Source organism: Pleurodeles waltl, chromosome 3_1 (assembly GCF_031143425.1).
Source record: "Pleurodeles waltl isolate 20211129_DDA chromosome 3_1, aPleWal1.hap1.20221129, whole genome shotgun sequence".
Taxonomy (NCBI): domain Eukaryota; kingdom Metazoa; phylum Chordata; class Amphibia; order Caudata; family Salamandridae; genus Pleurodeles; species Pleurodeles waltl.
Window position 1 is genome coordinate 311,286,702 of NC_090440.1, and position 144,179 is coordinate 311,430,880.

The window sequence follows — 144,179 nt, forward strand, 5'->3', positions numbered from 1 at the left end:
GGGATCAGTGCTGTTAAAAGAAGCCGTACACGGGCAAAGACCCAGAGACGATATTTCACAATGGAATACGATCCTAGAAAACTTAAGAAATATAGACGCCTCCATAGCAGAAGAAGAAAATAATACCTCAGAATCTGAAACTGAACAGTCTTCTATACCCATAACTTATATGTCGTATGCATTGGAACCAACTGTTTTTACATGTGAATTGCTAACAAAAGATCCATTATGAACAATCTTGTGTTAAAAGGGGGGGGAGGAGGGGTCAAGTTAAGTTGGGGATCTCAGAACAGTATATTATTACTAAGTGTACATCATTGCACTGTTATAAAAAGCAATAAAAATTATTTTAAAAAAATACATTGAAAATGACTTACTTGATGCCATGGACGTATGTATTAAACCCAGACCAGAGAAAAGGTGACCCTTTGATAAGTCCAGATCATATTCTATATGGGGACAACTCAGGTTTGAGAACAAATGAAGGTTCCTCAAGAGTAACTAATGCAGTCTGCACAAGTCAAGAGGTGATAGAAGCTTCATGTCTTCAAGGAGTTCCTTCAGCGCAGGTTGCACAACTAATTCCCCTTAACAAAGATTGCAGTTTCACAGCACAAATGAGAGTGACTATATTCACAGATATTTAGTATAGATTTGGCGTTGTCTGTGATTTTAGACAATTGTGGTCACAGAGAGAGTTTATGATCTCTTCCGGTTCACCCATTATAAATGGGAAAAATGTCAGAAACCTACTTGAAGCTCTTTAGCTCCCCACTGAAATTGCTGTTGTAAAGTGTGCAGAGCACAGGATTGACAATAGTTATGTCTTTGTCTACAACAGGTATGCTGATGAAATGGCACACTATTGTGCAAATGTGGCTTGCACATTTAACAGCTCCTTTACAAATGAAAATACAGGAAAAAATATTGTTTCTGTGGTGTTGAGAATGGCTGACAATTAGGATGAATTAAGATGAATGCAAGAAAATGCACTAGAGCTTGAAAAACAGGGTTTGATCAGAGCAGGATGTGGAATAGATGAATACAATTCTTGAGCGTCAGTGGATGGAAGACCAGTATTGCCAGACAGACTGCTATCTCCAATGGCAAGACAGTTTCATGGCCAAACTCACCTAGGTAGGGATGCCATGATTTGCTTCTTTGTGAAATTATGGTTTAATCCCAGAGTAAGAGCTCAAGAAGAAGAATTGTGTCATTGATGTGTGATAAGTGAGCAAATGAATGTGAGCAAATCAACACATGTTACACTGAGTCATGTAGAACGATCAGGAGGTCCTTTCAACTGGATGCAAATGGATTTCATCAAAATAACCATTTGCAATGGGTTGAGATATGTTTTGGTAATTGTCTGCATTTTCTCAAGATGGGTAGAAGCTTATCCAACTAGAAGAAATTATAGTCTGACTGTAGCAAACTTACTAATGAGGAAATTAGTACCAAGGTATGTCATGACTGTCTCTCTAGAGTCAGATTGAGGTACTCACTTTAACAGTGAGATAATAAAAATGTTGCATGCAGCACTATGAGTTGACAGAAGCTCCACTGCTTTTATCAATCAGAAGCTTCAAGCATAGTGGAGAAACTCAATAGTACAATTAAATCAAGATTGGCAAAAGTCTGTGCCTCCACTTCCCTGAAATGGCCTGATACTTTATCTCTGGTGTTAATAAATCTATGAAATACGCCTGACAGGAAAAACTGCTTTGTTGCTCCATGAAATTTAATGGTCAGAACAATGTGATTACCTGCAGTTCCTGCAAATGCACTTGTAGCCACAACAGATGACATGGTACTCATTTACTGTAAGGGATTGGCTGATGTGGTACGTTCTGTCTCTCCACAGGATTGACGTTATTGCTGCACATCCTAACCAGGAGCAGTGCCATGACCGTAGTCCTGGAGACTGGGTTTTAGTCAAAAAAGCACATGAGAAAAACCGCATTGGAAAGGTCTTTATCAAATGATTCTGATCACAAACACAGCCGTAAAATGTGCTGGAATTATAAACTGTGTGCATGTGTCACATACCCAGAGAACAAGAGATCCTTAGGAAGAAAAAGTGTTCTATGAACCTGAACCAACAGCACTGGTGTATGTACCACCGCATGTTGTACGTGAAGAAACTCAAGAGAGAAGATACCGTGATCAGAGAAAGCAAGGAGAAGAAAGGGGTGAAAAATCTCAGGCAGGTGGAGAGGTCCAACTGCAGGACATCTCACAAAGTGGCACTGAAGAAGAACTGGTAACACAAATTTATGAAGTAACTTCTGGAACTGTTTGGGAACAAAAAGAAAGTTTTGATGATCCAGGAGAAGTAAAAAGTTCCGGAATAGAGACAAAACATTATTCAGACAACTAAAAATGGCCAAAAGCTTACAGTATAAAGAAATCAAGATTGAGGCATCAGTTGAATCAGTACCATCGACAATAAGAGAAGAAGTAGAGTCAAGTGGTGTAAGTGGCACAGAAGAAGAACAAACACACTCAGAAGATCAAAAATATCTAGAGTACCGTGTTAAATATATTTGTCACCTGAATGGACATATTTTGTGAGCCAAGTTTTGAACGTTCGAATTGCTGATCTACTTGAATGGAGCAGAGAACTTGCAGGGCCTCCTTAGAAGCTCTTGGTTGCAAAGAAACTACTCACTTGCAAATTCAAAACACAAATTTTTAATAACTGAAAATGTTATTGAACTATTTATGAAATAAATGGATGAATAAAACTAATTGAAAAAGAAGATAGGAAAGGTACAGAAGTCAGAGGGAGCAGCTGAAGAGTAGGGATAACATTTTAGAAGAACACAGAGTAAGGTTGAAGATTGTCTATATGAAGATGTTATTTTTAACAAGATTAAAAGACTAAAAGAAAAGAAAAAGAAAATTCATTAAAAAGAAAAAGACTAACTCAAAGAGAAAAACTTACCTGAAGAAGATATTGTTCAACTTTAACAAGATATAATTTGCTGTTGCAAACAGGAAGTTGTGAGCAGATCTAATTTTAGAGACAACATATGTAATGCCAATAGAACGAGGTGAAAAGTATTTTTAGGAACTTAGGGATAGCAATAGTATTAGTTATACACTTTACACCTAGCACAGAGAAAGTTTTATTAATATATGTAAATGCAATACTTAAACTAGTTGTAGATGAAGACGAACTGAAGACATAATTTGTAGATTATATGAATGAAGATTATTCAATGAATGTTTACTCTAGAAAAATACAAGAATATATCAAGGCTAGTGAGGTTGAGAACTGCTACGTTTGTGCACACATGCCATCTTTTGCAGAGGAACAGGTTTCCGACCAGCATTTTCCACTCTCCTATGCTGTTTCTTCTAGTATCTTCGTAAGTCTACTATATAGGCAACAACATCATTGTTACTCAGACTTTGATATGGTAACTTTCTAGGTGTCCACTAATGGAAAGCATGAATTTACACCCACAAGCTAAGAAAATGAAGACAGCATGGCATTACTTTAGACCATTTCTTACTGTAAACACTGTTAAAGCTCATGAGAAAAATCTAACATGCTTAATCAGTCCATAAGAAAAAGCTTTTATTTTAATGCTAGAAGAAAGAAATTAGCAATTTTCCAAACATGCGTACAAGAAAAGAAGAGGATGATTTTGTAAGGAAAATGTCTGTCCCAAGTTTAAACTAGATAAAGGGCATAAAGGGAAAGTAAGTCTGTGTAAGAGAAGAATTAGTGGAAGAAGGAAACTAATAGGATGCATGTGTTTGAATTGTTTGGAGGTACATAATAAGTTTGCAAGAAGATGGCTCCACAATACCTGGGGTATACTTTGTTTGTGGAGAGAATGCATATTTTAGATTGTATGCTCATTTGGAGGGTATTTGTTATTTAGGTTTAATGTTTCTAAAGACGTATCACATACAGAGCTCAAATGCATTAACAGTGACATCAGCACACAAAAGAAATATACACAGTGTGAATGAAGAGACAGGGTTAATGGGAAAAATATTTGGAGCAATCATACCTGCCGTAGGAGAAGTCTTGAATGATGAGAAATCAGAAACCTTTTGGCAGTAATTGACAGGTTAGCAACTAGGATCTCTAGAGCTATACTAGAAAAAACACTGCACTTGTAGCAGTTAGATCCATGATTTTGCAGGCATTCTCCACATTAGATATTGTATTAGCCAAGAAAGGCATGGTCTGAAAGATGCTGAAAATTTACAATTGTTGCACATAAGTACCTGATGAGAGTATAAAGAATGTAGAGTTTGCAAAAGGAGATACCAGCTAGTTGGCTTAGTGCAATAAATGAAGGAATTCTTAAAACAGTTTTAGTTCCTGTATTAATAGTAGTAGCTTGCTTCCTTTCTACATTTGCAATATACAAAGCAATAAACATGGTATTGATAAATAAAAGAACTAGAGACATGAATACAAAATGAAAAGAGATTTGGAATTGAGTGACAGAGTGAATGAATAATATAAGAGATTGAAAAAATATTAAAGTTGAAAGGGAAAAGACGAGATGCTGATGAAGGAGATGAAAGTGAACTATTGACAAATTAATTTGTTTGTGAATTTGTGATGGTCCCAAGCCTTCAAAGGGAGAAAGTTGCTGAAGATTTAATAAAAAATAAAATCCATTAATTAAATAACACTGAGGAGTGAAAACTAGTCCTAACCAGAAGACGAATTTAAATGTGAACTTTCTTTTCTATACTTTGCATGACTCGCATTTTGTTTAACTTGCTTGATTTGCTAAGTTGGCAAATTACAGCATATTTCAATTGAACAGAAATGCTTATATAACAACCTTTGCATGGCCTATGTATGACGCTAACATCCTTCTATAACAAAGAAAGCTATATTTAATTATTTCCATTCCGCTGACCTGTATGGGAATTTTAAAACTTGCTACACTAATCTGAAACATGCTTCTTTATGAATAGTCTTATGGTGTGAAGTCGTGTGAGAATGGAAATGATGGAACACAAATAAGCATAAAACTTATACTAATGTCTTGTTTTTCAGAGAGTGAAGCATGTGAGAAAATATGCCAAAGCATCCAGATTAATGTTGAATTAATCATAATGTGTCATATTTTTAGACAATTCTTTGATAAGAGCTATTATTTTAACAGAAAATGCTCACTTCTTAAGAATCTGTGACTCCTGATTGGCTGTCTAATGTCTTACATTAAGCAAATTTATTAAAATGTAATATTCATGTTTAATGTATAAAACAATTCCCAGGGAAAGAACATGAGAGAGACTGAGGTTGGATTTGAATGAAGAGAGACTGTTTTTAGGATACAACTCAAATTGTTGTCTTAGCCATTTGTTCTCAGACCCAGACTCTATGTCTCTCAAAGCTTTTGACACAGACAGATTTGTTTTCTGCCTAGACTATTTCCTATCAGAAGTCTGTTACAGTGCTCATTGTGAGTAATGATAGCTTTGCATACTAGATGGCTTCTAAAATATGTTCTTTTTGCTATCCATTGACTGAAATGCTTTGATTTTACTGAGTTAGAACATTAGAATAGGGATAGATTGTGGGACACACTTTATGCAATGTTCTGTAAATCGTAATTGACTGATAAAGCAAAACTGACAACTTATGATGAAATAAAACTTTTAAACTATAACTAAAAAGCCTTGTTATTGACTCCAGAAAGTTTATGAAATGTATTGTTCATGGAATTGCACCTTGTACCTTATGCCCATTCTCAACATCCCATCCTGGGGGCCCTAAGATGTGCAGAGTGTTTTATAATTTTAGGACTCTCTGCTCTCCCATTTGTTTCATCACTGCGTTCACTAATGTGGATGGGTGATGGGCCAGAAGAGAACAAGACAGCACTCGACATCCTTCACAGAGATAGGCAGTCTACCTTTTAAAAAAATTCCTGCTTTCCTGAAGGTCCTCCATCTATATAAAAGTCACCATAATGTATTGCCTTGCTGGCTTTGCTCTCATACTCCCACAGACTCAAAGGGGGAGATGTGTGCCCCTGATCGCAGCTCCGTTTGTCTGGAAGGAACAGTGTGTTGACCTGCATCTGCATGATCACTTTATCCACCAAGGTAATAAAAGTGTGTCCTGTGTCACATTGCCAATTCATCGCCAAAGCATTTACCCCTTTGCCACCCATATAGCAGCTACTGCCACCGAAAAGTTTTAGTAAGAAGGTCATAGCAGTATTTATATGGGCAAACAGGCAAGCCTGCACAACTGAGTGGCCCTATTATTAAACTTGGGACCCCTTTTTCACCATCTGTGGACTCCTCATCAATGTCAGCTGACCCAACAGGACCCAACTTGCTTGTTCCTTTGTACCACAAAGCTTCCCCAAGCCACATTAATGCTCTCTCCTGGCCTTGTCTGGATATGCAAAGATACAGAAAGCGGCCAGCAACTGTGCAGCAGAACCAGCGCTTGTGAACCTCGACTGAGAGGTCCATTGTCCCAATGTTCGGATCTTCCTAGGGGCAATTACAAATTCATGTTTGAGGGTGGAGCCACTCCAAACTGCTACAATGATCAAATCGTTTATTCTCCATTTTGGCTAGGATATTTGTGACCAAAGCTACCTAACCCAAACTTCAAAGAGTTCCTGACCATGAGAAAGAACTGTCTTCTGCACCATAAAACGGATTGCATTTTTTAACTGTGGACCATAATGAGAACCGGTTTGCGACCCACATAACAGATCCATACCCCTAAAAGTATTTGTGCAATGTCTCTTGAGATCTTGGGGCTAGAATCATATATTATTAGTAGTAGCAGAGGTAGGATCATTATCGTTAGTATGATTGTGCTATAAGTTCCATTAATTGGAAAACTTTTGCTTTTGTTAATGTTGACACAACACACCTGTTTACTTAGAAAAACAATGTTAAAAAGAAATACTTACTATTATTGTTGTTCTTGGTTGTTAATATTCCTTTAATGGCGTATTCCTTTTTTGTAAACACTAAAGATATCAGGTGCAGTATTCAAACATTAAGTAACGTAATGGTACGCAGCATATCAACCTCGGAAGGATGAAACATTGAGTTGGGCTTGCTAGATGTCGGGATCGAGAAGCCATTTCTCAGACTACTAAATTCAGTCTTAATTTTATTGAAGTATAATTTCAAGGTCTCAAGTAAAGCCTTAGTTATTTTTAATTTACTAACTGAAGAATCGTTGTTGTCTATGTGTAATAAATGCAGTATGCTGTCCCTGACTGGGCATTTACGACGCTCCCTCTGAGCTGGTCCTTGAAAACCACCCAGAGGAACCGGACAGTTTTAGGAGCCCAGGTCATCAGACAGCCACTCCTCCCCCTCTTCACCAATAGGGAAGGGCTGTACTGCAGTGCACCAGTTATGTCCTTGTGGGGCTCCAAAACCTCTACTACTGGGTCTAGGCACGTGCAGACACCAAAATAAAATAGAACAGCCCCTACCAGAACCCATAAAATAGAGACCTGCGGGTGGAAATTATAACACCGACAAAGTTCAAAGAATTAAACCGAGAATACTTGGGAAAAACACTCGGGGTGCAACCAAGCATTTGCTAAAAAGGAAAACACCGACTGAAATAGTGATTGAAGGCAAACCGCAGACACACGGATCCCCTTGAAGAATTGGAAAAGTCGCACTGGTGAAGACATTATCCGAATACGGACAACCATTCACCTCAAATAACAAAGACATACGAAGACTACACAGTGTGTCATTGGAGAGCTTGGGGAAAGATACAGATATAACACAATAAACAGTCTCCAAACTCCTCGAATTCCAGGAAAAGGAAGCTCTAAATACTCTCAAAATGTAATAGCATTTAGAATGTGTTGAAATAAACGTGGGTGTTCTAAAGTCGTGTTCTTCAGCTCGGGTGTTCTTCAAAATACAACACGTATACTCCCATTCGTTTTCTTGTTAATCTCCGTGGGAGAGTGTGTTTTACCTTCATAGTCTTTTTTTTTTTTTTAATTGATTGCTTTTTAAATCAGGGTTACAACCACGATATTTAAAATGTCCAAGCTGAAGGCTGGAATTGGCGGACTTCGACAAGCTATGTATTTCCGTTCAGGGGCCGGATATTGAGCAGCTGCAGCTGAGTGGCGTGACGTCATCGCGCGTCACGTCCAGTTTCTGAGCTTGTAATTAACGCACAGCGTGTAAATGCAGAACGCGCTGTTTGCATTTACTTAGGCGCATCATGTTATGAATAACTCAGTTCGGCAGCGCTGAAAGAGAGAGTGCGGTAGGTGTTCTGTTCAAAGACCCTTCAGGTAACTACAAGTCCAATAAAGACTTCCCGGAGCTAACGATTATCCTGTTAAATGTGCGCTGCTTAACTACACAAACCAGGATTGATTGCAGCGCCGAAATGATTTGTTTAAACGGCTCTCTCCGCGGCAGTCGACAGCGGAGGCTGAATGAACGCCAGTTGCCTGGGTGTTGAGGTGCACGCATTCTAGCAGAAGTTTTTTTATTTCTCCACACATTAGTATTTACTAAATGTAAATAGCCAACATCCCCTTTCTGTTTCTCTTTCACCAAGCTAACGTTTTGTGGCTATACGCCTCATCCGTAAACATCAGGATCTTAAAAGTGAAAAGTAAGTCGGGATCTTATATTACAAAAATACCTTTTCTATCGTATCGTGTTCCAAAAATGAGGTTGGGGACACATTAAAGCATCGGTCTTTGCTTTGACTGACAGTGATTACAAGTCGATAACTCGAGGAGTTTGTTCTTTTACCGTGACAATTGCTGTTTCCAAAATTTTGTTTCTGACTGCTCAGTGAAAGGCGTGCGCCGTCGTTGTGTTTTTAATAAGTGTTTTTATTTTACACTACATGACAAAACGGCGATGGGTAATGTCATTGACATAAACAAATCAGTCAAATGAGCGCGTGGACGACTCGCAGCCTTGACAAGAATATATAGAGAATGCGAGTATTTCCAGTCATGCTAGCTACCCCCTGGTTGGAATAAGTGGTGAGTGCCTGTATTGTCACTGTGATTCTTTCTCCTTGGCTTGAATGGTAGGACGTGAGGGTTTGCACCGTGTATGCTTTTCATTCGCTAGAATAGGTGGAAGAGGTAAGGTTTGGAACAGAGTTTGCGTCTCCTTTTTCTAAAATGTGTGAAGGTGTGTTTGCTTCTCCCTGGCTACCGTGCATTGAGGAGACAAGGGTTTCCACTATTTTATTCTCCTTGCCTGGGCTATGTGGAAGGAATGAGGATTTGTGCTGTGTTTGAGTAGCCGCATCTAAAATGTGTGATGGGGGCGAGGGTTTACGCAGTTTGCATCACCCTGGCTACTCTAGATGAAGGAAGCAAGGGTTTCCACCGTTTCCTTCTCCATTCCTAGTATACGTGGAGGGGGTAAGGGTTTGCACTGTGTTGCTTCTCCTTTTCTAAAATGTGTGGAGAAGATGAGGGTTTTCACTGTTTACTTCTCCCTGGCTATGCTACAGTGAGGAGGCAAGGTTTTCACTATTTCCTTCTCCTTGCCTTGTATATGTGGAGGATGTAAGGGTTTGCACTGTGGTTGCCGCTCCTTCTCTAAAATGTGTGAAGGATGCAAGGGTTCACCCAGTGTTTGCTTCCCCTTTTCTAAAATGTGTGGAGATGAGGGTTTGCACTGTTTGCTTCTCCTTTTCTAAAATTTTGAAGGAGCAAGCCTACATGGAGGAGGCAAGGGTTTCCACTATTCCCTCCTCCTTGCCTTGTAAATGTGGAGGAGGTAATGGTTTGCACTGGGTTTGCATCTCCTTTTCTAAAATGAGTGAAGGATGGAAAGGATTGCACTGTTTACTTTTCCTTTTCTAAAGTGTGTGAGGAAGGCAAGGGCTTCTCCAAGGCTAGGCTACATGGAGGAGGCTGACTTTGCACGATGATTCCTTCTCCTTGGCTGCGAAAATTGATTAGACTTTGGAGAGGCAAGGATTTGCTCTGCGTTTGCTTCTCCTCTTCTAGAATATGTAAAGGAGACCAGGTTTTGCATTGGGGTTGCTTCTCCTTTTTTGGAACAGGTAAATGAGGCACTGTGTTTGCTTCTTTCAGAGCAGATGCTTGGTAAGAAAGTCCAATCCACCTCCTTCCATCAGTGAGTAGACACAAAGCGCTGTCACTAACCCTGCCCTCAATGGAAACCAGTTCTCTGAAGCAATATGCACAATTACATCTCCCCATACCACTCCATAAAATGGCACTCTACCCCAACACATCCCAGCCTGTTCTTTCAGTGCCTTCCACACAAGGTGACAGCATTCTAGGCTTGGGTATAATGCTGACTTGTTAATCGTTCCTCACTGGACTCTCTATCTTGCAGTTGCCGACTGGTAGCTTGGAAGCTACTGGTAGCTCACCAGACCTTTGAAAGCAGCTTCCTGAAGTCCAGTATCTATTTCAAAGGATTCAGCCCAGGGGTCTCCAACCTTTTCTGTAATAAGAGCTACTTATGTTCAGTATAAATCATCCCTTACCACTAATATTATGTGTTGTGATAGTGACCACATCAGACAACATTGTATTAGTAGCCAGTATATGTAAGATTACTAGAAGTGATCACCTCAGTGCATCAGGCACAGTTGCAGGCACTAAAGTAAATAAGGCAATATTAGTTCTAATAAGTCTCCTAAATGTCATTTGATTTATCACTCAAATATCAACTGTAAATATGTTTTGAAAATTCAGCTATTTTGCGTTTTTCTCATCTCGTCAGCTTATGACTTCTGAAAACACACACATTTACTGTCTTAAATACACACATTTAGGCATACATCTATTCAACCAATCAAAAATTTCTAATTTAGTAGCCTAGGATACACACAGAAGAGCTACTTACAGGTAGCTAGCAAGCTACCAGTAGCTCATGAGCTACTTGTTGGAGAAGCCTGATCTAGCCTAATCAAAGAGAGCAGTACTACACATCTCCAGACCTTTCGAGTGCTGCCAGCCGAACAAGTGGTGACGCCATACTTACACGCACAAACTGTGACAGACTAGAGGACTTGCAACATACCACAGAGATTTGTCACTTTCCAAGCCCCACTCTATAAGTCATACATCGTGTGTGAAATAGATAAGATTTTCTTGGAATCTCTTTACCCCAAATAATGGAAATAGTTTATAGAAAAATGTGTATGTTAATAAAGAGATATTCTGATGCCGCAAAACAAAATGTTTGAAAAATATTTAAAGTTGCTCATTGAATGATAATTCCTGATATGTTAGGGAGATTTGTAGCTATTCGTATTCACTTTGTAGCAGCTGGCACTTTCTGCTGTGGCTGTTATTTCTTTAGTTACGCAGAAACATTTTATACTGATAAAGCTGTACCCCACATTGCAATTGGTATGTATATTCCACATTTTTTACTTAACACATGTTTTAAGAATACTTACGTATGCGTATATATCTTCAAGATGTGTTGAAATAGAGCAAAGGACAGTGTGCCTGTGCTTACCAATGTATGACTACCTTCATGATATTATGTAATCAGTATTCTGGATACGAAATGTTGACTGATATTTTGTCACTGAATACTGTGACATACATCTAGGAGATCACTAATCTTGAAGCATGTGGTCCCTATTGTGGTCCTTTTCAATGTGGTTGTTACTGCTACAATGATCAAACTCAGTAGCTTTGGACTTTTTTTAAAACCAGAAGTAGCTCTCATTACAGAAAAGGTTAGAGACTCACGCTCTATACACGAAGCCCTCCTTATCTAGACCCTATATGTCATGTTCCACCCCTCCACTCTGTATAGTCAGAGATATGAAGCCCACTCTCCGCATCCTTCACTGAGCAACCTGTACTGTGTCCCTTCCTAAGACCCCTGACCCATCCTCTGGGGGACCTCTGCACCACCCACCCTCGCCTTGAATGTAAAACGAACTCCCAACCCTTCCTCCCGTGATTTGGTATCTACCTAGAATGTCACGCCACTGTCTCCTAAGGTGGACAGCGCTATCCTGTCTCCTGTGTCCACCAGTCTGTGGTACACTGGTGTTTCACCATGCCCTCCCAACACCATCTCCACCACTTTCCTCCGACCTCTCCTCTTTAATATGCTCAGTCCCCATGCGTGTCTGGGCCACTTCAGTGGGTCCCTCCCGCCTATGTTTGGATATAAAGCTCACACACTAACCTTCCTCATTCGGTTTTCTGTAATATGTGCCTCCACCCTCGCCTGAAGTGTAAACCTCAAACCCTGGATCGTCCCATCCAGGCCCTCGGTACAGTGCCCTCCGGTCTCTCGTCAGCATAAAGTTAATGCGCGATCTCTCCCTCTGGTGGTCCTCTTTACTGTGCCCCTCCACCCTCTCCTTGGATATAACACTTAATCCCTGGCCTGTAATGCGCAGTCTGATGATGATGTAAAACTCAGCCTTACTCAGAAGCCTCCATACAGTGCCCCCTCTGCCTGTACACTCATATAACGCCCCTCCTGTGAGCTAAAGCTCAGCCTTACTCCCTCTGCCCTGTGTGCAGTGGCCCTGCGGCCTGTACTCTCGATTAGCGCCTTTCCTGTGATATAAAGCTCAGCCTTACTCCCACTGCCATATGTGCAGTGGCCAGGAGTCCTGTACTCCCTTATAACGCCTCTCCTGTAAAATAAATCTTAGCCCTGCTCCGTCTGCCCTGTGTGCAGTGGCCCTGCGGTCCCACAATCTCCTATAACGCCTTCAAGCCTTCGATGTGAAGCTCCGCCCGTACCCCCTCTGGCCCTTTTACAGGTGCCCTGCAGCCCGCACTCATATAACGCTTCAATCTCCCGTGATATACAGATCTGACCAGAGCCCCTGTACTGGGGCCCTGCGGCCCGCACTCATACGCTTCAGTCTCCTCTCCTGTGAAATAAGCCTCGGCCTAGCCTTCATGCACTGGCCCTCGGCCCGCACTTTCATCTAACGCCCCCTCCCCGCACAGAGTACTCTTTAGCCTTCTACCAGCCCTGCCTCCCCCTCTCAGTTCCTGGCAGGAGGACCCCGTGCGTGCTCGGCCTCTTCTTGTTAATAGTCGAACAATGGGCACATCTGCCCTTTCTTCGGACACAAATCCTCGTCTCGGGGAGCTGCTACCTAGCAGCAGGCGGAGGCTGCGGGAGCGTCCGGCCCCTGCAGACACCAGCAGAACTCGCCCGAGCCCCCAATGCCCCCTCCTTCAGCACAGCCGCTCCAGCTGGAGAAGGAGCCGGGTGTTTTAAATGCCATTGTGTGTCTCTTTGTCAGAGTCTGCACTCTGCAGCAGGTTCCCCAAGTTAGAAATCTCCTCCTGTGGTTTATTTCTTGAGAGTGGGAACCAGATTGTTACAAAAACACATTAAGACTCTCATCCCCACCCCTTCCAAACAAACCCACGCGCAAAATGAAAACAGCATTTTATTTAACAATGCTCCAAAACATATACAGACGTAAACTGATAAATATTAGCGCAGTGCCTTTCTTTTACCAATGTGGATTCCCATTGAGTCCACATGATTGGGTGTTTAGGTAGAATGCGGATTCACGCCCCCTCCCCCTCCCCCTCACACTCACTTGCCACTGAAAGGTCGAATTGCCCGGCCCAGAGCTCTGCTAATTTCATACACAATTGCTTGGATTTGGTGGTCGACTAAATAGGGAGCTGTGATTCGACTAAATAGGGAGCTGTGATTGTCCTCATTGGCGTATTGACTTTAGGAAACCCGGAAGCAAATATTAAAAGTCAGCTTAAGGAGGCTCTGTCGCTGTACATGCTAAGTGACAAAAGGGGAGGTGCCAGCGGGCTTAATTACAGGCTCTCTGCCCCCCTCTCCCCCGCCCCCAACACCTCCACCGTCCACTCGGGGGTATCTGCTGAAGCTGTGTGCATTCTCGCCCGCTGTAATTCTTCAACATGTTATTGTTTTAACAGTGGCAGTATTTATTTAACACTCTAACTGAAAATACACCACAATCCTGTCATCATATGTACTTAGTCACTGCGTCATATGTGCGTGTGTGGGTTGCGGTGAGGGGGTGGTGATGGATTATGTACATGTTGCCGCGTGTGTGCCTTTTTACCTGCTTGTCTCAGTACGTGCTTCATGCATCCCATCACCCACGCCAGTGAAAAGGAAATATGTCACCTGTGCACGCGCCTGTGTGTAGCTTATGTATGCACCTGTTCGTGTGTCTGTGTGCGCCCACATACTGGGCGTGTATGTGTGGGCGCAAAACTCCTTACACTATAGCAGTACGTCTGTGTTACAGGTACAGGTCACATATAGTGCAATGCATACGTTCCAGTGTATTCCGTTGCGATGGTGTGTTTCATAGACTTGCACTCCGTCTCTCCAGTGTATCCGCAGTCCACTCCTTTTGTTCCTGCTGATATTATTTTTGGTCTTAGTAAGGCGCTGTGTCTCTTGACAGTGGCCCGAGTCCCGGGCGGCTGCTCCCGGAGGCCGATCTGAGTCCTGGCTGTGCTCAGCCCCTCGGGCCGCAGCCCCTTAATATGCACAGTGCTGATGTCACAGGCAGCGGGGTTTGGCCAGTGCGCATGCGCCGGCTTTCCTCGGCGGCAGCAGCTGCAGAGCGGCAGCCAAAGCCATTGGAAGAGTGAGACATGGCTAGAGATGGCGAGGGACACTATCAGGCTGCAGGAGCGACTCTGAAGGAGCGGGGGGCTTGAGGCGCATGCGAGCACCGAGGAACAGCAAGCATACATAGCACAGGAGGGAGCTGCCGCCGGGCTGCGCAGGTGGAGCCGGGTTGCTGCCGGGGCACTGCACTGGGAATCCCTGGAGCTATCCGAACACTGCTCAGAGGACCCGAGGGGATCCCAGTCGTGCCGGGGGAGCTGGGCAGCCGCCTGACCGCTGCCCGGGGGAGCCCCTGGAAGCTACCCAGGGCAGGAGGGGCGGGCTTGCACATCGCCTCATAGATGTGCGGTCCGGCGGCTGCCCGCCTGGACACCCACGATGAACGGCCAGCTGAGCATGGAAACCCTGGGGGAGCTGCACGGGGTCGGCGGGCATGAGGACGTGATGACCGGCAGCCCCCACCACCGGCACCGAGGCAGCCACCTGTCTGGCCATCCCCGTGCCATGGGCATGTCCTCTATCCTGGAGGGCGGCGAGTACCACCACCACCACCACCACCACCGTCCCCCCGATCACCTGTCGGGGCCCCTGCACCCCACCATGACCATGGCGTGCGATACACCCCCGGGAATGAGCATGAGCAGCACCTACACCACGCTGACCCCCCTGCAGCCGCTCCCTCCCATCTCCACAGTCTCGGACAAGTTTCCGCATCACCACCACCATCACCACCACCCGCACCACCCGCACCAGCGCCTCCCGGGGGGCAACGTCAGCGGCAGCTTTACCCTGATGAGGGACGAGCGGGCTCTGGCGTCCATGAACAACCTTTACACCCCCTACCACAAGGATGTCACTGGCATGGGCCAGAGCCTCTCACCCCTCTCAGGCTCCGGACTGGGCAGCCTCCACAACTCGCAGCAGGGGCTGCCACACTATGCCCACCCCAGCGCCACAATGCCCTCGGAGAAGATGCTCACCCCCAATGGATTTGAAGCCCATCACCCGTCCATGCTGTCCAGGCACGGAGAGCAACACCTCACCCCTCCCTCGGCTGGCATGGTGCCCCTGAACGGGCTCCCCCATCATCCGCATGCCCACCTCAACGCCCAGAACCACGGACAGCTCCTGGGTTCCCCCCGGGATCAAAACCCCTCCCTGGGGGGCTCACAGACCAGCAACGGAAACAATTCAGGGCAAATGGAAGAGATTAATACCAAAGACGTGGCCCAGAGGATCACCACCGAGCTGAAGCGCTACAGCATCCCCCAGGCCATCTTCGCCCAGAGGGTGCTGTGCCGCTCCCAGGGGACCCTCTCCGACCTGCTCAGGAACCCCAAGCCCTGGAGCAAGCTCAAGTCCGGCCGGGAGACCTTCCGCAGGATGTGGAAGTGGCTACAGGAGCCCGAGTTCCAGAGAATGTCCGCGCTCAGGCTCGCAGGTGAGCGCCAGGGTGCTTCGAGGAATGTGCTTGCCTTTTGCGCGGGCCAAGCGCGCTCCCCCCCACGCGCGGATCAATGGATCCATGCACAGAGCGCGCCCCCTCCGATCCCATAGTCACTGGCAATCGATGATGCCGGCTCTTTGTTTATCAATTACTCTCAATACCCGTGTTTACAATACACGCAGCTTCCAGCACAACCGGCCGCTCAAAACACCGCCCCGTAAAGCTGTGTGTCGATCTCACGGTGCCGAGCGGAGGAAACAATAGCTCTGACAGGTAGACCGTGTAAATCCACAACCCCATACACACACTCATGCACACACACACACACACACAGCGAAAAGAGCAAACAGGCCTATTCGCCAAGTACAGTTCGCGCACCAGTCCATTTGCAATGTAGCTCTCACAAAGGGCCACCTAATTTGTGAGAAAGCACGCATTTTGCGTTAGGTCAGTTTTCTTGCACGCCTATACCGCCAGCGCTACACGTGTACAACCATGTTTAATTAATGACATTAATGCATAGAAATTAATAGGACTGCAGGAGACTGTGGGAAACATGCATGCAGACGGAGGGCTGTTTTCAATACTACTTTTGTTTCAAATTGTTTCTATGCCTATATATGTTTTAATTAATTATATTTTGATAGAGAAGTGCACGAAATCAGCTGATACAGTGAAATGCACGTATGTTGATATATTGCCCTTTTCTTTCCAGCCAGACCGTTTGTATTTTTTAAGGCCTGCGCGCTGGCGCCTTTTTATCGGTTGTGGAGTGCACATATGATATTATTATCAATTATATCTGTATGGAAAATGTATACGGAGACCGATACAAGGTGTTATAAGTGTATATTGGTAGGGGTCCACTTTTATGCCGCCGACGGGCCTGTGGCTCTGTGCTGTGGTGTTCACATACCCTGTGAACTGCACACCAAAAGGAGTGTATGAGACGGTTCGCTCTGGTGCGGCTTCGGGCGCAGCCCCGCTGAGAGGCTTCAGATAATCTCACAATCCGTCAAGGACCCCTCTCTTGCCGTGGGGCTCTGGGTCAAGTAGCCCTGACTGTGCGACAGCGCAGTTGCTGCACACAGCACACTGTTTACCTACGTCCTGCTAGCTGCGTGTGGTAGCTGGATGGGGGGAGCGGCTGGGCGCGACTGCTGTGCAGCGCATTGTACACTGTCCACCCACGTCGTGCTGGCTGCTTGTGGTAGGTGGGTGGTGAGGGCTGCTGTGTCTGCCTGTAACTATGTGCACAGCCGTTCTGTATATTATACATTGTTTACCCAGGTCGTGCTGGCTGCGTGGGATAGGTGGGTGGGGAGGGCCGAGGTGTGTGCCTGTGACAGTGCAGCAGCCGTGCGGTACATTGTACATTGTTTATCCAGGTCGTGCTGGCTGCGTGGGATGGGTGGGTGCCCAGGGCGGCCGTCTGTGCGTGTAACAGCGCGCCTGCTGTGCTCTTTATCGTACACTGTTTACCTACGTCCTGCTAGCTGCCTGTGGTAGCTGGATGGGGAGAGCGGCTGGGCGCGACTGCTGTGCAGCGCATTGTACACTGTTCACCCACGTCGTGCTGGCTACTTGTGGTAGGTGGGTGGTGAGGGCTGCTGTGTCTGCCTGTAACTATGTGCACAGCCGTTCTGTATATTATACATTGTTTACCCAGGTCGTGCTGGCTGCGTGGGATAGGTGGGTGGGGAGGGCCGAGGTGTGTGCCTGTGACAGTGCAGCAGCCGTGCGGTACATTGTACATTGTTTATCCAGGTCGTGCTGGCTGCGTGGGATGGGTGGGTGCCCAGGGCGACCGTCTGTGCGTGTAACAGCGCGGCTGCTGTGCTCTTTATCGTACACTGTTTACCCACGTCGTGCTGGCTGCGTGTGGTAGGTGGGTGGAGAGGGAGGCTGTGTGTCTGTGAACGCGCGCAGCCGTGCAGTGCATTTTACACTGTTTACCTAGGTGGTGGTGCTGGGAAGCTGTGTGGGGCGGTTCTTTGTGTCTGTGACAGTGCGGGCGCGGTGCTATACAATGTGCATTGTTTACCTAAGGCATGCTGGCTTCGAGGAGCTAATAGAGTGGTATAGATGTGTAGGATGAGTGGCGAGATCAGGCCACTCCGGGTTTCACCCACACACGCTCTTCTCACTCCCGAAACCTAGTAGGAAAATCGACCACTGACCTGCGACTGGGATAGAAAAGAGTGCCTTTATTAGCGAACCAGAAGCGAAAAAATGTATCCCACAGTGGCAAATTGGGGCAGATGTGAACTTGTAAAGACATGCTTTATAAGGTATGTGAGGCTGCGTATTTGTGCGCGCTGCAGGCAATGTTCGTGGTAATATGAGGGAAATCAACAATAAAAATCAGACCAGAAATGGGCCAAACACACTGGCCCGTTAGCCCATCCCTTCTGGCACTCCCAGATTGCCTTACAGGGCAGCCTGACCCTGCCTGCCTCAGACAAAAGGCCTGCCAGGGACAGGCCTGTAAGCTGCGAGTACTACGTTACGTTTTGTTCGCACGCCTATTTTTAACCTCATATACATAGGGTTATGTATGTTTCTGTCACGTATTGATCTATCGATTTAATTATCGATCTATAGCAGTCCTTCCTTCACTCTGACTGTATTTATATCCCCTCGGCCCTCCAATTATCACATCGGTGAGCTGTAAGAGACGAGCCTGCTCCTCAGACTGCTGTGTGCACCTGCCTTATCCTCTGCGCTGTAACGTGTGTGTGTGTGTGAGTGCGCGTGTGTGTAGGTCTTGTAAACTGCTGCTGGGGCTCACACGCTTTGATTACGATTGCGCTTCCCTCGGCTAGGGCTCCTTAATTAACTGATAGGTCTCAATTAATTCGTCCCCTGGGGCCGCAGGCGGTCTATCGCGCCAGAGTCGGGGTCACTCGTCCATTTCATAGACAAAAGTAAAGGCGAGAGCCGGTGTCCCTTTTGCCCACTCCACAGGAGAAGCTTTGTCCCTTCATTCTCGTAGACACTTTTAAGTACTTTCTCAGGGATGCACCATTTTTACAAATCTTACGCCAGCTCTAATGTTTTCTACACGCGCCTTCTAATTCATTAAGTATATTCCCAGCCACATTTGGAGCAAAAACTGCCGTGCTGGGTATTGCTATGTTTCGAGAAACCTATGTGAATTAAGAAAGCAGACCCACAGAGTTCTGCACAATAAATTGGCTGCTAAAAGGAAGTCGGTTGAAGAGTTCCCAAGTTCCACGGTCTGTCCTTAGAGAAACGCGCAGCATGCATATTGCTTTCCGAATTCTACATTGAGATGGGCCCGGCTCCTTCTCAGAGTGTACTGCGGGGCCGTTTGTCGCTGCTATTTCCATATATTTTACATAGATCGATAAAAGAAACCACCTCCAGGATCAGGCGCTGCCTGAGAAGAGCCCGAGACCAGGGCTGGCTGCCGAGGGGGATTTAATGAGCGCCCAGAGCAAGCTGCAGAGCGGGCATTAATGAGCGTCAAATGCTAACGTTAGAGGGGCATTAATGACCGCCAGTGCTGGCTGCAGAGGGCATTAATGAGCTCTCAGAGCAGGCTGCAAAAAGGACATTAGGGCGCTCCTAGTGCTGGTTGCTGAGAGGGCAATAATGGACGTCCAGATCTGGATGCAGAAGTGGCATTAACAAGCGCACAGTGGAACACTAATGAGCGTCAAGGAATTTTACAAAAATAAACATAGGACGCGTTAAATTTTTTTAGTATTCGACAACAGGCCTCGAGAAAGCACTCCAAATACGACAGATGAAAACAGGAAACTGATCACTTCTGTCCATTTATTTTATCATTTAGATTGAAGACTTAAGAAGAATTGCGTACTGTGTTAAAAAAAGGTATATATTTTTGTTCGCATTACACACAAGCAGTTTTGTTACTAAGAACTTATAGTAGGCTAAGATGCGACATGGATCCAAATTTCGTAGCTTTGCCACCAAGAGGTCTGAGACCCGGGTCTGGCCCTTTTTCCATTTTTTACGCTCTGTATATTCCGGGAGATACACAGTGGCCGAATGTCAAACGTAGGTTGTCTTATGTTTACTGGTCATTTGTCAGTTTCTTGTTTTTTTTGGCCCCTATCCGAAAAAATTTGAGAACATGATTTTACAACTTTTTAGCGCTGTCACTTACGGACCCCGTCATTTACCTGCCTCGCCTGCCTGCCCCTAAACTCCAACGATAAACTCACAAACGCACAGAGTATCGGCCGCGGACAAACGAAAAACGGAAAATTAAATCAATAAAGCGGTGTGAAAAAACAAGCGAAATCTCGTTGAAGTCTCGAACGAAATTCTTTTCGATTTCAATTCGAATTGACTGCAAGGATACAAAAAATGTAAAAAGAAATGATTCGCGTATTTATTGCACTTTTCTGTGCAACCCGAATGTTCGAATTTTTCCTAGATGCAAATAGTGTTGTGGAAAATAAGACCGGACAGATCTCCTGAGTGGGCAACTACAAGCCGAGGTAAATATTGTACAGCAGGGAGCACGTGGTGATTTGCAAATCAATGACTTCTAATCAATACCACAACACCCCGAGCTGCCTGCGCCCGATGCACCTGAGACAGAAAAACCACAGACCAACGCGCTCTCCGCCTCCGAGGGGGAGACGGAGGCGTAACGCGCATGCTGAGGTACTGTGCGCGCGCGGAGAGGCCACCCGAGCCATACAATATTCTAAAACACTGCCTAAAATACAATACAATCTGCGATGCGGCCCCAAGTTTAATGCACAGTCGGTGAAGCAGGCACATGCATAACACATGGTGTGTGAGGAAATCTGAGGTATACGGCATTGCAAACGCAACCCAAAATAAGATGCACATTCAGGCGGTAAAACTAAGGTACCAATTTACCAAAGGCAGACTGAGCCATACCATATGTTAAAATACAGAAAAATGGCTTATCATATAATACTTGTCCTGAAAGGCTGAATGCGCCCAGTACACATTCTGAGTGGTAGTCTAAGAAATACGATATTGTAAAAAAAAAAAAAAAAAAAAAAAAAAAAAAAAAAAAAAAACAGGCTCGAAAAATTATTTATAGTAGTTATTTTGAAAGGAAGACTGGGATATAATGCACATTTTAAAAGACAGATTGGCATGTAATGCACACTTCGAAAGGAAAACTAAGGTACACATTATAAAGCACACCTGGAGTTAAGGTGAGGCATACAGCACATTCTGAAAGGCTAATTACAATGCTCAATCAGAAAAAAAGAGATTCGCATTCTAATCGGTTAAATGGGGAATGGTGCACATTCTTTGAGGCTGACGTGTAAATGGTAATGCACGTTCTGAGCGGAAGACTAGGGTTCAGTGCACATTCCTGGGACTAGAAAGGCGTAATGCACATTTTGAACGGCAAATAATGTTCAGTGCACATTCCTGCGGATAGACAGGTATAATGCACATTCTGAAAGACTGACTAAGGCTCAGTGCGCACTCCTGAGACTAGAAAGGTGTAATGCACATTATGAGCGGCAGACTAAGGTTCAATGAACATTCCAAGGGATTGACGGGCATAATACACATTCTGAGCAACAAAGTTTCCAATGGACTAAGGTTCAATGCAAATTCAGAGGGACAGACAGATGTATTGCGCATTTCTGCGAGTCAGAGTAAATTTCAGTGCACATTCCTGGGACTAAACAGGTGTAATACACATTCTGAGCGTCAGACTAAGGTTCAATGAACATTCCAAGGGATTGACGGGTATAATACACATTCTGAGGAACAAAGTTTCCAATGGACTAAGGTTCAATGCAAATTCAGAGGGACAGACGGATGTATTGCGCATTTCTGCGAGTCAGAGTAAATTTCAGTGCACATTCCTGGGACTAAACAGGTGTAATACACATTCTGAGCGTCAGACTAAGGTTCATGCTCAATCCGCGGCATAGACAGGTTGAATGCACATTGTGAAAGACTTAGTGGGTAATTGTGCAAATTGCGATGGATAGTCAAGTAAAGTGTATATTCTGAGCAGCAGACTAATGTTCGATGCACATTCCGAGCGATACACAGGTATAATAAACATTCTGAGCGGCAGGTTTTGACGCAATAACCGGAAAACAAGAAGATCGCCCATAATTAACAGAAGGGACAGACAACCAATAGGAAAGCGTTGGCTTGTAATCTGCCTTGTTTGGTGACGGAGCCTGTTTGGGAATATTCTGCTGGGGTACAATAATGGCGCGCTGGTACATCCCCTGCGGATGTCATCACACCTGGCTTCCAGGTCTGAGGGCTGGTGCTCGCTCGTGTCTCAGGACGAGGACAGCTCTTCCGTGTCCGCATCCAGGCCAGGTCGTGGGTTACTACACAGAAGGAAGTATATTTATTAGATATATTGGCATACCCTGCGACAGGAGCCTGCATTTCTCCTCTCTTGGGGCCAATAACATCTTTGTTTTCTTTGTCCAGGGCAATTGGCCCTACTTAAAAACACGAGCATGGCCCTATGCCCGCCACAGACTTTTCTTTGTATGACAATGGCAGAAGTCCTCTGAGAGGCCACTAGAAATAGACTCATTTTATATATGCTGTGGCGTCAAGTGTGCATGTTTTAAATAACACATTGAAGACAATACTGTTTTACCCATGTTCTTGTTTAGACCCATCTTCTTCTAAGACCCAGATGTCGTCTTTAATGACATGTGCCAGGGTCTGCTGTCATGTTCCATGTACACCTCAGTTCCACGGTAATGTCCAGTTTACCATGAAGTCAACAAGTATGCCCTTTGAAACCGGAGATCCACAATTATGTTACATGTACCCTGCTGTCAGACCCCTTGTACCATGAGGTCTCTGGTCAAATCGTAATCCTGCAAGCGCCCCCCAAGACATGCCAATCTGCCTTCATAACTGCAGTCATGCCTTCTGTCTCCTGCGGTCATCATACATATCTGTTAGGCCTGCAGGCACGTGTGCGTGGAAATCTGACAGCGCTGAGGCCTGCAGCCATGCCCACCTTCACCTGGGTCGGCAGTCTCTGTAGTCAGGTCTCATTTTTCCTGAGCCCACAGTCCTCTCTCGTACCCTGAGATCCGCAGCCATGCCCATGTACCTTGAGGTGGGCACAACTCCTGTACCCTATGGTCTGAACAACTATTGCACCCGACGATGTCTGCAGGCATGCCACAAGTACCCTAAGGCCCGCAAAATTCACAATGCCGGCTCTGATTCAACGTAGGCAGGCCTATCGCACATTGCAAACACCGGGGCTTGTCAGGCAGCTGCGCACGTGCCCGGGTTCGTAACTCCGCTCGGTGCTGGAGCTTTCCCACGAGATGCCGTATTTCCGCATCATAAGACGTTATTTGTATTATCATGGAGGGTTGTTGTAACAGTTCTGAAAGAGCTTTATTTTATTTCTAGGAGACTATAAGAGAGCAGTACACTGCACAAAAGACGCAACTCTGTAAGCGCGTGTCTGCAAGATGTGTGCGTGATATATATCACACAATCACAAAAACAAGTGTGTCCAACACGTTATTTTTATCCTTTACGATGTGCGACTATCCAGTGTTTTGCCATGTCATAGCATTTTAAAACCTGTTATTTTTTAAATCTCTTTTCAATATATTTGCAACTCGTCGATTATTTGTGAAGGTTTTTGACAAAATAAGCGTCAAGTCAGGAAAAAAAAGTGACGGGGTTTCACTGCAGCGCCATCTGGTGGTTACTGCATCAAGCCATGCGTTAACACTAAATATCGACTAAACCGCTAAGTCTATCTGGCAACTTAATACACATTCATACGAATTTACGATAAATATCAACCGAAGAAGTTGATCATATGGCACAAACTTCGAAGATGCTTTTGTTTCTCTTTTAAACCCTAGACTGCGGTGCAGCTAACGTGTATGCTTTGCAAGGCGTGCCCTGTTAGAAGCGTGGGCACGGCCGGAGCGTCCTTGTGCTCCATCCTACAAGAAATCACTATGCAAACGTGAAAGGACTGGGGGATCCTCGCTTTATGACGAGACCGCTCTCTGATTGGCCGACCTGCAGTGGGTACATATGTGCACGCCCCAAACTCGTGGGAGTGTATACAGGCACACGAAGGTCCACACGTTCTGTAGCTGGAGTAGGTTTCTCGACCATTAAATATCACCCTCCTAGGGGCCAAGAGTAGTGCAGGGCCTCCAAACCAAAGCAGTAGGAGTCACTATCAGGGCTGTCCCCCACCGCTTAAGTATTTTTTAGGAATGGTTGAAAAGTAGTAATTTTGAATAGCAGACAGTGCTGCCTCGGTGGCACAGGTGAGGGGAACAGAATCGAATTTACAGTCACCCCAGTTCTGCCAGCACCCCTTATCAAACACTGCAAGAAAAGAGGTCTATCCTGGGATATATTTCTCTTAGTATACCACAGTTGTTTATACTGGATGGGTTGTAACAAAGTGGGCGTCAGAAATACTATGTGCCCAACAGAAACAGTAAAAAAAGAAAGTTCTAATACAAACATAGAAACAAGCACGTACTGCAGGATCCCACAACTCAGTTCCAAAAGGCACCTGGATTCAACTGTAATCCTCTTCCTAGTAGTCCAGCAATTATTCAAAACACTGTATGAAGGGCTGCTGGAATTATGCTGCAGATGAGAACTTAATTATGCTGCAATGTTCACTACATTTTGTGATAGTATTACTTCATTATTTTGCAATTTGTGCATGTTAACTATGCCAAGGCAAACAATTCACCTCATTAGTATCAATTTAACATGCAAATACAACAATAAATTACTGAAAGGTAACTATTCAACAATTGCAAAGGACCATCCACTGGGCAGCAACATCTTGCAGAATATTCAGCGGATGATAAATTATGTGGCAAATGTGGTAAATCTATGCCCACTGGGAGAACACCTCAGCGGCAGAATCACATAATTCTAGTGGTCCTGACCATATGCCAGTTGCTGTGTCTTGTGTAACTGTCAATAGGAATGTCTACCAGCATACCTCACTGAAGGACGTGCAACAATAGGCCCATAGATAAAAATTAACTTACGTTTCTCATTCATAATACCTTCACTGGAGGCAGAATTTCACCCCGAATAATCCTTGCTTCACATCCACACTATCACTGTGTAACTTTGAACCACTTACTCCACACTATTCCATCTCATTTAAGTATTTCAGGCCAATAACATAAAAGATTTGCATAACCCAGCTGCAAATTGGTTCTGTTACACTGCTAACCCTTGTAGGGCTAAGAGTGACACGTGTGTAATTACCAAAATTGAATTTGCATTCTAAGGATTTCAACTGAGAAGTGCTTTCATGTTTTCTTATTTTAATTTTCCTTTAGTAATTACGGATCCATTTCAGATCTTGTCTGAGTGTGTAGTTTTGGACGCCATTGTAACATTGGTGTTTAATTCACCTGAATTTACCAGGTTTAGAAATGTACAACTGTTAATGGAATATTTTTGTTGATGAAAAGTTAACGTAAATTTTATATATATAAAAGTATGATGAGATCTGTTATTTTATTTAGAACTGGCACCTCAAAAAGTCTAATTTTCATTTTCTTCCGACTCTGCATTTTTCCAGAGTAGAGCTAGATAAATGTGCAGACTATTTTATAGTAACAATTACAGCCTCAGCCACGTGAAAACAGCGGCATAACTGCCAAATGTGATGTTTACAGTCTATGGGTGTAGATCAAATGCACAGCGTGCTTATAAACAGATACCTTCCATTGTACTTGGTTAAACAGAATGTAACAAGGGGGTCCTGTCACCCACTAGACCGACCCCAGACCCTTCCCTTCATAGGATGTGCTTTGTAAGCTGGAGGCCATTTTGGTAACACTAATAGATAATACAACCACCCAATGCATGTAAACCACCTCAAAACCTAAAGATGAAAGAAATGTGTGTTTAAAAGGTGCTTCTGCTCTCCGTTTTCCATTGGGAAGAGTTTTAAATAGCAGTGGTTATTTTTTAAATACAATTTTGGATTCAGTTGTGCCAATAACTAAACAAATCATATAACAAAAAATGAATGACTAAAATATCACACTCTCGCTGGTATCAGTGAGTGAAAATGACTTTTAGGTCACACTGATGTGCCAGGAACCTGGCAGGATGGCACACCAGATAAGATATCTTCTGGAAACTGGAGAAGATAGTTGAAACACAACACAAACAACAGCACCATTCATGAAAAGAAGGCAGGGTGGAAACATAACACACAGACCGATATCATTCATAAAAAGAGGACAGAGTTCAAACATGAAGCACAATACAACACCATTCACTAACAGCGGACACTGCCAATACACAATACCTATGACACCACCATCCACGAACAAAAGGACTGGGCCCAGACAACACACACAAGGTAAGACATTTTGTAAAGAAGAGGACAGAGATTAAACACACAAGGAAAGGGCCCATTTGAAAGAAGAGGAGAGCGTTCAAATGCCACACACAAAAGGACCGGTCTAGACCCAAATACAATATGCAAGGCAATATCTTGTGAGTAGACAGAGCCCAAACAACACACACAAGCTGACACCTCTTAAGATAAGAAGGAAATGGTCCAAAATACCTGAAGCTGGACTTATGAGAAGAGGACAGGGTAAGACAGACCCTAAGCAGAGCACTATATTATGGTATCTGCCACAAGAGATGATTTGACCGAATAGTAGATGCAGTTCCTCTTATGATAGTAGGCCAGAACTGAAACACAATACACAGGACAGCATTGCTCACTTATGAGAAGGGGGAGAGTAGCCAATCTAACCTTTGGAAAGAAGGTCCAAAATGTTGAGGCATGTATTAATGTTGAGCAATTGGAGACTTAAAATGTGATTTGACGTGGATATAGGTGTACAAATACAGTTTCATTAAGGATTGGTGTTGTATTATTGGTGTATGAATATGTTTTTATGGAATTGATTGGAGACGTGTTACAGGTAGCCAGTTAAACGATCATACGTTATATCATGTTTATTACATGTGTGCAAAAAGACGGCAGGACGCTCTAGGGGAATGTATATGCCTACTGTTAGAGATGTTCATTTGAGAAAAGTGTATTGTTAATGTAGAATTAAGGATCTGTAGCTGGCCTGAGGATGTGGGTGGTACTCATGCAGATTCGGAGACGAGTTGTGGTGTAAAACTAGTCTTTAAATATAGGTTCACGTGCAATTTGATGCAAATTACATATGTACACATACACATGCCTGGATGATTTGATGTTTTTTTTTGTAGGTGTGCAACGATTCAACCAGATAGGTTTTTTGGACTGTTGCTTCTGTAGAAATGCATATTCATCGACAGTATGAGGTGTATTTTCGTGAACAAATGTAGATTTATTGGTGATTTGAGGCACATTCTGGGTCTACAAATATAGTTTCACAGTTGATTTGAGGTCTATTATAGAACTACTAATGGATATTTATGGATAATTCGGGGTCTGATATAGATGCACACACAGAGGCAACAATTTGGAAGAATATAGGTTGATACATAAAGTGTCCCTGGCATTTTCTTTAGCAACAAAGCAAAAACAAGTTCTAACATTTCTAATGTATGGATCGTTTTAGGCAACACGCTAATCTCTTCCCCCACCCCCCTCCGACCCTCTGGCACCTGTAAGCCTGTGCTTCTAGAATACCCTGACTGAAAAGTGTGCCAGTGTTTAGAGATGCCTCCTTCACAAGTTCCGCACAGTACTGGCTGTTGAGACAAGGATCTAGCATGTCTGTTTTCTGCACCCTCAACATTTTTTTTATCCTCCCCTTTGTATAACATTTGCCAAGTTGCGAATAGTGATTTTAAGACTGCGAGAAATGATGAAATGCATTGGAATGTCAAACTGTGGATGATTTAAAATGGAGGACAACTGCATAATATTGTCAGCGGTACTGCCAGTCACAGTTACATTTGTCGTTATACATAACTAACTGTTATTAGAGACCAGTGAAATATGATTGTTTTGTAGGAAACACATTTACAAATGTGAGAAATTTGAATAAAAAAATAGAGGCGATGAAAAATGTGTGTACTGAACTTCTGATGTCTGAATTCAGATGCACAGGAGATAGGACTGGCGACATGCAGTTAAGTTGAGATCTGTGGCAAAAGGGTTGGTGATGTGCAGTGGCACAGCACACACCAAAGAGTAGTGAATAATTATCTGAAGTGGGCCAGTAGACATACTTCTTCGTTTGAGGTGTACATGTGCGAAGCACACCGCACAGTCCAAACTGCCTTTGGTGATCAAACCGAACCACAGGGGTGCCCCCAAGAAGTTTATGAAAGTTCTAATGGTTGGGGCAAAATAAATGAAAAGAGGGAATGTATCCGATAGCTTAGCCCGTGATAGGTGTATCGCATCACTTTGTTGGACTGAGAGAGGCGAGGGGAGGGATTCTGAATGATTGCGAGGCAAACTGAAATGTGCCCAAGAGAAGACCTAGGGAAAGTACTGGCAGAGTAATTGAAAACATTCTTATCTGGCAAAGGCAAATGGGCTTGATTAGGTTTCTGGATGTCCGTAGAGGTTAGTGCGGCTGATAATCTTTTATGTTTTTTGAATGTCACTAGCTTTGTGGTACACTTTGGATTATTGTATGGTTGCGCTTAAGTTTTATGTGGGAAACTTTGAAGATATTGGCAGAGCATAGTTAATAATTGACAGTCGTGTCTGATCACAATTCCAGATCCCTTTTGGATGCTAAGGAGAATGCATTTAAGCTGACATAAAGGCCAAAGTAGGAGTCAAGGTTACAGAAAACATTTCACCAGTAGGGTTATTCATGCAGCAAATGCAAATCCTGTTTTCTGATTCGTGTTTTTTTCTCGGAATTGTCCTGAAAAATGTTGAGATCTACTAAATGAACTTTTAATTTGTATGCAATTCCCAGGTACCAACACCATTTGTTCTGGTTTTAAGGCATTTCACTGGAAGGCACATATATTAATTCATACTTAGTATGCAATGATTTCAAATACTAACAGATAATGCCATTCATTATGCCATTCACAGTTCCATCCACTATGATAGCACATGTATATGACATTGGCACTATATGTATACCAGGGTTACTTAGTACAGGGTCCACCAGAAAAAAAGTGAATGCATTTTGAGATCAATTCATCAGCGACCCCATCACTTAGCAAAGCCAAATAGGTCCAATAGATCAATGCACTATCAGTAAATATGACCTTGTCTTGCCCTAGCTTTGAAGCTTTAATGTAAACATTATTGCTATGGTGCTCACACTCACTACTCACGTAGTAACAAGTATCTGTACAATAAATATTTATCACACAATGTTGCACATGAATGCAAATAGAAAATACAATGTTGCCTATTCCATTCCTATGATTTATTCACATTTACAGTTAACCATTTAGATTTAGCTCACACGTTTCACTTCTCATGTTTTCCCTTTTTCAAGGATTACTGCCTTGGTTCATGGTTTTGGAATGTCCTTAGTAATTTTTTTCATTTGCACACGCAAACATGATTGAACAAGAACAATAACTGAACATTGACTTATCTACTTACCGGTAAGTTGCCCTAATTTTCAGTGGTTCATAAAATTACCCAATACTTTTTTGTGCTGAAAGCAATAGAAAGATGTTGCAGGTACAGAGAAGTTGCCCTCATGTTGACTTCATCACCTTACCCCAGATGGCAACAACGATTATCTCAGTCGATCAATATTGACTGTAGGTGTATGAAACATATTTGTAAATGGCAAGAGAAAAGTGATCAATAATTGGGGCTGGTAGAGAGAGGAAAAGTACAGATTCACAGATGATTAGAGACATCTGAACCATGGGTAAAGGTGTGTGTATAAGGATTCATTATTGATACGAAACTTATGCATGATGACTGAAGATGTGTGACCACAAATCCATAGATGAACAGAGATCACTGGATAATGATTGGACTATACAATTTCCCAGATTACTAAATATACGGCAATGATGTACCTAGATGCATTACTTTGAATTGACTCACATTTAACATTGCCATTAAATATATTGGTAAAATGTTCAGTGGAAGACAGAGCCATGCAAAGAGACACTAAGCATAAGCATGGTCATTAATTCATTAATATGTGCATGAAGGAGTCTGGAAGCTGTGCATTGGTTGTGTGAACGTCATAGAGATTTAATGACAAAGAAAAATGTTGTTTGGTACTATGTGGGGGTGAAGTACCTACCCTACCCATTATTCGTAAGAACAAATACATTTTTGAAAGAGGGGGTATTTTATAGCTACTCACCTTTATACAAGAAGTAGAAAATCACTCCACCTCTTTGTTAACAATACTAATGAACAATCCATGTGAAAATCACATAGAAAAAGGAATGCTGTCTCTCCTTCATAATAAGAACAAGGGTGTGTCAAAGGACCTATAAAAAAGACTGTGTTGATGGTATTGTGTGGCAATAACCCACTCAAGAGTAAACAAAAACGACCCCGAATGTGACAACAGAGTACAATTTTGGCCAGCATATAAAACATTTGACGATAGACCAAAAGCCACTATCACAGAAAAAACACAGTATTCATGCATAAATGTTATGTTTAAAGACTCAGATTATCAATGAGCCTTCATGTAGAAATCCTTACTAATTGATGTACCACCCATTGGCAATATATGTAAAACAATCATAATATGCCTTAATATTAGGTAAAGGGCTGACCATTCTGTATACCACATATAGAACTAAACAAAAAATAACATTAATATACATTACGATTCAGGAAACAAATGCCAGGGAAGCAGAAAGCATTACCAACAAAGCGGGAACATAATCATTGTTCAAATAGTTTTTGCACAATTGTTGTCAAGTATCAGCAGGGTTTGGTAAAGTATTAAGCAGCAGATCACATACATATTTTGGACTGGCTATTGGAATATATTTTAGTGAGCCTATATATCCTTTTTTGAAAAGCAGCTTCAGACTTATAAATGCCAATATGAATTTTGCAGAATAAAGATAACCTTGTACCTCCATGAATACAATGTTACATTGCCACATGGTGGATCCTCTTCTTTCTATCATAGTCTGTAGTCGTGTATTCCACTAAAAGATGCATTATTGCAGTTGTTTATAACAAATGCTCAACCCAGATATTTTATTATACCTGTTTAGTCAATATTGAAGGTAAATCGTTTTCAAAATTAATTTTAAAAAAAATGAATAGTTCTTTGCGAAGTCACAATGTTACAAGCCCCTGATATAGCATTAAAATAGATTTTATAAATGGAGTGTCCATCATCAAACACATTTTACCCAAAACTGTAACAATTTTTATAAGCATAAATTATTCAACTGTTCATGGCACGCACAAACTTAATAAAAGTCTTAAATCTCACAAAGAGAGGCATTATTGCATAGACAAAAGTAGCAGAAGCACTGCAAGGTGGGATTTACATTCAGTATTTTAAGTCCACGATTTGAAAGGCTGTACCATGATAGCACAGAATTGAAGAAAGAACTAGTGAAACAGATTGTATCCAACACCAAGTCCTTGCAGAATGTAGCATTGCAGTGGATACAGAAGGCATTGAAGTGTTCTGGATACATATATAACAAACTTCCCTTCTGATGTTGACTTGGTCTTATTGTCAAAACCCACCCACGTGTTACAGAAAAAAGTTTTATGCTAAAGACATAGATTGTGTCAAAATAACTGATTATCAACTTTAAAAAAACAATAATGGAAATCTACTTACACAAAAATGACTGCATAAGCTCATTTGCTTATATTTGTATTTTAGAACGGAATGACCTGATGACTTACCTTTTAAACAATCCTATAAGATTATATAACAAAAAAGCAGCTGTCAATAGGTCGATTGCAAAATTCTTCTGAAACCTTAGCCTAAAATATTTGGACTTGTTTGACCTATCCTTTAAGTAAAAATGAAAGCTATTCTGTTGTAAGAAAGTAAATGACAGTGTTTTAGCTAGAAAGTTATGGACATTTTTGAAAATACATTTTGGAAGGAAAAACTCAGTATCCCAAATAAATCACAAAACATTATTACAGAGCATGACCTCGGTTTCAAATTCATGCATTGCAGATAAGTAGGTCTAGTGCAAAATAATCCTTCAGATTGACAGTTGCAAAAAAAACATAATTTAGTTGAGAAGACTAGGACAAAAATTATGAAATCCTCACAATACAAAGAACTATGGCTTCCATAGGTACAGATTTTATCAGAACACATATGGTAGGCCAGTCACTTTCTTCTCAATACACTTAATCAAGAATCCCTCAAAAGCTGACCTTTCTCTGAAAGCAGAATTATAAGGACCACTTCCTCTTACTATAATTAAAAAAAAAATGTAGGAATGTCAATCTAATGAATGTTCATGAGGTCTATACTCTGTGCAACGCTGAACTATTCTCAGAATTACAGCAATTCAGGGGTGGTCAAACTGGCTCTGTCTTAACACACTTTCACCTGACCTGTTCTTCTATCAGACACCCAAAGTTAATGGAAGTAAGCAATGACTCTTCCATACCATCTTAAAGGCCGACTACTGAAAAAATAACAAGAACATTTTCAGAACTTCTTGCCCAGGCCTGGAGATAAAGTGAAACTAGATGGTGTGTTACAGACTTTTTAGAGTTTAGATGCCATTGCATTCTCACTTTGCTGTTATCTTCCTCTGCCCTGGTTTTCAACAGTGCCTCTTTGTGCTGAGGCTTTGTGAAAAAAGAACAATAGCACACTTTGGACATCGGTTTACCTTTCTGGAGGTATGTGTAATTTCGATTCTGCAAAGGAATTACTCAATTCCAAGCCAAAAGCACTGTCAAACTCAGTTAGAGCTTGCCCATCTAAGCTATTAATGTCTATAAAATGGATAACCATGTTTTGCCAGTAAGTATAAAGCTGGCCAGACTTGTACAGACTTGTCCCAACATTCCGCTCATTTCAATTAGTCTTCTTTCACATTACACTTCCATGACTTACACTGTCTTCAGATTGTTATAATGAATGATATTAGATAAATATGTGGATAGAGTCACAGAGTGGTTCTATTGTCGGTTTAAGCTTAAAACCAGTGTATGACACCCACTTGGATGCTTTATATTTATCAGTAAAATCTGCATCACATGTAGACATTCATAACATGTATCCTTACCGGCACCCAGCTAAATGTCTAAATGCCACAGGGGCCAGAGTCAACACCTTGGGCTATCAACAGGAACCAGTCATGAGTTGAACCATTTATTAAAGGTAGTAGAGAATTTAAAACAGATATAGATATTTGTACATCCCACACAACCAGTATGATTGCAATCATGCAGGAATCAATAACATTGAACATAACACGTGTTATTTGGTCAAGTAACCCCATGGAATATTCAGGCAAAGTGTATACTTCTTGTGACAATTCCATCTCCTGTTCAGACTCAGAGCAATGTCACATTCAATGCGTTTGGGGAATGTACACATTTTCATGTTTTTCATGTTCTTCACACAATAACGTCAGAACCCTTCAGTCATAATAGCTGTTTGATGTAATTTAATTTTTCATTTGCCATTATCAGTACAATCAAGTACACAGAAAATTAGTCTATCGTACGTTAATCTTGATAATTCCAGAAGATTGCACCTTTTTTGGGGTAGGCCAAAAATGTTTTTATAAAGTTTTTGTGCGAATCCAACCTATTCACTTACACACCTCTAAAATGTGTGGCACAGAGAATAAAGCTAAGGGATGTGCACTGTTATGCTCCCTTGCCTCAATGTAAGTATGCTAATGCATTTTCATTGGAAAATAACTGCTTTAAGACATACGTTCCTTAAGAACATCAAAGAGCTATTTCAAATACTTAACCTTTCATGCATTGTGGGCTATTATACTATGTTTGGTTCTGTCTGCAAATATAAATTATTGTATGTGTTGGTCTTGCCACGTATAGGCCCTATGTGAAAGCAGCCTTGTGATACACAATAAGATATTTATATAGTATGCTTCAAAAATATGTTTCTTTCTTGGACCTTTTTAAGTTTCTTTGTGTATTCCATCTCTTTTTGAGATTTTATCTTTACTTTTGGTTCATCCATTCCGCTCATGATAACATTATGAGGTTTTAGATTTTAGTAGCTGCTGAGTTTATTTACAATCTAAGCACACATATATGAACCACCCGATATGTATTAAAAAAAGATAACGTGGTGAAAACGTATTTTGAGAGTAATATTCAGGCACGGGTCCATGGATGATTTGTGGTTAGGAAATCTGCAAAGTTCAATTATGTTTTTTCTTGTTTGTTCTGCTACTTCAGTACATAATAAATATAGTATAATTCTTTACCACAGTCTAGGATCTCTTTGGCAAACGATTTGCAATATCCAACTAAGTTTCTACTGCTGTAGGTTGGATTGTTCTGATAGCAATAATCTGAATGATTTACATATGGTCAAATGTCACTAATTTGACATGATCTCATTTGAAAGTGTTGCAGCTGATTCACATTGTGGCAAATCATTTGCTACCATCTACATTTTATACTACAGAGGATTTATACATGTGTACAATTTGGCACACTTTGCTCGACTTGCGTGTGCTCATTGCAGGCAACTCCCTTTCACTGAGTATTGCATCAAAAACAACACCAAACACTTTGTGTGATGCATGAAGACGATACCATAGCCTTTCTGTAATATATTATTGCCCATGTTTTGTTTCTGTTCCTAGACCAGGAACACGCTCAATTACATACATGTATCACAGAGTAAGTTTTAGTTTTTCTTCAATGTATTACTTTTAAGGTGACTGTAGAAGCTTCGGGGTACTTTAGAGCAGGCCAATAAGGAACAAAGAAAGCATTAAAAGAGAAAAGCCTGCTACTCAATGGGCAAAAAAACAAGTCTTTTTGAATAGCCATTAGCTGGCAATGGAACCCAAATGGCCTCTGGAGAATCCAATGCACATTTACAGATGAAAATGTTCTTGATGTTGTATAACTCTATATGCTTCCCCGTGGTAATCTTAGCATATCCGTTAACTGCCTTGGAATGAAATAAATGGCTTTAAATTCTACCCTCTCTTGTGTAAGAAGGAAGTGAAGGATCCTAAGATCTAGGGCACGGTACTGAGGAGAGCAAAATCTATTCCAGATGTTCAGGATAACCACAGGATAGGGAAGTGTGTTCCATTTAGATTAACTGTGTGACAGTGTATCTAATGTGGATATTCTGAACGTCTGGCATGGATCTATCACTGTTTCCTTAGGGACCTCTGGACTCAGCTGATTAGACTTTAATGCTTAATACCAAGCTCTAGTGCCCAGTCATTCAAGTTTAATAGATGTATTAGGAAGCTATTACTAGATGGCATTACAATATACATGCCAAATAAACAATGATTACTATCACGTGGGCAGTAGTGTAATGAAAGAATGTGGAGGACTTGTTTTCATGTATTACTGAGTTAGGACTAGGCATTTGGCCGAAGCTTTCATGGTTCCAATCCACGTTTTTCAATGTAAAATCATTCTCGGTTTTTAACCTGTCTTCTGTGTGGAAAGGAAGTGCATGCAGAGATGGGGGCAGCTGAAAAGACAACATCCCAGAATGCACCCTACCACAAGCTGTCTGTCTTGGTATTTGGAAGTCTGGGTCCTCAGAATATCACTCTAGGTGTAAAATGGTAGCCGGTGTTTCTGAGACTGTTTGTACATGAAAAATAACCAAATGAGTACAGTTTGAGTGCATCGCACATGTTGAAGAACTTCAGGTATTGATTGACTCATTTGTTTTCATTGGAAAACAAGACCGAGATTGGCAAGTAGATGACAACAAGGATGGACTGATGGAGACAGCTGCATGAGCAGAGAGTCTGGATGGTGGGACTATAGTCATCACAGCCAAGCAAAAGAGCAAGAGAGAAAACGAGTGAGGTATTAGAGGGGTAGAGAGAGAAGACAGGCACAAATAGAAAGAGATGGGGAGAGGGAAAGAGGTGTGTAGAGAGGTGCGAGGGAGAGGGAGAGAGGGAGAGAGGGAGAGAGGGAGAGGAAAAAAAAAAAAAAAAAAAACACACTGGCGTCCACAGACCGAGAGACCTGCCAAGAAAAGACACCGACAGAGGCAGCAGCTGACAGATACAGAAAGAGTGGTACCTAAACAGAGTAAGAACATCATACCATTGTCGGGGGGAACATTTTATAACATCCCTATTCAGCTCTGTGGGTCTTTTATTTCGACAGCTGCAATATAAAATTTAGACGGAATGTCAAATTATCCTCAAAATGATTTTTAAAAAAAAGAAAGACCGTTAGACACGAACCCCACCACACAGAAACATTCCGCCTAAGGAATAGGGCACCATGTCGTCCAACCGACTAACACATATGAAGGCAGAACATAATTATATGGTAGCTTTGTGCAGACGTAGAAGGCGTGTGATTTTTGTTTATGGACACACAATGGTTACCTTTTTTTTTAAGGCGGGACCACGGTGTTCCCTAAAACCTCGGCTATAATTTTAAATGGAAAGTTGAATTTTATGAACAAATATCTCAACTGATCTTAACATTGAAACATGCATATATCAGAATGTTTACCACATGTGCTTCTGGATCAACTTGGGTCATGTTATTGAACAGCCCCCCACGCCTCGCTCACAGGTAAACCAAGCTCTAAACTCTGCACTCGCACCGTTATGCTTTGTGTAGGAGAAACTGCTCGCAAATAGACTTATCAAATCTTCGAATTCAACCTGTGCCCTCCAGTGCCCCCACCCTCCGTCCACTGAACGCCCCCGCACTTTGACTCAGTTGCAAAAAGCTCTCCAAAGCTCTGTGCTTAAATCAGAGAGGTTGCACTTAGAATTCTGAGTTACTGGATAATGCACTCGGAAGCGAATTGGAAAAAACCATAAAAGAAAAAAATAAGAATTCATATTTGTCCATTTTACGTTTTTTAAGCACAACTCACCAACAGCTCATTTAAATGTACACGTTGAATGTGGCTTACCAAAGTGTATTTTTATTAGTGCATATATTTTGCATGTACATTTATTGCTGCCTACTGATTGCACGTGTGCTCTTTGTATGCACATGTGGATGTGGGGGTTCAAATGTGGAGGCGAGGCTGCGACTGCATTTTTAAGTGGCCGTACAGTGTGCACACAGTATGTACTGAAATTTGCACATCAATGAAACTGGTGTAGGGAGCTAAGAGACTGTGTGCTGCCCTGAAGAACGAGGTAATCATTTCTGTTAAAAACGCGCACTCTATAATTCTGAAAATAGCTACGCAGCAGGGCAGGCACGCTGTCCTCATTTGTTACGGTGGTGTTTACACGCCACATGTGCCGGGCCGGTGTGTGAGAGAGGGGCCGTCTTGACTGTAACGAATGCGGAGCTGTGAGCCTCGCCTGCTTAAAATGCATGCACTATTGATTTCCCGGCACGGCTGTGGCCGTGTGATCGGCCTACTAATTGGCGAAAATACGCTCCAGCTGATGCTGATGTGTAAACAGAGGCGGGCACTTCGAAATTAACCGGGAAATCCCCCGCCCCCACACCCTCCCTTATGCTACGTTTATTTTTAGCCATTCATCCTGGGCTATTTACCAAATTGCATCCACAGCTAAAACGGCCTTTCTGAAGGATTTACAAGTTCTTAGATGACAAGTGGCAGGTGGAGCTTGCTGTATGGGGTGCTAAGGCCCTTCCTTCCTCCCCAGGACCGAAGGGAGGGCCTACCAGCTCTCCAGTGATCTCTGGATTCAGTCACAGCACCCCCTACCCTCTAGGTTCTTTGTCCCCTCAGTCTCTAGGGGAAGTGGAGATTGTAGAAAAAGAAGTCGGATGGTTGGATCACAGGTGGGTCCGCAGAGAGAAAAGAAGCATTAGCAAAGCCAATAGGTCTTGCCTTTTTGCCCTATCAGTTTTGCCAATGGTTTTCAGCAGTGCCGGTTCCTCCATAAGGGTGGGGGAGTGTCATCTCCACCCCTCCGCTGCAAGCGCAGAAAGCGTGAAAAATAAACTGGTAATAAAATGATTTTATTAGAATTTCATTTTTTACTCTGGTAGCCTGAGCCAAGTGCGCAGGTGGAGCAGGGCCAATGGGCCATTACTGCTGATTGGCGGCAGGGAGGAGTGGTCACCAGTTTGCTCTGCGCATGTTAGTCTGGCCAGCTGTCTTGCGACTGCCAGCCCGACATGCGCACTTCAAACCTCTCCAACCTGAGATACATTAGACACCTGGGTGGAGAGCAGGCACAGGTCTGTAGGAGTGCAGAGACAGCTTACTTCAACCAATCCTGGCACTTCTCTCATGCTGCTTAACATTATTAACAGCATGAGACCAGCATCTGGATTGGTTAAGGGAAGTGGCTTTGGAAGCTGGTGCTCAGAGCCACGGACTGGAGAACATCAACAAAGACGTGCTGCAGGCTGCTACTGAGTAATGAAACATTTTTTTCTTTATAAAGTTTTGTTATCAAGTTATGTATGAGTTTTATAAATAATGTAAAGTAACTGGTGCTCTTGTTAAGCTCTCCAATATCTCTGGGCTGGGTTCGCACAGTGCACTATGTAAAAAAAAAAAAAACCTGCCCATATAGTGCATACTATGAACATGCAGTGCCCAGCATTTTCATATGTCACTGTTAGACTTTTAACCCTTGGCGTGGTCTCCCTTATCTTTTTGCCTAAGTTTCCCAGGTTGTTGATGAGTGCTGGACTCTGTTTTTGCTGTTTTTGTTACTCTGGGCACTTTACCACTGCTAACCAGTGCTAAGGTGCAAGTGCTCCTTTACAAAATGTGTATGTAATTGGCTTATCCATCATTGGCATATTTCATTTACTAGTAAGTCCCTAGTAAAGTGCACTAGAGGTGCCCAGGGCCTGTAAACCAAACGCTACTAGTGGGCCTGCAGCACTGGTTGTGCCACCCACCTAAGTTGCTCTGTAATCATGTCTCAGACCTGACACTGCAGTGTCTGTGTGTGCAATTTGTAACTGTAAATTCGACTTGGCAAGTGTACCCACTTGCCTGGCCTAAACCTTCTGTTTTCTTACATTTAAGGCACCCCTAAGGTAGGTCCTAGGTAACCTCAAGGGCAGGGTGCAGTGTATGGTTAAGGTAGGACATATAGTAATGTGTTTTATATGTCCTGACAGTGAAATACTGCTAAATTCGTTTTTCATTGTTGCAAGGCCTGTACCTCTCATAGGTTAACATGGGGGCTACCTTTAAATATGATTAAAGTGTAGATTCCCTTTGGGAGTGGATAGACATGTGGAGTTTGGGGTCTCTGAGCTCAAAATTTAAAAATACATATTTTAGTAAAGTTGATTTTGAGATTGTGTGTTTGAAAATGCCACTTTTGGAAAGTGAGCATTTTCTTGCTTAAACCTTTTCTTTGACTCTGCCTGTTTGTGGATTCCCTGTCTGGGCCAGTTTGACAGTTGGGCTGGTTGCACCTCTCACTAGACAGTGACACAAAGGGAGCTGGGGAGTAGTCTGCATTTCCTGATGAGCCATCTGTGCTAGGAGGGAGTGGAGGAGTGGTCACTCACACCTGAAAGGGCTGTACCTGCCCTCACACAATGCAGTCTCCAACCCACTTGTGTGTGTCTGGGGCATGGCCTGGGCAAGGCAGGATTTCACAATCAAGAGAGACTTTCCTTTGAAGTAGGCCTACTTCAAAGGGCAAAATGGGTATAAGAAGGGCACCCAAAACCACAGACTTTAGAACACTTCTGGAAACCAAGAGGAACTCTGCCTGGAGAAGAGTTGAGGAAGAAGAGCTACCCTGCCTGTGACTGTGCTTTGTGAAGCTATCCTGCAGTTGCTGCTTCTGCCTGTGCTAGAGGACAAAGACTGGACTTTGTGTTGCCTTCCTTCTTGTGAAGAACTCTCCAAGGGCTTCATTTAGAGCATGCCTCCTGTTGTTAGAAGTCTCAGGGACCGCAAAGACTTCTCTCTGCCAGCACCTGGAGTCTCTGGAGAGACTCCTCCTCTGCCAAGTGCCCATCCAGTTCCTGGGACCCTGAAAGGAGAAGCTGGCAGCCCAAGAGTAAGAAATCCATGCACAGACCGGTGTACGGGGAAAAGATTTACGCAACTCCGATCTGCGGCTGAAGAATCGATGCGCTGCAGGCTCTGTGGCTAAAAATCAACGCTCGCCTGCAACGTGACCCGAAGATCGATGCCTGGGGCTGGAGAAACGACGCACAGCATCGCTGACGGAGGCTGGTGAGATCGCAACCCACGCTACGTGGTTTTCGGATCATCATGCGGCTGGATTTCCGACGCAAGCACCGCTGGGTGTGTAAAAATGACGCAAGGCCTGCCCGGACCCGAGAGTGCTGACCGGATCGACGAATTGCTCTCCTGTGGAGAGAAGAAACGACGTATGCCGACCCAACTAAAGGAGAAATTTTGCAAGGTCTTGCTCGTGAATGAAATCGATGCATCACAAGCCCTTTTTGACGCACACTCACCCGTGCTGGGTTATTTTTAATGCACCTAAGGTACATTTTCACGCTAACAGTCTTAGCGCTGTGTTTAAAATTACATGAAGACTCTTTTTTGCATTTTTAGTGATAACTTGACTTGTATATTATGGATTTTCGTCATTTTGGTCTTGTTTTGTTTAGATAAATATTCTCTATTTTTCTAAACCTATGTTGTGTCATTTTGTAGTGTTTTCATTAAGTTACTATGTGTGTTGGTACAAATACTTTACACCTAGCACTCGGAAGTTAAGCCTACTGCTCGTGCCTAGCTACCAATGGGGAAGCAGGGGTTAGCTGAGGGTGATTCTCTTTTACCCTGACTAGAGTGAGGGTCCTTGCTTCGACAGGGGGTAACCTGACTGCCAACCAAAGACCCCATTTCTAACAGTCACCAACGGTCACAGGTTTTTAGCCATGCTGCACAGGATCCAAATTCTGTGCAGCATGGCTAAAGTAAAAAAAAAGCCTTTAACATGGTCGCCAGTGTTATTGTATAAGCACTCACCTACAAAGTTATGCTGGCACTTTTTTCCACTTTTTATTTGCAAGATGAGTTGGATCAGTAACTAAAAAGAAAATAATATTTTTAAAAAACATTTATTTTTAGGGTGGGTGGAAGCAACACAAGGGGGTGGGGGTATGGGTAAACAAGACAGGGAGGGTTGGAGAGTACACTGAAGCAATGATGGATGTTGGGATGAAGGGCAAATAGAGGGAGGACTCAAGCAAAAGCAAAATGTGGTTTGAGGGAAAGCAACACAGAGGGCGCAGATGGGGTGAAGCAACGGGGATAAGCCCATGGGCAAACAGAGGAGGGAATGGGTGGGGAGAAACAGTCAGGCAACAGAGAGCAACACAGAGTGCAAGGGGAAAAACGTACATGAGGGGAACCGGCTCAGAAACACACACAAATGCTAATGGTGTACTTTACGCAAAAGAAAAAAGAAGTGCTTGAAAAGCAACAAGTAGAATCAGCAATGCCAATGCCAGCCTGTCAAAGAGATTGTAAAGAGACGGACACATGACTGAAAAGCTGGGACACCAATAAGGAGCAGACAAATGAGAGTGATAAACCAACCAGTGATTAGCAATTGTGGTGCTCTAAGCCCTTCTATGTACTTGGTAAGCCACACTATGCGTCACAACAGACAGCACATGCACTGTGTAGTGGGCTCGATCTAAATAGCACACAAATTACAAACATCTATTGATCCTGATCAGTTCCATAGGATGAGTCACTGGTCCTTGAGCTATTTTGGGGATCTCCCAATGAGTGCACTGGAACTCGTCCATCTATCACTGCAGAAAGGTTCTTAGTCATTACCAGGCCACTTTCAGGGTGGGGTGGTAGAGTCGAGTTTGGGCCATTCATTCATGGTGGGTGTGAATGGGTGAAAAAAGCTCAATCTCCTGGTTCCTAGCTAGCACAGAAAGAATGGTTAAAGAACTAGCACTGAAGATGGGTGCATAGTACTTTAACCCTTCCAAGGGGCTATGGAGGGATGCTCTAAAACTCTTAATACTGTTTTGGTCTGAGAGTTGGGGCTCTAGACCTCCAGCCCTTTTTTGGGAGCTGTGGAGGGATGAACTGTGATGATTTTGAAGTGTTCTGTAAGACTGGGTTTTGCGGTTTCAGCCCTTCATGAGGGTTCTGGAGCAGGGTTCTGAGTATGCCTATTCCTGACAAGCTCTCTATTATGAGGTGGGCTTCATCCTTCCCGGGTTGACAACTTGGGACCCATGATTATGGCAAGCTCTCAAATGTAGCCACTGGTCATTCAGCCCTACCCAGGATGTCCATCTCACCGTATCTCTTCAACAACACTTTTTCCAGCCCTGGGCTTTAAATCTACCAATCATTGCTATCCGGTATGTAAGTCTAATCAGGTCAATGGAAGCAACCACACACCTATTTTCAAATGAAAAATCAAGACTGTACTTACTGTCCAGAACAATATGGAGTGGTTACCCTAGCCTTTTGTGGGACAATTGATTACTTGGGGTACACTGAAACACCACAAGACCCCAAGGTGGGACTCTAGACCTTCATCCCTATTTGGGGGTCTATCAAGGGATATGCTGACACCCTGTGATCCTGATGAGTTATTGCCCTTAGTCCCACAGGCTGACACTGATTGATTGGTGGAGTAGCACTGGAGATTACTGAGGACTTGTCACTGCTAAGGCTCCCTTTAAAGAGGATTGGATTTTTTAGTTTGCAAAGCTAGCAGCCTCCTATCCACAAAGCCTTTCTTATTGTCCGCTTGCCAGCCTTTTGTCTATTTATTCCTACTGAGAAATGTAGTCTTCGAAAGAGAGACTCACCAGCATCATTGTTAGTTCTTCATCTGTGTTTAATTGAGCCCAGGCAAATTGTTTTGCACGTTATTAAAAAAAAAAAAACTGGCAAGACTTGATAATAGGGTGAGCATCTCCCTCAAGGTCACTATGCACGCTGTATACCATCCCGGACTTTTATGTGCTAGCCTAATGCGTTCATCGCCTTGTAGCCTTGTTTTCCTCCCATTGACCTATTTAGACTAACATACCTGAAGTTAATGACTTGCTGATGAAATGTACAGTACTGGAGAAAGTATCCATAATGGTCTTTAGTGATATGGCCACCTTACTTGAAAATTTTGCATGCATGAATTTTTCAAATAGTCGTGATGTACATTCTTTGCTATTTGATACTTGGAGTTAGCACTCTCCACAATGATCAACAGTACCAAAGGATAACCAAACCAGCTGAGCAACTCACAGTTGACTTGGGGCAACTTTTATATACTGTTATCTCCGGAGCAAAATACAGTCACTCTTCCACATAAGCGAGCATATATTGTTTATTTATGCCTGTGGGCCATGCCGAGCTGTTTTTGTAATCTGTTCATTGCTCTGTCCAAATATAATACATTATGCAATGTGTAAATGAATACTCAAGCAACTGATGGTATCAAATGGGCCCGATAAGTTTGACATCTTGCGACAGTTTTGTCTTTTGGATAAAATCACTGTCTTTCAACGTTAACTGGCATTCCCTTAGGAAAATGGGCCACTTTATGTTTCTGCATGCACCCATCATTTAGACACTTTTATCTAGTTGCCATTGTTATACGTTTACTAAATAGCTACACAAAGGCATGTTCCTTTGTGCAACTTGCTGTTTAATTTGCCCCATTGTAAGTGTGAACCTGAAAATGTGCTCTTTACTAAAAGACCCGGACAATCTCAAAGTCATCCTTATAGCAGGCATCGTAGCAGGCATCTGTTGATCCCCTTCTAGGATGTGTATGAAATAAATAAATACATTATATTTTGTAAATGTGTGAAACAAAAATAAATTCTGCTGCTGCTTCCAAAATGTAATCCCTACCAATGCTGCAGTATTGGTTCCCCTTAGAGGCTGTGTGCAAAATATGTAGGTGTCTGCCCCTATTCAATTCCACAGTGACATGAACAACAGGTCTATTAAATCAGGAGCTATTACTGTGTACATACTCCATTCAAGAGCCACCTCCCAGGCCAGCATACCCATGTTGCCCCAAATCACAGAGTGGTGAAATCAGGAGTGGGCATACTCATGAAGGAGCCAGGATGTTGTACCCACCTTCTATATCATGTTTCCTTTCGGGACGTATCTTGGCACAGGTTTCCTCAGCAAACGGCGGAGGAAAACTCAAAAGAGGAAAAATGCACATTCTGCAATTTCAAAATCATTCCCAAGGATGCCTCAAACTAAACCTCCTTAACCTGTCAAAAGACATCCGGAGTACATCAGATGTCAACACACTCTTCTTACATCTGCAACTCTCAAAAGCCACATAGAACTCATTGGGTCAATGATACACCTAAAATCTCTCTGAAAAGAAGCAAACCATACTAAGACAGGAATGAAATTGAGACAGGCCAATGAACCCAAAACCTCGCTGAACTAAAGCCCTGTTCGCTGCATCCAGAGCCGTCATCACCTCAGCCAGAGCCATCTCTACATAAATACATCAACACAGTGAATAATAGAAGCCAAGCGCTGTACAACAAAATTCGATCTCCATCAACAACACACAATCTATATCTAGACCACTCCTTATCCTAATCCTCCTTGTTTTTCCCACCGTCTTTCACACATTTGACCAACAGTAACTAATTCACAGCCCGGAAACACATCTCTGACTCATAGCCACAACAGTTAGCCTCTTACCCATCCAACAACCCCCATTATGTCTCCCATCCTCTTTAATGTCTACATAAAAACCCTCAAACTCATATCACACAATGAAAACATCAACAAATGCTGTACCTGTATATCCATGCCAACAGACACACATACACATGTATTTATCATAAAAGACCCTCATTTGGGTCGAAAGTCATCACCTGATGGCCACTGGGCCAGATGACAGAAATGCTAAAAAATTCTATTCAAACTGAGTGTTTTTGTTTGCATTTGTTGAAACTGATGGTGAGCAGCTATTATCCATCTATCTATCTCTTTATCTGTAAATCATACATTTAAAGTCATTGATAATCATTTAGCATTTTTGGTACCACCTCCATTGTAATGCACCTGAAATGTATTGTTCTTCCCATTGTAATATAGGCTTTTAGATGCCTTATGGATCCAACTGTGGTGGCTACTTTCAGTAGCTATTAGTAACTTGTAAATACCCTACTACACACATTAAGCTATCCTGTGCCACCACTCTGGCCTTGTTACTTATCCTGGAATAAATGCAGTCACATTCCAGGACCATTGCTCAGTTGTTTTTTAGACCCTCACACACTCTATTAGTGTCATGCTTCATCATCACGTCTCATCATAATTCCTAAAACCAAGATGGTTTCAACCATATTTCGGGGAGCACTTTTAGATATTAGGGAGTTATGGAAGGGGAATGAAGTAGTATAATTTCCCCTAGGAACACATATAATTCATATTTTTAACCTTGCTTGTGATACCCAATAATAAAGGGATACTTGGGTATCTCAAGGCATTTGTATACTGGGGTATCTCAAGGCATTTGTATCCTTCTCACTCCACATGCCATAATATCTAAATGCTGCGCAATGCAATAACTTGTTTTATTTTGCATCAAAATGGTGTTCCATGGGTAGTGCATGGTCATTCCTATGTAACTAACCATGGGTTTTGAAGCAAATCAATTTCTACAAAGAATTGTATACAGGGATTTGTGGCTCCTTGAGGAAAGAGTAACGAGAAGGAATGCTTTCATTTATCCTCCTTCTTCTAACTTGCCATGTGTGCTGCACTGTACATCACACATACAATGTGGGAAACACATGAAAGCATAGTTTACTGGAAGGGGCCCCTCCCAGCACAAACCTATGCTTGCCCCAACAGGGACACCATTGGCTATGGCACAAGGGTGACTGCATTGGCAGATGGCAGCCAAAAGTGCGTAATCACAGGGAGAGCAGAACAGTGCCACATTTTAGTAGATAAGGTGCTGTTCTACTCTCTCCAGTTTAAGCAACACAGTGCAGCATATTTACTTGTTGCCCTGCGTTGCATGATTTCTATGTAAATCTGGGTCTCTGCCTTCTAAGCACCAAAGACAAAGCTCCTTCGCCTATGTGCAGCCTTTTCTCAATCTCTCTGAAGACAAATCTAGCCCCCCAAATGAGGACTTTAGCACGAAGCATCAGTACTGCCAAAAACAACAAGGCAGCACCGACCAAAGACAAAGAAATAACAAGCATTTTCAATGCAATGGGTTTCGCATTTGCTCGAGTTAGAGTTATTAGCGGTGTAAAGAAAAAAAAATGCAGCGCAATCGCGCTATGTAAAATGTAGCACGATTGCGCTGCATGGAAAATAAACAGATAAAGTAGTCCGGACTACAGGCTGAAAACATAGAGCCTCGTATGTTTTTGGTACTTTACCGGTGCTGTGTAGGTGAGCTAAACACCGGAAAAGGCATGACGTATGCATGCCTTTCACAAATAAATGCAAGCGGATTTTAAGATGCAAGCCCACGAACCAATGTAAGTGACTGACGTGGCATGGGCGTGGTTTGAAGCCCAAAGAGAGATTACTGAATGGACTGAGCGCTTTGCGCTCGCCCATAAAAAGTATCTGCATTAGTCAGGTGGCAGAGGAACAAAGAAACATAGTTTAAAAATGAAAACTAAGGCACCCACTCCGCACACCTTTGCCCTTTGCGCTTGTGCTACAAAAATAAAACAAGCAAGGCTGGCCACAAATAAAGAAAAACATTGTGCGTATAGGGTCAAGGGGGAACTAGTGGAAAAAGTTGGAACTATTTTCTCCCAAAACGATAAATATTTTTTTTAGTTTAAGAATTTTATTGCATGGAGTGAGGAAGGGAAGGGTGATCATAAAATGGAGCAGGTCTGCATATTTTAACGAATAAAATGCTACTTAAATAGCAAATGGATGCTGCAACTTGCTCCTGAGCTCCATGGCCTTATAAAAGCAGTACGGCTGGGGTCCCAGCAAGGACCCCTTTGGTAGCTTTGCACTGTGAATAAGATGTGCAATAAGGTGTGCTACATTTTAATGTATATTGACAATGTATATGGAGAGAGAGAGAGAGAGATCCTATGGAAGTTTCGGCATCCCTTCTGTTATTTCGTAACCTGCACATATTTATTTAGTTATTTATTTAGACAAGATTATTTGATTTTACTAAAGTAGCCCATTCAGTGCCAGGATTACTACGGCAATGCGTGCCTTCCCAAAAATATTTTCCCTATTCGGCTATTTTTTAGAGTGATGAGGGCCCAATAACTCCCCCAACAATAACATTTTACAGAAAACACAACATTAAAAAAACATTGGCAAAGCAAAAAGACGGACAGCCTACGAAGAGCTATCAGCTTTTCCAAGGCTTGTCAAAGATAGCGACACCTTACAATTTCCATTGCACATGCGGGTGTTTCGACAGAGATAGGAGGGATAATTTCCAATAAAAACAAGTACAGTTTGCTGTAGCTAGACTAACTTAATTCTAAGTCGTTGCTGCCATAAAGCAATTAGTCCTCCAGCACGTAGCCTGAAGTGATTACTTTGTAATTATTAATTTGCAGGAGGGCTTCATATCTGCCTGCGAGGGGTGACCTCCGGGTCTCTCACAGGTTGCAGCTCTCGCTCCCATCAGCGCCAATGACTGGTTCATCTCGAGTCTCTGTGAGCCGCCGGTCGCAGCGCTCCCTAATGGCCGGGGCGTGGTTGAGGGCATTGTTTCAGCTCTATCTGCTGTGCCAGTTAGCAGCCTCAGCAGTCTGGGGTTGTGCGCCTGATAAGCAGGCCGATGGGGCGATAGCAGCTCAGCTCCCAGCACCCTGAGAAAGTCCCCCCACCCGGGGCCTGCCCGTGTTTGTTGGCGGCGTCCTTGGGCCAGGTGATTTATAACCAGCTAGCACATAGGTTCATTTGCTTTTTTGTTAATGTTTGTCTAGCTCAGCGACTGTGGTACGCGTTATTTTCGACTCGCATTTCTACAGGTAAACAGCATTCCTTTGGAGTCCAGTTTTACTCTACACGCAGCGGCATTTATCGATCATATTGCAAAATACTAATTTTACAAGCAGAACATGAAGTATGGCTTGTTCTGTTTGCATAAGACTGAAACAGTATCGCGAAAGTGACTTCATGCAGTCCTGGCTTTTCAGCCAGCAGGAAGGAGCATGCCGGGACTTGTAGTGAAGTTGTTCCCCATATTTCAAAAAATGTGGGCGTGAAAGTCCTAACTTGCTTAGGCCAGTGGCTAAAGTAAAATAGGAGTGGATGGGAGTCACCTCATGGCGTGCTTGTTGGCAGCTATAGTGTATGCCGTGCACCCCAAGATCTGAAGCGTTCTAAACCTCCTAAAATGCATTCTGTGCAATGTAGAAACAAAAACGTAGGTGTTTCCTACAGCCATAGGAAATTTGATAATTCCAAGGAAACTGACTTTACCTTAATTTTGATATTGAATGTTCCCACGACCGGTAGACTGACTTAGTTTTGCATCTTGATACGTGTAGTTTCGAAATCCCACTATTAATTTAAGACTACATAAACCAAAATGTAAATAAAGAAATTCAGACTCTCACACCTGACATGGAACAGCATCTGTGTGAAATCTGTAAAGTCCAATCTTTTGATTGTCTTTGATAACGTACATACTAATTACACGAAATGAGAGAACAATTTGCTTGGGTCAAAAATATATCATTAATAGTATATCGAGGAAAGCTGCAAAGTGACTCTATGTCGAGTGTGAAATTTCCTGCTAGACTTTTAAAATAAGCACATTGCATATTGGGATTTGTAAGCTCGCGACCTTAATGGGAAAATTAAATCTGCAATCTCCATTATGCAAAGTATTTGGTTAAAAAATCACACCTGATTACTCTATATAAAGCACTGTAACATCCTCTTGGATTAAATTTGTGCCATATCAAAATATAATGTAATAAAATATACAAAAACTGAAGGTGTCTCACGCTCTGGAGTTCCTCGTATGTTTTTAAGGCCTAGGAGTCTGCCACTACTTCGTTAGTGGAGGTAGCCCCTAACATAATTTGCACAATTGCCCTTGTCCCCCCCTTTTACCACCTACCACAATAAGTTATTTGTTAACACCAAACTAAGGGTCCTATTTACAAGAATGTGGCACATCAGCTCTGATGCGTCACTTTTCTGGCATTGCCCTGTGTCCCACTAACATCACCATGGTAGAGCTGTATTTACTATACAGTGCACTGTAACACACGTTAGCACACTAGTGTCATAACTTTTGATGATGTTGTGGCGCTTTGCTGGATTAGCTTCATAGATTATGGTGCTAGTCTGGCAAAGCACAGGAAGGCCCATAGGCCATTATGGGAGCATCACTTCAACACCTGCCTTGAGCAGGCATTAAAAATGACAGAAAAAATGGCGCAGTGAAATCTTGCCAATTTCACTGTGCCATTTTTTGGGCCTCCCTGTGTGGGAACGCCTCCTTACATACATTATACCTGGCACAGGTATAATGTGGCACAATGGGTTACAACGTGGCGCAATGCATGCATTGTGCCACTTTGTAAATATGGTGCACAGTGGGGGCCTCCTTAACGCCTTCTTAGCATAAAAAAATTAAGCTAGGGTGGTGCAAGGGGCTTGTAAATATGCCCCAGATTTTGTTGCGGGACATAGCCCATATGTTAGTAACCCCAAATCACGAACTAAGGACACCAGCCTGGATTTCAGCATAAAGCTGTACATTTCACTAAATGGCTTCCAAAGAGGAGCATCTGTTTTTGGTAGGAGAGTTGGGGGAATCAACTTTTGATCAACTAGTAGATGTCCAGAAAGAAATCTTCAGTACCAGTCGATCAGGGGGGCAGGAGTGGGTGTATGGCTGGTGTTTGGACATGGGTCGAGAAGTTTAAGGTGGAATGACTGGGAGCAGTTTATTTTAATGTAATCCATTTATAAGTTTTCATAGCCTTAAGAATTTGAACGAAAGTGTAGTAGAACAGGACATTAACGGTGCATAGCATGAAAGGCAGATTCGGTGGTTCGCGTGCACCAAAGTGAGGGAATAGGGAAAGGTTAGTAGTTTGCACTTCAGTAGTTGAGAGCTATGCTGTGCAGTCGCATTTCATCTTCCAAGGGCCCTGACATCATGTATCACACCTTCTGCCTGTCAAGGCTTCTTCTCAACAACACCTTACATGCGGAGGTGTTTGAGCACATTTATGACACTCCAATGGTGTTGTGGTAATGAGGGTCTGCACCTTCCACCTGGAATGTGTCGTATTGTCCCATTTATTTAGCGGTTTATGTCTCCAGCAGGGTAACAACGTGTTCTTCTTTGTAATGGGGTTCTTGGTGCCCTCTTGGAGCGCACAGTTGAAAACGGTTTTGGTTGTGGTCTGCCTTCTGTTGTGCGTGATGTTTGGAGACCTGCCGTTAATGTGGTGCAGTGGAGCTGTTGTGCTTGATCATGAAGTATAGTGAGATGTGATAGTGCACGCACTCATACAGGTAGACACTGTCTTTTTTGGAGGGGGTTAATAATAACAGAGAAGTTATGCTCTTTGAAGGCTTTTAGTGCTCTTCGGTTTTCAAAATAGATGCTGATTACTCTTTTCAAGTAGGACATTTGTTTCATATCTTAGTGGCCTGGATTGAGAGAGAGAGTTCCTTCCAGTGCCAGGTGTATTGAACAGAGGATGGAGAGGAGAGGAGTGGAGCCACCCTGGAAAGAAGAGCTCTGAATTTGTGATGGGCGTGGAGTTTTTGCTGAAGGAAATAGAGTCCTGAGTTGTGAATGACATGATGAGAGATGCACATATCTTTAAAGGTGATACATCTAGCCACAGGCAGCCAGTGCTGAGACAGACGTTCTGGTGAAACACACAACCAGATATTAGGGTCAAAGAGCTGTCTAGCAGGTATATCATGGATCATCTGTAGCTTCTGAATCACTTGTCGGAATGCTGAGAGATATATACTGCTGGTTTACTTTAGACAGCAGAGGACGGTGGTTCATGGTGGCTTGTATCCTTTGCTGGAACCCTAGGTAAAAGAAGATTTGACACTGGCATTCCATTATGTCCATTATGTAAAATGATTCCTTCATAGCATCATTTACCTTAGGGAGCAAGGAGATATTCATATCTATGAACACACTTAGGGTGCTTACTTAGAGTGATGGAGAAAGAGGCGGGTGCAGCTCTGTTGGCCTCAGAGACGTTGGGTGCTATGTGGTCCATTTTACACATATCTAGGTTTTTGATGTGTTGACCTTGAGGGGATTTACCTGCATCAAATGAGCAATCTCTAGGAATCATTGGCAGAGGGCACAACAGTCTCATGGTGATGAATTTTTGGTGTGTCAGCAAAATGTGATTGTCCGTCAGCTTAGTGGTAGCAGTATAGGAGCAAATCTGCACCTGAAGTGGTAAAAGGTTTTATATTAAGGAAGAAGGAGGCGATTGGTGAGCCCAGAGGGACTCCTGCAGCCGAGTTCAGGGGAAAGGGTCAGAGCAGAAGCGAAGCAGGTATTGAATGAGGTATCTATAGAGAAACGAGAAGAGGAAGGCAAGCTATTTAATAAGAATATGTCTATCACAACCAGGTAGCTGGCTGGTAGGCTCGAGCTAAAAATCCAGCAATGGTCGGGCCTAGCAGCCCATAAGATTTTGAGTCTGTAGTGCAAAAGGAGTTGATGGATTATTCAGAGATGGAAGTGAAAAGAGACCAAGCTGGGAGACAAGACTAGGTGAATACCACCCCAAAACATGAAACGCAGACAATGCTAAAAGCGCGAATGAACAAGTTCCACCTTTACAATTTAACGTTGCCAAAAGTGCATCAATAGTGTATAACACGTGTTTAGAGCACATCCGTTTACTTCAAAACACAAATTCCACTGCAATCTTAATGTTATTAAGCCTATATTTAAAAGAATACCAAATAGAGCTCGTGTAGACCTGTTCTGTTGCCTATATGTGATTTAAAGCGATGCAGTGTGTTCTCAAATGTGCTCCCTGCTAGAGTTTTGAATTTCCAAGGGAACCAAAATCAAATAAAAAATGACAGTACTCTAAGAATGTCTATTTTTAGGAAAGGGTGGCGGACCTCCGCACGAATCCGATAGTGTTAAGCGTTTGACATATTCATTGTTGCATGCTAGTCACACCGGTGTGCTCAACGCTGATGGCATTTTTTGAAGGCGTTCGCCACCTACTGACCACTGTTGGGAAAAACTGTTACTAACTAAACACTTGAAGTAGTTTTAAGAAAGCTTCCTAACATGAAACATGCATTACAACGATGCCTCCAAATGTTTTACAGTCTAATCATGCAATATGTGAAAAATAATTTTAGAGACATACTAGTGATTTTATCGGAAGCACACCAGATTGACGTGTTTGTAACTGTTTGGCATGTTTCGAGTAACTAGAGTTGCATGCGTTCTTTTGGAAGTGTTAAAACATTAATTGTGTAGACATTGCAACGTTAACCACCATGTTTAGTTTGAAAAAAGTAATTGAAATGTATATGTAAAAATATTGTCGTTTTGTGGCATTGAAAATATTTGATGTCTTTGCAAAACTAGCCTTGGTACCAGCAGACCCGGTGTTTCAGCACTCTGGACAGTTGCCTGCGGACTCCATGGTTAAACTCGGCTACCCTCCATCCCAAAGCTCCCAGTCTAATCACCTGTGTGAGTATAATGCATTTACTGAGGCAATGTTCAGGAAAAATGTTTAAGTTTACACAACTTTAAAACAACACTTTAATATCTTACAACGTTCCAAAAAAGTGTCCTGTGTGTCCGATTTGTAACAGAACGAATCTAAACTCCCTCCACACTTCTGATTTCTGGATGTGTGGGTGCATACATTGGGCGTGATTCTAAAAGCTCCGAGTAAACCTACACCTGGAGGCCTGCGATGTTGTAGGTGTACTCATTTTTGCAACTATCAAAGGAGTCCCAGTTTCCCCCTGGAAAGCCTTGTCAGATAGCCGTTCCAGGCACCCTCTGGAAAAATATGTGATAATATGCTATTCCAACTAGCACAATTGCACACAAGGAAGTGCCATCATAAATGTCCAATTGCATTTTTCCCTTCTTTGTTCTCCAGGGTAGAAATTTTCCGCCCGAAAATCTCTTTCCTGAGCCTGCTATTATTTTAGGGAATGTTTGCTACTCTATCTCATCATGGATACAGTTGTACTCCTGTCCTTGTCAGGAGTAAAGCTCCAAGGGCCAGATGTAGCAAAGGTTTTTACCCATTCTGTGTCTATGGGGAAAAAAGTGTTCGTACATATGGCCCCAAATTCCTCTAATGTGGGAATTGCACATAGAGGTACTTACGAGGGTGATTTTGTTTCACCCCCACTCTGGAACGATATTTACTTCTGCCCTTGCCAGGAGTAAAGTTCCAAACTTTTCAGGGCAACACACTTCAGAGAAAACTTTGGGACAGCCCACAAACATATGGTGTATAGAAACTCAAAGTGAATCTCCAAGATGGAATTCCGGCTTTCCTTTCACATAGCTTGACTTACCCAAGCAAAAAAACTTTGTGTGAACAAATCCGTTTAAGAGTGTAAATCCACATTTTGAACATTGCTCCCGTGTTTTTCACTCTGTAGTTGGGAACACCGAGTTAGCTACCCATCAACTAACACATAATGCATTTGGTAGAAAAAAATGTAATGCGTGTATGAATATAATCGTGCAGCCAAAGAGATGTTATCTGCTGTTTACAATGTATTCAAGTGTTCTGTTACATTGGTCAAAGAAAAATGTCAGACTGACACACAAGAAGTAACCTTGAGGCATTTGTGCTTATACTGCTACCAGGCGATCTCCGCCCAACCTTCTGCAATAGATAATTAGTGCACAATATATAATGATTTTATTGAAGTCTTTGTGTGTGTGTGATTACACCTTAAAAATACCCCTCGTGGAATTAATTTGCTGTACTTTTGTCGAATTCTCACTTCCACATTTAGACAATTTTGTTTGCTTTCTTAAAAGGGCGAACTGCAGTGTACGACCGTCACATTTGTACATTCTGTGACATGGTGATGACACCAGTGCCTGACCTTGAAACGGGTTCATTTCACTGGAGACATACTCTGCCATTGTTTGTGTGGCCTCTTGTAAACATATAGCATAGATTTATTTATAAGAATGTGTTAATATTGTCAGTGGACAGTATCAGTGACAGGTATAGGCACATTATCTAACATGTTTCACACTAAGGAAGTGTCAGTTTGGGTCTGTAAAAGGTAAAGTAAAATACACGTTTTGCTGCTAGAAAATGTAACAGTATAGTTCTTATACAAACGTCTTCACACATTTATATTGTAAAAGAACACCAATGCAGTATTTTATATTTGTAAGACGTGTAGAATTTGCATATGCAAATATATTAAAATATGCATATTTTCCAGACAGTATCGATGAAATGCCATCTCACCAGGTTCTGGAAACAGGTCTGACACTAGCCAGCAATGCATGCCCTCTAAACAACCCATCAAAGGGTTCTGTAGCAGTGAAGAAGCTACTCTCAGGATAGGAATGTAACAGTAGAGCTTGTAAAGCATACACATCGAGCGGTGGGAGACAGTGGCAAGCCAAATACGTTTATAGATACCCTTGGCCTTTCAAGAGTATGTATGTCCAAGCTCAGTGCTTTTTCCTGCAAGAGGGCAGTGGTATTTAGGAAACAACATATACAGTGTAAAACAGTTGAGCTAAAAGCCAGGACAAAAGTAAATCTAAAAGCACTGAGGATTGTATGACTAGAAACTGCATCAAGATCAATGATGAACAACAGCAAAAAAGAAACAACAGAACTTAAATGGAACACAACCTCACTATCCAATCAAGCATCATAACTGGAGGTTTCAAATGTCATTTGGTTTTAGAGGATGAACGTGCTTAGCAGGCCAGGGCTCTGACACGAACCCAGTGTGGAGGGTGCATTGCCAACGTTAAGTGCCAGTTTGTGGTATTCTATGACAAGTTAGGTTCATGTTGGCATTTTTTTGTAGTGAAATGTCCCTTAAGTTGTCCTTAGGCTTTCGATGGTACAGACAATATCATAGATTCAATCTCCGTTTTCACAAGTTAAGATCAATCGCTGGTCATAGTTTCAATTGGATGACATTTCAGACTTAAAAATTGCATTAATGGTTATGGTTCGGCGTTCCCAAGGACATTGTGATAAAGGTAATGGCCCTCGGAATTCTTCTGGTTGCATAAGCATACCAAGTCTTCACTGGCCATTTGAAATAACAAAATGTCACTCAAAGACACGTTGCACTTCTATCAACAGCACATGGTGCAAATTTCTTATGATTCTCATCTCCGCTTCATACCGGACCAATCAATCATTTTAGCAATTCGATGATGAACTTGAGAAGCTTTGTGTAAAGTCTCCTACAAAGACCTCAAGTCTTGGGCCTGCAAACATTCACTCACTTTAGGTGAATGTGCTGGCGGCACCACGGCTTTCAAGCACTTTGATTGGTCAGGAACTAGCCTGTCTTTCACTAGAAGCTCTTTATCAACTCTTCATTAGCCCTTGTGCAATGACTTTAGCCACATCATTTTATGTCAGGTAGGTTAAAGCACACTGGATGGTGCCACCACATGGAAAGTATGCGCTCAAGGTGTTTTGTCAAGGAGCCCATTTTAGTTTATATAGAATGTGGTCATACTCAATAGTGGTTGCCAGCCACTTTGTACCTATTATAAGTGCAAATAAATAAAATGCCTACACCTATTCTAAGGGCTGCACCGAGCCAGTAGAGGTATTCAGCTGTTGTGTAAAAACTCTAAAAACTGAACTTCCATTACCAATGCTTTTTTCAACTAAATTATATGCTGATCAATCCATGTAGGAAAACAGAATGTTCTTGCAGTCTGTGCAGATGTCAACTTGTAGAAAATTGAGTTACTTGTTGGGAGAGGTGAAACCCTACTCAAGAAGCAACCACTTTCTTTGTCAGAGTGAAGTCACAAGCAAACCCCAATTTAACTGTGCTTAACACTCTGGCAGCTTGACACAAGAGCAATCAGGCTTAACTTAGAGGCAGTGTGTAAAGTATTTATGCAGCACTTCAATTGGCAATCAAGTGAAAACACAATACAAGAAATATCCCACACCAATTTTGAAGAATACAGTAAAATGTATTACATTATTTGAGACAAAATGACAAAAATCCAATCAGTAGAACAGGAGATTGCAATTTCAAAGATTTACAGTAACTATAGCAGCTAAAAGCATAAAGCACCACTCGCGGTTGAGTGGTCATGCAAGACCAGGGGAAAGTCACAAGTTCAGGCCGGCCTCAGTGGAGTGCAGGCAGATGCAGGGAGCAGGTTAACCCTCTTGAAAGAGTTATCTTTAACAGTTCAGCACTAACAGGGCTATTTGCGGTTGTGAAAAGCCCAAAACATCAGGATTTTTCATTTTCTTTAAGGAGGAGCTCCACAGATACCATTCCAGGAGTCCTGGACCTGTGTGGCACCTCTTGGGGCCCAGGAACTCACATAAGCACTGTCCAGGAGGGCTCAGGCAGGTCCAGTTGCAGGTCCAGGCAGCAGGTCAGCCGGGCAGATACATTGAGGAGTCTGGAGCGTCTTATGACCCTGGGGGTCGGTCAGCTGACGCTTGGAGTCTCTTCAGCCTGGCATGGGTGGAGGTCCAGTATTCTTCCTCAGCAAGCAGGGCAGCACAGTAAGTACCAGGTAGCAGTACTTCCAGCAGCAAAGCAGCACAGCAGTTCCTCTTCTGTAGTATCCACAGGTCCAGAGGTGAACTGAAGAGTTGGGCCTTAGGGATACCCACTTTGAAGTAGAAGAAGATGCCAGAGGCTTTCACCCCTGGAATTTCCTGTCTCCTGCCCTGGCCCCAGCTTGTACTGGGTCCCAAAAGACTAGCATCAGAGAAAAGATAACTTTCTAAAAGGACCTTTAAGTTACTATTTATTAAAATCCATCATCACCAGGGAATTAAGGGGGTCACTCTGACCCTGGCGGTCTTGGACCGCCAGGGCAAGAATGACGGAAGCACCGCCAACAGGCTGGCGGTGCTTCGTTCCCTATTCCGACTGCAGCGGTAAAGCCGCGGTCGCACCGCCGGGGCCGGCGGTGTCCTGACGATTTTCCCCCAGCGGTGATAATCCGACAGGGCAGCGCTGCAAGCAGCGCTGCCCTGGGGATTATGACCCCCTTACCGCCAGCCTGTTTCTGGCGGTTTACACCGCCAGGAAGAGGCTGGCGGTAAGGGGTGTCCTGGGGCCCCTGCACTGCCCATGCATAGCAGACAGTGAAAAGCGCGACGGGTGCAACTGCACCCGTCGCACGGCCGCAACACCGCCGGCTCCATTAGGAGCCGGCTCCTGTGTTGCGGCCTCATTCCCGCCGGCCCAGCGGGAATGTTGGAATGGGGGCCGTGTTATTGCGGCCGCATGGCGGCCGCATGGCGGTTCCCGCCTTGCGGGCGGCGGTAGCCGCCCGCCAAGGTTAGAATCACCCCCTAAGCTTTTAATAAATATTTCAAGAGTCCAGGAATGACATTTCTAGGCTTTTCTAACTGCAGATAGCATCATTAAATAGGGATGCGCTTTGTTTTGTACTTTTGCCTGCATCTTTTGTCACCGCTGGGGAGGACTGCAACTCCCAGCCTGCAAATGCAAGGCCAGGAGGAGGGGGTTAAACTTCATGAGTGCATTTAAGTGTGTTTGACTACTGCAGCATGGACTGTGCTTTCTTTGTACTTTGCCTACATTGTTTGTCACCACTGGGGAGGACTGCAAATCCCAGCCTGCAAAACCAATGCCAGGATGAGAGGCTGGAATTCACAAGCACCTTTAAGCATGTATGACTACCCCTGCGTGAGACGCGCTTGCTTTGTACTCCTCCCCCCCCCCCACATCCTTTGTCACTGCTGGGGAGGATTGCAACTCCCAGCTTGCAACACCAAGGTCAGGAGGAAGGGCTGGACTTCTAAAGTGCTTTTAATCACGTTTGACTACTGTCACGTAGGGCGCACGTTCTTTGTACTTTGTCCTGCAACCTTTGTCACTGCTGGGGAGAACTTCAGCTACCAGCCTGCGACACCATGGGGAGGGGCTGGACTTCACAAGCACTTTTTAGTGTGTTTGACAACCATGGTGAGGGATGCCATCGGGACATGCCAGGGCATGTGCTCGGGCCCATCTTCACCAGTCATCAGCCAAGCCACCTACCTTTGCAGAATGAAGTGTCATCTAGACGTTTAATGACTTATAGAGGGCTCAAGGGACCTAAGACTATTTGCTTGTTACTGGACCCAAAGTGATCAGAAAGATTCAGCTGGCCTTCCTTTGTTTGCCCGACCGGCTCCCATTAAGCAAGATACTGCTGCTTGGTTGAACGTTTGGGGCAGTTCAAATGGCAGACAAAGGGCTTCTGGTCTAGTGCTTATTAGGTGGTGTGTTTTTACTTGTTAATTGTCACACAGTTGACAAACTCTGTGTACAGCTGGGGAGGAACTTTGTGGAATTTTTGTGGAATTGTTTTGCTTGATGCTGGTTAGGAGGGGGTCATGGTGGCACAATTCTTTGTTCCTTTTCACCTTTGAAGTTTTATGATTTTACATAGATGTGTGGGAGTGAATATCCTGGACTTTGTTTGAATTTCCCATTCCTCTGAATTTGTTTATCCCTTTTCCTTTACTTCCACAATGGGGAAGAGAAAATTGGAAGTGATTATTGTTGCCGAAAGGCACCCAAGAACTATCAGTACAATTGTTTCCTTTTTAAATAATACAGTGGGTGCTCTTTCCGAACACATTTCGAGTGTAAAAGAACAAATAATCAGTACTCATCGGGAGACTGACTCTATTATGGAAGCTGGGGACTGTATCCCTAAAGGCCAAAGTGCAATTTTGTCAGGTACTTTCCTGGAGTCTCCCCATATCATCGTTCAAATATCCAGGAACAGCAAGATAAGATTACCTCTTCTCATCTACAAGGCTATAACCGTAAAACAAACTAGAGGAGAAGGGGATAGAGGTTGCTAGGCCTAATAGCAATAAGTTCCTCCCTTATAAACCACACGCTTGTAGCAAAACCATAAGAGGGCCCAAAAGGGGCCAATAGAGAGCCACCCCAGAGAATTGTTTAATACATGACCTTTTGGGAAAACTGGAAACGAGAATTCTCTATTCTTTTGAAATACTTAATGTAAGAATTATTAAGTTGGAGGACACAGTGGGGTCTTTGGGAACAATAGTGGGGCAGTCAGAAAACATCTTATATCATGTTTCTGCACTGATAACACCCTTCCCCGGCCATACTTTGTTTCAGTAAAGTCTGTAATAATGGGTCTCCTACTCCCCTAACTTCGGGGCACATACTGGGGCCAGTCACAGCTGGCAATAATAATCTACCCCATCCTTTTTGCTCTCCATCGTCAGCACAGGGGGCTCAACCAACAGTGAATGGAGATTCTAACTTGCGGGCTGGGGGAAGGTCTCTAGTAGATACACAAGGCCCAAACCTAGAGGGGGGTAGACCAGAGACTTGTCTGATTCATCTAGGTCTCCTCTGGGATCTAGCCCCTCTAATGCTACTATTCAACTCCCCCCAGCCTGCGCCCCTACCTTTTATTTCTGGTTAATGTTCCCCCTTTAAAGTAGTCTGAATTGATTGATTGGGCCCTGAAGCTGTTAAAAATGGCCCCACGCGGTTTATCATCTCTTGGAAGGAGCATAAAGTATTAAGCTGGAACACGGTAGGTGTGCATGGGAGATTTGGAGACCCTGACCGGATTATGATGTTTAATACATATGACATTATTAATCTTGAGGAGGCATGGGATACTTCAGCTTGGCTGATATTTAGATAATTACGCTACATTTACTATCGTGGCTATTCCATCCTCTAGCGGGGAGAGCAGGTGGGGGTCCACTGGCATTTATTAAACTGGATATGAATTGTAAAATGTAAGTGGTTATGTTTAACTCTCCATTTATCCTTGGCGTTAATTTTCTCCTTTGGAAATAAATCAAGGATCTTATGTATTAATGCATATAATGCCATTCATGGGAGAGGAACATTTGAGGTATTGATGGATCTTGCCAAGTTTCTAAATGTTTTTTTATTCTTCTTGCCTGCCCCAATACACAGCACTGCTGATAACCGCAGATTTTAAACTAGGGATTCTTATTTGTACGGCATGTATGACCACGAGGGTGCGGCAGATGACCAAGTCCATCTTAAACACACTGCACAGGCGCAATTTATGAACATCTTGGTTTTAGATTATAATCTAGTCAACCTCTTGAGCACACAAGCATTGCATCTAGAAAATGGTGTTCAGACTTTTAAAGGTGTTTGGGCAGAGTCCTTTATTGATTACATTTTTGTCTCAGCTAGTTTATTTGTCTCTCTGATCCGTTTTTCTGGGGACTGGAATATCCAAAGTGACCATAATCCCCTTTCTGGAATTTTTTATTGGGATAAGAAGGAGTTGGGATTCCGATCCTTTTTCAAAATCCCTGCCATTTTGAAAGATCAGGAGCAGAAACTAAAAAGGGATGAGGTAATGCTGATTTGGCATCTTCCTGTCAATCTTAACTCCTGATATGTTTGGATGCAGAGGTCTTGAAGCATAGTCTTTTAAAGGAGTTTGATAAGATACATGATTACATTAATTTAGCGCTCACCAAGCCAACGGTGACTGGGCTTGTTTTAGCATGCAGATGGTTTGATAGGAATTGCACAAGGGCTGGTAAGGACCTTCTATGTGCTCTAAAAAAAAGACCCAGAGAAAGCCTTTCCAAGTTTTGGAAAATAGTAAAAAAAAATTTTTTTAATGCGTAGCAGACCAGGTTGTCACAGTACTGGCCCATGTTTGGAAGACTAATTTCTTAGCCTTAAATTATTCTGAGCATTCCGATTCTCTTTCTTTGATTATTTAAGAGGGTGATAGGTCGAGGTTATAGTAGAATGAAGTAACTTCCTTCAGGCAAAGCTACATGTGCCAGTGGGGTCCCGAGGGACCTGTTTAAATCTCTAGTGGATCTTTGGGCACCTGTTATAACTCTCCATATTAACAAGGCTATCAACAGTTCTATACCAGAGACCTGCCGCCATTCAGTGATAGTGCCAGTGTTTAAGAAGGGGGACAGAACTGACCCAGCATGTTATAGGCAAGTCTTGTTAATCAATGTTGAGGTTAAAATCATTCATCAGGTCATTTTGGAGAGATTGACCTACTGGCCGGTGAGCACTACATTTTGTATGACCTTCAGTATGGGTTTAGACCTGGTCTTAATATACTCCTTTCTATAACCAAATATACTAAAGCAAAAAGAGGTTTAGTAAACCTGGCCTTTATGGATCGCCGCTTCTCCTGCAATAAGGTTAATGGAGATATGTTTTGGATTGAGCTGAGGTCCATGGGGTCCAACCCGCTGTCCTTACCTTTTTGAGAGCCCTCCATAATAGTCTTATGGGTTCAGTAAGATACAGGAAAAATGGAGGATGCACTAAGCACTTTTTTTTAAAGAGAGGAGTCCAACAGGGCTGCATCTTGGTGCCTTTTCTTTTTATTATGTACATTCATTGTTCGGAGGGGGGTGTTATCAGAATAAGATCTGGACATCCCTAGAATGGGTGGAAGAATGAGCCCCACTCTCTTATATGCAATGCAGTCCTGCTCACATGCACAACTAGAAGTCTTCAGCACCTGCAAGACTTTTTTTTTACGTTTGTATGGACAGTCTTGTCCTGACAACCAATTAAAAAAAAAATCATTTTATGGTGGTAGGCCCCAAGAACACCAACACTTAAAGATTTTAGGCTCAAGCAGAGGTTGAGTAAGGTGGAAAATGTTACTTAACTGGATTCTGGCCTTAGTTGGCAACCCTTGAAAAAGCAAACTACAGGGTGTTTCAAGAGTGTCATCCCTAGCCTTAGTGATTTTTCTTGTCATCTTGGACAGAAGCCAATTCGGACACTGATAGATATATTTAAGGCAAAGTGTATCCCCATGGCCACTTTTGGTTGTGAGATATGGGGTTATGCCTCTATCATTCTAACCCAAGTGGTGGAAAATAAATTTCTGAGGGGCCTTTTAAGTGTGGGCCAAGGCACCTCCGCTGAGATTGTACATGAGGAAAGTGTATCCCCATGGCCATTTTTGGTTGTGAGATATAGGGTTCTGCTCCTACCATTCCAATCCAGGTAGTGGAAAACAAATGTATGAGGGGCCTTTCAAGTGTGCTGAGATTGTACATGAAAAATTGGGTATGGGCTATATCTAAGATTTTATTTGCCATTGTCCCCTTCTATTGTGATGCTCAGTGTGGCTCAAGGGGGAGCTACTTCTCAATAGGCTAGTTATCCGGGATTGTTTGAATCTTGACAACGTGCTCCATGGTTGCACTATTTAAAGGCTAATTTTAATACTCTGGGTAGGCCAGAGTTATTTTCCGATCCTGTGGGTATTGTAAAAGAAGATCTTGCTTGGCTGAAGCAGGCCTTCTTCATCAGGGTGGCAGCTGAGAGAGAGAGGCAACTGCATTAAGTAAGCAGTCGATGTGACAGTACATTATGGTAAAGTCTGTACAAGGAATTGAACCTTAGATGTCAAATCACCATCGACGTCTATTGACCTATTTGAGATTGGGTATATTTCATCAGTTGCTGTTTTAAAAGGTACACAGTGCAAGTCAACTGATTTACCAACTTGTATATGTGACAACAATTCAATTTGCAACACTTTTCACATTGTTCTTATTTGCCTAAGATTCCCTCTGCCATAAATGTATAAGGCCCCTTTTGTTATCAACGGGCTTGAGACAGGCTAGACCCGCCTTTTTATATCTGCAGCTTTTATCTGCACCCAAAATCTGTTTTTATGTGTCATGGTTACCGGCAGGTGTTTATAGCTCTAGACTTTAGTTTAACACTAGCCAGTATTTTTGTTTGGAGGTTATGGTGCCCTTACCCCTCCTTGGTCAGGTTTAACTAATTTTAAGATTGAGACAATGATGATTTAATGTATTGTATTGCTGGTCTAAGTATATGGTAGCGTAAATGGATGTTTTTTTTATATATCCTTTTATCTTGTATTCTTGATTTTTGTTTTTGGAGATATACTGTAATGGTTGATCATGACGTTCGGTGTTTGTTTTGTATACTTGTATGATTTTTTTTTAGAAAATCGAATAAAGTTACATAAAGATAATGAAATGTAATTGTGCATCCCAGTGTTCCGATGCAGAACAGTCAGCCTTGCTACAGCGAAATTAACTTTTAGATGCTAATCACTGTACTGACATGTTAACTTTAAATGTCTACTTGTCCTATGTTTAAATCCAGTGCATCCTGCGCTGTGGGCTACAAGGCCTACATAGGGGTTACTTAATATTTAAAAGAAGGGTTTTCTCCAGTCACGACTGGTGACTGGGCAAAGTGGTGGGGCGAAGGTGGGGAGGGGTACAAAACAAAAATAAAAATATATATATATCTATATATGAAAAGAAAGTACCTTAAGCGTATCTGTGCACCGGTGCACCACCGATGTCTGTCACAATGCAGGCTCAGGCTCCCACCCTGCCCTGCGGCCAATCTGGATGCTGCTCAGAATCTTAATGCTTTAAGGTTGGCTGGAGCGCCCTCACTGGGCACTCCAAGGCACAGTGGGAGCCTGGGCCTGCTCTCTCCAACCCGGCAACACAGTGCCGGATTGGAGAGAACCCTGTGCACATGAGTTTGGCCAGCCCGAGACAACCTGCCAAACGTACATGAGCACTAAGGGTAGTGCTCTGTGCACTCCCCTCCATGGCTGTCATCCCCCCATGGCCCGTCCCTTTAAAAATAAAACAATAATTAGCATTGTTTATTATTGTTTTATTTTTAAAGATTTGCATCTGCTGCTGGTGGGGGAGGGGGAAAGGGGGGCGACACTCCTCAGCCATAGTGGAGGAACCTTCCCTGGTTTTCTCTTGTTAAAAAGTGTTTTAAATGGCAGCTGCTTCATACCTCTCATATTTAATAAATATGTTGTCAAGGCAGCAAAAAAAAAAAACAAGCTGGTTAAAGTCATTAAGCAACACATGATAGCATGATTCATAAAGACAGATACAAGTATCCTTCCACATGTCCTTAAGCTCACACTATCTGTGCACAATCTGCTCCACAAATATGTCACATGCACAGTCTTGCATTGTTAATAAAGGTAAATAGTTGGACATCTCCACAGGTATTTTCTTGGTAGGAATTCGACAAATGCACAAAAGCTTAATCCTGACAACGGTAGCGTAACTCCATGTTTAGTGGGGAATAGATGCGAGACTGGCCGCACCAAGAAGAAAATAATAGGGGCGTACAGAAAGTGGTTTCTCCACAGGAATACATATTTTGTGTGTGGAGAAGCAAACATTTCAATACGTTGCAGAAACTTTCACCTAGTAGAACGTTTTAGTTAATGTGACATGGGTTCTCCTAGAAAAATAATTGTTGCAGTTTTCTAGAGGAACTCCTGCAATTCTAAATTTCATAGAAGTTGAACATTTCTTCTAGATGTGAGAGTAATGCTACATGGGTAAATTCCCTAATTTTATTTTTCCTTAATTATATCATGATTTGCACTCATGTTGCCTCACTATATGAAATTATAATTACAGAAAATGTAACACGAAGCCATGAAATTAAGCCATTAAAGTAATCCTTTTAAAGCTAGCAATTCCAGCTCTTACTACCACAATTACCACTGCTTCTAATAAGTGAGCAATTGCATTCTGTGAAACTTGGTGGACATTGCGGCAGACATACTTGTTGTAAGGATGAACAACTAATATATTTTTTACAATTAAAATACATCCCCATGAACATACTTTTCAGGCGAGGCAGCAAGCTAGTGCTGAAAAAGAATAGCACTTTCAGTTCCTTGAAGTTTTTGTGGTACAGGAGAAGATGAAATGGATGTTATTTCTACTTTATTTTTATTTATACCTCGTATGTGACGCACAAGCTGACTCCTGAGTGTTTCACAAAAAGCATGGACCCTTTTAGTCTTGTTGTCCAAAGCACATTTGAAACATTTTATGAATAGCATAATGGCTGAAGTACTGTTTGCGGTTGATGTACAGCTCAGTTGTTTGATGGCTTACAGTTTACTGGATGAGCTAGAAATGATACAGTCGATTCACTGCAGAAAAGTATAGCTGTTCCCAAAACAGAAGCAGTTCCCAGACAGTCACACCAGCACACTATGTCAAAATAATTAGCAGCACAACATGTAAATCTTACCTTTCTACTAAATGTTTCTAAACTTGTCATGTACCTGTCGTGCACCACCATCATACAACAGATCCCCTCACCTTGGTACGAGTCACTCGTGCATACTTTTCATTGATAAACAATAAATATTAAAACATCCTACTGTATTGCACCAAAATAAAAAGGGCCTTGGCGCTGTTGAGGTTGGAATATTGCTTAGACTGTGCCAAAGCAGCAAAGAAAGAGATTGCCAAGCCGTCGGGACCAGAGAGCAAGTTTAGTCTCAGTCTAAGTAAATCGACTGACATCAACCTGGTGCTTAAGACTGTTGACTGGTTACCAATGACACAGAGAATACAATTAAAAATACTCTGTGCTGTTTTAAAAACACTGGAGGGCCCAGCCCAGAGTATTTAGAGGCTCTTTTTCCCTACTGCATACATAATTGAACCCTGAGATCCAGCAAAGCTAACCTGGTCCCTCTGATCAGATAAACCCAGGTCTCACAGAGGTAAATCAGTATAGAATGAGTGTTGGGCGTCCAGCTCTGGATAGCCTTCACCTGACATTAGGAACCAGCAAATTATGACGATATTCCAGACTAAAAAGATGGAACACGCCTTATCAATGAGGCTAGCTTGTTTCTTCTTTAACCCATTGATACCCCCCCCCCCTTCCCCCCCCCCCCCCCCCCCAAAAAAAAGGGGCTGGGCCTTACGGAATGCCGTTTAGATTTGATTGCATCTCGGGCGTCAATGTTCACATAAATTCGTAGTCTCTTTAGAAATTACTTTTTCTGGCATAAATGATGTGATTTTCTGAAGAACAACTTCTACGTCGTCATCGCTACAAAATGGCTTCAGGGCACAAGCCGGTGTTTTGCAAAAAAGCAAATGAATGCATAGCATACAATGTAAAAATGCCATGGAGCGAAACACACTAACACAGAAAGCAAATGAATGAGAAACTAAGTATTGATAGTCCAATATTTGGAAACAATTCCCGGATACAGCAACATTTCAAGCATTTTCTGTTTAAATCTTACAGAATTGGGGCCTGGATAATTTCGTGTTTTCAGCAACTAATTCTTTCAAAAAATTTGACAACATGGAAATTAGCCACCATGGCACGTGCATGTCTTTAAGTTGCAGACTACAGGCAGGAAAGAAGAGCGCCACCCAGTGTCCACAAAGTATAATTAAATGCGAATTGAATTGTAGTACAACAGGAGTGGGTAATGTGATTAAAATATTGATGTATTCACTAAAACTCCCATTAGGACAATTTATTTTTTGCTATTAACCACACTCTCAATTCATTGGGGTAATTAAAGTGCAATTAAAGTGATTCAATTCTAATTACAAACGGCAGACAAATTATTATCAAGTTACAGCAATGCAGTTAACTTGGGACCCAGCTACATAAAGTAAACATTAACGTGAGACGATGCACTGGGAAGTTATGATGCGCATTAGAAAGCAAAGGTTCCAATGAGGTTAGAATGGCATTATAGAGCGTTGCAAATAATCAAATGATTGTTGAAAATAGGACGATTTTGTCTAAATCTAATAAACTGCACTCATCACCATAAATCAGAAACGTAATTGCATTATTCTGTGCTTAAAGATGACAAAGGTTTTCATCACATTAATGTAAACCTGCAACATCAACTCATTTGAAAACTTGCAGGTTGATTCATTTTTTAATTAGACAACATATTATTTTGTTTTGAAGTTAGGAGCGTGAGCAGCAAATAACAATTTCAAGGAGAAGGTGTCATGCTAATTACAAGTACACAAGGTTTGGTCACACAAATACATGGCGATTAGTAAACTTAGTACGGTTTAGAATTGGACACAACGTGTCATTGGATTTTATGTGGGAGGCAGTGACTCATCTGTTTTTTTGTCATCCTACAGTACCCAGACATTTAATGTCAGATGTTAAAATGCAGCATTTGGGCCTAAGAATGTATTCAAACCTTCCTACTACCTTAGAAAAGCTTATTTCAGACATAAGCAGGGTTCATCCTGCATTTCTGCAGATCTCTAAACATTTGATCTGTTTTTCTGTGCAGTGGCAGTCCCATTCACTAACCACATGTGTGGAAAGCCTGACTCTTTGTGTGGCATGCACAGAGCTCAAATACAGATGCGTGCTCTGAACGTGGTAGCATCTTATTTATGCTAACAGAAAAGTACACTAAATATAATCCCAAACTGCAGCTTTTTGTAAAATTGTGAGGAAAAGTTATAGACACAATGTGGGTTCTTAGTTTAACTTTAACCAGACAAGCCTTGTATTTTCCCTATGTCTTCTGTATGCACGGTACCAGAACTAACTGCATTGCTACCTTTTTATGGGCGAGCGCAAAGTGCTCCGTCCATTCTGTAATCTCTTTTTGGGCTTTTAACCATGCCCATGCTACGCCAGTCACTTACATTGGTTCGTGGGCTTGCCTTTTAAAATCCGCTTGCTTTCATTTGTGAAAGGCATGCATACGTCATGCCTTTTCCGGTGTTTAGCCCACCTACACAGCACCGGTAAAGTATCAAAAACATACGAGGCTCTATGTTTTCAGCCTGGAGTCCGGAGCGATTGCGCTGCATTTTACATAGCGCGATCGCTCTGCGTTTTTTTTTGCTTTACAACGCTAATAGCTCTAACTCGAACAAATGCGAGATCCGTTGCATTGAAAATGCTTGTTATTTCTGCAAAGAGAAGGGGAATCCTTCTGAGGTTAATACTTGAAGTGGTAACTGAAAGGAGTCCTATTTGATTAGCCATAAGCCACACAAACGATAATATTTAGAGCCACTGAAGTTATGCAGGAATGGAGGACCAATATATTAGGGATGACTAAATTATGCACCAAGAAAAGGCAAGTTATGTAGAATAATGTGGTGCATTGCGTGGCAGATTTTTTTTCTCATTTGTGTTCTTTTGTTTGACGTAAATACCACCTGCGTAAAAGTTTTTCCTCAGTAGCACCTGTTCAACACTTGAATACAGCAATCATCACCTGTAAGGCGACTATTTAACGTCTGCAAACTATCTGCCAATCTTCTGCAACATAAGTGGTACTTTTCATTAACTGTTAATTCCTTTTACATAGAATATTTTTTTGTTGAAATCTACAAATTTCAGCTTCAGAGTCACATAAACAAACGTCTCCGATGATATTTGCAGGAGTCTGGACCTGCTGCTTCATCAATCAGGTGATCAGCAAGGAAGTGGGGTCAACCCCCATTAGTCTTTCGCTGATAATGATTAATTATGAATATCCACTCTAAAGAAGAAAAGGCGCTGAGATCCTGAAACTCCCAACATTACCATCTGAAAAGCTGGAGGAAATTAGCTTGCATTATCGACCGAATTGTAAAAGGCCCTTTATTGGTAAACTCTATTTGGTCCCTTCCTGAATCATAGGTCGTTCAGTCAAATTCAGAGACATTCCGAACAGGCTCATTAATTGATTGGAGATCTTCCCGAAACAAGGGCTTTACTTTACTTGAAGTGGATGTGCCTAGGTTGAAACAAATAAATCGCGTTTGGTTACTTAGCCCGACTCTTCTAACAGGAGCTGACATGAATCCTAATTAGGACTACGAGAATCGCACAGTAGCATTGACTTATCACGGAAGAAGGTCAAATGAACTTTTCCAACCAATTACTGGTTCCCTAAAATATTGTTCCTAGTTTGTCTGGACACCACTGAAGCAGAAGTGGGTTTCCGCACCATGCATACTAAGGCTCCCAACCAATAAGCATAGTAACACTTTACAAGGTCATGAATCAATGGTGAGGTACTTTGAAGGCTAACTGAAGTCCTGACGGTTCCTCGGAAGCCTTGAAGCCAGCCGAATCAGGCACTACAAGCCAAGGAGGTATTCTTCCAGTGAGTGCAAGGCCCACTACAGTTCTGGACTTACACATTTTGCAGGAGACTCACCACTTGAGTTCATATGATCACCAATAATAACAGTAAATATCATGAAAATCCGGAGGTGGGCCGAGGTCAGGGTCTTGGCCCAGTGTTTTGCACATCCCTAGCACAAGAAAGAGAGAAAGTGACTCACTGTGGACCACTCCATGTACATCCTCCACACTTAGAACTCTGAATAAAACTGTGCCTCACCATCACACCATCTCCTAATCCTTTCAAAGTTTCTTTGCAGATACATTTCCTCATTGTCTCTCTGATGAACTCTCAGTAAAACGACTTTTTGCTTCAAAGCAAATTGCTGATGTGTGTTCTTGTTAATTATAATTATTTATACTGTCAAAGAAGACAGTAATCTGATCATGACCTGCCAACATTTTCTCTCCGCTGTCACTCCTTCATTTGTACCTTATTTATACAAGCCAATTGCCAAGACATAGGCAGGTATAAATGTTCTCAAAGAGGTGCACCTGTAAACTGAGTCGTGCGGTACCTCAAAATATAGAAAATGAACATGCTGATGTTTGGTGGTAGTTAATGAGTGGCTAGCAATGCAACTAAAGGTTATATGACAACTGTAAATGCAAAGGCAAATGGTTGGCAACTGAACCGAATGAACATTTGTATACTTTTCAAATTGAGTTTACAACTAGCTCCAATTAAAAAAAAAAAAAAAATAATAATAATAATGTTCGGGTGAAAGGGGAGGTATCCCAGTATAGCTGGGGCAAACTATGCAGTTACTTAGGTCAAAGGGCTTGAGTAGCATTCGAACCTGGACCTAAGTCTGTCCACTCGCAATAGATTTTCAACAATACCTCTTGATAAGCATGAGTCTTTCCCCCATTTTTATGCATTCACTTTTCTGATGGCATAGTCCTTGTCTTCATTTTGGCATAACTACATGCAAAGAGAACCCTCAGGGAAACTTAACTATGCAAAAGAACGGTGCACGGATGAAAGAATCATTCACAAACTCCTTGTGTGAATTGAAAAAGGTGCAGTAAATGCAAACATTCGAAGTTTTGAACAGATTCTGGGCCAATAATCCATGAAAGTTTGCAGCAGGAATAGCATGTTTTAGAAATATAGACTTTCCATTTCTGTGGACCATGGTTGATCATGGCTCTGCATTGTGCAGAGTTCACACCAAGCAAATGATGTGGTTTTCTGGCTCAATAACCACACATGCACGAAGTGGACTGCTGATAAGTCTTATTTTAAAATTCATAGCAGAGCAATAAGCACCTATTATTTTGCTCTTCGAATCCATCTCCTCATCTTTTTTAAAAGATTATACTTACCCATATTGAAACTTTTACTTTGAAATGTAACACTTCTAAAGTAAAATTAAAAAAATAAATGGCTGAAAGCCAATAAGTCTCCCCTTTTGGGCGCTGCTGGCTTTGTCAGTGGTTTATAGCGATTCTGTATAACATCCCCGATGTTGTGCAGCATGGTTAAGGTGTTGTAGCGTCTTCACCTGTCACTCTTCGTAGCTGTGTGCTGCATGCGTGCACACACCTACATAATGACACAGGTGCTTTTTTCTTTTTATTTAGTAATCCGAGTTTGTTTGGTAAATAAAATAAAAGTAAAAAGAAGTGCAAAACCATATTTTTTTCTCTTTTTTGATGCGCAAGTGAGGGAAACAACAAGTAGGGTGGGAGCACTGAAGCAACACATAGGGCCTCAGTATGAGTTTGGTGGTCATGAGACCGCCAAACTTGCGGTGGCGGTCTAACCGCCGCGGACCCGGAGACAAATCCGGCCACATTAGGAGTTTTGTGGTTTGGCTGAAGCCAAAACATCACAACGCCACCAGTCCCACCTTTCCAGTCGGACCGCCGCAGACGGAGGAGAACTCCTCTGGGCTGGCGGCAGGCCTAAGACCACTTTAGGAGGCAGCAAACCACCAGGCTTTTCGCAGTGGTTGCCTCACCACGAAAACCCTGGCGGTAATGCACCCGGTGATAGAAATCCCCATTCCTGTCGCCGGCGCACGCACCCCCACCCATCCACACACCTCCCACATGCATACATACAAACATTCCCTCCACATTCATGCACACCCCCTCTGCATTCATTCACACCCCCTCTGCATTCATTCGCCCTCCAGCCCCTCCGCATTCATGCTCACCCCCAACCCCCTCCGCATTCATTCACACCCCAAACCCATTACACGCACGCACACATTCATTCACACACTCCCCCTCTCCACATTCGCATACATGCACACACTCTCCCACCCGACCGGATGCATTGATTCACACATTCCCCCTTTCCGCATTCACATACATGCACACACTCTCCCTCTATGCACGCATATATTCAAACACCCACATACATACAAACACCCCCACCCGATCGCATGCATACATACAAACACCCCCACTCACTCTCACACTGACATAGTCGCACCCTCACTCGCTCTCACACTGACAAACATGCACTCCCATCAGCACATTCCCTGACATACACCCCCACTTGCTCGCGTGCACCCATATTAACACCCCTACTCGCATACATCCTAATACACAGACCTACTCACTGGCACCCTGACACACCCCTCTCCCCTCTGCTTCCATTCAGACACATACACCCTCCACGCTCACATACATACATACACACACGCACTCATGCTCACCCATAGCACTACACATACATGCACACACCACACACATGCACACAACACACCCTCCCCCCCTGGACGGTCCACCCACCTGTCTGAGCGAGGTGGTCGTCCGGGAGGGGATGGAGGTCAACGTTACCACCGCCAGCATCTCATCTCCATGCAGGGACCGCCATACCGATTACGTCTCGTAATACGGTGGGGGGGGAGTCCTTTTGGCATGATGGTGCTGGCAGTGAAAACACCTCTCACCCACCCTCGGCCGGCCTGGCGGTATCGAGTTTGTGGCTGTAATCTGGTGGTCTTCGGTCTCTGACTCGTGATACGGTGGTCATGAGACCGCCAACACTGGTGGTATTTTGGCAGCCACCAGCACAGTGGTCTTCCAAAAAGACTGCCAATGTCATAATGAGTGAAGCAATACTGTGGGTGGGGGGAAGACAGGCGAGAGATAGAAATGTGGAGCTGTCGGGGGAAGCACACAGCAGAGAAAGCAATGTGAGAAGGGGAAGCACATCAATGGGGGGCAGGGAGAAGTAGACAGGTGAAAAAAACAACAGTAAACACAGTGGAGGGCGGAGAAGACCAGTACATGAGGTAGATAGCTGGAAAACAAATGCATTCTTGTGGAATGCTTGACAAAAAGGAATATAGTAGTGCTTTAAAAGTGAACACTGGAAGGATATAAGTAATAAGCCTGTGCTCAATGGCAGGGACAAACACAAGAAGAGGAAGTAAAGTCCTAACAAGCTGACAAATAACTAGCAACCAAATAAGAGTTACGATAAAGCCAACTGTTGATAAGCAATTGGCAGGCTCTAAACTCTCTGTGAACAAACAAAGGTATTTTCACCAACAGACTTTTGCACTGTCTGGTAGGCAAGACCGAAAAAGGACTGAGTACAGGGACTTCCTTCACTAGAGAAACATGTTTAAAAAAAGATGGAAACAATGAACACAATGCAACAAACATTGAGCACAAAGAAAGGCAAGAAGAAAAAGAAAAAAATGAAAAAGAAACAGTGTAACATGAGAGTCTAAAAACGAGAATGATTAAATATACTAGCTAAATGAGCTTTAGAACTAATAGTAGAAAATGAAAAATGAAACAATTAAAAAATTAAAAAAAGTATTAGGTGCATTCTTTTCAAATATAAGTTCATTACCCTGATTCATTCATACTCTAATGGGACATTAAAGGGACGCACTGTTTATCGTCACGCTTGCAGCATATAAACAACTCTTTTTCTAAAATCTATCTTGGGGTACTTATTATATATTCCGATTTAAAAAACACAAATATTTTTTAAAGCAAAAGAAACAACAGTACTATGAAGCATCTGATTGTCCGAAGGAGTCAAAAATGTTAAATAACCAAGGGATGTACATGCTAAAACAGAGAATAGTAAGTGTTTTACTTGGATCTGTTAGTAAATTATGAATATATATAACTTGTAACTCTGCTGCTGTTATGAAAAAATCTATATGTTTGGGAACATTAGTGTCATGGGATTCATTTATAACAAATAAGGATTACCACTGAATCACAGACACCCCCATAGCATTTGCATAGTAGTACAAGTTTCAGTCATCCAGTAATTTAACCCCTCCCACACATATACTTCCCTGCACCCCACACCACATTTGCCACTGCAGAATTTTAAGCCACTTGGCGAATTTATTTGTATTGGTAAATGCATCTGCCCTCACATTATCCTAATTTGCATTCACAAATAACATATTTTAAGTAACTATGCCCCTCATTATGATAATGGCAGTAAATGTAGCCTACCGCCATGGCGACTGCCGGCAAAGGACAGTTGCTGTGGCTACCTACTGTCCACCATATTATGACCTTAGCCAGGATTTTGCCAGAAGGCTGGCGGAATTCCGGTTATGGTCATGGCAGCTGACGGCGGTAAGGTGGGCAGCGCCACGCCAGCAGAACGCCGCCGACCGTATCATGACACGATACAGCCTAGCGGTGATCCGCTGGCAGACGCTGCTGCTGGCAGCAGTGCCGCGTCCCGTCTCCTGCTGAGGACCCCCTGCATGCAGGTAAGTCAGGTGCTCCGACAGGAGAGGGAGTTGGGGGAGTTGTGTGTGTGTGTGTGGGTTTGTGTGTGTTTGTGTCTGTGTGCGTGCATGCGAGTGTGGGGCATGTGAGATGTGTGTGCGCATGAATGAATGCGAGTGTGCATGTATGTTGTGATGTGTGAATGCGTGTGTGCTTGTATGTATGTCAGTGTGTGTGGATATGTGTGTGCGTGGGTGAGTGTGGGTATGCGTGTGTGTATGTGTGTGTTTTGCGTGTGTGTATGTGTGTTTATGTTGGGGGAGATGGGAGGGGGAGGGTGGGGGAGTACTCTGGGGAAGGGGCGGGGGAGACCCCTATCAGTGCCAGGGAAGGAATTCCCTGGCACTGATAGTGCCTGCCACAGTGGTTTTCCTGGCGGTACAAGGGCCATCGAAAGCATGGCAGTGGGTGGGCTCATATTGCCGTGGGCGGCCTAGTGACGGCTGCCGGGCTGGAGACTGCAGTCTCCAGCCCAGCAGTCGTTGCTTTCATGGCAGTCGGTGTGTTACATTGGCGGTTTGGCTTTTGCCAAACACCCAATGTCATAATATGGCGCTATGTAACGCCAGACTGTTGGCGGTACTACTGCCACTATTGCCTCGACCGCCAAAGTCCTAATGAGGGCCTAAGTCATTTGGTTGCACAAAATGGTTTATGAATGACTCACATTTATTTTAAGGCTACTCATTTCAGTTGCCTTTTGCTATGCTTTTGTGGCTAGCAAATAGCTCCGCTTTTGTTTATTTCAGCAAAGGGCAGCAAACCAATATACAACACATCAGTTAAATACTTTTCAAAAAGCAAAAAGCTTACATTTTCATTTGTGGCCTTTATCAATTTCACAGGAACAATAATCGGGCACAAGATAATATAGTAGGAGCACCAGTGTTGATTATCTCTATAGGTTCATGCTCACACTTTAAGGTATCATCAGTGACTGCCAACACACTACACATTGCATATTGGAAGACTTAATTTGCTAAGCAAGCTCGAAATATGAATTAACTAGCTTTGATGAAGCCTCTTTCTGGCTGACCCGTAGGCAAAGCCCTAAAATTCCTAATGGTTAGGACTGATCATGCAGTAGGACTACTGAATTCCTTAGTCCCCCCCACAGCTTCTATGCATCTTTCTTCTTACATTGAGAGAAAGAGTATCTTTTGACCTATTTCACAAATTTTTATATTAAGCAGTTGGACCTTTTTTAAAGGATCCTGGAAATACATTGATTTATAAAACAATTTCACATCAAAAGATGTAACACAAAAATGTCTTTGCTTAAGCAACTCCTTTTTTCCTTCTTCATGGAGAAAATATTGTTCCCACTCAGAAGACTAGTCACAGGCAGGGGAAACAGCCTGAACCACGACCCTGCAGCAACAACTGCATTGTTCACGAAAGCGGAACAATGCTTACGTGAACAACAACTCTCTCTTTTTCTCTGCCATAACCAGGGAGCCAGGATTTGGAGATGACGCGGTCAGGTAAGTGGGGCTGGAGCAGGGGTCGGGGGTAGTTTTAGGAGTGGGGTAGTTTTAGTTTTTAGGGGCAGGGTGGCGGGGTCGTGGTAGTTTAGGGGTTGTTTTAGTTTTGGGGGGTAGGGTAGTTTTAGTTTTTAGGAGGTAGGGGTGGTTTTAGGGGAGGGGTGGGGGGTTGGGTTAGTTTTAGTTTCTAGGGGCAGGGACCGTGGTAGTTTTAGGGGCGGAGTGAGGGTAGTTTTAGGTGCGGGTGGGAGGTTGGGGTAGTTTTAGTTTTTAGAGGGTGGCTGGAGGGTTTGTGTAGTTTTAGTTTTAGGGATGGGGTGGGGGGTCGGGGTAGTTTTAGTGTTAAGGGTGGGGAGGGGGTCAGAGTAGTTTTAGGAGCGGGGTGGGGTAGTTTTAGTTTTCAGGGGCAGGGGTGGCAGTCTGGTTAGTTTTGTTTTAGGGGCTGGGAGGTCAGGGGGGCTCAGATGCTGGAACCATGCATGTCGTGCCACACATGCCTTTACCAGGCATGCCTTTACAACAAAAAATCATTGTAAAGGCATTTGTGGTAAGAACGCGGGCGTGGTTCCAGCATGCGTTGTTCCATCGTATATTCCCCAGGCAGCCCTTTAAATATACGAACGTCCCTTCCTCATTCTCAATGTGTAAAAACACATCCACTCCTGCTCCTGACAGCAGCAAATTTGCTTGTGTTTCCCAGATGGAAAACTCCATGCAAGTGGAATGTAAATACTCACCTACGAATTTAGAGACCTTCGTCTAATTTTCATGGTGCCCTACCCACATGTACTCTCAAATCTGCCCCAAACCAATTTTCATGAATGTGCTAATTCAAGCATGGTTGAAAAATGTCAAAGCTCTTATTTACGAAGTATGAACATAATAGATGAAAACTGTTTAATGAATCTGCCCTGTGTTGTTTTTGCTGTTGCATATATCATTTTATACAATGTTGCATAGACCACTTTTGGTTGGCTCCTTGCTCATAATTCAATGGCTTACTTGTCTTTCTCAGTTCCCTACTCCTCAATATTGACTTTCCTCCTAATTTGTTCTTTCTCCACGCATAGAACATAGCTTGCTTACCCTTGGTTTTTATTGGATATAGCCAACGTCATGGAAGTACTTTTTTCCCATTTTTCCTTCCCCCATTTTATTTTTTATTTAGCAGTCCATGGTAGTGCATGGCAGACTCTTTCCCCTGCTTAATCTGAGAGAAGGCACTTGCACACTTTCCCCGCTCATTAAGCCTAACCCGCCCTGTCTCTTTATTCGCCCTCCTAGTACACCAGTGCACCAGATGCCAGACGTCTGGATTGGTGATACCCTTCATGTTCTCCTGCAGTGATTGTATGACAGAACCACGCATACCATTACCATGCATGCATTTACCCTGTGGTAGTTACAAATGAATCCATTTTTACGAAACATTCCTTTACAACTGAAACTTTTTACCATTAATATGCCTTTACTACACCTGCCTTTACAGTGAAAAGTTTGTTGTAAAGGCATATGTGTGGTCACAGTTTAAGTGGATATACATCTATAATTATATTTATTTATATTAATATATACACATGCATGCATTAATAAGTATGTGTCTGTGTGTTGTGTGTAGAAACCCATACTTACCATAAACCCTAAAACTCCCTTTGTCACCCAAAAATCCATACCCAACCTAAGCCAAAAAACAACCCTTTGGACCTAAAACCCCATACCCACCCTAAAACCTAAAATTCTCTTGCTACCCAATAACCCATATCCAACCTAAAGCCTGAAAATGTCCTTGCCTAAAAATGCCCTTGCCACATAAAAACCCATACCCGCCCTAAATCCTAAAATTATCCTTGCCACCCAAAAACCCATACCCACCCTACACCCTAAAAAACCCTTCTCCACCAAAAACCCATACCCGACTTAAACCCTTGCAACTAAAAAAAACATACCCACCCTAAAATCTAAAAATACCCTTGCCACCCAAAATCCCAAACCCAACCTAAAAATGCCCTTGCCACCCAAAAACTCAGACCCACTCTAAAACCTAAAAATTCCCTTGCTTTCCAAAAACCCATAAGTACCCTAAACCATAAAAAACACCTACCAAGCAGAAACTCATACCCACCCTAACTCCTAAAAATGACCTGTCCCTAATTATATATATATATATATATATACACACAATCACTTCGATGGCATTGCCTCTCTGCACCTAACTGCTGGTGGTGCCTGAAATGTGATGCACACCACCGAACGTTTAACTCAACACTTTCCTCCTACTTCAAGGAAGACATGCAATCCAAGAACGAGTGAAGTTGCAGCAATTCTTTCTTCCATTAAAGGGAAACAAGAACGTGTTTCGACATAACTCTGCCTTTTATATATATAGTTACCTTAGTTATAGTTACTTAAAATAATTCTAACTATAACTACTGAATTTCTATGGTTTTATGTGAGTAAATTCATAACCTAACTATAATGACCCTGTGACCTTTGGTTTTTTAAGTAATATACATATATGTCCCTATTCCCCTTCCTCTTGAACTGAATGCACTTTATGGAGGTTTTAATTGAACAAAAATAAAACAAAATTGAAAATTAAGGATGAATCTGCGGTGCAGCGTTTATGCCCTGGAGGTAGGATGGAACTTAATGAAGAACACATATATGTGTATGTATGTATATATATATATATATATATATATATATATATATATATATATATATATTTACCTGTAAAACCTTTACAACAATTATGCCTTTACCATTTATGCCTTTACAACGAATTTCGTTGTAATAGCATGTGTGCTAAAGGCATATTTGCTGTAAAGGCATCTGTAGTAAAGCCATGTGTGGTAATGTTGCATGCGTGGTAATACTGCAAGCGTGGATAAGCCTTCGTGGTAATGGCATGCGGGCTTCAGCCTTCAGTTGAAAAGGCTATTTTCATACTTTGAAAATGGCCACCACATTGCATCACTATGTTAAGACAGGCAGTGTGGCAGCCATCTTAAGAGTCTGGAATCACTGATTTCTGTTCTTTCAAGGTGGCCTTCATGATGGGTTATTTCATTGGATCATGCAATGTGGCATCCATCTGGAAAACATAGAAAACAATGCTTTTTATACATTAAAGTGTAGAAAACAATGTTTACTATAGTTTTAAGATAGCCCATCACTGCTGTTAGGTTTTCCAATAGTGTCGTATTTTAAAAGCATCTGGCATCGGCAAAGCCAACTGAGGTAGCTGCATACCTTTTGCAAATTGAGATTGCTTAGCTTTGCCAGTGTTTATTCAGTTTTTGGTGGAATGCTGATGGATCTCTGAATAGTAATTAACAGCGAGAAGTGTCTGAACACAGAAATCAATGTATTAATGTGGTGAGTAGCTTTCATGTGCAGACTCTGAACATGTTTAACTACATACTATTATGATTTTATTATACACTGATTGCATTCCCACTAACGGGATCAAGAGCCGTTTTAAATTGGTAAATAGATTGGCAACAAAAATTATGAACCTGAGCAGGATTGGGAATTATGCTTTACTTAGAAAGGCTCTACTTCCATCACCGAGTTGATACCCATATGAATAGCATCAACATTGTGCAACAGCATATAATTATGTGCGGCATAAACCGTATGTCATAATGCTAATATATTAGCTTTATGTAGAGCTTGCTACTGAAGGTTTGTCTTTGCTCAGCACTATGAATAACAGGTATGGATATTACCGAACTTAGGGCCAGATGTATCAATGTCAGAATTTGGGATTCTGAAATTGCGAGTCGGTGCGACTCACAATTTCAGAATCGCAAATCCTGATGCAGAATGGTGTCTCAGACACCGTCTGCGACTCGCTATGGGGTCGCAAAGACCCACCTCATTAATATAAATGAGGTGGGTCGCATTTTGCGACCTCATAGCGAGTCCCTGCACTCACAGGGATGGTGGCCTGCTGAAGTCAGCAGACCTCCATGTCTGTGACTGCTTTTTAAATAAAGCATTTTTTAAATTTATTTTGCAGCCCGATTTTCACAGTTTGCACCATGCAAACAGCTTTCTACATCTGGCCCTGAAAGATAAACTCACTCCTGTTCCCAGAAACATGAAAGGTGAGTCCCGGATTCAAACTTTTGGCCTTCATGCTACACACAGATCTCTTCAAAATGCTTCACTCACTGAATCATGCAAGGGACAGAGCCCTTGCTTTGTCCTAAATGTGAGACACTAGTGCACTCACACTTGTCTGCTACCTAGGTAACTTGAAAAAGTGAGCGATGAACAAGATTCTCCTCTAAGAGGAGTGGGGCTCAAACTTTGTGCGCTCTCTCCCTGGTTGCATTTCTACTCACCTTATCCAATATAGTTTCTGTACTTGTTTCCTACAAACCATACGCTAGACAAACACTAGACCACTGACTTATTCTCTAAACCTCAGCACTTATCACTTATAGATTTTATTCCTCTGAATCCCATGTCCCCACTCACTGCAGGTGGGCTGCAGCTCTCTTGCAAGCGTGTAACGGACGCTTAAAGGATTCTAGGACACTTTCAGTCCACAGATATTAAGTAAATGATTTGTACTTTTTTTAATATTAAGAGTATTATGCAAACTATTAGAAACACCTTTTTTAGTTTTTGACATTGTTGCAGGTAATATCCACAGCTGATGGCCTTGAGAAAGGACAAAAATAAAATATAAATGATGTCAAACTGAATTTGTAGGGAAAGCCACACTTGCAGGAATTTTTGGAAAGTGTAAATTTATTTTACATGTTAGTTAATAGAAAAGTCGAGTTGCCCCAGTTTCCAGCAGTCAATTAGCAATCAATTAACTACAGCCATTTGATTAAACAGTGCCACTAGTTTTTTCACTTAAAATCAGTCAATATTCGGAGTCTATTCTTCAGGAGCATGTCATTGTCGAAACTACCATTAGCAAACAGTGCACACTAATTGATTTGCCAATTATGCCCTACTGCTTCTCATAGTCTACGGTTAGGCTGAGAGTATACTACAATACAAATCATGGAATATGCAGTTAATGGAAATATGTTATTTCACCATATGACAATATCTAGTTTATACTAAATGTAATTAATCAGTTTTGCCCAATAGGCTATTTATACTTTATCTACCATTCTTTATTCATAGTATATTTAATCTTTGTAAAAAAAAAAAAAAATAGGGCTGGTGGTTGGGAAAGGGTGAAACCCTTCTCAAGTAGCAACCTCAATCTTTGCCAGGGTGAAGTCATGAGCAAATCCAAATTAACTTCTGCTCAATCCTCTGGTTGCTTGGCACAGAGCAGTGAGGCTTAACTTAGAGACAATATGTAAAGCATTTATGCACACTTCAAACAATAATAACATTGAAACACAACACAAGAAAAATCCCAAATCATCTTAGAAAAATAGAGTGTAATTTAATAAATTATTTGACCCAAAAGCATCAATAATCCAATTAATAGAACTGGAGATGTTCAATTTTACAGATTTATTTGAAAATAGCAGCTAAAAGCGCAAAGCACCACTTGTGGTGACCTGGTCGTGCAAGACTGGGGCAAAATCACAAGTTCAGGCCAACCATAATGGAGCATGGGATGGCTACAGGGACTCAATTAGAGCCGCTGAACAAAGTACCAAAAATCCTGGTTGAGAAGCAATGCGGACTCCTGCGTCAAGGATGTGTCGCACAGCAGAGTGAAGCGCGGTTGTGGCATGTAGATTCATTACACAGCAGCAGTTTCTGGAAGCTGTAATGGGCAATGCGAGATCCTTGTGTGGTGCTGCATCGCACGAGGGCAGTTCTGGGAAGCTGCGATGTGAGGTACTTCTGTGGAGATGCACCGGGCAGTGGCAGTTCCAAAGGGTTGCAGTGTAAAGTCGTGTCTAGGATGTATCATGAAGCAATTCCAGCGTGGAGTCGTAGGAGGAGATACATCACATTTTTCTTCCGATGCAGGGTTTTGGGAGACAATGATTCGCACAGCATCGGTTCCACAGTTGGGCTGGTAGGGCACCTTTAAGCCCACTCCAAAGAGTCCAGGACTGTGATGAAACCACTTGGGAAGACAGAACTCACAGCTGGTGGAGTCCAGGTGCTGGGCTTGAAGATGTTGGAGCCTGTTCTGTCCCTGAGGCTCTGATCAGGAGGCCAGCCAATTAGCCCTTGTAGTCACTCTGCTGGTCCTGTGTTCAAGATGCAGGCCCATTTCTTCTCAATCAGGCAGGAGGTTCAGGGCAGCAGAGTGACAGCAAAACTGCACAGCAGTCCTTCTTCTGAGTTTTTCACAGGTCCAGATGTTTACTGAAGAGTTTGGACTGAGGGTCCATTATTTATACCTAGTGCCCACTTTGTAATAAGAGAAGGTTCTGGAGGTTTCCACCCCACTCTGGGGTTAGGCTTCTCCTTCCTACCTGCCCTGGTGCCAGCTTGTCTGGGAACACAAAAGACTAGTGGCACATCCTTTGTGAGTGTGTTCAGGCAAGACCTTTGTGATGTGCAAGTGTGGTAGGTAACACTGCCTTCTCCTCCTTAAGTCAGAGTGGCCCGTCCTGCCAACACCTATCTTTCCTTTGCCTCACTATCTGGGAGCAATCTAAAAAGACCAACTGTCAGCTACACCTAGTCATGTCATCCAGGGACTGGCTGCAGGCACCAAATGGCTAGGACAATCAAATGCTGACTTTCTAAAAGTGGTATTTTCAGAATTGTGATAAAAGATCCATCCTTGTCATTGAAGAGTGTTTTTAATTAGAACTCTTTATATACAAAACTCTACCTGTTTCCCTGCTCTTAAATGGAAGTTATAACGTATTAAATGTAATAAGGCGACACAGTTTTATTCCCTGGGAGAGGTAGGCCTTGCAGTAGTGAAGAGGTTTTCACTACCATTAAAAGTTAAAGGTACATGTCCAACTTTTTAAAAGTACATGCTCCTACTGTATGGGCTATTAAGGCCCACCCTAGTGGTGACGTATATGCATTAAAAAGGTAGTTTTAGGCCTGGCAAAAAGTTTATTTTACCAGGTTGAAATGGCAGCTTAACCTTCACACACAGACTGCAATGGCAAGCCTGGGACAAGTTTAAACGGTTACTTAAGTGGGAGGCACAATCAGTCCTGGATACATGTAGTATCCCTTTACAAGGGGAGTTCAAGTAAATAAAACATACTAATGTTGTGTTCCTTGCAGCCAATAGCACGGCCTTTGTGACCCCTGGCCTCAGAGGTGGCAAAATCATCAAGCAGCTTGTCCTTATGAACGCTGTGCCTGCACTTACCTCATTTTCTGTTGTTTTTTATTACACTAATAGTGAATAACCTATTATTCACTATTAGTGTAATAAAAATGTAGCGTACCCAACTGGTATATGACCCTCCCTGGCAGCTGTGGTAAGTAAAACATCCTTTTAAGTACAACATGTGTATGTGACCGGAAGAATGTTTATGTGTGAATATGTGTGTTTGTGTAAGCATGTGTGTGTGAGTGAAAGTAAAGGTCCAGTGGTATGTAGTGTGGCTTCCGCTACCCCTGGCATTTTGGTGAATTGACGCCCATGTTGGGAGGACGTTGAGTAGCATCTGCATTTTTACAATTGTTTGTGTTTTGAAGAATGTGCAGGCAATTTGAAATTTATGGATGATTATTGGCTGCTATGTAAGTGCTGACTGTGAGACCTTAATTTGTGCAAGGGCTCGAATTTCTCCGTACTTTTTATTTTGCAAGTGTGCTGGTGCAGTATTTGTGTGGTGCGTCTGCGTTTATGACGTGTGTTGGCATTGTTTGCATTTATTCATTCATTACCTGAATGTTGTGGTAAGCGCCAGACGACTCTGCACTGGATGTTTACAGATCTACTGGGTGTTTACCTGGCATCCAAGGTACAGCATGTGGTTGTTGAGGTGAATGAATGCACTCCTAACACCAAACTGTTAGACACCACCACTTCTGCGGAGGTAGGTAGAGAAACATGCTGAATAATTTCAATTACTTTTAACTGAAGGAAAGGACTGCCGGGCAGGATTAATATTTGTAATCCTTATTTAAATAACACTGTGTGTGATTGTCTGCAGTCAGCGAAGGTTTTCAGCACTGCATGTCATATATTTAAAACATGGACAACTCAGCTGAGCCATTGAAGTACCATGGACTGCAATCACACCGTCTGGTATGTCAGCTACATTTCTGGAAGCTTTGATGCTTATTAGTGAAAAACTTCGCAAGCGGCTAGTGGCATAATTTATGCAAGAGTTGATATTCCCTGAGAGACAGGGATGTTCCACAATTTTTCTAGCGACACTAGCACATTTTAGTATTATTATTATTATTATTATATATATATATATATATATATATATATAAAGGACATCTGCAGCAGATTTCACAGAGCATTCGGTCACCCAAAGGAGTGACATATTGTAATGATTCCAATATGACACAAGTCCATTGGAAATATTTTAATGTTGACTTATTACACTTACTTAATCTTTTGCACAGAGTAAATCTTAAACCAGGTAGGTCCAGGGTCCAAGTGAAAAAATCAAATATTGTTTATATGCTGCTGTAAAGAAATGGAGTTTAAGCCAGTTTCTACATGTGCCACATCTCTTTTCATCACGATTGTGATCTGGAATTTTGTTTGATAGTCTGGAATATATGTGTGGGAGATTCTTTCGCCAGTTTATTTCAGAATTTATCAATATGTTTTTCTCCAGTTTCGATAAAACTGCACTGTTCAATGCGGACGACCCATCTCATTGAGTTCCCTGTGGTCTTGAAGAGTTGCCTGACCAAGGATCAGTTTCTCAGTGACTTCCCCTCTCACATTCTGTCCACTGAGAGGGACATTCTTCCTCATTTACATGAATGAACTGTAGCGACTTACCCAGATTGTGCCTTAAAAGCACATAATTAATACGCTCTGCTAGAGGGTACATTACATTTGCTGCAACCATAATTGAACCGATGGCACAAGGTTGCCGTGCACTAAGAGTCAGGAAATTATGCACCACCCCTTTGTCCATCTGTCCCTTAATTGGAAACCCAAACCTCAGTTAGGTGCATAAATACTGCGTAACCAAGTTTAGGCACTGCTATGACTCGGTTTATTAGGAATTACAACTGTCACGGCCCTTCAGTGTTGCTGCTCGTAGTCATATAAGTAACAGATTAGAAGTGAACATCTGCTGCAATGATATATTTCCCACTGCATTTAATAAACGAATTACAATTGTAAAAAAAGTTAGCAGCATAGAGCTTCCCTCTCTAAGAGACTTACAGTGTTTCATCCATCCTTATGCAGCAACACCTACACATAGAAACAAAAATCATTTCGAAAATGGCACCAGAGCTCCATAGTTCTCTTTATGCATCAATAATCTGGCATTCGAAATCGGATGAGCATTTCTTGTTACTTGAAGTTGCGTGGCTGAGCTTTAAAAATATCCGAAAGCATTTAAGTAAATAATAAGAACAGAAAACGATTCGTTTGTAACATGCACTTATTAATGTATTATAATACACTTATTAATAGAACAATGCACAAATAAGCCGAGAACGTCAAGTCCAGTGACCGCATTTCAATTGTTATAATTTATAGTATATGATGTACACAGCTTTGTTAATTAAATTCACTTTATGATTTTAGAATTTTAGTGTTTGATGTTCAGGTGCTGACTGAAAAAGTTGTTAATGCTTCTCCTTTAGGGAGATGGAAACCTATGACTGGTATAAATATTTACCATATTTCTATTAAAGGTTCGCTGCTATTTAAAGACCATATGGAAGAGCCAGTGTCAGGTACTTATGTGCAATATTTATTTTTATATTTCTTTAAAGTATATTAAGACAATTCTAAATATGGCCATCTAGGCCTTACTGTTACTACTTGGATGTTCCATATGCCTGGTAGCAGCGCGTCAAGCCCTTAAAAAGCGACACACAGATGTTTTCCTCAAATGTCTACGGTTCATAGTTCACTGGTAGGAGGTGTCCATTAGTAAAGCCTTTAACTATGAATGTTTAGAAGGTAGGGGGTTATAAAACAATAAAAACAAACCCAGGCTGTTGAAATGTTTTCCCACCACATATGCTAAGTCTTATTTACCCTTGCTGTAATGAATGTACACCACAAAAGCTGTAATGGTCTTCTCAAATGATGAACTCTAAGTGTGTATGCAACAAACCTCATTAAGGTAAATGTGAAGTGTGCTAACTCCACAAAAGTCCATAAGAACAATCCAGTAAGACTTCTACCTTGCACTTCACAAGCTGCCTAAGTGCCACCTGTTCCATTAACTGGATGCGGTCTCCTTTTAGAATCTATAGTTGGTCTTTATGACATAAATGGCTGGTAAATGTGTATTTTAATACGCTTCTTAATCACTCAAAAATTACAACACTCTTTAGGATACCATTGTAACTGCTGTTCTGAAAAGGTAGATGTTACTCTTCATATGAAAGTGTTCTAAAATTCCTGTTCCCAGAAACTCACATGTCCTAGACTCATTTGGTAATATCCTAACGTTTCAAATTGACACCCAAAGGTTATAAATAGTATTACTCAATATTGGGTTTTCTTTTGCTTATTCCTCCTCATTAGCATTATTATTTCCATAAGGCATTGATGCCTACATTTGAAATTGTCAATGAAAGGTTCACTTCAGAAAGTCATGAAGCACATCTTCATTTGAAACTTATTTACACTTGTGCAGCCTAAAGGTATACCAGAGTATAAACACAAAATAAAACTTTTTCAGATAAGTAAAACATTCAGTTTAGCAATAATGACCAACAGAAAAAAAATGAGTCCCCATACATTAGTGGAAGCTTATGTGTAATCTTATGAAGTTGATTTGTTAGTCTCCGCAAAATGTCTGTTAGCATTCAATATATTGAATTTGCAAGTTTTCATATGTGTACTCTCCTTAGATGGGCATAGTTATATCTATTTCAATTTGATACATGATGAGAATACACATGTACAAAGCTTGGTATGTTGTGACTATAGACAGCAATTTATGCTTAACATCAATAAGGTACTTTCCCTTCATGACGTGATAACACAACACCTTTGTGGAGGGAAAAAACGCAGTTGACAATATTTTAATGTGTCCACCTAGCATGAAATTTCGTTTTCATTGATATCCAATTGTTAATTTTGACTTTTGGCATACACTTTTTTATATAATGTTCGAAAAGAGGGAATCTTCCTATCCTCACATTTGAGCAGCATAGAGCTGTAAGTTGTAACAAAACAGTGGATATTACCACCCATCCAGTACACACCTTTCGTACTTGTGAATCTACTATAACAATTGTTAGTGAGTGCATTTGAGTATGTGGGGAATTTCCCGCAATGTGGGAAGGATTTTATAATTTTTCGTAGACAGAATTCATGCAACTTATTTCCTCAAAATGTCCTGCTTTGGTCCAGTCAGTACTTTCCAGATCTGTAATGTTGGATTTTGGAGCTTTTATGGTGTTTATTTTGAGGCAGATTTTCATCTGTCTAATAAATCCACATCTGACCCTGGTACCTTGAGAAATGTGTTGTTACAGGGTGGATATATGTATAGAATTATAACGAGCGAAAACTTGCTTAGGATAAAGACAGGAATGCACATTTTCTTTGCAAATTACTGGCATCTAGAGCTAAGACCGAAAAATCAAATGTTTTAAAATCTCTACAAAACTTCTTTATTTTTGTCTTTTTCATTGAAACATGGAAAAAAGAAAAGCAAACCTTTCGCCTCACACACAAACATGTGGACTCACACATCCTAAAATCACACATGCAAACACTGTGAGGATAGTTGAAGATATAATGTAAGAAAATTTCCAACCGTTCATGCCAAGAAATGAAATTATGTGCTGTACTACATCTAGGGATATAACATTGTGAGTGACAATTTTCTCAACGTAGTATATTCGTGCTGTGCTGAAAAGAAACGTTTGTGCAACTAATGTAAAATGAAAGAGCCATCAATATGAAGTTAAATATCCCACTGTAGTCAAAAAATGCCACCCGGAGACACACAGGACAATCAATGGGCAATAATGCCATGTGGTCTCTTTGTTTGACAATACACCGCGAATCACTGGCATAGATAAAGCAGTAACTACTGTTCTCTCATTTGCTTATAAGAGGCTGAGGACAAATTACTTTAAGGGACATTCATAATTTTTTGTATGACTTTTACTTAACGAATAATACAATATGGTCCTATGATCTAAAAGTGGGCATTTTTAAATACGTGTTTAAAATGACTTCACATTTCTCTCCCTTCTCACTCTTTCTCTCGTTTAACTATTTTTATTTTTGCACTTACTAAACACTGATTTCCCTAATCTGTACTAATTTGACCTAATATGTTTTGTCCACAGCATGCAAAAGGAAAGATCAGGAGCATGTGAAGGATAGAGGGAATACACCTAAAAAGCCTAGGCTGGTCTTCACAGATGTCCAGCGTCGAACTCTACATGCAATATTCAAAGAAAATAAGCGCCCATCCAAAGAATTACAAATTACCATTTCCCAGCAACTGGGGTTGGAGTTGAGTACCGTCAGCAACTTCTTCATGAATGCACGGAGAAGAAGCCTTGATAAGTGGCAAGACGAGGGAAACTCCAGTTCAGGCAATTCATCATCTTCATCAAGCACTTGTACCAAAGCATGAAGGAATAACCACAAACTAAACCTCGGTGGAAAAGCTTTAAAACAAAGAATAGGACCTCATGATAGCAGGTTTAAACTGATAACTATTTGAAAAAATGTTATTTATAAGTCCAAAGAAACCAAAGACTTAGTCACCTACATTATGACTTTGTACTGAGACACCCACTTTAGTAGGAGAAGGACGACTACCAAAAACAATGGAAAAAAATCACACTGGGCCTGCACCTTCATCCATCATCATTTTCACTGTACTTGGCTGTCTGGTTGTTTGGAGCATAGTGATTTATCGTCATTGAACAGGCATCTTTCCAAATGTGACTCTTCATTTCCACGTGGATGCCATGAAGGTGTATGGTGTATCAGTACTGTGTACATACCAGTGATTGGACATGGTCAAAACTGGTCTGCAAAATGGGTAGAGGCAGAGCATGACCAAAAGCATTTTAGAGTCGTCTGAGTTCATTTGAATGGTGGTGTGTTTACTCTTGTGTAATTTGGATTTAGTGATTGAAGACCAAAATCTAAATCCAAACTGATGACAAAGAAACTTTGAATGGCACCCAAACAAGTGCGTTCTCTTTGTTTGTTAAGGGATGTTCAAACCAAAACCAAACACAATTCCTTAAGCAGAAAAATATCTACGTAAACTAGGAACCAAAGAACACAATGAATATTTCATTGCAGGTATTTTATTGCAACAATTTTAATATTTCAAAACTATTTTTACACAAAATATTTAGAGTGGTAGGAGTAGGTCCGTTTCATTTACCGGATGTACAAGTTATTTGCAATAGTTAGACTAATCCGTGATTTCGAAGGAAAGAGTGAATGTGTTTCAAGAACAATCATCCTATGATCCAATAACTGCACCATTCATTTTTGTGCGATGGAGCATCTCATGTACCTTGACACCCTACACGTATCTTAAATGTAAAATTAGCCTGACACTTAATCTTCATTAATCAGAGAGCAGGGACAAGCCGAAAATTCCTTTAGTTGGCACTACAAAACGAGGAGTCAGCAAGTGGCCAAAGATCAATTGCATTAATGGAAAATTACATCATAGTGACTTTTAAAAGTGGGCAAAAAATCTACGCACATGCCTAAATATTGAGCCATGGTCAAAAACCCTTGATGGGAGGATATACAATGCTTGATTTCGAGGCAGGTCTTTTAAACTGCTCATTGCAGAATAAGTTATCATCCTGGTTTACACTTTCAGCCGACATGGATGAAATTGTTAACCATCTATGTGAAAACAAAGCACTCAAGATCACTATCCCTCCATTTTCAGTTTTCACCACATTTTAAACACCTTAGTTCTCATTGAAACACATGAAACATATATTCTCTGATCTAAGCATATCTTCAAAGCTCCCTATTAGCCACACTTTTTGGTCTGGTAACAAACATGTATAATGACTAGCTACTGCATTCCTAAATGCACAACAAATCGCCTGCCTCCCAAGTCTAGCCACCTACGCATACACTCATCAGGTGACAGCACATCTTGCTGCTAGTATAAACAGTAAGAATAGTTTCTTCTTTGTTAAACAACCTTCATATGGTTCTTCATTTAAAAGTCATATATTTGTGCCTGATATCACTGGATCCGAGTTGCCACCTCAAAGTTCATTCTGTAGTCTTATTCAGAAGCAGGTATTTTCTACTTCCTTTGGGGTATGAAATCCATAGTAGGACCTTGTATCATAATAGAATACTTTGTTATATTAGTTCTCTGAAGTGCTCTAAACCAAAGATTGGCATTTGGTACAAGTCAAATGTCACTTCGTTTTGTTCCGAAAGAACTCAAGTCTTCAATCTCTGTACCAACGTTTACATAGCCAATTCCCCACTAACGAGGCAGATCAACCTGTGCAGAAGCCATTTAAATAATACTTTACTGAAGGACACATGGATGATCTCGATCTCTCCGTTCTTGTATGTGATTCTATCTCCTTAATCCTGATCAAAATATGAGATCTACCTGGTAAAATATCATGATAAATAATATTGACACATGAATAGTTGCTCACTGTTTTCAGAGATTTCAACCAATCTAAAATCTATACTTTACCCATACTGTTGATGTTGTTTGCCTGATACATGTCTGCCCAACTACTGTCCTGATCCTATTTTTTTTAGAGTAATGACACATCTACCAGTCTCAAAATATCTGGAACGTAGAAGGGAGTGATTGAACATGGATGCTAGTAGTTATCAGTGATTTATTTTACTGGCCCGAAATTTATCCCAGCGGGTACAATAGCCTTAACTTTTGTGTGCGTTTTCACAATTCACATAATTTCTTTTGTTAATGTGATGGCACACCTCTATTTTCACCTCTAGCACATATAGAAGTGGGTAAGCCCTTTCTTTTTTGGCTCAAGATCAAAAATATTGGTTCAACAATTCAGCATTTTGTTTTTTTCTTTTCAACATTGTGCACCTCTCACTTTGATATTCGAAGGCTTACGTTTTCTTTTTTTTCATATAAAAATATAAAATGAATGTATCTCTTGGTGTAACAGTTTTAGCAATTTTCTTGTCCTAGTTTTTCCCTTGTCATTTAGATTATTTAAACATAGAAGTCTGGCTTCTAAGAAAAAAGCGTCATGGCACTCAATTCAGTTTCCATTATGTATGAAGTCATTATCATAGATTTGGTGGGAACTGTCTAACATGTCAACTATTTTGTAAACTAAAAAAAAGTAGTAAGAGACATGTCCACGTTAGTAAATCCAAATAATAATTCATCATTTTATTTCACCATAAAATTGTAAAAGAAAAGGATGTGTTATCAAAATATATGATCAAAGCATGCTAGTATTTTGGTACAGAAATTATTTTCTTTAGAGCATTAAAACCAGACTTCTAGATTAATTAATACATGATTAAGTAATAGAGATTACAATTTCAGAAGTGTTACTTTAATTTACAGTTCATTCTCCATGTAACTTTGCCTCCAATAAAACAACAGTGGGCTGTTGCTTACTGATAATTCTTCAAAACACCCATTTTGAAAGGAGAGGCTCAACCAATATTTTCATTTGAATGGGATAATGACTCTTTAAATAATCCAGAAAATTTGGCACATGTGTGTAACCTGCAGGTCACAGATTGGAATCCTGGTTAGGTTGACACATCGTTTCCTCCTTCTGAGGTTGATAAATTGAGTACCTTGGAGTCGGGTAATCTTAATACGTTATTCAAAAATTGACTTTTGCCATCCATCAGAAAATCCCTTATTTCTGTTCTACAAGTAGCTATTAAACGTAAGGTAAGATGTTCTATGCTAACAAGTCTGTACATTAAGACTACTTATATTGTGATTTATATTTTCTGTTGCAGTATGCTGTGGCATTGTTATTCTTAATACCACTGCCAATTGTCCTTCTGAATTCAGTTCAAATTTAGCTGTGAGTATCCTACCAGCTTCCACTTCAATAGTGTGAAATATACAGTTTTTCAACAAGACCTTAAAACAAAATGTCAATAATACGCATAATTATAATGAGCTTGACATAGACCTATTACATGGTGGCAAAGCCAAGTTTCAATTTTGAAACTAATGGTTTTCATTTCCTGCACAGACCATCTGGGTGCAGGGTTGTTTACAGTGGTATATGTAGAGGGGAATATGAAACTAGTTTGGAAACTGGGCAGCAGTCATATGCAGCAAATTGCCTAGTAACTCCTAAAAATGTAAAAGGTCCAAAACAACTGTTTATTACATACTACTACTTAAGCTTAAAGATCCACTGAGAGGCAATGTACAAACTTAGGGCGTGATTTAGAGTTTGGTGGATGTGTACTCCACCACACATATGAGGGCTATTCCATCAACCTTATTGCAAGTGGATTACACACTATTGCACTTACATTAAGAGGATTGAGATGTTCGTCACATTTGTAATGGAGAAAGCAAACTCTTATCCAGCTTAGTCCAGCCCATTTCAATATAACATTGGCTTTCTTCCCAACTGGAAATGCAGGACTAAGTGGTACCTCTGGCTTCATTGTGCTAAAAGTAAAACTGTACAAACTAATATAGTTCATAATCATAGATGGTTACAGAAATAGTTTTTCATACAGGCATTTTTAGGTTTTCATGTGGAAGAAAATAAAATCCCAAACTGTGATAGACAATTGCCCCAGACGTTTATATGATTTCAAAGTCGTAAACAATATGACAATACCTGACTTTGAAGTCTTCAGACTTCGGCAACAAGCCCCACATAACAATAGGCTTTCCTAAGCACAATGGCCCCAAAGTTAACACAAAGATGCTCAAATGCATCTATGTCAAATTAATTGGCACATCCAAGCTACATCAGGTGCTGCCAAAGTCAAGCACCTGACGTCACATGCAAGGCCTTAGTTTCAATGCATTATGCAATAACATTCAAGCTCTTGACCAAAGATATGTAAACCAATAGGCACCACAAAAACTCAGGCTGTTAGGTAGCCGAAACCATTGAGTCGAATACACATTAATATGTATTCTGTGTACCTTTACCATTTGCCACATTTCTTAATGTTTTATGAAGTTAGTAGCAATACAATAGGCATTATTTTGAGGTCAAGGCTCTTTGTTGGCTCACTGTATCTTGTGTTGTGCTTCCTAGTGAGTTTAGGATATGATTAACAAGTCTCCTGTATGATAAGTCCAATATCTGTAGCAAATGTATGATTCTTGAGGGAACCATTAAAGATCCCAATGCCATGTATACAGATTTCTTGATGTTCTCTGATGCATAATGTTTACACATGCAGAATGTTCACAAGGTAGAAACCTCTGTATATGTAAATGTAATGCCCATGTGGTTTCCACACGTAACTTTACTAATATTATTCCAGATAAAAAAAATCCCCTTCACCTACATGCCCATGGAGTATGGGAGGGTTTGCTGCTTTTTGCCATCTTGGAAGTCACTTACCCCTTTTTTTGACAGGAGACAAATTGAATTAATTTCCAGGATGAGACACTATCTGCAAGAGTTATGTGATGATGACAAAATTGCAATTCTCTAGGGGTTCCCTGCTTTTGCATGATCACAGTCCCCAAACTATGACTATGGTAATATCATCATACCAATACAAACTCTGCAATTATAGTACACCATATGAGCGTAAAATTTCACTGATCCAAATTCTGTGAATTAGGATTATGTTTTAACATTCACAATGCACATAGTTACATTGAACTTGTAGGCAAATAATGTTTTTTTAATTAGTCACATATTATTCATTGTATACCAACAATTTTAATAAAACAGACGTGACAGGCTGCACTGTACTTAATAATTAGTTCAGATTTTTGTTCAAGCTACTTTACCAAAGACAAATCAACACCTTATAATAAGTTGGAACAGTTCAGTTTCTTTAAAGATAGTTTTTGCTAAATAATTTTATATATCATAAATTATTTATTTATGTCTAAAGAAATAATTAAAATGTATATGATTTCTTGTATCAGCGGTTTATTTGTTCAATAGATGAGTGACCTGCAGGAAGGTTCTAAGTTCTCCAGTGTCGTAGTTTCCATTCAAAGGACCAAAGGACGTATTTGATGTAACCAAAGACAACATTCACATGAGAAAATTAATCACACATGCAATTGTAGACTTTTATGCCATGTCATTTTCCTAGTATAACCATTATAGCTAACTGAACAGAAAATATTGGGTAAATGTCCCCTCATAATTTCATGTCTCCCATGTAGAACTAAACACTTTTCAACACATGTGCCTAAATATTATGTTTCATCTTGAATAAGGCAACATCAACCACAGAAGTTAAAATTTCATTTTCTGATGTCTTCAAACACAAACATGCAATACACACCAAAGGTTTTTCAAAATAACCCGAATCTTTACCATTCAATTTAAATGCATACTTAAAAAGGAACATTTTAATGTACATAGGCGAAACGTATGGAGTAACTGGAGTGTGATCTTATATGAGTGCAGAATGAAAGTGCTGTTGATGGACAATGACAATTTGATCTACAGTTCCACTGCCAAAGAAGGGAACAGTGGCGATGGGAAACACCAAGTGTGTAAAGTTATAGCAGGCAAACTAAACAACCAGACTATACCAAAGACAATGCATCATAAATTAGTTTGAATGTTTTCATATTTAAGGTATATTAATCACATATACAGAATAATAGTTACTATGGTGAAATATGGCTAAATGCTAGCCAGTTTAAATAGGTAGATGGGATATTGCCTTTTGCCCAAGATTGACCTGTCCTCGCAGGCAAAGTAAACTGCAGACCTAGATATACCAAAGAGTCTTAGGACATTTCTACTGATGTGAGTCGGGAAGGCAGTTTCCTAGATTGGTTCTTCTTTCTACAAAACGATTTTGAAAACTATGCATTTAACAAACAAAGAGAAAGCACTTGGCCTTTTTGTATTAGGTGTTTTTGGTGCATTCAAATCATGAAGGCAGGCCAGTGGACTGTGTTGGCCTTCTGGTTATTTGTGGTGTGGTTAGCTTTACAATACATTTGGTAATTATTTCTTACTACAAAGAAGCAAATGTAAGAAATGGTTGCTTCCAGGTGTATGGCGTGTAAAGACCTTCTATTTATAGTGTGAACCAAAGACGCTACCTCACTCGATTTCCATTCGTGATTTTAATCACATTGATGATACCAAAGAATACCAAAGATTTTTCCTTGCACGGCCTTCCTCTGCAAAGGGCACTCCGCATCCTTCCTTCTACCCCCATTTTCACTCAGTGCAAATGTTTTCTTCATTATTATTATTATTATAAATAATAATAATATGAATAATACTACTAATAAAGCTTTAGGCAAAAATTTTGCAAACTTTGTAAAACTCCTAGGATGAGTGCCTTGCTTGAACCAAAGTGTTAAACCGCTGTCGACCTCTTATCTCTCACATTATACTCTATGAATACCTCAGCCTCTTAGAAAGGCCACTTATTAAACAAAAAAGGAATAATTCTTCACCGTGGTGCTTTTGCAGAGCAAGCATGCAATTAACCTTTCTTTAATACCAAAGGAATCTGTTTCCATTTTTCTTGCTGAAAAACCAAAGCTCCAATTAATATCCATAGATCAATGAGGGCTGTGCATCGCAAGCATGTCCAACCGTGTCAGTGGAGGTTGCCAAGGTGGCTTAACATGGTAGCTCTTGCAGCATGTTCTACTTCATTCGATGTCAGATGGTCAGGAAGGATGAGCAAACTGGTTTTGAAGAGAGAGAACATATTAAGATAGGAGAGGGGTATGGTGAGGATTTAAGTGTAGAGTAACAGAAATTCTAGATAGTTTTCAGTGAGTACATATCTATTGAGTATAGTTTCCAAAATAGTTTTACTCCAATAAACATACTGTTACACGTTTTCTGATATACCAGGAAATGGTTGGGAGTATGGAAATCTCGAAATAATCTGTGGGACATAGCTTCACAGACAAAATATAAAATGGTACATACTGGGTTGACTAGTTTGCCAAGATTAAGCAAGTCGAGTACGAGAATTCTGTTCAACCTTTTAAAATATAAACACCTAATATAAGAAACAGAGATTGTGACATCACAAGCCCTTGCACCGTCTTTATTGAGCAGGAAAGAAAGGCAACTCTTTCTCACACTGAAGGCGCCAATAAAAATTGCAAACAGACTTAAGAAAAGCTTAAGATTTTTTAAGCAGCCATTTTCCGCCTCTGAATGTTCACATGACTATTTTTCACGCATTCAGAGGTCACTTTTTGGAGTTAATTTTTGTATTATGTAAAACGGTTCCCCTTGCTCTCAGATCATTACCAGGTGTCATAAACTCAGCCATTACATGCCTGCGATGCACAGACCAGATGGATATATTGCCTATGCTCCCATCTCCCACCCACGCATCCTGCCCTCTCCCCCTCCTGCTGGTGCTTGTGCGCAGCTCACCCGAGTCCCTAGTGCCCTGATGGAGGCCGTGCAGTGCTTTTACCAATTTTTCCAAATACCTCATAGTAAACAAAATCTTTAGGGTTATGTTGTATAGAAAGTCTATGTGATAAGGCAAAACATAGTAGTTTGAAAATTGGTAATGTTTCTTCAAATGCTTTATAATTATTATTTATTTTGTAGTTTTTATTTTTGCAGAACTTCTCTGTTGCGCGCAAGGAAGAATTTTTTGAAAATGTTAAGGGGATTCAAAAATGAATGCAAGAAAGACATTAACATGGCTTTAATTTTTTATGACGATCCTTTGTGTTTGACAGTTGATGTTCTTTTCACAGGGTATAAAAAACATTCTCGTCTGTGATAACTGTGCTCATACTTTTATGTTCTGTATAATGTGGTGTGATTTTTATATTTAATTGCAATTTTGTAAGCTTATTTAATCACTGCTTTAATTTATGATTGTGTAGTAAAATGAACAAAATGTGTACATACTAGATTTGAAAATGGCCAACGCTTTATGTTACAATCTTTTTGTCCCTCTGCTAAGAAACAAAGAATGGGAGATTGCTTCTCGTGATTGGCAGCAGGGTGTATCTTCAGGATTGTCTTAGCAGACACTTCAATGTGTGTTCTAAACACTGCCAGATTCCCCTATCCTTGGACATGTCAAAAGGAAGGTTCATGGTGTTGATATTTTAACACAATGGCATTATTACCTTTATATTTCTGATGTTAATTTATTTGTCCTTTTTAGAAAGGTTACATTGCGGGTAAAACCTGCAAATCCAAAGAAATGAACAGTTGTATAATGTTAAAAGCACTGGCATCTGCGAGAAAATGTGTTGCTTTTTTTAATATAATTTGCCACACGCACGGGTATAGAATGTAGAATGGGTAAGACTTAAAACAAGACAAGCTAACTCGAATTTGAAAATTCATAGGAATCAATCACGTAACATTGACCACTATTTTAAAAATGTGTCAAATTAAATTAAGGACAAAGCGAATATTTGCAAGGCCTGAACTAGATCAATATATTGCTTCTCCCATTGCAAGGCACACTCGGTGTAGCTGGTCTGAAAGATGGGTTACTTCTGTGGACCTACAGAATAGATTAAAGAAGTTCAGCACAGTTTTACAGTTATCTCACATAGTGAGTAGAAACATAGATTTTGGAAAGTGTGTTGAACCATTATGATAATGTCCAGAGAAAAGTTAATAAAGGCAAACATGGGGTGGTCTCGCTCTGCAGAGAATCTTTAGACTGAGTGACTGATGGAATATCTCTTTTTCTGCATCTTTGAAACATTTGTCTATGGTAGTCATTTCAATAGTCATTGGGCTTTGCTCTTTGTCTTTGGTGATTTTTGTTAAAGGAAGTTGAAATACGATTAATTATTTAAGCTCATACCAGAATTTCAGTAAATCAACTTGAAATAGAAGAAACGGGTATGACACCTCTGTTCTGAAAAGTTGTACTTTTTGTTGTTACTGTTGCAAAAATAGTTAGAAATGTTCTCCGAAAATTTGGGTTATCATTGGCAATATATTAACAAAATATTTTGACTGTCAGTATTGCTCCAGCAGCATTTTTGTACTAGAAATAAATTGTTCAGTAATCCATTTTGTCATGAAAGCAATGCAAAAACATGTATGTTCAGAGGATGTCATAATCTTGGAAAAGGAAGGTCCATGCCAGTAAAGGAGGTGTGGAAAGATAGTGTCATATCATTGCCTTCCAACAGCGTGCAAACATGAAATATGACAAGCAAAACCACTGTGTCTATGTCACACATGTCAAAAACATAATTTCTTATAACACTTATGGTATACCTTTTTAATCTGATCTATGTATATGGCTCCTTCCTAGATAAAGTCTCCTAAAACAAAATAGAACATAGGAAGCACTCACAATGGGCAATTAAGCGCATTTATTCAATATATTCAACACAATTTGGTATTTTTCCCTCATAGATCAGTGATGTGTGTACACATTCTATGCCAATAGCACTGCACATATACACAATTAGACAAAGTGCTATGGGTGTAAATTATATTCTCATTCCTTCTCAGAAGTTAAGTTCAGGGTGTATGCTATTGAATGTAGGATATGCTATTGACAACTTGAGTGTGTGTTGGGAAGGTGGGCATTTGATCTTTGATACATTTTTGTACCTCAAATATTGATATAAAAAAATAAAGCGATCTGAAATGTAAGATCAGTAAATGGTCACACGGTTAACAGTGGCAATAGGTGATTGTCTGCTTTTTATATACACGAACCGTGCTTTGACAAAATGTTTATTGAATCAAAAGAAACATAACCAGGCTACTCAATAAATATACCAAACACCAAAGAAAAGTGCAGGTTTAGAGCACTTTTATTTTCCAGGTTTAAAGCGTTTTTGGTGCTTATTACATCGTAGCTGTGGGATCATTTCAGTTTTGTAATGGAAAGAAGTAGTGTAGTACATTAAAAAGCTGGTCATTAGCTTGCTTCAATGAAGTTTTATTAATGGCTAAGTGCTTAGGGCCCGATTTAGAGTTAGGTGGTAAAAGAGATGTCCTTGTTTTTTTCTGTAAGTGCTAAAATCAGAGAATAATCAATGGGTGTTATTTCTTCCCCCATGTTGTCGCTGTTATGGAGGAAAGTTCACCCACAGATTCACCTTACTGCCTCCCAAAAATAGGAAGACTTTCCATTATCACTCAGTCATAAATCAGGCTGTGTGTGAAATCACAAGTGTGCAAAATGAACCTGCAAATTCCTACAAATTCTTTAAAAAAAAACTGTGTTCTACTCTGAAATACTGTACAACGTTGATCGTTCCTATTGTTTTCAAGACTGTCATTTTACATTTTCAAGTTAGCTTGGACGGTGTTGTTCCCAAATGAAAGAGCGCGCCCAGGACAATCATCAAGGGAAAGAGCCGGAAGAGAGAGACTTCTAGGAGCAAAGGGGAAAGTTCTTCCAAGCAATGAAACAAGAGAGGTTTAAAATTATTTTGATAAAACGAAATACATCTTTCCAGAATTGATTTGCAAGTTAAAAAATACGGTAGAAATTTACACATTTGCATCTACATTTCAGAATAATTATTGTACTTTATTGTAGTTTCTTGCTCATCCTTTGTCGCTCTTTCTCTTAGTCAAGCGCTTCTTCTGTATTTTTGTGTGTAGCGCACACGTGTAATGCAATAGGCATTATTCTGGTTCGTTGATGGGTATCTCCCGTACTGCGTTAAGATTTATTTCATTTTCTTTTTTTCAGCTTTGCTACTGTTCTCACTTTATGCCGTGCAATATCATCTGCTGCGTTTGCTAAGCAAAAAAGCAAGTGATGTCATCATGCTTTTCAGTGTTAAAATGTTTCAGCGTTTATGTAGTCGCAAAAATGTAGTAAATAAAATGTTGGATTTTCCAGCGATTTAAATTTAGGTATGGCTTGCCTTTATTTTTGTTCAGGTAGAAACACACTTTTACCCCCATTCGATTTAAAAAAAATGTGTTGTAGTTTGTTGGGTCTTTGGGGCAGCAAAAGACATAGGTTTATCATGTTAGGATGAAAAAGACACACATTTATGTAGGTGTTGATTCTGTGCTCATATGTGCAGTTTGTCACTAAGGGCAAGATGTATCAAAGATCCTATTTGCATTTCTTAAATAGCGATTTTTAAGAAATCGCTATTTAAGAAATAAAAAATGGTATGTATGAAATTTGCGATCCGGTAATAGCGTTTTCTTAAAATTCGCAATCGCTGTTACTGAATCGCAATTGGAGAATGCGACTCCATTCATCCCTATGGGCCTGTAGGCCCATAGCTGCAAATGGTTTTCCATTTCTAAATTTGCGAATTCCAGTTAGGAATTTGCAAATTAGGTAATGCAAACCACAGGGTGCTAGGGCCTAAGTCCCCCTCTGATGCACCCCAAAAAAATATTTGCAGACATGTGAAGCACATACATGCCCTAGGGACGTGTGTGCTACATGTCATTTTTGAAAATGCATTTATAATGCATTTTTACAAATTGCACATGCTAACCACCAAATTGGATTTGGTGGTAATTACATTTCCTAAAAGCACAATTCGCATTTAGGAACTGCTTGATTCATGTGCTTTGGAAATCGCAAATAGGAATTCCCTATTTGCAATTTCCTATTTAGAGAATCTCAATTTCCGATTCTCTAAATGGGGTCGCAATTTTAAGGAATTGCTATTTTAGCGATTCCTTAAAATTGCACAGCGAATGCCTTTCATACATCTTGAAAGGCATTTTTGCATTTGCAAACGGCCAAATTTTGCTATTCGCACCATTTGCGAATGCAAAATTGCTTCATACATCTGGCCCTCAGTGACACAGGGTTGCTGGATCCAACAGTGGACGGATACTGACTTTTCAAATGCTGTATCATAGTTGTGTAGTTCGATTAGCTTACAACCAGATCACATCCACAGCCTTTGTAATATTCCCAATTGCACAAGTGTGCACTGACGACTGAAAAAAGTATAAGGGAGAAGGAAAATGACAGTGGACTGACAGAGTTCTCGTCAACATTTCCATGAGAACGTGCTGGCCAAAACAGAGCTATCCTATGCACTATACAACATTTCTGAAGTCCATTGTGTTTTAGATGCAAAGTAGCCCAGTCATGGCTTGTTTCACGTGTGTGGCAGAAAATACACGGATCTAAGTGGAGGTATTGAGTAATAAATTGTATAGCCGTGTGTCAGTGAGGATACAATCCATCTGGCAACATTTGCTTTAAATAGGTAGCTGCCCCATTATTTCACCACTGAAGAACAGATAAGCAGGTAGAAGATCTGAGGCTGGAGGACTATTTACCTTGCCACTCACAGAGTTCAGCTGATGTAGATTAGTTCTAATAAAAAACAATTAGGTCAAGTTTTAATCATGGAAAGAGTGGAACTGAGGAGAGGACCTCTTTTCCTCGTTAAAGCAACATGAAGGATTCAATGTACAAAACCTCAAATGTCATTGACCATCTTGAATGAGGAGATAGTCATCAGAAATCTCAGCTTCCACTCCACAGACATAGACTATAGGTTTTAACATCCTATAAGCAAAATAAATTGAGGCCCAAACATACAGGAACACTTTACACCTTTGTCCAGAGGGAGAAGTAATAATTTGATCTGTTCTAGCAGACATTAATAGCTATAACATATAACTTCTATAGGTGTTTACGGATATCGTTAGACCAATATCTCATAAATCAAACAAAAATCAATATTTAATGCACGTTTACGTGTCTGAGTGCTCATAAATAATCCACTTCGTCAAGTAGCAAGACCTTAATGGGCACTAGTTGGCCACTGAATTCAGGGTTGAGATACACATGAATCAGATCCTTAAAGCGATTGAATGGTTGGTTCAAACACCTTATTCACTTTGCAGAACAGGTGGTCTTGAGCAGATTGAATAGCAAAGAAAAACGTTTTCCAATCATAATTAGTGCAAAGATATGTTAGACGTGGCATCCTTGGCGTGGTCTCCCCTAACCTTTTGCCTCTCTTTCCTAGGGTGTTGCTGTGTGCTGGACTCAGTTTTTGGTACTCTGGGCACTTTACCACTGCTATCCAGTGCAAAAGTGCAAGTGCTCCTATATAAAATGTGTATGTCATTAGCTTTCCATGATTGGCATATTTGATTTACTGGTAAGTTCCTAGTACAGTGCACTAGAGGTGTCCAGGGCCTATAAATCAAATGCTACTAGTGTGCCTGCATCACTGGTTGTACCACCCACATGAGTAGGCCTGCTAACATGGCTCAGACCTGCAGCTGAAGTGTCTGTGTTTGTAGTTTTAATCTGCCAATTCGACTTGGCAAGTGTACCCAATTGCCAGGCCTAAACCTTCCCTTTTCATACATGTAAGACACCCCTAAGGTAGGCCCTAGGTATTCCCATGGTTAGGGTGCAGTGTATGTTTAAGGTAGGACATATACTAATGTCTTTTATATGTCCTGACAGTGAAATACTGCCAAATTCGTTTTTCATTGTTGCAAGGCCTATCTCTCTCATAGGTTAACATGGGGGCTACCTTTAAAAATGATTAAAGTGTAGATTCCCTTTGGGAGCAGATAGGCGTGGAGTTTGTGGTCTCTGAGCTCACAATTTAAAAATACATATTTTAGTAAAGTTGGGTTTGAGATTGTGTGTTTGAAAATGCCACTTTTAAAAAGTGGGCATTTTGTTGCTTAAACCATTCTGTGATTTTGCCTGTTTGTGGATTCCCTGTCTGGGTTAGTTTGACAGTTGGGCTCTTTTCACCTCTCACTAGACAGTGACACAAAGGGAGCTGGGGTGTAGCCTGCATATCCTGATGAGCCATCTGTGCTAGGAGGGGGGGGGGAGGAGTGGTCACTCATACCTGAAAGGGCTGTGTCTGCTCTCACACAATGCAGTCTCCAACCCCCTGGTGTGTGTCTGGGGCCTGGGCTGGGCAAGGCAGGATTTGACAAACAAGAGAAACTTTCCTTTGAAGTAGGCCTACTTCAAAGGCAGAACTGGGTATAAGAAGGGCACCCAAACCCCTGAAAATTAGATCACTTCTGGACATCAAGAGGAACCTCTGCATGGAGAAGAGCTGAGGAGAAGGGCTGTCCTGCCTGTGACTATGCTTTGTGGAGCTATCCTGCAGTTGCTGCTACTGCCTGTGCAAGGGGACAAAGACTGGACTTTGTTGTGCATTCCTGCATGTGAAGAAATCTCCAAGGGCTTGTCCTTAGCTTGCCTCCTGTTGTTGAAGTCTCAGGGCCATCAAAGACTTCTCCTGCCTGCACCTGGACTCTCTGCCGAGACTCCTGCCCTGCCAAGTGGTGCCCTATCCAGTTCCTGGGGCCTTGGAAGGTGAACCTGGCAGACCAAGACTGAAAATTCACGCACAGACCGCCGTGCGGGGCAAATTTTGATGCACCTTCCGAGGCGCAGCTGAGAAACGAAGTGCAGCCGGCTTTGCGGCTGAAATCTATTCTCCATCTACATATCGGCTGGAAGATCGATGCACGCGGCTGGAGAAACGACACGCAACACCCGCTGACGGAGGCCGATAACGTGGCAACCCACGTAACGTGATTTTGCTGATACCGTGCAGCAGGATTTTCGATGCAAACTTTGCTGGGTGCGGAAAAACGATGCAAAGCATGCCCGGACCCAAGTGCTTGTCTGGATCGACGCATCGCTCTCATGCAGAGAGGAAAAATGACGCACACCGACCCTACTGAAGGAGGAACAATGCACGGTCTCGCTTGTGAGTGAGAAATCAACACATCGCTGGCCTTTTTTGACTCACACTCACCCGTGCGGTGTTACTTTGACGCAACCCATGTACTCTTTCACGCTAACAGCGTTAGCACTGTTTTCTAAGGATTTAAGACTCTTGCTTGCTTTTTAATTCATAACTTGACTTGTGTATGGTGGATTGTTGTCGGTTTGGTCTTGTTTTGTTTAGGTAAATATTACCTATTTTTCTAAACCTGTGTTGTGTCATTTTTGTAGTGTTTTCACTGAGTTACTGTGTGTGTTGGTACAAATACTTTACACCTAGACTCTGAAGTTAAGCCTGCCTGCTTGTGCCAAGCTACCAAGTTGGTGAGCAGGGGTTAACTGAGGGTGATTCCCCTTTACCCTGACTAGACTGAGGGTCCTTGCTTGGACAGGAGGTAATCTGACTGTCAACCAAAGACCCCATTTCTAACATTGGTGATCAGCGGTTGGGAGTGGACTTGTATTTGTACTTGACATACAGTGATAAAGTGTACACTACTGTTTTCAGTGCAGATCACTACGTGACCACATACTACTTGTCTTCTGATTTTGTTGCTTTTTCTCTTTTTTTGGATTTTTCCCTACTTCAATTTTGTGGTAATCCTTGATTGACTTTTGAACTTTATTGGGAACTTGTTTTCTGCCTTGGGAACTTTGCACTTCTGTTGACTTTTCATCATGTCTCAGTCTGGAGATGCATCAGCTGGAGCTGCTTTTGATTTAGGGAAACTGGAGAGTTATACAGTGGCCCAATTGAAACAGTTCTGTAAGGATCTTGCCTGCCCCATTAAGAGCTTCACCAGGAAGGAGGAGCTGCAAAAGGCACTGAAGGCCTGGGTGGCAGCAAAGGAAGCTGAGGGGAGCACAGAAGATGAGGATGAGGGTGAGGAGGAGGAGGAGGAGGAGGAGGTACAGAGTATTCACAATGGTATTGTCGGTGGGCCTGTTTTGTCTGGGTGGAGGGTCTCCAGGGCAGGTAGCAGTGTCTCATCTAAGGGTCGGACTCCTGAAGAGTTGTAGGACAGACAGGCCGAGAGGGCTCAACAGTTGGAGTTGGAGAAAATGAGGATGGCCATTTAGGTGAAAAAGTTATTGTTGGCTCATGAGCTCAGCTTGAGGGAGCTGGATCAGAGGAGGCAGTCTAGTAGAGATGGTGGCAGCAATACCACAGTGTAGCCTGAGAGGAGGTTGCACATTCCTAAGGACCTTGTGAAGGATTACAAGAGGGAGGATAACATACTGTTGTGGTTGAAGGGGTATGAGTCTGCTCTCCATATGAATCTGGTCCCTGAAGCTCATCGGGGGGGGCGGGTCTGTGGAAGCACTTTGAAGTAGAGGGAAGAGATACTCTGAAATCCTTAGGGGATCCCCAGGGGCTCACTTACCCTATCATGAAAGATGCCCTGATCACTAGGTATGGTCTCACCCCTGATCAGTATAAGGACACGTTTAGGTCCTATAAGAAGAAGGAATCCCAAACATGGTTGGAATGTGTTGATTCATTCTGCAGGTCACTGGATGGTTGGATAAAGGGCAGTAACGTGACAACGTATGAGGTGCTTTACAATCTGATTGCTTGGGAGCACTTGTACAGTTTGTTTTCCAGAGCTGAGCCAGCACCTGATTGAGAGCAAGCCTACTGACCCCAGGAAGCTTACGCAGGAAGCGGACCGCTAGGAGAGCACCAGGGTCCAGAAGAGGTATGGGGGAGCCCACGCCAAGGCTGGGCAGGGTCCCTCTCAGAAGAAAGGTGGGGTAAAGGTAAACAGGGGGAGTTCTCTAAAGGGCCCCAATTTGATTCCCAGTGTAAGGATTCCCAGCCCCCCAGTGAGAAGAAGCCATGGTTCTCCAAAGGGAAACCTGTGGCGGGGGTCCTCCACATAAGTGCTATGAATGTGACCAAGTGGGTCATGTGAGGGGGGACCCCAAATGCTCCAAGAGTACATCGACACCCACTGGTGCGCAGTCCCAGGGTTTGACTAGTGTAGTGCTTGGGGAGGAATTGGTTCCAGGTGGGTGGGAGCCAGCTGAGATGACCCTTGTCTCACAAGGGGACAGTGAGATGGTCCAGAGAACCCTAGTGCCTGAGAACACTAAGAAGTACAGGCAGTGGGTGACCATCAATGGACAGAAGGTGGAGGCTCTATGAGACACAGGAGCCAGTGTGACTACAGTGAAGAGTCACCTGGTGTCTTAAGAGCAGATAGATCCCCGGGTACTTTAAGTAGTTGCAGTAGACAACTCAGAGCGCCTGTGCAGAGTGGTGCAGGTTCCCTTTCAATGGGGAGGGGTCTCAGGTTCCTTGAAGGTAGCTTTGAGTCCAACTATGCCTGTAGATTGCTTGCTTGGCAATGACCTGGAGGATTCCCCTTGGAAGGAGGTGGAACACAGGTCACACTTGGAGATGTTGGGTCTGCCTGGGTGGGTATGTGTATCCACCAGGTCTATGGCTGCCTGTCAGAGTGATCAGGAGATCCTGGAGCCTGAAAGAGTGGGCCAGGTTCTGCCAGAAGGAGGAAGGGCAAGGGGCGTGGGAAACCGGCCCCAGAGGTTCCCAAGGTCCAGTAGGAGGCTGAACCTGAGGGGAAGGCCCTGGAGCCTACAGGGGAACAGGTGGCTGAATTGGGTGAGGTCACTGAGTTGTCAAAGTGGCAGCAGGAAGGGGGGCCCACCAGGGAAGCATTCTGTGAGGCACTGAAGTCTTGCCCAACTGTGGAGGGTTTGCAGCAGAAGACTGCAGACCAGGCGTCTAACAAAGAGCATGGATCACATTTGATTTACTGGGAGGAAGGCCTCCTATATAGCGAGCCTAAGATTCCTGAGCCTCAGTCAGCCCGTGTACTGGTGGTACCCCAGGGTTTCAGAGCCTTCCTCCTGGATCTGGCTCATGACGTGCCTTTAGCTGGTCATTTGGGGCAGGACAAGACCTTTGAGCGGCTTGTCACCCACTTCTATTGGCTCCAAATGTTCAGGCACTCTGATGCTCATTGTAGGTATTGCCCAACTTGTCAGGCAAGTGGTAAGAGTGGGGGGAAATGTAAGGCTCCCTTCCAACATTTTCCTGTCGTTAGTACCCCCTTTGAAAGGGTTGGCATTGGCATTGTGGGGCCTCAGGATCCCAAAACAGCAATGGGCAACAGGCTTATCCTGGTCTTGGTGGACCATGCCACCCGGTACCCAGAAGCCATTCCTTTAAGATCAATCACTGCCCCTGTGGTGGGCCATGCCTTGATGGGAGTTTTTACCCGCATGTGGTTCCCCAGGGAAGTGGTGTCCGATAGGGGTACCATCTTCATATCAACGTATATGAAGTCTCTGTGGAAGGTATATGGGGTAACCTTCAAGTTCACCACACCTTACCACCCCCAAAGTAATGGTCTGATTGAGAGATTCAACCACACCTTAAAGGGCATGATCATGGCCTGTCAGAGCCCTTGAGGCGGAAGTGGGACGTCCTCTTGCCATGCCTTCTGTTCGCTTATAGGGAGGTGCCTCAAAAGGGATTTGGCTTTAGTCCTTTTGAGCTGATCTATGGCCACCCTTTGAGGGGACCTTTAGGTCTGGTAAAGGAAGCTTTGGAAAAAACTCCTAGTAAAACCCTCCAGGATGTATTCAGTTACATGCTGGCTCTGAGAAACCTGACTGCCTGCTTCGGGAGTCTCGCACAGGAGAACCTAGAAGCAAGCCAGGAGGATATGAAACGCTGGTATGACCAGAATGCCACTCTAGTCGAGTTTTAACCTGGTCAAAAGGTGTGGGTGATGGCCCCAGTGGAGCCTAGGGTGCTCCAGGACAACTGCACTGGGCCATTTGAGGTGGTGGAGTGCAAGAGTGAAGTCACCTACCTTGTGGACTTGCAGACTCCCAGGAATCCTTCGTGGGTCCCTCAGGTGAACCGGCTCAAGCCACAATTTGAGCTGACTGAATTCTTCATGCTCCTAGCGGCAGATGATGGGGTGGATGAAGAGAGTGAGCCTCTTCCTGACCTCTTGTCTGCAGGAGAGAAAGATGGGTCTGTGGAGGGAGTGAACCTCTCCCCCTTCCTGACTGTAGAGTAGCAGACGTACTGTCGCCAGGTGCTAGGACCGTTCGCCTCAATGTTCTCCTTGATTCCCGGGGTCACACACATGTGCACACATGATGTGGACACTGGGGACAGTACACCCATTAAACAAAAGGTTTACAGGGTGACTGACAAGATCAGGGCTAGCATCAAGGATAAGGTACCCAAGATGTTAACCCTAGGGGTTATTGAGCTTTCCAGCAGTCCTTGGGCCAGCCCTGTGGTTTTGGTCCCAAAAGCTGCTGCTCCTGGTGCCACACCAGAACTCCGGTTCTGCGTGGACTACCGGGGTCTCAATGCGGTCACTAACACTGACGCACACCCCATCCCCTGAGCTGATGAGCTCATAGATCAGTTGGAAGCTGCCAAATACCGCAGCACGTTTGATTTAATGTCTGGGTATTGGCAGATTGCCTTAACTGAGGGGGCCAAGGAGAGGTCTGCATTTTCTACCCCAGATGGGCACTTTCAGTTTAAGGTGAAGCCATTTGGGATGAAAAATGCCCCGCCTCCTTTTAGAGCTTGGTCAACCATGTGTTGGCTGGGCTGGATGAGTTCAGTGCCGCCTACCTGGATGACATTGCTGTCTTGAGTTCCACATTGAAATAACATTTGAAACACCTCTGCAAAGTGTTGGAGGCCCTGCAAATGTCAGGCCTCACTATTAAGGCAAGCAAGTGCCAAATAAGGCAGGGTTCTATGGTGTACTTGGGACACCAGGTCAGAAGTGGCCAGGTGGCACCCCTACAGCCAAAGATTGATACCATTCTGGCTTGGGAGCCTCCAAAGACCCAGACTGAATTGAGAGCCTTTTTAAATCTCACAGGATACTATTGGAGGTTTGTCAAGGGGTATGGCACAATTGTTGCTCCCTTGACTGAGTTGACTTCCAAAAAGTAGCCCAGAAAGGTGATCTGGACTGAGTCTTGCCAGATGGCTTTTGATGCCCTGAAGGCTGCCATGTGCACAGCACCTGTGCTGAAGGCACCTGACTATTTCAAGGAGTTTGTTGTGCAAACAGATGCCTCAGAGCATGGAATTGGAGCAGTATTCTCACAGCTTAATGAAGAGGGTCTGGATCAACCTGTAGCTTTCATTAGCAAGAGGTTACTTCCCAGGGAACGTAGTTGGAGTGCCATAAAGGCCTGAAGCTTTTGCTGTGGTCTGGGCGCTGAAGAAGCTAAGACCCCACTTTTTTGGGACTCACTTCCAGGTTCAGACTAACCACAGGCCCCTCAGATAGTTAATGCAGATGAGGGGTGAGAATCCAAAACTGTTGAGGTGGTCCATTTCCCTACAGGGGATGGGCTTTACAGTGCAACATCGTCCTGGCACAAAACATTCCAATGCTAATTGTCTGTCCAGATTCTTCCGCCTTAGTGATGAGAAGTCCCATGAGGTTGGGTAGTTGCTCCCCACTTTCAGCTGGGGGGACACGTGTTAGACTTGGCATCCTTGGTGTGGACTCCCCTAACTTTTTGCCTCTGTTTCCCAGGTTGTTGATGTGTGCTGGACTCTGTTTTTACTGTTTTTGTTATTCTGGGCACTTTACCACTGCTATCCAGTGCTAAAGTGCAAGTGCTCCTATATAATATGTGTCTGTAATTGGCATTCCATGATTGGCATATTTGATTTACTGGTAAGTCCCTAGTACAGTGCACTCGAGGTGCCCAGGGTCTGTAAATCAAATGCACTTGTGGGCCTGCAGCACTGGTTGTGCCACCCACAAGGGTAGCCCTGTAAACATTGCTCAGACCTGCTACTGCAGTGTCTGTGTGTGCAGTTTTAAACTGCCAATTCAACTTGGCAAGTGTACCACTTGCCAGGCCTAAACCTTCCCTTTTCTTACATGTATGACGCCCCTAAGGTAGGGCCTAGGTAGCCCCATGAGCAGGGTGCAGTGTATGTTTAAGGTAGGACATATTTCTAATGTCTTCTATATGTCCTGACAGTGAAATACTGCCAAATTAATTTTTCACTGTTGCAAGGCCTATCTCTCTCATAGTTTAACATGGGGGCTGCCTTTAAAAATGATTACAGTGTAGATTCCCCTTGGGAGCAGATAGACATGTGGAGTTTGGGGTCTCTGAGCTCACAATTTAAAAATACCTCTTCTAGTAAAGTTGGTTTTGTGATTGTGTGTTTGAAAAAGCCACTTTTAGAATGTTGGCATTATCTTGCTTAAACCATTCTGTGCTTCTGCCTGTTTGTGGATTCCCTGTTTGGGTTAGTTTGACAGTTGGGCTGTTTGCACCTCTCTCTTGACAGTGACACAAAGGGAGCTGGGGTGTAGCCTGCATATCCTGATGAGCCATCTGTGCTAGAAGGGCGGGGAGGAGTGGTCACTTACACCTGAAAGGGCAGTGTCGTCCCTCACACAATGCAGTCTCCAACCCCTGGTGTGTGTCTTGGGCCTGGGCAAGGCAGGACTTCACAAACAAGAAACTTTACTTTGAAGTAGGCCTACTTCAAAGGCAGAACTGGGTATAAGAAGGGCACCCAAACCGCTGAAAATTAGATCACTTCTGGTTTCTAGAGGAACCTTTGCCTGGAGAAGACATGAAGAGCTGAGAAGTGCTGCCCTGCCTATGACTGTGCTTTGAGGAGCTATCCTGCAGTTGCTGCTTCTGCCTGTGCAAGGGGACAAAGACTGGACTTTGTTGTGCATTCCTGCTTGTGCATAAATCTCCAAGGGCTTGTCCTCAACTTGCCTACTGTTGTTGAAGTCACAGGGCCATCAAAGGCTTCTCCTGCCAGCACCTGGACTCTCTGCTGAGGCTCCTGCCCTGCCAAGTGGTGCCCTATCCAGTTCCTGGGGCCTTGGAAGGTAAAGCTGGCAGACCAAGACTGAAAATCCACGCACAAACCGCTGTGCGGGGAAAATTTCGAAGCACCTTCCGAGACACAGCTGAGAAATGACGTGCCACCATCTTCACGGCTGAAATCTACGCTCCACAAGCATCACGGCTGGAGAAATGATGTGCAAGACCCACTGACAGAGACTGATAACGTCGCAACCCACATAGCGTGGTGTTGCTGATAACATGCAGCAGGATTTTCGACGCAAACTTTGCTGGGTGCGGAAAAATGACACAAAGCCTGCCCGGACACGAGTCCTTGTCCGGATTGACACATCTCTCTCCTTCGGAGAGGAAAAATGACGCATGCCGACCCAACCAGAGGAGGAACGACGCACAGTCTCGCTTGTGAGTGAGAAATCAATGCATTGATGGCCTTTTTCGATGCACACTCGCCCATGCAGTGTTATTTTGACACATCCTAGGTACTTTTTCACGCTAACAGCGTTAGCACTGTTTTCTAAGGATTTAAGTCTCTTTCTTGCTTTTGAATTCATAACTTGACTTGTGAATGGTGGATTTTTGTCGTTTTGGTCTTGTTCTGTTTAGATAAATGATACCTATTTTTCTAAACCTGTGTCGTGTCATTTTGTAGTGTTTTCACTGAGTTACTGTGTGTGTTGGTACAAATATTTTACACCTAGACTCTGAAGTTAAGCCTGCCTCCTTGTGCCAAGCCACCAAGGGGGTGAGCGGGGGTTAACTGAGGGTGATTCTCCTTTACCCTGACTACAGTGATGGTCCTTGATTGGACAGGAGGTAACCTGACTGCCAACCAAAAACCCCATTTCTAACAAGATACAAACCTGATAGGCCCATAGCAGAGCCATTAAAGGATGGGTGCAAACTCTTCATGAACCCATGCATAAGTCATAGACCAGTAGTATGAGTGGGAAAGCATTGAGAAAATTGCCTGACCAGTTTCAAGTAAAGGCATCACCTGCTGTAACTAGGTCTAGGTCCATTAAAGCTACAAAAGTTCAGCATTTTATTTTTTAGCTGGTGGAAAATGGGATGAATGTGGACAATTTCCACTCAAAACATCCATATTGCCTCTGATCTCAATCCCTAGTCAAGACGACATATATGCTAGATTTTGAAATCTTCTGCTATGTTAACATCACATATGCATGTCTATCGGGGATATATTTTGGACTATCCATGATATATATTGGGATATCACCCATTCCTCATTTCTATTTCCAGATTAAGGGGAGAAGGTGGCGTAACACCATGTTTTTATATTATGGTACGGAGTTGTATTGCTGTGTGTGTAGAAATAGATATTATTTGGAGACACAAAAAATATGCATGTGAAAGGTGTAAATATGGCTTTGAACTCCAGAGTGTTTTCGTCATCGAGATATCCTTTGTTGTCTAGAGAATATTGATGAATAGCAATGACAATGGCCTCCTCCTCAAACCTCAATAGTTGGTACTAGTTTAAATCTATTTTGGAGAGAACTAACAATGGGATTTCCAAAAGAGGTTGTAGGACATTGGGATCTTGGTTTTCCAATAAAACCAGGACCATTTGTTTTAGGACATTTATGATATGTGAATTGTTAAATATATTATTATTGCAGAGAAGTGCAGATGAAAGGGCCTTTCCTATTGACCCAATGGCAAATTACTTAGTGCTTACTACTCTATGGGTAATGAAAATGTGATATTCAAACAGTATCCAGTGTGTGCCAGATGAACTGGATTCAAAGGGAAGCAGTACAAAACGATATGGGCAAATCACAAAGAACCTCCACATGACTATTCCTTAAAACCCCGAACTGAGGCTCCCTATTTCCATTTAGAAAATGAACATTGCCATTATCCAGTCAAGCAGAGGGAATGATCATACAATTCCAGGTGTTGAGGTTATGCAGTCTCTTGCGTGACCAAAGTTAAATAAAACTCACTGATTTTCATTTAGTGTAAGCCCCAGGATAGGGCATTGTACTAGAAGTGAGTTACTCTTACTTCACGTGTAAAAAGTTGTCGCTGGAATTCACAGATAGTAATGTGGGAATGTGTATAACGGAGGTTAAAAAAACAGAGTTAGTCCTGTCCAATTCCTATAAATAGTCAAAACACAGGTCAGGATGCATATTTTGCCTTTTACCACATGTAGGTGCCAATTCACACATACGTTTAAAGAAGGCAACAAATGTTACTAAAAAGTCACAAGCAGAGCTTTGGGTTTTGCTTCTGGACAGACGTTAAAACCCATAGACAATGGAACCTCTGTACCTTCAATGGATGTTCTATTTAAACTCTCAGGGTGCCCAGAAGATTAGTATGATAGGATAGGGAGATATCCATTGATTATATGGTGACTACCAACTGAAAAGTAAAACTACAAAATCTTCATCATTGAGGGAAGACATAGGGCCAGACATAGTGCAGTTCTCGTCAAAATTTGCAGCACCATGCTGCGTCACTTTAGAAATAAGGTGCACCCCTTTGTTTCCCCCTTTGCTGGTGCTTAGTTTAGCTGCCAACGCAGGCACCCTTGCACCGTAGTGCAAGGGTGCCTTAGTTGAGGGGATTGATTTTTATGTGAAGGAAGGTGTCCCTTCCTGCACATAAACAATTTACAATAGTGATTTGGCACTTCTATGTGTGTTGCAGAATGAAGCACACATAGAAATAACAAATCGTCATTTTTAAATTGCTGTTTATGTGTAGGAAGAGACACCTTCCTGCACATAAACAATCATTAATGGCCTTTTGCTCTTTCTATGTGTGCTGCAGAATGCAGCACACATGAAAAAAGCAAAAACGAGGAGGAATAAAAGTATTCCTTCTCTTTATGCCAGGCTAATGCAACTCCTGGGGTGGTGTTAGTATTTGACGCTGCCCCAGATTTACGCATTCTTGTAAATTTGGGGCAGTGTCAAAAGTAATGGGTGTTGCAGTGGGACGCCCGCAGCAATACCCATTGCACACCCCTCTGAGGCAGAAAATTGCATTGGAGGGCCCATATTTACAAGGTGGCCTTAAGACACAAAAAGTGGCTTAGCACCACCTTGTAAATGTGATGCACTGCACAGCACCACCGGATTGTAAAAAAAAAGTGACACTTCAGTGGCACTAGGGCCTTGTGAATCTGGCCTATAGTGTCAGAGAGTCTTGAAAGACTGTAGCAGTGGCAGTCTTTCATAAAACAATCAAGCGGATAATTTGGCATTTGCAGGTAGGATGTGATACAGGACTTCGTATAGGAGACAGGAGTCCTGCTACCAAATTGCATACTTGTTTACATTGTATGGTTTTGGTCAAATCACTAAAGATAGGGATGTCATTAATATCTAAACTTCCTAAATTTGTAGCACTTGAAAATAGGACATGTAAGGAATTACATCATTTTATTTGCTACTCCCCCCCATTTTTTTCCTGTTTGATTTTTGCTTGTTTTAGAACTCTGCGTGCTTTACCACTGCTAACAGTGGTAAACAAAAGTGCTCTCCCCTAAAATATGAGCTGTGTATTTCAATTTCCTGTTTGACCTATTTACTATCCTATAAGTCCATTGTACATGGTGTCTAAAATTCACCTGTGGCATGGAAGGTGTGTAAGCTGCGTTGTGTATTTGCACCATCCATATGTATGTCAAAAGAATATGTATGCCAGGAGCAGCACTGTGCACTAGCTGAGCTGCAAGGCTGCAGTTTAAAGAAACTGCAGTAACTGCAGTAACACTTAACAAGGAAAGGTGATTTAGCCATGTAAGAAACCTATTTTAAGAATGTACTCCTAAAGTGTGCTCTGTAATGGGACAGGTTGCCTACAAAGAAGTGACATAATACACGTTTGAAATACGCCTCTTCACGGTGACTAAAGGCCTAAAAGTTATTTCTAACTGTGCAGATTCAGCTAATTTTCCAGAGGATAGGCCTCGGTGCGATTAAACTATGTAATTGTACATCTCTCCTCAAAAAATCTAAAAGAGTAATTTTCTGCTTAATTTTCAAAATCTGATTTAATGGTGAAAACACATTTTTGATAACGTGAGTGGAAAAATGACTTTAGAAAATGCATTCTTGGATGCATGATCCAGAATTGACTTAAAACCAGTTCTGCCATTCATCAAATCTGCAGAGCTGAAATGCACATCCTTGGCTGGAAAAGTTAATGAATCCCATCATTCCCTTAGCTTCTGAAGAATGCTGGGAATTGTCATCAATGCACACTGGTTACATTTAAATAGATCTCTTGGACTACTTTCTTTTCCCTATGAAAATTACTCTACGGAGGTTATCTCACAAAGTTCATAGAGGTATTGGCATATCTGACGTACGTAAAGTGCATTTTTGGAATCTGTGTGTTGCCTGCCATGGCTAAAATTCTTATTGTATGCTCCGGAAAGGAAGTAGTTATCATCATGTCACATGAATCGATACTCTGCCTGTTCATTTAGTCCATTCTCACAGTATCAAATTTCCAAATTGCTTTAGTTTCCTTTTAAAGCAGTAGCCTTTCAATGTCGCCCCTTCTTATTCTAGTTTGTACCACTCTTTAAGTTCCTGCATTTTTCTGTACTATAAAATGTTTTACTAGGGTTTTGGGCTACCTTGCATCTAATCTCAGGTTTGTGTTGTATGATTCTTTTTCTTACCTCCTGGTTAGTTTTTCAAACATACAGTTCATTGCATAGAAAAGGACTCCATAGATCACATTTTTTGTTTTACAATTAGAGAAAGTCTTCTTTGTTGTTGTTTTGCCATCGTATCTCAATATTGAACCTTCTATTGCTTGTTCACATATCATGCATTCACCACACTTGTGATATCTTAAAATGGGTTAAAACTTCCATACAGCTGGAAGCACATTTCTTGTCTCTTGTTTACCATCTCTATCTGTACGAACCAAGTGGTCTCAGATGCTTTTCTTCCTTTTTGAAAGGCAAATATGGGTTGAGTGTAGGAAAGTACCATCTTGCCTGGCATGTTACCCCCATTTTTACTGTATGTATGTTTGTTTTTGCCTATGTGTTACTGGGATCCTGCTAGCCAGGACCCCAGTGCTCATAATGTATGCCCTGTATGTGTTCCCTGTGTGGTGCCTAACTGTATCACTGAGGCTCTGCTAACCAGAACCTCAGTGTTTATGCACTCTCTGCTTTTAGAATTGTCACTGCCGGCTAGTGACTAATTTGACAAATTCTGATTGGCACACTGGAACACCCTCATAATTCCCTAGTATATGGAACCTAGGTACCCAGGGTATTGGGGTTCCAGGAGATCCCTATGGGCTGCAGCATTTCTTTTGCCACCCATAGGGAGCTCAGACAATTCCTACACAGGACTGCCACTGCAGCCTGAGTGAAATAACGTCCACTTTATTTCACAGCCATTTTACGCTGCACTTGAGTAACTTATAAGTCACCTATATGTCTAATCCTCACTTGGTGAAGGTTAGATGCAAAGTTACTTAGTGTGTGGCACCCTGGCATTAGCCGAGATGCCCCCACATTGTTCAGGGCAAATTCCACGGACTTTGTGAGGGCGGGGACACCATTACACGTGTGCACTACATATAGGTCAATACCTATGTGTAGCGTCACAATGGGAACTCCGAACATGGCCATGTAACATGTCTAGGATCATGGAATTGTCACCCCAATACCATTCTGGTATTGGGGTGACAATTCCATGCATCCCCGGGTCTCCAGCATAGAGCCCGGGTACTGCCAAACTTTCTTTACGGGGTTTTCTCTGCAGCTACCACTGCTGCCAACCCTCAGACAGGTCTCTGCCCCCCTGGGGCCTGGGCAGCCCAGTCCCAGGAAGGCAGAACAAAGGATTTCCTCTGAGAGAGGGTGTTACACCCTCTCACTTTGGAAATAGGTGTGAACGGCCTGGGAGGAGTAGCCTCTCCTGGCCTCTGGAAATGCTTTGAAGGGCACAGATGGTGCCCTCCTTGCATAAGCCAGTCTACACCAGTTCAGGGATCCCCCCAGCCCTGCTCTGGCGTGCAACTGGACAAAGGAAAGGGGAGTGACCACTACCTCCCAGGGGAGGTGCCCAGACCTCCTCCAGTGTGTCCCAGACCTCTGCCATCTTGGATGCAGAGGTGTGAGGGCACAATGGACAGCTCTGAGTGGCCAGTGCCAGCAGGTGACGTCAGAGACCCCTCCTGATAGGTGCTTACCTTTCTCTGTAGCCAATCCTCCTCTGAGGGCTATTTAGGGTCTCTCCTGTGGGTATCTCACCAGATAACGAATGCAAGAGTTCACCAGAGTTCCTCTGCACTTCCTTCTTCGCCTTCTGCCAAGGATCGACCGCTGACTGCTCCAGGACGCCTGCAAAACCGCAACAACGTAGAAAAAAGACTACCAGCAACATTGTAGCGCCTCATCCTGCCGGCTTTCTCAACTGTTTCTTGGTGGTACATGCTCTGAGGGCTGTCTGCCTTCACCCTGCACTGGAAGCAAAGAAGAAATCTCCCGTGGGTCAACGGAATCTTCCCCTTGCCAACGCAGGCACCAAACTTCTGCATCACCGGTCCTCTGGGTCCCCTCTCATCCTGACGAGAGTGGTCCCTGGATCACAGGAGCTGGGTCCAAGTGTCTTCGACAGTCCCGTGGCCCTTCTGTCCAAATTTGGTGGAGGTAAGTCCTTGCCTCCCCACGCCAGACAGTAATCTTGTGTACTACGTGAACTGCAGCTGCTCGGGCTTCTGTGCACTTTTGCGAGACTTCCTTTGTGCACAGCCTAGCCCAGGTCCCCAGCACTCCGTCCTTCATTGCCCAACTCGCTGAGTTGGACTCCAATGTCGTGGGACCCTCCTTTGTTGTTCTGAGTCGACCGTCATCTTCAGATGTTCTGAGCACCTGTTCAGGTGCTTCTGTGGGTGCTGCCTGCTTCTGCATGGGCTCTCTGTGTTGCTAAGCGCCCCTTCTGTCTCCTCCTCCAAGGGGCGACCTCCTGGTCCTTCCTGGGCCCTGGCAGCACCCAAAAACCTCAACTGCAACTCATGCAGCTAGCAAGGCTTGTTTGCAGTCTTTCTGCATGAAAACAACTCTGCATCATCCAGCAAGCCGTGGGACATCTTCTGACCAAAGAAGAAGTTCCTGGCACCTTCTGTTGTTGCAGAATCTTTGGCTTCTTCCACCCAGAGGCAGCCCTTTTGCACCTTCATCCGGAGTTTAGTGGGCTCCTGTCCCCCCCCCCCCGGACACTTGCGTGACTCTTGGACTTGGTCCCCTTCCTTTACAGGTCCTCAGGTCCAGGAATCCGTCTTCAGTGCTTTGCAGTCAGTTGTTGTCCTTGCAGAATCCCCTATCTCGACTTTACTGTCTTTCTGGGGTAGTAGGGTAACTTTACTCCTACTTTTCAGGGTCTTGGGGTGGGGTATCTTGGACACCCTTAGTATTTTCTTACATTCCCAGTGACCCTCTACACACTACCCTAGGCCTGGGGTCCATTTGTGGTTCGCATTCCACTTTTGGAGTATATGGTTTGTGTTGCCCCAGGCCTATTTTTCCCTATTGCATTCTATTGTGTTCTACACTGTTTGCACTACTTTTCTAACTGTTACTTACCTGATTTTGGTTTGTGTGTATATATTTTGTGTATTTACTTACCGCCTAAGGGAGTATATCCTCTGAGATACTTTTGGCATATTGTCACTAAAATAAAGTACCTTTATTTTTAGTAACTCTGAGTATTGTGTTTTCTTATGATATAGTACTAAGGCCCATATTTATACTTTTTTTGCGCCGCATTTGCGCTGCTTTTTGACGCAAAAGCAGCGCAAACTTAAAATATACAATTGTATTTTGTACGTTTGCGCCGCTTTTGCGTCAAAAAGCGGCGCAAATGCGGCGCTAACAAAGTATAAATATGGGCCTAAGTGATATAAGTGGTATAGTAGGAGCTTTGCATGTCTCCTAGTTCAGCCTACGCTGCTCTGCTATAGCTACCTCTATCAGCCTAAGCTGCTAGAACACCTCTAATCTACTAATAAGGGATAACGGGACCTGGCACAAGGTGTAAGTACCATTAGGTACCCACTATAAGCCAGGCCAGCCTCCTACATTGAGATTATGTTTTTTCTAAAAGTCCTGACAGGATTTGCCAATGCTGGTTAGTCAATTTGTTTGATCTGATTAGTTAAAAAGTTGTATGTGGTGTTGGAAATGTACTTTTCTGCAGGGTTATTTCCATACTTTTTACCTTTCGCCTCCTATTTTTTTGACATTGTTTTTGTTGAGTTTAGGACTCTGGCCACTTTACCACTGCTAATCAGTGCTAAAGTGCATGTTCTCTCTCTCCTAAAACATGGTACGATTGGCTTACCCCAGTTTGGCATTTTTAATTTATATGTAAGTCCCTTGTAAATTGGTATCCCATATACCCAAGGGCTGTATATTGAATGATACTAGTAGGCCTGCAGCTCTGATTGCGCCACCCACCGAAGTAGTCTTTCAAACCTGTCCCAGGCCTGCCACTGCAGGATCTGCATGTATAGTTTACTGCCACATTAACCTGGCATTTCAAGGCCTAGACTCCCCTTTTACTTCACTTGTCACCCCTAAGGTAGGCCCTAGGTAGCCCAATGTGCAGGCTGTGGTATATTTAAAAGGTAGGGCATGCACTTCTATGTTTTACATGTCCTAGTAGTGACAAACAGCCTATTTCATTCTTCACTACTGCAAGGGCTGTTCCTGTCATAGTTTTGCATTGGGAATTCCCTTATATGTTTTTAAGTGGTAATTTCTGATCTATGAGGAGTAGCAGTGGAATGTTTGGTATGTTTGGAATAATGGTGAGAAAACCTGCTTACTGGTGTAGTTGGATTTTGCATTACTATTTTTAGAAATGCCACTTTTAGAAAGTGAACATTTCTCTGTGCTTCTAACTCTAGTGTTTTGCAGCCTCCAATCCACTTTTGATCTGTGTTGGTTGACACTCAACTGCATTCCATCTGCATACTGAAGGGTCTTCCTGGGCTGGAAGGGTGGAAGGGCTCTCACTTACACTTCAAAGAGCAGTGGCCTGACCCCACACAAAGGACTAATACCCCCCGATAGTCGTGAGCCAACATTGGGTTGAAAGAGTTTTATTGTACACTTGAAAGGGTTACTTTGAAGTCACCCCTTGATGAAAGACAATCCCTTGTATCAGTACAAGGGGTCTATCAACATGTTTTCAGAGCACTTTTCAAACTGGGACTGTACCTCTGTCTGATGGGCTGCTGTGCTGCTCAAATAACTCATCTGGACTGCTCTTCTGCTGTTGCCCTGCTACCTGCTACTGTTGGGTGGCATCTAGGACTCACTGGATTGATTTTCTCTTTGTTGCCCTGCTTCCAGCTGCTCCCTGACTTTGGCTTCACTAGTCACTGCTGGACTGCAAGGAGGAACCACCATACAGCCTATTTACTTTGTGTGCTGTCCTGCTGTCTGCTCACTGTGCTAGTGCCCACAAGTGTTCTCCTGTGACTGGCTGCCCTAGAATTGGCCATGGTACTCTGAGTCCGGCCATCGCAATCACTTCCAACCTAGTGCATTTTCCCTTTACTAGTGCAAAGTGAGATCTTTATTTTCTGCCAGTGTGTGCTGAGTGTTCTCTGGCGCTGACAAGGAGCATCTTGCTGGCGTAACCCTTCACCCATATGCTTAGTAGTGGGACATGAGGAGAGCTGATGCACAAACTTCTCCTGTGCTCCACAGGCATTGTAGGAAGGGTTCCCCATCTGCATGACTCCGGATCAGGAAGTCCCTGGAAGGGTGGGGCGAATTGGCCATGGTACTCTGAGTCCGGCCATCACAGTCAATTCCAACCTAGCACATGGTGAGCGTTCTGCATTTTCCCTTCACTAGCGCAAAGTGAGAGCTTTATTTTCTGCCAGTGCATGCTGAGTGTTCTCTGGCGCCGACAAGGAGCATCTTGCCAGAGTAACCTCCACCCCATATGCCTAATAGTGGCACATGACGGGAGCTGGTGCACAAACTTCTCCTGCGCTCCGCAGGCATTGTAGGATGGGCTCCCCACCTGCATGACTCTGGATCAGCGAGTCCCTGGATATGGTGACACTTGGTAATTTACATGTTTGATCATTGCTTTTATTCCATGATGTTATTCTGCATGTTATGATGATGCTTGCCCTGTGAGGATAACAAGTTCTAATTTAGTAATCACATAATATGCACAGCATTCACAATTTATGTCATTTTTGTGATCTAAGATATATATTTACAATACAGGGAAGACGCACAGGAAAGACTAATTTATGTAAGTAAGCCTGCTCATCTACTAGCAGACTTCCTTTAAAAGAGACTATAGACTGCCAATAGGCAAACATATACACATTCATTTTTAGCCCAAAAGATTGAGATTACCAGCCCATTACTTCCTGTAAGTTTGGAGAGAACATTTACTGCACCAGTATTATGTCCTGAGGAGAACCCTTAAAGTAAGCTGGTTTGAAAACGCATCAACCCACAATTCAAGGGGAACTCGACATTTCTGCACAATTTAACATAAAATATAGTTGAAAAGGTGCCTGACCCATGGTGTATACCGTAAAATTGATTAAAAAAAATTTTGAACAAATTAAAAATTATGATTTCGCCCCATGAGATAAAAAAGAATGCACTGATGAAACACTGATTGGTTCGAAATAACATGTACTGTAGTGTACTGAATTAGATTTAGATTTTCCACTTTTTTTCTGTAAAAGATTTGTCTCATGATATGGATTCATACATATCACGAGCACCAGTAATAAGAAGTTGTTTTTACACCAAATTAAGCCATAGATGTGTTGATTATGTCTTTTCTGTTTGGTGAAATGATTAATGAGGTTACAACACTTATTGTTTATATATAATATGATTACTACTGAGTGAAAAAAGATTAAGGGCCTGATTTAGAACTCGGCCGATGGGTTACTCCTTCACAACTGTGACGGATATGCCTTCCACCGAATTACAAATCTAATTTTATCCTATGAGATTTAGATTTCAGCAGATGGGATATCCATCACCATAGTAACGGAATAACCCACCCGCCTAGTTCTAAATCAGGCCCAAATGACATGAGTGTGATTCTGCTGATCATAAACCTGTATATAAGGAGATTCAAGGAATGTATACTCAATAGAAGACTAATTAAAAACAGATGCATCATTTTGTTGGTAAAAAGAGAAACGATCAGCAGCTGCCCTGGCTGTTGAGGAGAAAATGCAGCGTGGGCCCATTAGGGGAAAAGGGCTGAGCCTGCCCTGGCTGCTGATGAGAATAATAAGGCAGCCCTTGCTCTTGAAGAATTGAAACTAGTAGCTGGAGAGAAGAAGGCAGCTACCATGTTGGCTGTTTAGGAAAGACATGCCTCAGCAGCCCCTGCACTGGAGTGAAAAAAAAAGTCAGCTTTGGAGCAGTGGAAGGTTAGGCTAATCAATGAGAGGAGCCAGTGCAAAATGTACTTGAGGTTTAGGAGGGCATCAAGGTCCAGTGACGATGTTGGCAACTGCAATAAGGTACCCAGGAGGGGCAACCAAAGTTTAATATTCCTCGAGACCTTGTAGATAGCTGTGAGGTTCGGATGACATAGATAAGTAGGTTCGGATGACATAGATAAGTAGTGTCCACTTATGAGACTGTTGTGCAAAAGCATACAGTAAATAAGGTGGTTGGGGGATGGTTTCTATAGGCATTTGCACAACTTAGGGAAGTGGGGGGCTATTGAGCCTGAAGGAGCCTCAGCAGGTTCAGTATAATCCCATATAGTGAGCCCTCATTCACAAGTTTGGTTTTAAATATAAAAACTACCACTAGAAGTTAAGGTACATTGCAAAACAGTCACAGTAGTCTTGGAAAGATGTTGTGGATGTATCATTCAAGTCAATGAAGGTTGGGTGAAGGGTAGCGAAGTAAATAGCTACACTATGCTGTACAATCTTGAGGCACTGTTTTACAGTGTTGCACCAGCAACTAGGTGATTCTAAACTCACAGATTCCTGAAGAGTTTGAGAAAAAGGTGTCCAGACCACTTAAACTGAATGGTTTTCCAAGCAACTACCCCGTTGTGTGCTGTCCACACCTTTTCATGGAGTTGTTTGATATATGTGGGAATAGGGATAGTTTGATGTCTCAATTTTAAACTTCTCTCTCTACTCGATGGCTTTCGTTCATCAACTTTTCATATTTCAGCCTCAGTGATGCCCTTCAAATGTCACTCACCAACTGAAACAAGAATCAGGAGTTAATCTACATAGACATTTACTTCTTTTTGCTACCTACACAATATATTTTATGACACTGTTGTTCTCATAAAATGTATCTTCTTCCTTTCCTTTGTTCTTTTTCAAGTTATAATTCATATACTTGACACACATTTGTTTAAGGCACAAGTCTCCTGACAACCATCTGTTGTGGCACAGGTCTTTTGTAAACGTTTCCTAATTAGCAATATGTTTGCATGAAGTTTCAATCTTTTCAAGAAAACATGAAGGCAAACTCTTCTGTTTGCCTAACTTCTTCACAGGTGCTGTTCTTTGGACCCTAGTCAAGGGTCTGGAAGGGCTCCCATGATGAAGAAAGCAGTTTATAATCTCTTTATATTGACAAGGTATGTAGCACATGGTTAATAGTAGGGCTAAGGCTGGGAAACAAGGTGTTAGACCTGTCAGCCATAGAGTGGTCTTCCCCTAAACTTTTTGCCTCTCCTCCTCCATTTGGCAGAACTTGATTTTGTTGCCCTTTGAAGTCTGTGCACTTTACCACTGATAACCAGTGCTAAAGTGCTTGTGGTCACTCCCCTACAACATGGTTTAGTTGGCTTATACCTCTTTGGCATATTTAATCTACATATGAGTCACTTGTAGAGTGGTATACCATATCCCCAGTGCCTGCAAATTAAATGCTACCAAGGGCCTACAGCACTTATTGTGTCACTGCCACCACCTTAAGTAGTACCTTAATATGTCCCAGGCCTGCCATTGCAACCTAAAGCAGTTTTAGACTGCAGTGTCAACTTGGCAATAAAAACCCCTTCCCAAGCCTTAAAATCCCCCTTTATCATACATGTCACCCCTAGGGCAGGGTGGCTTGTAAGTGAAAGGTTGGACATAAACCTTTTAGTTTTCATGTCCTCGTAGTGAAAACTTCTAAATTCATTTTTCACTTTTGTGAGCCCTGACACTCCCATGCGATAATATTGCAGATTCTGTATTACATTTAATAAGCTGTAATTTCCAACTGGAGCAGGTAGCTAAATCAAGTTTGGTGTTGTTGCAATTATATTGAAAAACCTTATTTAATGATAAAAGTAGGTTTTTGATTGCAAATTTGAAAATGCGACTTTTAGAAAGTTGGCATTTTTCTGCCCTTAGCACTTTTGTGCCTGCAACCAGTCTTCAGTCACATGACTGGGTGCAAGACTTTGTGAATTCCTCCAACACAGACACACAAAAGAGGGATTAGGTGGCTTGACGGGCCTTCTGCTGGCAGGATGGGGGGTGGTCAAAGCAGAGCCTAGTCCCACTTGCACCTGAATAGAGAGTGCTCAGCCTCCACATTTTCACTGCAGCCAGCTTGGAGCCAGGGTAGAGGAGTCAGGAAATTCCACGCACTTAAAAGCCACCATCTAGAAACGTCCCCCACTATTCAGAAAAGGGGCACCACGGTATAAAAATAAGATCTCAGATACAAACTCTAGTTTATGGCTGGACCTGCAGAAGAACTCTGAGGACTGCCTGCTGCTGTGACCTTCTGTGCACTCTGCAAGACCGCTTTGCTGTGCCTAAAAGGACTGCTTTGCTGCTCGGAGACTACCTTGAACCCTCAAAGGCCAGTCCTGCATCTTCATCTGAACCCAGGACTACCAGAGTCACTCCAAAGGCTAGTTTGCGGCCCTCCTGTTCAGAGCCACAGGCACACAAAAGGCTCCTACCATCTTAAAATCGCACCTAGATCCAGCCTTAGTGAGTCCTGAACCCCTAGGTAGTGCCCCACCAATCCTGGACTAGATGGCCAAATCCTAAACCTGAGGACTTAAACATTTTTGGGCAAAAAAGTGCTTTGAAAACCAGGTGGAGACTGGGATCAACGTGCTCTCATATCCTCCCGAGGTGCTTCGCCGGTCGGAATAACTTTGAGGCTTTTCCCACTGTGTTCTTCTCTGCAGCAGCAAATCCTGTTCAGCAGTCTTTCCCCAAAGGGATACCCGGCTCGTGGAACTGTCTTTGGCTACAGCCCTCTGCCTTGCCATGTCGGATATTTTCAGCCACCAAAAAAGACTAAGGGCCAGATGCAGGAAACACTTTGCGACTCGCAAACGGCAAAATCTGCTGTTTGCGACCCGCAAATGTGTGTTTCCAATGCAGAAATGCATTCTGCGAGTCGGGACCGACTCGCAAAATGCATTTCAGATTCGCAAATAGGAAGGGGTGTTCCCTTCCTATTTGCGATTCCTAGTGGTATGCAATACCATTTGCGACCGCATATGCGGTCGCAAATGGTGTCGCAGTTACCATCCACTTGAAGTGGATGGTAACCCACTCGCAAATTGGAAGGGGTCCCCATGGGACCCCTTCCTCTTTGTGAATGGACCCCAAATTATTTTTTCAGGGCAGGTAGTGGTCCAAGGGACCACTACCTACCCTGAAAAAATACCGAAACTAAAGGTTTCGGATTTTTTTTTAAGTGCAGCTCGTTTTCCTTTAAGGAAAACGGGATACACTTAAAAAAAAAAACTGCTTTATTTAAAAGCAGTCGCGAACATGGAGGTCTGCTGACTACAGCAGGCCTCCATGTTTGCGAGTGCCCATAGTCGGTATGGGGCCGCAATTTGCGACCCACCTTATTAATATTAATGAGGTGGGTCATTGCGACCCCATACCGACTCGCAGACGGTGTCTGAGACACCGTACTGCATAACATTTTGCGAGTTGCAAATAGCGAGTCGCTATGACTCGCTATTTGCAACTCGCAAAATGTTTCTTTGCTACATCTGGCCCTAAGAGGCTTATTTACAAGCGGCCTGCATTGCTGGTGCATCACTTTTTGTGATGCAGTGGCAGCGCAGGCATGGCTTTTTATGGCTTTGTAGATTTGGAGTAAGGCCTTTAAGTAAGAACTTTACATTAGGGAGGCGTTTCCATGGGTGTTGCATGGGTGTTCCCCACGCAATACCTAAGAATTTTGATGGATTCCCGGATTAACAAGGTTTTGTAAACTTGGGACTTTGTCAAAAGCCTATGCCACCCCAGAAGGGCATACGGGTGAAGCAATGGGGAAATATTTCTTTATTTCTTCCTTTTTTTACCTCTTTCTATGTCTGCTGCATTTTGCAGCACACACAGAAAGAGGAAAATACCTCTCATAATTGTTTTTGTGCAGGAAGGTGTCCCTTCTTGCACAAAAACGATCATTCCCGCAACGCAGGCACCCTTATACTATGGTGCATTGGCACCATGCAGGAATTTATGCTCCAGCGGAGGGGAAAAGGACAGGAATGTGCTGTATCTTGCAGATACAGTGCATTTCTGCCCCTTTGATTTGACACAGGGCATCACAGCAAGAAGACTTCCTGTGCTGCCCTGCGTCAAAACGCTTTGAATGAGGCCCTAAGTCCAAACATAGAAATCTCTACCATGGCTATGACCCAAGTCTCCCCAGCGATGACATTCCCTCCTCAGACACTGCCTACAGCCTTGCCCTGATGAACTTTACTTTCTCAGAACATTTTTCTCAAAATTTCTTTTAAGTCCGAAGGTAAGTGCAGACTCGGCCCAATCCACTTCATGTATCCGCATGGATACATCGGGGTTGGCCATATTTCTCGACTTTGACCCAGTCTCACGCGACTAGATGTCAGTGGTTGGCACTTTGGTCTTTTAAGTGCTAGTTTTGAATAAAAACATTTAAAATTTCACAACACCAGTTCTACTAATTGGAGTTTTGTCATTTTGGTTTCAAATAATTAAAATGTATTCCCTTTTTCTACGTTGGCGTGGGACTTTTATTAAGTTGTGTTTTCACTTTAATACTTTTTGCGTGTTGCATTATGCTTTTCACGCTGCCTCTAAGTTGAGCATGACTGTTTTCATGGCAAGCTACCTATGGTTAAGCACAGGTTAATTTAGGTACTTTTTGTGGTTCACACTGCAAGGGATTGTGGTTGTTGCTTGATCAGGGCTCACACCCCAGTCGACCAACAACTCAGTTTCTCACACCAGGGCTTTGCATTTTTTAGAGCACTTGAACATTCCTAAAGCACAGATCTGTCAGTTAAACAAATTATGAAGGACAGGCATTTGGAACAGATGGTCTGTTCCTGCAGCGCAGAAGCAATTTAACCTGGGGAATGCCCAGAACATGTGTTGCATGCCTGCATTCAGGTGGAAGCATCTTGAGCAGGAAGCACTGGTTCCCTAAAACCTAAAAAATATTTTTCAATCTTCTTGGGAATCAAGTACTCTCTGTGTAGCTGCAGTGAGATGTGCTAGTATCTGGTCCTATCCAGCATAATTGATTTCTCCGCCCAGCTCTGTCTCCCATTTGCCCGCAGTGCATCTAGCCGAAACAGAGTGCGGGTGGTGAATGCTTTTGTCAACCATCCCATAGAAAATAATTTGAAATTAAATCAAACAATTTAATTCAAAAAGTTTAAATAAATAACATTTAATGTAAAAAATATAAGAATAAAACAGAATAATCATTTAATTAAAAAATATTTTAGTAACTGTTTTGAATTTAAAAATTAATGCAGCAATAGTTGTTATTAAAATGTAATTACATTATTTTTAATCATTTTGATACAGAGATTTTAATACTTATTACTACATAATAAAGCATTTCATTTTTACTTTAAGTGGGAAGTAATTTTTTAATTGACATTTCAGTGAAATAAATATAATTAAATATAATTATAGTATTTAGGGATTTAATCTAAAATTAAAATTAATAGTGCTGTAGCATTTTTTCAGCTGTTTTACATTTAACATAACTATATACTATTAATTTGCATTAATTCTTAACATAATAACATTTTTACTGATTTATTATAAAGTTTAATAAAGTTTGAAAATTGTTCCTATACTTTACCACAGGGAGATTTCCACCTTGACCGTGGAGTCTCACAATAGTAAAGTATAGGGAAAAGTAACAACAAATTTACTTAGCTAAAAAAAAAGAAGAAAATATATATTTTTATTTTTAATATCTCTTTGAGACAATCACTCCCCCTGCAGCAAACTGGGAAGCATCAGCTTAGATCAACTTTGACAAGGGTGTCTCCATACCAGGGCTATTCCAAAACTCATCATTGCCTTTTGAAAGGCTTTACCTGCTTCTTTATTCTTTTAGAGGTCACATACTGTCTTAGAAATGGAGCAATGGGCGCCACATTGTTGAAAAATTGACAGGTAAACGTTTAGTAAAAGTTGACAAAGAAGGTTTGCACATCTTTTATTACAGGTGGGTATGAGCCAGTTCCCAATTGCATCCACTCTCTTTCTGCCCATATGAAATCCCGTTGGGCTAAAAGTAAACCATAAAAAATATTGTGGTTACATAAAACATTATTTTTTGCTAACTTTGCATAAATCTCACATAATCTTTGTAGGATGGATTTAACGCTTGCATGTGTTCCCCCTCAGACTAGGAGTAGATTAGCATGTCATGGCTATAGCCCAAAACACTGAAATCCAAAATGTCACGTCCCTTAGTACCTCATATACTATCAAAATGGAAAAAAATCTGGGGCATTAGGGAGTCCAAATCATGATCAGGAATCACTGATTGACAGACCATTCTAAATCTTTGCTTGATAATAGGTTTTATCTCTTGCAGAGCATTCTAATTTTCCTAAGCCTCCAACATTGATACTTGCACTACTCTCACAACCTTAGGAGTCATAGATTTTACCAGACAATCCCCTACAAAGTGTATTGCTTTTTTAGAATATAAACACAAGTTTAAATGAAGTTTCTGTAGGAAAGTACCCCCGTTCTTGGCATGGTTGCCCCCTTTTTCTGCCAGATGTCAGTGTGTTTGACTGTGTTCAGTGGGATCCTGCTAACCAGGACCCCAGTAATTATGCTTTCTCTCCCAAAACTCTGTATTTCATCTCATTTGAAGTCCCTAGTATATGGTACCTAGGTACCCAGGGCATTGGGATTCCAGGGTATCCCTATGGGCTGCAGCATATATTTTGCCACCCATAGGGAGCCCAAGCAAAGGGTTCTGCAGGACTGATATTGCAGCCTGCATGAAATGCTGCAAGCACCCTTTAATTGACACTTTTCACTGCACCAGGTCACTTATAAATCACCCCTATGGCAGGCTTTCTAGCTCAGAGGGCAGAGTGCACAGTAGCTGTGTGTGAGGGCACCCCTGCACTAGCAGAGGTGCCTCCACTAACTCCAGGCCCATTTTCTCAGACTTTGTGAGTGCAGGGATGCCATTTTACGAGTGTAATGGACATAGGTCAATACTTGTGTCCAGCTACATAATGGTAACTCCGAACATAGGCATGTTTGGTATCAAGCATGATGGAATCATACCCCAATGCTATTGTGAGCATTGGTTGTATGATTCCATGCACTCTGAGGGCTCCTTAGAGCCCAGGCAGCTACCACCTCCCAGACAGTTTCCAGGCAGCCCAAGCTGCTGCCATTTCCCAGACAGGTTTCTCCCCTCCTGTTCCTTGAGAAGCTCAAGCCCAGGAAGGCAGAACAAAGGAGTTCCTTTGGGAGAGGGGGGTTACACCCTTTCCCTTTGGAAATAGGCGTTCCAGGCTTTGAAGAGGTAGCCTCTCCAAGCCACTGGCAATGCTTTGGAGGGCACATTTGGTGCCGTCCTTGCATAACCCAGTGTACACCAGTTTAGGGACCCCCAGTACCTGCTCTGGCACGAAAGTGGACATAGGAAGGGGGAGTGACCAACCCCTGTCCATCACCACCCCAGGGGGTCTCTGGGTCTCGCCATCTTGGATTCAATGTTGGCAGGGAACTCTGGGAGCATCTGAGTGGCCAATGCCAGCAGGTGACATCAGAACTCCCTCCTGATAGGTGGTCACCCAGCTAGGTGACCAATCCCCCTTTCAGGGCTATTTAGGGTTTCTCTCTTGGGTGGTTCCTCAGATTCAGATTGCAAGACTCCAGCAGGAATACTCTGCACCCTCCACTTTGACTTCTGACCACAAAAACAGCATCTGGACTCTTCAGGACCCTACAAGCTGCAACAAAGAAGCAAGACGCCTTCTGTAGCATTGTCTTTCTGGCTCCTTCTAGCAACTGCAACATTTCTCCGGTCAGCATCCTCTGAGGGCAGCCTGTCTTCACCCTGCATCAGAAGAAAGTAGAACTCTCCCTTGGGGTGAAGGAGTCACTCCGCAGCTTCTGCAGGCACCAACTGCAATGACGACCGGCTGCGCGGATCCCCTCTTTGCTGAGCTGCATGGATCATGCATCACTGGTGGTGGACTGAAGTGGTCCTGATGGTCCTCTCTTCCAGCTGTCCAACTTGGATAGAGGTAAGCCCTTGCCTGCCCACGCAGGACATTACCCCCATGCACAGCATCCTTTGCAGCTGCCAAGGCTTGTTGCCATCTTTTCCATGAGATCTTGGGGCATCCTGATGCTCCAGCCTCAGCACTCCATCCTGCAATGCACAGCCCTGTGAGTGGTTCTTCAGCGGCATGGGAGCCTTTCCCATAGTGCTGCATGGGCCTCTTCTTTGACTTTTGTGTCCCCGGCCTGTGGGAGTCCTGTCAGTGCCGCCTGGTCTTCTGTGGGCTCTCTGTGTTGCTGAGGGCCCCCTCTGACTTCCCCTCCTGGGTAGAGTCCACCTGGTCCTTCCTGGTCCTCGGCAGCACCACTTTCCGCTAATCACGAGCTTTGCGAGTGCCAAGGCTTGTGGGCGGGATCCAAAGATGCAAACCCAACTGCAATCCTCCTTTCGGCTTGGGACATCACCTACATCCTCCAGGTACTCAACTTTGTCTTCTTGGGTGCAATGCTGACTCTCCGTCTTCACCATGGACTCACATCTTGCTCTTTCAGTCTGGTGGGTAGGGGGTCCTGCCCTTCCTGGACTCTGCTGTGTTTCTTGGACTTGGTCTCCTCCTTCCATAGGTCCTCTTGTCCAGGAATCCACTGTTGGTGTCTTGCAGTCTCTTCTGAGTTTTGCATTATTTTTCTCTCTTTCTAAGTGGGTGTTCTGGGGAATTTACAGTGATTTACTCCTGCTTTACTGGTCGCTGGGGTGGGTTGTGGTATTACCTTTGGGCTTTGTAGTACTCCCAGCTCCCCTCTACACACTCCACTTACCGAGGTGGGGGACCGACTCTTGCATTCCATTTTTTTAGCATATGGTTTGTGCTCCCCCAGGGCTATTTCTCTCTATTGTGATTTTCACTAATTGCACTCTTTCTAAGTGTATTTATGCCTATTTCTGCATACTAGTGTATGTAATTTGTGTATTACTTACCTCCTAAGGAAGTTTAGCCTCTATGGTATTTTTGGTATTTGTGTCACCAAAATAAAGTACCTTTATTTTTGTAACACTGAGTGTTTTCTTTCATTTGTGTAAGTACTAAGCGTAACTACAGTGGTATCGCATGAGCTTTGCATGTCTCCTAGATAAGCCTTGGCTGTCCATCCACAGCCAGGCTTCTAGACACTGACTACAGTAAACTAATAAGGGATACCTGGACCTGGTATAAGGTGTAAGTACCATAGGTACCCACCACACACCAGGCTAGCCTCCTACAGTTTCCTGTTCTGTTCTAACTTGATAAGGGTTCCATGTATGCCACCAATTTTCGCAAGCTCAACTTCCTCACTGTCCTCATTGTCTCCTTTGGACTGCGTATTACAAATACTTTGGTCTTGGTTTTTCTTCGCTTTCCTTTCCATTCACCTAACCCAAGCTCTAATTTTACCCCTACATCAATGAATTCACAACACAACTTTTGTCAGTATTAATCCTTGAGATAGCCTGTAAACCATTTTAAGGATGGCCTTTTTTCCTCCAGCCGGTTTGTGTTTGATATAAGTCTTTTGAAATTGGTTTTATACATTAACAAGTGCTTATTGCCCTGCATCAACATTTTTGTATACAGAGCTTGAGTAAAAGTGTCTTCATTGAGCAGTTCCCTTATTGCTTTTTAGAAAGCTCAGAAATTGTGCACTAAGAGGTCATCTCTGTCCACCAATGGTTTTGAGAATGTGGTGAAATACCCCCCAATATCACAGAGAATGAAAGACACCTTCGAGGCATTGTCAGGAAAAACTTTGGGTCGACATTGACAATGCAAGTTACACTGAATCATAAAAACTGTGAATGCAGTGCTATCCCCTTAAAAAATGCTCAGGGATTTCAAATGGATTTTGGTTGTTTGGCAAGGACGGGGATATTGGGGCTCTATGTATGTTAGTTGGACCCAAGATGCATGGAAGTTTTAACATAGGGCATTGTGATTCATTTGGTGGAGGTATACCCCAAACATTAGTTCCAATTCTAGCTCAGATTTCAAGGAATCATTTTTCATAACTGACATAGTCAGACTACTTGGTTCATTTAGAGGCAAGGCTGCGATTCCAATTGGGCAAATCTTGAATGGAGCTTACAATATCCAGTCGCCCAGGCAACTAAGTAATCTTGGGCTCGGTTGCCAGTCTAGACTGTTACACTGAATGCTATTTTACTCACATGTATGCCTGTGCTGTTGCAGGGACAAAATGTATTCCTCCAAATCCCTGTCTCATCATGTACTGGTGACAGATAAGGCTTGGACATCACACAGCATTCTAATGGGTTTAGGGATAATTTGGCTTTTGCAGGAATAGGGAATGTAGTTTAATGTCTCAAAGATAAACTTCTGTCCCTGATGACTTTCATTCAGTCACCTTTTCATGTTTTAATCTCAGGAATTCCATTCAAGTAACACTCGCCAACCTGCAACAAGAATAAGGAGTTGATCTACATAATCCTTTTAACACGTTTGCTAAGCAACAATGTTATGCGGCATTGTTGTTCTCATAACTTTTACATTTTTCCTTTCTGCGTTCTTTTTCATCTGTTAAATCACAGACTTAGATCACTCTTGTTTACGACAAAAAAATTCTGACAACTCGTTCCCTGTTGTGGCACAAGTTTCATTGTGTTTCCTAATTAGCAATCTTTTGCATCAATCTTCACTCCTTCCAAAAAATCATAATCTGACCTTTTAATTTTCCTTTGTTTTAAAAGGTTTCCTGCATAATGTGGTTAATCAGTTTCACAGAGAAAGAAGGTGCATTAGCATTTCCTGGTAATTAACTTTTAATATAAGAATTCTTGAGAACTTGAGGCATATTGCATGAGATGAAACCACCTCCAAGATCTGCACAATTTGAAGCACTTAGGCCCAGATTTATACTTTTTGCTGCAAAACTGCACGGACACAGTTTTTCTGCAAGAAGTATAGCGCCGGCTTGCGCCATTCCACAGCCCCAGCTGAGCGCCATGTTAAAGGAATGGTGCAAGCCAGCCTAAAATTGGGCTAGCTTCATCAAAGAAGACTCTAGCCGGGTGGGGGTGACAGTAGTGAAGGAGGGGATTGTGCATCACAAAATTGTGCTAGACTGGTTAGAGGCAAAAAAATGAATCTAACCAGACTAGCGCCATTTCCTGGTGCACAACCACTAAAAACATGACTATTGTCTTAGGAAAGACAGGAGTCATGCTCACCACCCCAATGACCAGCACAGGGGACAAGTGTCTCCTGGGCATGGCCATTGCACACTGTGCCATGCAGGGCCCCAAGTTAGGGCCCCAGTGACATTTAAAAAAAATAAAAAATACTTACCTATACTTACCCTATTTACCTAGGATGTGGTCCCCCATCCTCTGGCGTGGTTGGGAGTGTTCCTGGGGCTTGGCGTGGGCACCTGTGGGCCCATTCCATGGTGTTTGACCATGGCAATGGGTCCACAGGTCCCTTATTGTAATGGTGCAATGCAAGCTTTGCACCATTACTTGCCCCTCCTCCTACCCATGCTTCATTTTAGCACAGTGGATAAATATGGGGCTATGGGGATAGCACCATTTTTTAGACGGAAATGCCTAGCTTGCATCTCATTGACTCAAGGTAGGTGCACGCCTGCAAAAAATGGTGCAAACTCCTTTATTTTGATGTTAAACATGTCTAACGTCAAAATATGAATATGGAGTGAGGTTTGTGCCAAATTTGCGTAAACAAAAGTATGCAAATTCGGGGCAATCGAAGTATAAATATGGGCCTTAATATTTGGGAACACACATCATGGCAGAAATGGGATACCAAGTATGAGAATAGAATGCAGAGAGCATTAAAGACAATTTCCGAGGCTAGATGTGATAAGGAGCAGAAAGCTTGGTGGGCAGAAATCATTGAGGGAACTAGATTGTATCCAACTATTTAGAGTGAAGAAGGAGAAAGTACTAAGCCAGAGAGTGAGAAAAGGACAGGGAAAACAACAGACAAAAGATTCCTAAAAAAAAGACATATGAGAATGATTCAGATGATGAATTTATAAATCAGATATTGCTAAATTGTCCACCTCCTTATCATTCTGTAGAAGTAGGAACACTGAGTGAAGCTGCATGTGATGTAACTTCTAATGTGCCAACTGCTCCAGTTGCACAAACCCCTAATCAGATAGTACCAGGTACACCTGCAAATTCAGGGTCACAGATTCCTGATGTGAATCAACCAGTTCAGAGCTCTAGTATAGTTTAGATTGTTCAGAGTCCCAATGTGAATCAGGTTGTACCGAATTCTAACATGAACCAGTCAGGAACCATACTCTATGTGAATCAGATAGTACAGAATTTTGATCAGACTAAGACCCTCATTACAACATTGGTGGTAAATCCCGCTTACAGCCGTGCAGAAGACCACCAACACACCGCCGCGGCCGTGGAATTCCGCTGCAGCTATTACGACCCACAGCTTGGAATCCGCCAAAATCCAGACACCTACACAAGTCCGCCACACCAAAGGTAAGTGATAAGGAATACGCTCACACTATCACGACCCACGAATCCACGTGGCGGTCATTCAACCGCGGTATTCCATTGGCGGTACACACCGCCACGCTCAAAATACACACACATTTACAAAACACTACCACAGTGGACAAATCAAAATACACACACCTGATACACATACACACACCACTCCCACACACGCAATCCAATATAAAACACACACCCACATCACCCACAAACCCTTTCGGCCAAAAATTTGGTAGAAGCAGAGAGACAGAAAAGCACAGACCACACCAGAAGACAGAGGCACACAACACCATTACTCATACACATCCACTCATAAAACACCACACCCCCCTAAACATCACCCCACACATCACAACACACACCCCCTCACACATCACCCACACCACCCCATGGCACCGCAAAGACACCCCAGGTTTTCTGAGGAGGAGCTCAGGGTCATGGTGGAGGAAATCATCTGGGTAGAGCCACAGCTATTCGGATCACAGGTGCAGCACACCTCCATAGCTAGGGAGATGGAGGTATGGCGCAGAATCGTGGACAGGGTCAACGTAGTAGGACAGCACCCAAGAACACGGGATGACATCAGGAAGAGTTGGAGCGACCTATGGGGGAAGGTGCATTCCGTGGTCTCAAGACACCACATTGCAGTTCAGAGGACTAGCGGCGCACCCCCCCCTTCCTCCCCCACAACTAACAACATGGGAGGAGCAGGTCTTGGCTATACTGCATCCTGAGGGCCTCGCAGGAGTAGCTGGAGGAATGGACTCTGGTAAGTCAAATCTTTAACTACCATATCCCCCACCCTACCTGCATGCTATCACATACCCCCACCCTCACCCTCACCCCCATCCTCCAACTCCTCACATATGTCCCACTATCACAAACCACCCATCCCAACACCAAGCCCTGCATGCAACAACAGAGCATGGACACCCATCCCCAATGCATGTCCACTACACATATCCACACAGATCCCAAAACCAAATATCACACAATGTCCTAAACAGGAATATAAGCACTGGGGTACAGGGTCACCCTCCCATTGCACACCATGGCACACACAGATGCAATAATCATGCCTTTACACCCCTGCAGGACCCCTACCCAACGTCACCGGACAGGAGGTTCCAGACATGTCCACTCCCCCCACAGAAGAGGCCCACAGTGATGACAGCAGCTCTGTCCAACTGGATCTAGATGACCAGCCCGGCCACTCTGGGACCTCGGGACAGTCGGTTCCCCTGACAAAGTCACAGGCCACCACAGAGACTCCCCCCTCAGGGAACACCAGCACAGCACCCACCCAGTGGGCCCATACCTCTGTCCCCAGGACATGTCAAGCAGCAGTGTGTCCACCACTACAGGGAACCCAGGCAAACCCACCACCCCAAGAACAGCAGGTACCTGGGGTCAGTGGGCACATGGGTCAGGGGACAGAGGGCCAGGAAAACCGGGGAACTGGGAGGTCTGCTGTGCGACAGGGGGGGACAGGCCCAGGGAACCCACTTTCCACGAGGCCCTCTCCAACATCATGGGAGCGTACCATCATTCCCAGGAGACAATGGCAACGGTACTGGCCAAATTTCAGGAGACCCAGCTGCTGCAGGAGGAACAGTATTTGGGGTTCAGGGAGGAACTAAAATCCATAAATACCACCCTGGGCACCACTGTAGGGGTGCTGAAGGACCTTGTGAACACCAGGAGGGATACTGTGGCACAACAAGGGGCCCCCACCACTAGCATGGACGATGAACTGCCAACCACCTCCACCTGCGCTAGTGGTCATGAGGCCCCGCCACAGGACCACAACACCAGCACCCCACCCCCTGCAGATGGAGAACCACCCCACAAGCGGTCCCTGAGATCCAGGACAAAGACAGAGAACAATGCCAAGACCCCTGCCAAGAAATGAGACCACCCTGATTGGCATCCTTCTGTCCCCCTTGGTCACCCTGTCCATCCTTAAACTGCCCTAGCTCTACTTCCTATGCTCCTTTGGACAATGCACCTGTGAGACAAATAGACTGGACTCTGCCATGGACATTCCTCCACCATCACCCCTGACCACTTTAATACCACCTCCACCATTTTGCACTTAAATAAACACCCTTGGATCACAAAACAATCTGGAGTCAGTCTGTGCTTTCACAAATGTGTATTTGCAATAAATGAGGAAAATACCAATGTCCATTCAATTTGTCAACATACCTATGTCACACAGCTCTAGTCCATGAGGTAACATACCAGAGGTCACACAGTGGGACCCACATCTGTGAAATGGAAAGGCAAAGTGACAAGTCAGGGCCCATACACTGGGTGAAAGTGACAGACAGATGATAGGTCTTACAATTTTATCAGCTGTAGGAGGCAGTGATGTCTTCTTACCTGTGTCTCACTGGAAGTATTGCTGGATCACGGTGTTTCTGTTGTCTATGTCCTCCTCTTCTGCCTCCTCTTCTTCACTGTCCACAGGCTCCACAGCTGCCATAAGACCCCCTTCTGGACCATCCTCCTGCAGAAAAGGCCCCTGTCGTTGCAAAGCCAAGTTGTGCAGCATACAGCAGGCCACGATGATCGGGCACACCTTCTTTGGTGAGTAGTAGAGGGAACCACCTGTCATATGGAGGCACCAGAACCTGGCCTTCAGGAGGCCGAAGGTACTCTCTATGACTCTCCTAGTTCGCCCATGTGCCTCATTGTAGCGTTCCTCTGCCCTTGTCCTGGGATTTCTCACTGGGGTCAGTAGCCATGACAGGTTGGGGTACCCAGAGTCACCTGCAAATGTCGAGGGACAACTGTTAGACACACACTAACCCTTAAGGACAACCCCAGACCCAGACAACTATTCACACGGTATAGGGTCCTTGTCCTCACCTATTAGCCACACACGGTGCCTCTGGAATTGCCCCATCACATAAGGGATGCTGCTATTCCTCAGAATGTAAGCGTCATGCACTGAGCCAGGAAACTTGGCGTTCACATACAAGATGTACTGCTCTCCCAAACACAACATCTGCACATTCATTGAATGGTAACTCTTCCGGTTTCTGTACACCTCTTCACTCCTGCGTGGGGGGACCAAGGCTACATGTGTCCCATCAATGGCACCTATGATGTTGGGGATATGTCCCAGGGCATAGAAGTCACCTTTCACTGTAGGCAAATCCTCCCCCTGAGGAAACACGATATAGCTGTGCATGTGTTTCAGCAGGGCAGACAACACTCTGGACAACATGTTTGAGAACATTGGCTGAGACTTCCCTGATGCTATCCCACTGTAGTTTGAAAAGACCCACTTGCCAGGAAATGGAGTACTGAGAGGACCTGCACTAGAGGGGGGGATTCCTGTGGGATGGCGGATAGCTGACATCAGGTCTGGCTCCAACTGGGCACACAGTTCATGGATTGTGGCACGATCAAGTCTGAAGGTGACTATTACATGTCTCTCTTCCATTGTCGACAGGTCCACCAGCGGTCTGTTAACCAGAGGATGCTGCCATATCATCACCTGCCCCGAGTCAGCCAACACTGAGGTAGGAAAAATAAGATTTTATTGCACACATTTGTCAATCCGCTATGTGCCTGTCTCTGTGTGTATGCAAGGCCTAGATATGTGTGACGCATTTAAAATTAATGCCATGGGGCCCCCTGAAATGGAGGCTGCCTGACCTGTAATGTGGGACAAGGGTATATGAGGTAACTGCGCTGGCGTTGTACACCGTCGCTGTAGGCGGTCGAAGACCGCGGCACAATCCTGCATTGGTTAACATTCGACCCTATGGGTCCCAGGAGCCAATGGCGATGTACGCCGGCGGTGACGGTGCACACCACCGCGGACGTGACCGCCATTTTCTGTCTGTTCAGTCACTTGATACCTGATCTTCGACAGGAGAGGACCTACACTGTCCTCCAGACAAACAGGTGAGTACACTGTGAGCATGCTGTATGGGCAATGCCTGTTTGGAGTGGTGTGGATGGAAGATACGGGGGTGGGGGGAATGAGGCATGCATGATCGGACGGTGAGTGTATGTGCGTCTGGACAAGGGTGGGAACGTGGGCCAATGACTGTGACGGTCCGGACGGTTACAGTTTTTCCTTTTGCCCTGTACTATTCCTCTAGGTCAGCGCCCACCAGAAGAAGGATATTTGGCGTGCCATCGCCAAGGACGTCCGGACCCTGGGGGTCCACCACAGACGGAGCACCCACTGCCGGAAAATATAGGAGGACATTCGCAGCTGGAACAAGAAGACAGCGGAGTCCCTGCTGGGGATGGCCTCCCAACGTGGGAGGGGTGCCCGTTGCACCATGACCCCCCTGATGTTCCGAATCCTGGCGGTGGCGTATCTGGAGTTGGATGGGCGCTTGAGGGCATCACAGCAGTCACAAGGGGGTGAGTACCGTCACATCCATCTGACTCTGCGTACATTGGAGGTGTCTGGGTGGGGGAGCTGGGCGAGCTTTGTAGGCAAGGACCCTTTGTGAGGCAGGCTCAGTGGCACCCCAACCCCACCAGTGGTAAGAGCCATCAACGCCTAGTTAGGCTCCTGTGACTTCAAGGTGTGCAGCAATCGGGCATAGGCCATGTACCCCATGTCCCTGTGATTGATTAGGGAACTCTAAGTGCATGGCGTAGTGCAGAGGGCTGCTGTGTCTGTAGTGTCCGCCAACGGTAGTGGTATTACATGCACTTAACATGTCTTTCTTCTTTCTCCCCCCACCCTTTTTGTGGTCTCTCTGTTCTTGTGTGTATTAGCATCATCAGGCGGAGGAGCAGTGGCACCGGAGCAGGAGGGAGCTGCATCCCACATGGCCCTGGAGGCTGAGACAACGGAGTCAGAAGTCACCAGTGGGACAGAGGGCGAGGGGAGCTCCATGGCGGGGACAGGAGCAGAGACAAGCGACACCGACTCCTCCTCTGATGGGATCTTCCTTGCGGTGGCGGGCCCCTCTGTGCCCCCCGCATGAACAGGTACAGCCGCCACCCACCCTACCAGCAACGCCCTCCCAGCAGCTTCATCCTGCAGAACTGCTACCTACTACATATTAATTTGGAAGCCTTGGAACTCGCTCAATTTGTGGACATTATGAATATTTGGTTATTGGACCACTTTTAAATAATTGACCTTCTACATTTCTCGATTGCAGCTTTTTCTTTTGACTGACCGATAAGAGTACAGTACCCAACTTGCCAAAATCATACGTAGATGACTTGATTCTGATTTCTCTGCCTTGAAAAAGGTCACTATGTGAGGGACAGGTGTTGGCTGCCTTTGTAAAGAGTAACTATGTGTGACTGTTATTACAATAGATTGACTACAAATTATTACTTCATGGACCTGACTAAATGGAAACAAGTGTACATCAAGGAGGACTTTCTTTAAATAAATATAATCACAAAGTTGTTACCTAAGTGAACCTTCATTGATATTTTTTTTAGAGATAAAATACATTGAACACTAGACTCATAAACAATGAATAATTACTGTTTATAAACATTTTTCGGGGTGCTGTGGTATTCAGCAAATATTTATATGTTGTGGATGCTTTGTGATACATACAGTGTTGTCTTCAGGCAGTAGGACATCAACAACCACTCAGCACCACTATATATGTTCTTGGTTGATCAATGGACACACATTGGAAGTGCTTTTAGGTTTCCATTACTGCCTTTGCTTTATTTATGCCACTGTGTAGTTGACTACCCACAACAGCACAGGTGGTAGTGGCAACTGTTGTCAATGTGGAATGCCCCATGGGCCAATGGCCTGGACATGGCAGGTTTCCAGCAACTTACAGACTGGCTATGGCATCTGTCCTGTGAAACCAGACCAGTTTTACGTTCAACACTACCTTCCAAGTCTGTTTCCGCATTTCTACCAGCCTTTGCATGGCGGTGTAACCCCCATGAAATGGTTGTTGGTGATGTGGTGTGGTGTGGCCCTTGGTGCCCCCTGCACAGCCAATGCACATGGCATGGACAGTGCAGGTGGTCCCATACCCTGGCCCTTTGCCCTTTCCACTGTCTGATTTGCAGGGCTGAGTGCAGCGTGTCCCGTTACACCCAATGCAGCTCAAAACTGGCACTGACTCTATTTGATCCATCAACAATGTTTACTAAGTGCCCCACAGAGCTACCATGAGCAGACAGATTTCCAGCCGCCATACCAACGTGTGACTCATACTGCCAAGTACAAAGGGTACACTGCACTGGCAGTCTTACCAACACCGGACTTGCCCATGCACGATCCCCCGCCCATTGATGTGGAATTATCCGCCATTATGTTCACAGTCATACTCCATGGGTTGTATGTGTGTGTTTATTTCCCAATTCCCATGTGTCTGACAGGGTTGTGTCAGAGTAGTTGTGGGCTCGGCCTGTGACTGTTGTGACATACTGCTTGCTATCTGTGGTACATATTTTCTGTAGTGGCACATTTCAATTCAGCATCAAGATGTGTGGTTGAACACTACTTCAGTTTAGTTGGTCTGGGTAGTGGCATGTTACCAATGATACAGGTCCAGCCTGCTATTCCCCAGTGCCTGTTTAGTTCATTGTTCCATGCCCCCAGGGACACCTGGACTGCATGATGTAGGGATTGCTGCCTCATGTGGATGTGTTGTCTATGTGCAGTGTGGTGGTGCTACCCACACATGCCTGGGTACTGTTGGGACAGTTTCAATGACTTGTGTGCTGTGAGATGCAGCACACAAGCATTTGGGCAATGAGACAAGGCAGTTGCAAGGAGTGACTGCAAGGGACACCACTATGACATAACCCCAGGAATGGTGTTGACTGACTACCTGGTCTCTGAGGTCTTGGTCGTGTTGGTGGTGTTGATGTGACTACGTGCAAGGGATATTGTGATGTCACAACCAGTGGCACAGTGATTATACATGCCATCCATCCCATGTGCTGCATATGTACATTTTGGTATTTAGGCCTGGTGTTCAAAATATGTCCGGGTTGTGTATGTGTCATGGTGCATGGCACTACCAAGGCACAAGTACATGTGTGCTTAAGTCGGCATGGTGCAACTTGCTTAATGTACATTGTGTCCCTCTGCACTCCTTTAACATGCATTGTGTGAGGCCTATATGCCTCCCCCTTCTTGCACTTTGTCATTATACCATACATTTTCCCCATGCAACCTAACCTGCATTTGTGGTGTTTCCTGGTAGTCAGCGCTGTCCTGCCCTTGTATTCCTGTGACAATTTCCTCTGGGTAGACCGCTGCAACCATCTCTTCCATCTCATCCAAGTCCTCTTGTGGTGCTGAACTCCCACCTCCAGTTTGCAGTGCTGCCTCCCTGATCCATGCCATTTTTTCATGTCAGCATTTCTTGCACTCAGTTACAGTTCTCCTGACCTCTGCCACACTGTTGATCTTATCAACAACCTGCTGCTAGATTGCCTCTCTCCTGATTGGCAATTAAGAGGTGACAAAGAGTTGATGTTGTTGCTTCATCACCTCTCTCACCAGTATTTCATGCTCCTCTGTGCTGAAACAACACTTCCTCCTTTTCTTCTCCCTCCCCTGGGTCTTGTCTGTGTCCTCCTGGCTGGTTCCTGGTTGAATGGGGTCTCCCTGTGGTCTTTTCCGGCTTCCTGGCCCCAGGTTGGCTCTCCTTTGCACTGTTCTCTCTGTTAAGGTCTGGTTTTGACGCTATTGTGGGCAAACATTGTGCATTTCCGTTTTGCGATGTGTTTACATGTTGTAAACCGGAATAGAGTAATTTTTCCTCCGTTAACATCATTTTGCCTTACAACAAGGCACAATGGTTAAAAAATGACTCTAATAAATTTTTTGCACCACCCAGCATCATAGTATAAATATGACACCCGGATGGCTTTAAAAAAATGACGCTAGTCAGCGCCTTTTTTTTTTAGGCTAAACAGCGTTAGCGCAGTTTTGCATCAAAAAGTATAAATCTGGCCCTCAGTGGTAGTCCTGTGGCTGCACAGTGTCAGCACCCCCTTGTGGAATTCCCCTCGTTCATACACAGATCAGTGAAGCAAAATCTAGGGCAGTGAGAATTATTCTGCTTCCTCATCACAATCCACCAAAGTATCAGGTACCACATTAATTATGGGGCTTGATGACATCAAGGGTGAGACCTCCAATGGCCCCTGTGAAAGGGGGGCTGCATCTCCAGGCAGTTGTGTCTCAGTAGTAAGATGCATGGTGCCATCCTCTCCAATGTGCACCCAATGCGATCACAAAGGGGAGAGATTAGGATTGTCTTTACCTGTTCGGGAAGATCCCATCCCAGGGTGGGCACCCCATAATATCTTCCTGGTTGTTAGAAATGGGGTCTCTAGTTAGCAGAGGTATTCACCTTTATACAAATAGGGACCAAAATCCTAGTCAGGGTAAGTCACACACAATCCAAATTATCCTCCGTCCACCCTCTGGTAGCTTGGCACTGAGCAGTCAGGCTTAATTTACAAGGCAATGTGTAAAGTATTTGTGCAATAAATCATGCAATAATACAGAGGAAACATCACAAAAACACACCACACAGGTTTAGAAAAACATGTGATATTTATCTAATTAAATTAAGGTCAAAGCGATAAAGATTCAATAAGTACAAGTTGAAATATCACTTTTGCAAGATTAAAAAGAGTCTTAGATCTTAGAAATCAACAGTTGTCTCTTGTTTGCACAAAGGAACTGGTTTGCGTCAAAATAATCATGCACGGAGACCGCAGAGGAGGAGATGCGTGGAAAAACAAGGTGGCGTTGGAATTTCTGGCGGGCACAGATGATGCGTCATTGCTTTCCACTATGTAAGGGGCTTTGCGTCGATTTCCGCTGTGAAGACTTGGGCCCATACTTATACTTTTTTAGCACCGCATTTGCATCATTTTTTTGAGGCAAAAGTGGCGCAAACTTACAAAATACAATTGCATTTTGGAAGTTTGCGCCGCTTTTGCATCAACAGCCTGCGCAAATGAGGTGCTAAAAAAGTATAAATATGGGCCTTCGTTCCTCACTGCAATGTGGGGATCTTTTTGACACCCAGGGATGATGCGTGGAAATCCTGGCCATGCGGAATGAAGACAGAGGCATTGAGTCAATCTGGTACGGCGATGCGTAAAATTTTCTGTTGCACGGCAGGCGCTGCATCGATTCTTCACTCAGAAGTCAGGCTGCATCGTTCTGGTTCAGCAGTGCGGTAATCCGGTAGGGCTGTGTGTCGAATTTTCCGCCGCAAGGTAGGCACCGCATTTATTCTTCACCTGGAAGTCAGGTTGCGTTGTTCCAGTTCAGCTGTGATGCGATTTTCTCATTGCAAGGTGGGCTGCATGTCGTTTCCGGCAGGCTGTGTGGAGATTTTATGCGCACAAGGAGTTCCTTTAAGAGATTAAGGGCCAGATGTAGCAAGCATTTTGCATGGTGCAAACTGCGAAAATCGCAGTTTGCGCCATGCAAAATTCCCATCGCGATGCACATTCACAATTTGCGAGTCGGTACTGACTCGTAAATTGTGAATGCGACTCACAAATAGGAAGGGGTGTCCCCTTCCTATTTGCGACTTGCATCACTATGCTAAATTGCTTTGTGACCGCGAATGCGGTTGCAAAGCAATTCGCAGTTACCACCAGTGTCACACTGGTGGTAACCCAATCGCAAAAGGGAAGGGGTCCCTTTGGGACCCCTTCCCCTTTGTGAATGTTGCCCAAAATGTTTTTTCAGAGCAGGCAGTGGTCCAATGAACCACTGCTTACTCTGAAAAAACGAAACCAAATGGTTTCGGTATTTTTTTTATTTTGCAACTCGTTTTCCTTTAAGGAAAACGGGCTGCAAAATAAAATTAAAAAAATGCTTAATTTAAAAAGCTGTCACAGACATGGAGGTCTGCTGTCTTTAGCAGGCCACCATCCCTGTGAGTGCAGGGACTCGCTATGGGGTCGCAAAATGTGACCC

The 144,179-nt window shown here is 42.9% G+C and overlaps 1 protein-coding gene across 2 annotated transcripts; it reads left to right on the plus strand.

Moving 5' to 3' along the window:
• Window positions 1–14,589: 14,589 nt before the first annotated feature.
• ONECUT1 (one cut homeobox 1) lies at window positions 14,590–98,297 on the plus strand. Of its 2 annotated transcripts, XM_069222450.1 has the most exons (4): window positions 14,590–16,024; window positions 52,619–52,726; window positions 85,200–85,241; window positions 87,828–98,297. In XM_069222450.1, the coding sequence occupies exons 1-4, from the start codon at window positions 14,962–14,964 to the stop codon at window positions 88,118–88,120; spliced, it is 1,506 nt and encodes a 501-aa protein (XP_069078551.1). In that variant the 5' UTR covers window positions 14,590–14,961; the 3' UTR covers window positions 88,121–98,297. The 2 variants fall into 2 exon arrangements, with proteins under 2 accessions (XP_069078551.1, XP_069078552.1); XM_069222451.1 differs by lacking the exon at window positions 85,200–85,241.
• The last annotated feature ends 45,882 nt before the right edge of the window (window positions 98,298–144,179 follow it).

What these genes read in the sequence shown, in the direction of transcription:
- ONECUT1 (XM_069222450.1), top strand. Translation starts at nt 14,962, where the DNA reads ATGAACGGCCAGCTGAGCATGGAAACCCTGGGGGAGCTGCACGGGGTC. An exon ending in CTCCCAGTCTAATCACCTGT is followed by an intron (nt 52,727 to 85,199) that starts GTGAGTATAATG and finishes TTTCTATTAAAG; the next exon opens with GTTCGCTGCTATTTAAAGAC. An exon ending in TATGGAAGAGCCAGTGTCAG is followed by an intron (nt 85,242 to 87,827) that starts GTACTTATGTGC and finishes TTTTGTCCACAG; the next exon opens with CATGCAAAAGGAAAGATCAG.